The sequence below is a fragment of the Triturus cristatus genome, chromosome 12, assembly GCF_964204655.1.
Source record: "Triturus cristatus chromosome 12, aTriCri1.1, whole genome shotgun sequence".
Classification (NCBI taxonomy): Eukaryota; Metazoa; Chordata; class Amphibia; order Caudata; family Salamandridae; genus Triturus; species Triturus cristatus.
In genome coordinates this window covers 137,111,618-137,255,796 of record NC_140595.1, presented here as the reverse complement: position 1 = coordinate 137,255,796, position 144,179 = coordinate 137,111,618, and the positions used below count along the sequence as shown (strand labels likewise).

Here is a 144,179-nt window from a genome sequence, read left to right as displayed (position 1 = left end):
GAGACGGAGGAGGGGCTGGCCATGCAGAATTGCTTCACCTAGTTTAGCTGAAGGCTTACAAGAAATGCACTCGCCCTTCATTTGCTGGAACCCTATCTTTCCTCCCAGTGCAGATGATAATAGCAGATTATGCTAGCATATTGAACACTAACTTAATTGTTCAAAACAGGTATAAGAGTGTGAACCATATTTGATACTCAAATTAACTTTCCTTTTACAGGGGAGATTAGTTTGGTAAGCCAAAGAAAGGAGGGTGGGATTGATATAAATTTAATCAGACATGTTGTTCACATTGCTTGTAAATGATCCTGCTACTCTTCAGTTTGTTTTTATTAGTTACAATTCATATTTTCTGCACTAGGATAAGATTTTGGTTTTAAAATAAATCTTTAAAACGCATCCATTGTTAACTTGGTTTCTTGAGTGTGCTTTTCTAATGTGAAAAAGGGTTTGGGTTCCACTAATGAGCACCTGAGGTTTTGTCATCTTGAATTTATGGTCTTTCAAAATATGTTTAAAAATTGGAAGTCTAGCTCACCAGGAAATCTACAGAGTACATTCCTTGATTGATCTCTTCACTTGTTACCTTTTCTCTTGCTTGTTTTCTAAATAGTTCCTCACCCGCTATAGAAACTGTTTTAGCTGTTCCTTAGTAGGTGTTCTCTTTATATAGCCACAGTTGGAGGATTTTTTTTTTGGGAGTTTGAGAACAGTAACCTTGTTGAATAATATTAATTAGGGATTTGTCGGAGGTGATTGCTATCCATTCTTGGAGCAAACCTCCTATTCTGCCCCTCAGTGGTATTGTGGCTCTCCTTCTTTGAAATCACTTGCTTGATGTGACTTTTGTGGGCTAGTGCCTGCCTTCCCCCTCCCCTGAAAGTGTGCGGAGGGGAATTGCCACTGTGGTGGCATTGCCTGTTGTACTTCGGTTTGTTGGTACACTATTTGTGGCATAGAGGCTTGAAAACCTCCTCTTCCCGATGACCTTTACTTAATACTAGTCTGCTTTCACACGTTCCTGTGGCCTTACCATGTTTTATGAGCCATTAAAATATATATATGTATATATATCCAAAGTAGTGACTTTGAAAGCCGGCAACCAAATCACCAGGGGTGCTCATTATGGCGCTCACGCCTGAACACCAATATCTGCCACTCTTTTCCCCACCATCGAAGGACAAGAATGGCACTCCAGGGCAGTGAAGTATTGTTGCATTAATGGAGGCAATTACAATGGGGATACAGGTAGGCAGATAATAGCAGCTGTTTGAAAATGTACCCAAGTACATAGACAATTTCTTGCAGCCTTTGGTAATGAAAAAGACACACAATTGATGGACAGAATGCAGAACAAATCAAAACATTCACCCCCAGTCAAGAGATCTGGGTTAAATCCATCATTCTTTTGCTCACCATGCCACCCCAGTTTGGACCTGGCCATATGCAAATCAGTCTTGACCCTGTGCCTCATGGGAACAGACCAGCCCGCACTGACAAGCCAGGTCCTCCCTGGACCGGAAACAAGCCTCCTAGGACCGGTTTCGGGGTTTCACCCCTCTTCAGCCAGGATAGCTTGATTCCAGTGGCACAGTGAGCCCAGGACCCACGTCTGGGCATACCTGGCGCACTTAAGGCGAGAAAGCAAAACACACACAATTGAACCTTTGGTAATGAACTTTCCTTAAATAAAGGATATGTCTGGAGTCTTAAAGAGAATATTTGATGTTCAATGGAAAGAAGATATGCTAATGATGTGTTCAGATGTAGCTTCCTTGTATACAAGCATACACCATGATGATAGTATGAAGGCAGTTAGACATTTAAGACTCGGACCCGTAACACAATGATATTCTATTGAGTATGATCCACTAGTGCCAAACATGTAACATTTTTCTGTTTATTGAGGAGCTGTTCGAACAGCTAAGAGGCACAGTGATGGGCACCTGATTTACCCCCATCTATGCTAAATGGGAAGAGCAAGTGCTCAATGGGGCAGGCATGGAAGAGTGGTCTAGCCACATATATGAGGGGCAGTCATATCAATTACTTTTTTGTAGTGTGGAAAGGTGATGTGAATTCAGCAGAAAGATTTGGCTATGTGGTCAATGTTAACAATTTGAAAATGACGTTTACTAGCCAGATTAGGGTGACCACATTTAATTTTCTGGATGTACTGTAAGAAGTAAAAGATTATGAACTCCCCACCATAGGCTGTAGAAAAAGTTAGGCAGGTAACACTGTTACACACAAAAAATTCTCACCATTGAAAAATAATGCACCATGCGGAGAACTTATGCATGCAAAATGCATTTCCTGCACAGATGAGATGACAACCAGATTGAAAGCAAGGGGACATTCTGATGGTACGCTCTTAATAGTAAAAAGAATAACTACATGTAAAAGGGAGGATGCCCTTTTAAAAAACAGCAATATCAGAAAAAGAAAAGATTTAGCACCACATATTTCAGCCAACATGACCAATTTAGGGGTGTCTTATATAAACACTGGCATCTCATTTTAAAAGTTCCCATTATTAGCACACAAGTGAGCAAGAAACCATGGATCGCCTACTGAAAGGCAATATATATATATATATATATATATATATATATATATATATATATATATATATATATATATATATGAGAGATAAGCTAGTCAGAAATTAAGGGAAATTGAAAAAGGAACTTTGGCTCAAACCACAGATGGGCTTACTAGATGGAGTAAATGTAAACCTTGTGCCAATGGGGTCAATACTACAGAGATGGTTACTAACTTCAATGAGAAGTTTAAGATTATAAGTAGGGCTCCCGGTTTTATGGCATTTTTTTGCCATTTCTGTCTGCATTTATCCATATTTATTTTTTGGGCATTTTTTCTGTATTTATCCACATTTATTTTTGCCACAAGCAAAAGACGACGCTACAGCTAGTATTTTTCCACATTTATTTTTCCTTCACCTACACTCTTCTTTCTTTGTTTCTATCTTTCTCTTTGTTTATTTCTGTCTTACTTCCTTCCTAAATTATTTTCTGCCTCCTTCCAATGTATCCCTCTCGCTCTTCTTCCCTCCCTCCCTCTCTTCTTTACTGAATTCCTGCTTTCCTTCCTCTCTTCCTGCCTTCTTTTCCTGCTTCCATTCTTCCTGCTTTTGCAACAACAGCCTGAGAGAGGCATGGGATAACTATCACTCCTCACCTACCCGTGGCTGGAATTGTTTATTTATAATAAAGACAAATGTCATCCCGTGTAGCACAGTACTTATTGATTTTTAACGGGAAACTCCTTCCAAGGTTGCCAGACAAGCCTGCACATGCTTCTTGAAGCATGTGTTCACATCAGTCTTCTGGCTCAGCCAACGTTGAAAGATATTGGCTTTGCCAATGCTGGTTAATAAATATGCTACTTACCAGTATGCATCTGTTCTTGGCATGTAGGGCTGCTGACATTCATATCTGTGCATAGATCGCCGCCTAGTGTTGGGTCCGGATGATTGCACATTGTTGTCCTGGAAGAGTCTTCGAAGTATCCTGAGATGGGTGACTCCTCCCCTGGACCACAGTGCACATGGGCATCCTCTCCATCCCCAGATTGTTTTTCGCCATTGTGGCAGTGATGGAGTAGATACAGGAAGTGATGACCATGCTATACAGTAATTCTGAGAGCTGCAGCTGCGACAGGCGCCGGGGAGGAGGGTGGGCGATATGAATGTCAGCGGCCCTACATGCCAAGAACAGATGCATACTGGTAAGTAGCATATTCAGTTCAAGGCATGTGGGCTGCTGAATTCATATCTGTGCATAGAATACATAGCAGTACCTCCTATTAGCAGCGGCTACCCGTGCCAGCTGCAGCAGTCTGAAAAAGAGTTTTGAGAACAGCCTGTCCTACAGCTGCCTGCTGTTTTGAGTGTACATCTACACAGTAGTGTTTGGTAAATGTATGTATAGTGAACCATGTGGCTGCTCTACATATTTCCTGTAAAGGAATGTTTCCCAGGAAGGCCATGGACGCCCCTAACTTTCATGTTGAGTGGGCTCGTGGTGGAATCGTTAATGTGCGTTTAGCTTTTTGATAACAAATTTGGATACATTTAACGATCCATCTGGCTATACCTGCTTTGGAAATGGCGTTGCCTTTGTGTTGTGGAGAGAAGGCAACAAAGAGTTGTTTAGTCTTCCTAAAGTTTTGAGTTCTGTCAATATAGTACATGAGGGCCCTCTTTACATCTAGTGTGTGGAGCATCCTCTCAGTGACATTTTGTGGGTTTTGAAAGAAAACGGGCAGTTCAATGGTTTGGTTCATGTGGAACTGCGATATTACTTTAGGCATGAATTTGGGGTTGGTACGTAGTACGACCCGGTTTGCGTGAACTTGTATAAATGGCTCCTGAATGGTTAGTGCCTGGAGTTCACTAACTCTTCTTAAGGAAGTGATGGCAACCAGGAAAGCCACTTTCCAGGTGAGGAATTGAATCTCACAAGAATGGAGAGGTTCAAAGGGTGGACCCATTAGTCTGGTGAGGACCAAGTTGAGGTTCCACACTGGTGCTGGTGGGTGTCTTGGGGGAATCACTCGTTTAAGTCCCTCCAAGAAGGCTTTGATGGCAGGCACTCTGAATAAAGAGAGGTGCTGCCTGTTTTGGAGGTAGGCTGCTATTGCTGTTAAATGGACACGTATTGAGGTGTATGCCAGATTGCATCGGTATAGGTGTAATAGATAGCAGATTATGTTCTGAATAGATGCGTCTAGCGGGTTAATGTGATTGGTGTCGCAATAGATGACAAACCTCTTCCATTTGGCTGCATAGCAAGCTCTGGTAGTGGGTCTCCTAGCTTCCTTAATGATCTCCATACAGTCAGGTGGCAGGTTTAGGTAGCCAAACTCTAAGACTTCAGGAGCCAGATTGCCAGGTTCAGCTGTTGCGGATCTGGGTGTTGAATTTCTCCATGGTTCTGCGTCAAAAGCGCGGGTTTGATCCGCAGCCTTTGATGCGGCACCACGGAAAGTTCCAGAAAGGTGGTGTACCATGGCTGGCGTGCCCATGTTGGAGCAACCAGGATGAGTGTCAGTGAGTGCTGTCGCAGTTTGCGTGCCACCAGCGGTATCAATGGCGCTGGGGGAAAAGCGTACGCAAATCTGCCGGACCAGTTCATCCATATCGCATTGCCCTGCGACTGTGGATGTGGGAACCTGGCGGCAAAGCTTTGGCATTTTGCGTTTTCCCTTGTGGCGAATAGGTCTATCTCTGGATGACCCCACTGCTGGAAGTACGGTTGGAGTACTGATGGGTGTAACTCCCACTCGTGCATCTGGTGGCTGTGTCTGCTGAGCAGATCCGCCATCTGGTTGTCTTTGCCTGGGAGGTGTTCCGCCATGAGGAATATGTTCCTCTAAATGGCCCACTTCCACATGCTCTGAGCCAGATGAGACAACTGTGGAGAGTGTGTTCCTCCCTGCTTTTGTATGTAGTACGTGGCAGTCATGTTGTCCGTCCGGATCAACACGACTTTGTTGCACAGGTGTACTTTGAATGCTTTCATTGCCAGGAAGATTGCCATCAGTTCCAGAAGGTTGATGTGCATCTTCTTTTGTTGTGTAGTCCATAGTCCCTGCACTGTGTAATTGAGTACATGAGCTCCCCATCCCTGGAGAGACGTGTCCGCTGTCAGTATTATTTGTGGAACAGGCTCTTGGAACGGTCGGCCCTTGCAAAGGTTTTGTGGATTCCACCAATGCAGAGAGTTGTATGCCCGACTGCTCACCAACACTAGGTCTTTCAACTGTCCTTGAGCCTGATTCCACTGACGTGCTAGGCACTCCTGAAGCGGGCGCATATGTAGTCTCGCGTGTGGGACTATGAAGATGCAGGAGGCCATCATGCCTATTAAGTGCATGAACACTCGCGCCGGAAGGGAGTGTTGAGGTTTGAATTTTGAGATCAGCAGTTGCATGCTGTTGATTCTCACTAAAGTTAGCTGAGCTGTGGCAGCCAGAGTGTTGATTGTCGCGCCTAAGTACTGTTGTACGTGCGCAGGTTGGAGACTCGATTTTGGGTAATTTAGTGAGAATCCCAGATCGTGAAGAAGGTGAATGGTGTGGGACATGTGGGTGGCACATTGTTGTGCTGACTTGGCCTGAACTAGCCAGTCGTCCAAATAAGGGAAGACGTGAATATTTTGTCTTCGCAGATGCGCAGCCACTGTCGCCAGGCAATTGGTAAAGACCCTGGGTGCTGTTGTTACTCCGAAGGGGAGAACTTTGAACTGATAGTGATTCCCTTGAATGGTGAATCGGAGGTATTTTCTGTGTGAAGGGTGTATTGGTATGTGGAAGTATGCATCCTTCAGGTCTAGCGTAGCCAGGAAATCCCCCCGACTGAGTAGTGGGAGAACCTGTTGGAGGGTGAGCATATGGAAATGCTCCGACAGTATATATAGGTTTAGGGGTCGCAGGTCTAAGATAGGTCTGAGCGAGCCGTCCTTTTTTGGAATCAAGAAGTACAGAGAGTACACCCCTGTGCCCTGCTGGGCGATGGGCACTACTTCTATGGCTCCTTTTGCGAGTATAGCAAGCACTTCTTGCTGGAGTAAATCTAAGTGTTCGGCTGACATAGGACGGTGGTTTGGTGGTATGTTGGGTGGAGTGGAGGTTAGATCTAGACAGTACCCATGTTGAATGATGTCCCTGACCCACCTGTCCGTGGTGATGTTCTTCCATGCGGGCAGGAACAGCTGAGTCGTCCCCCGACAGGTGTTAAGTGGTCGGGGGGTAGGGAGAGGGCGTCACTGTTTGTTTTTTGGGGAGGACCTGGTGTTGCCATATCTACGTCCCCTGCCCTTGGTGCTGGATCCACGATATCCACCCCTGTTGTTTTAGTCGTAGGTGGTTTGTGTGCCACCTTTAGCATACTGTTGTTGTGACCCCTGACCCCTTGACGTTCCCCTATTTCCAGTGCGACGAAAGGAGCCACTACGAAATTGTTGGGTTTGAAGTGCCCCCATAGATTTGGCAGTATCGGTGTCCTTTTTTATTTTCTGTAGGGTAGTGTCAACGTCTGGGCCAAATAAAAATTCCGGGTTAACCGGTAGGTTGAGGATATTGTTTTGGATCTCGGGTTTGAAGCCTGAGATGCGTAACCAGGCATGGCGTCGCAGCATGACGCTTGTGTTTATTGCCCTGGCCGCTGTGTATGGACGCATTAGTGAGGAGTTGTCCTTCTCTAATGAGGAGTTCGGCTGACTCTTTATACTCCTCCGGTAGGTGTTGGAGCAGTGACTCCAGCGTGTCATAATGTGACCTGTCATAACGTGCCAGGAGTGCCTGTGTATTGGCAATGCGCAGGATATTGGCTGCTTGCGCTGCAACACTTTTGCCCGATGTTTGAAGGACCTTTGACTCTTTGTCTGGGGGAGGAGCATCACCAGTTGTCTGTGAGTGGGCTCTTTTACGAGCGTTGGCAACCACCATAGAGTCTAATGGCAACTGACCCCTAATGTATTTAGGGTCACCAGGTGCAGGCTTATATTTCTTTTCAATCCTGGGGTTTAACACCCGGGCTCTTGTGGTGTCCTTGAAAATGTCTTTGGCAGGCTTCAGAACCCCTTTAAGCATGGGCAGAGTCTTGACAGTCCTTTCTGAAGATGCGAAAGTGTCAAGCAGGAAGTCCTCCTCAATGGCGTCAGAATGTAGCTCCACCCCATGATGAGCAGCAGCCCATTCAATAAGGGCATTAAATGCGGCCGTGTCCTCTGTAGGAGACGTTTTAATGTTGTAGAGTTGCGCATCCTGAGTATGTGGCGTGACACTTTGGTCTGTGGGGTCATCCCATGCCTGATTAGGATCTTGCGTTTCATCGGGATCTGCGTCCCCGGGGTAGATGGTATCATCCCCACCATATTCCTGCATTGGGTCCGATTCCGAAGGGGTAGGAGAAAAGGACTGCGGATCCAGTTGGAGGGGATGGAAGTGTTCTTGCAGCACCGGTTCCTGCTCCGCCGGTAGCTTGCGTTTGAGGGGAATTTTGTATGGCACCTCTTCCCTGACTGGCGTGATTTTGCGCTTGTGGAGCATGAGCCTGCCAGTGTCGGCGTCGATAAATTGTGGCCCTGAAGAGTCTTGTTCTGTTAGGCCAGAGGTGGTGGACTGTGTGTGGAGGACACGTGTCCGAATTTGAAAGAGTTTCGGTGCCGATGTTGGCGGCAGCCCAAAAGGTAATGTTGGAGGGCTCCGAGTGCGCTCTACAGGGTGAGGTAGTGTCGGGACCCGAGGTAGCGTGGAGGGCTGGCCGGTCCCGGATACGTTGTAGAGATGCAGAGACCTGTTGCACAGCAAACTGGGATGATGGTTTGGTGGGCAGCTTGGTAGTAGGCGTGGAGGCCGACCCCGACTTTGTTGGAAGGGGGTCACTGGTTTGAAGGGATGCATCGATAGTCGACGTAGTCGAGGACTTCTTCGGCATCGGTGCTTTAGGCGTCGACGTAGCCGAGGCGGCCATTTTGACTGCGGAGGTTGCCGGCTTCGGCGTTGGCGCCGAAGGTGTCGGTGCCTTGTGGTGCCCGAGGGCGCGCTTCTTTTGTGCGTCGACCGCGTCTGCTGCGGTGAGCTCGGCGCCGAAGTCTTTCTGTACGCGTTAGGAGCCGACGACTTTCTTCGGCGTCGGCGCCGGGGCAGTGGACTGTTTCGACGCCTTTGATCCGACCACCACCAGTTTCGCTTTCGATTTTGAAGGGACTGGAGCGATGGATGTGGCAGGGTTTAACAACCCGGTCGTCTTGGGTAATGTTGGCTCTTGCATAGTGTCCGATGCCGGGCCGGAAGGCAGGGCCGAGGAACCATGGATTAGGTCTTGGGTAAGGCCCGAAGGCGATCCCTCGACCGGAGCCTGACGACTAATTTCGGCCTCCGTTTCAACGGATAGGCCTAGCTCCTCGGGAGAGCTGTCTTCTTCAGCCCCATAGGCTTCGTCGAAGTCCCCTACCTCGTCGACGGCTTCTTCACGTCGAAAGAGCTCTTCGTCATCTTCGTCCGATCGGGAACCATGCTCTGAAGCGGGGCTAGATAGTATTTCTTCCACGCTCTCGGCGTCCTCGGTGCTGAATATGTTGGTGGGTGCGGGCGCTGCCTGCTGCGCCTCGAGCCTCGCTGCCCGTCGGTTCCATAGAGTTTTCTTGGATCGGAACCGCGCGCAGGCCATGCATTTCGATTCGTCGTGATCCGGCGAGAGACATTTGTTACAGACCGGGTGGACGTCGATGTGAGGGTACTTGGCGTGGCACAATGGACACCTCTTGAACGGAGTTCTCGATTCCATCATCGATCAAGCGTCGAAGTTTGGACCAATTCGGTCCGAAATTTTGAAGAGGGTGTGGAGCACTAGAACTAGTAGGCGACACCGAACGGTAACGGTACCGACGAAAACTATAGGCCTTTTGGCCTAAAACTAAGTATTCCGAAGTTGAGCTAAGATAGTTGCATCCGAACCCAATGGCGGAAAAAAACAATCTGGGGATGGAGAGGATGCCCATGCGCACTGTGGTCCAGGGGAGGAGTCACCCATCTCAGGATACTTCGAAGACTCTTCCAGGACAACAATGTGCAATAATCCGGACCCAACACTAGGCGGCGATCTATGCACAGATATGAATTCAGCAGCCCACATGCCTCGAACTAGTCCCGTACTGTTAAGGTAACTCTGGATTGGAGCAGGGCAGCGCGGCAACGTTTTCTAGTATTTTGCCATTTTTACATATAAATACAAACAAAGGAAACATTGTTTTTCGTCTGTATTTATATGTAAAAATGTGTTTAAACGGAAAACAGGGAGCCCTAATTATAAGTGTGCTGAATTGTAAAACGGAATATGCAGTCTATGCCCTTTTCTGCCCCAAAACATATATAGGGAGCACTAAACTTCTTGCACACAAGCGGATTTTGCAACATCTAAGGGCAAACTAAAACAGGGATGTCAGTTCTCACAACACACAATTTCCATGATTTTCACGATGGTGAGAGGAGTAAACTCAAATATAGTGTTATAGACTTTGTACCAAGGACAGCTAAAGGTGGAGATAGAGAAAAGCAACTGAGAAGTTTAGAATTCAGATACATACTGAAAATGGACACAAGTGAACCCAACAGAATCAATATTGACGAGGAAATGTATAAACATTTGTCAAGATGCTAGTTTTACCTTTTTCAGAAATGTAACTATTTAGAGACTGCTTTACATTAGTGTATTTTATCTTTATAATTTCAGGAGTACGGCCAGGGTGAAGAATATAGACAGTACAAAATACAGAAGAGACCATTTAAATTTGAAGATAGCGGAGGACGTTGCAGGATAAGAGGTATTAGCCCACTTGGGCAAAGAACTGTATAGAGACAATATTTAATGTGATGTGGGTTGTTTATCAGTTGGCATATAATTTTTGCTTAATTGTTTTGGAATAAGATAATAGTGTTGGTTATTCCATTCTGACAATTGCCCATTTGTGAATAACATTAAGCAACCTTATAAACAATATTATTTTTCCTGTAAATGCCTTCTATCGAATACATATGTTGCACACACACGGAGCGACATGAATATTGTGAAAATGTATCAGTTTACCACTCGTAGATGGCACAGTGCTATTGAAGAAATTAATAGTTTATCTTTGTAAGCAATACTAGTTAAAAAGAAAAAAGTAGCGGCGATCGGCATCGTGAGAAAGCCGAAGGTCGCTGAACACGTTGACAAGCTATGTGTATCCACACTGAAATTGCCTGAAAAAATGCAAAAATATTTCAGTGCCCCGTAGTGTTGTACACACATATATATATATATATATATAAAATAAAAACCAGTTAGTGTGTCATGCACTGTCACTCAAAAAAGCTATTCTCCAAAGGAGTGTTTATAATAGTTAACTGGATTTTGTGTTTAAAGCCTGAGGCTCACAACCAGCCATGTCTCCTAAGGTTAGGGGTGGTAGACAGTTGTCTTGAGACATCAAGAGCAGACTTAAGGAAGCTACTGGAACTAAATTTGCCCTCTTCTATGATGGTATTCACTCTCATCCTGTACTGGTCGGGGAGGTAAATAATTACCTCTCTAATTTCCTCCCGCTGTTGATGGCCATATTGATTAAGGAACAAATGGAGTTACTACTCTCCATTGTATACCACCCACTCCGTCTACCTTATATCCCATCATCTCCACCCTTTTTCTGGCATTATCTGGTGGAAGGCCCTTTGATGTCAGGACATTGGCTCTCTTTCCGGCTGTGGCAACAGTTATTGAGTCCTCCCCTGCATTCACTTCAAGTTCAAGGGGTCGTTTGAGGAGAGCATGCATGTTTATCTCCACCACTAGAGTACATCTTTATAGGATGCTGGTTCTCTAAATGCCTCCCTACATTATTGGAGCATGCTTGAGAACATAGGAAGGTATTATTTATTTCCAATGATAAAGTTTGAAGAGGAAAAACAAAGCTTACAACGGTTGTTCTTTATCTAGCTAAAGTTATTTTTTTCTGTGTCTGTATCATGGTGTATGTAATGTGTCCACCTCTGATTTTTAAAGGTTCTAAGCATCTTTGTCTGGAACTTGATGCACGTGTCGCACCCTTTGGGACTGTGACCACTCAGCAAACAGGGGTTGCATTCACTGTGACTGTCTTTTGTGTAAACCTATCGTGGCACGGGTGGGCGTAGAATCTAAAGAGGGTGTTCTTCATTTTCCTAAGCAATTCCAGCCCTCTGGAGGCACATTGTTTGACCTTGCTGTTGACTAACCACATGGTGCACCTACTTTATTAGATTGAACGCTCAGTGTTTATCAGGTGCCCTTTGAGAGTTTTTTCCGTGTGTGTGTTCACCATCTTCAACCAGTTTGGATTGCTGATCCATCGACTAATACCTGGATTATCAGTGACAAGCCCAAGCCCACAGCCACTTCTTCGGTTTCCAGGTCCTACAATGGAAAAAAGTATCAGAACATGCAGATTACACATAGGGGCTTCCCAGAGGCACATCTGAAGTCACAAGGTAACACACATACCACGCAATTGAGGACCAAAAAAAAAAATAATAATAAATAATAACAAAAGAACTATCCAGGACCCAACCTGTAGACTTCACAATAATGCACAGAATGTGTATCTAAAGATGATTCAAGCCGAAAAAAGTCATTTATTTGAATTTCTAATAGTTAAAAGGTCAGTCATATAACACGTTTACATTTTTCATTCACAGATTTACTTAACCTCCCATCACAACACCTATCTATATTAACTTGTTTAAATTTTACTGTGTAGAACAGATTGCGTTTTTCACATCAACCAATAAACCTCCTCCCCTTATGTACAATTTCTTAGTCTTTTTATATTCTTTGCTTCAGGATTTTTGCATTTTCATAAGTGTTAATGTTCCCTTTTTTATTCAGCCCATCTTAAAATCAGACTCATTTTTATTTAACTTTTGCCAAGAAGTGTCCAAATTGTATTGCATTTTATAAATAAAAACTATAGATTGAAACCTGTATATTGATATAGGTCGAATTTTCTTATGACTTGTGAAGCTGCGGCTGAACATCAAACTGGTCATCTCCTCAAGTAAATCAAAACTTTACACTTCTGTTCATCTTCAATACCTCCAAAATGTGTTACTGGCTCATAAGTCGACTCTACAGAGGCATATTTATGACACATTAGCTGGATCTTTGTTTGGGATGATAAGAATTATGCTAATAAATTATCGGTCATTATAAACCACAGATCCAGCTTTGATAGCAATGTGCAACAAAATGCTTAACCTATGCTTGCAAAAAAATTATATACTTAATCACTTATCCTTATTACTCTTCCTGGGGTATAGGCCATCAACTAGGGCTCTCCAGCCATCTCTGTTCCCCGCTTTTTTCAATCTGACTCCAAGTGTAACTCATCTTCTTGCAGTCAGCCTCGAAGTGCCAGGTTTTTCTTTTCCTTCTTCCCTTTTCCTAGAGGGTTCCACGTCAGGGCTTGCCTGGTGGTGTTTGATGCAGGCTTGCAGAGGGTGTGATCTATCCAGCTCCAGCAGGTTTTCATGAATTTCATGAGCAGGGAGTTGGAAAGTCTACTGCCATAGGTCATTGTTGCTTATGGTGTTTGGCCAACAGTAATGGAGGATTTCACTCAGACAGTGGTTGATGAAGATCAGGACTTGGTTGGTGGTGGTCACTGTTGTCCTCCAAGTTTCTACTCCATGCAGAAGGACCAATTTTATGTTGGTGTTAAAAAGCCTGATCTTGGTTTGTAATATTAGGTCCTTGGAGCTTCAGATCTTAATCTGACTGAAGGCAGCCCTTGCTTTGCAAATGCTTGCCTTGACGGCAGCGTCTGTGCCGCTCTAATTGTCTAGGACACTGTTTGTTGCCCTTTGGTACCCCATTGTCTTCCCAGTTTTGTTTCTACCAGGTCTTTCTAGCTTGCAGTATCTGCCAAAGAGTTTCCTGGTTATGTCGTGGAGTGCTCTGAAGCTTTTGTGGCTTGCAGCTTCCTGGCCTTCTGCGATAAGACCACTGATGAATCTTCACTGTTAATTTATACATTACAGATTCCACACTTGCAACCCTAGAATTTCATCAACAGAAGGAGCTAGAGACTGAAAATTTTACAGTTACTTGGGAACTATCCTGGTCCACATAAGTAATTTAAGGAACACAACATCACGTATTGTACACTAAAGATGTACTCCAAGTCACCTCAGAGTTCCTACCCTAATACAAAGTCTGCCTCCAACCCCTCCTCCTATTTGGTCTAGGAAATCCTAGGTGATTTGCAATGCCATGTATGTTAGAGGGCACCTTTTCCAAATGTAGAATTTTCATCAAAAAGACAATGTATAGGATCAACAAACACTTGGAAGAAAATCGGTGCTGAATTTTCAACTGCAGCGTTAACTGGTGAATAAGAACGTGTTCTGCTTTCAAAATGAGGATCAAAGGTTAATTGAAATTTTCAAGGGCAGAAAAGAGCAGAAGGGCCAGGCGGAGATAAAAGTGCTACATGTTCAGATGAGGGGGAAAACTTAACACAATACGGAGTGTATATATACGAAAAGAAAGGTCAGTGGTTTGAATAAACTGACTATAAAGGATTAGCCAACAATCTGTAATAGTCCTTTTCTGTCCTCCATCACTCTTTTAACCAGCATCAATGTAACTATTGACTTTAATGGATATAGCTTCTAAAGACAAGCAGTCAACAGAGTACAATATAAACTTGTATTCTAATGGGAGAGCTAACCTAGGAAAGACTTTACAAATGTAAAGCCTCCACTTCCAAGGAATGAAAGAGGACTTTAGACTGACAAGGATTGCAATCTTGAACCAGGTATACGTAGTGTGTGTGTTAGGGATCAGTCAGTGAGGTCAAAGTGCTCCAGTAGGAATGTGATACAAAATGTGCCTGGAGTGTGAGCAGAATAAAGATGCTGATTCCTGATGGTTGGTCTAAAATGTACTGTGTACTTATTCCAAAACACAATGTATTCTGCAATCCTCTTAATAGAGTTATCTGATTGTAAATATAAAACTATCAGCAGCACTGTTGTGTGATTCTTACAACTGGGCTACTATTTATAGGCACAGGTAACATTTCAGAAGAAAGTGATTTGGTGCAACAACTTTGAGAAAGGAGTTATTTTATTAATCTAGCACTCGAGTAGGTGGGAAAAAAACCACATTGAAATAACGACAGACATTTCAGAGCAGTAACACGAGAGAGCCCCAAAATGTATACTTACGCCTACAACTGGGTGACACTGGTGGTCTGCAGGCAGCATACTGGAAAACTTGGTTCTTACCCAAGTGAGGTTCTTGGTATGTATATGCAAGATAATCTTACCTAGAACGGTGGCAGTTACACTATTTTATTACAGAGGCATGCTTTGACAAGAGGTGCAATGTGGAACATCCAATGATCAGACAGGACAAAGAAAAAGTGATAGTAGAAAGCTGTTATCCCTCAACCCCCCTTCTTTTCCCCAAAGAAATTCAAGACAAGTAGCCAATTATCTTAAGTAATAATACTTTAATAAAATTAAGTTCTTAATGTAATTTAGCACATTTAATACATTAACCCCTTCCCTTCTTTGTTTTCTACAAGTTGTGCAACATCATTATGCTTTTTTCTTTTTTTTGTAACTATATGCTTCAAAAACTCATACAACAAGCCTAGTCTACTTTCTGCGCATGGTATCTCCCGGGGACTGAACCGAGAAGATACTGAAGAGATTAAATACCTGGATGGAACATGATCCATTTATTTCCTTAAAAAACAAATCCCAACTACAGGTCTCCTATTACAAATAGGCATTTAACTTCAAAAGAGTGGCCCACACAGTTCAGAAAATCAAGGCTAGTGCTAGGGGTCAGTGTGTGGACGGCAGACTTTTTTTAAAAAACAAAACGGTAATAATATCAGTGCAACAATGGAAGGAAGTAATACAAACTTTTTTTGCATCAGTGGCAGACTTGGAAAGAAAGCCAGTCCACTCGGCTTTGCGATAGGCAATCATACAAAAAAGAAACATTAGGAGCTCCTAAGGACTGTATAATTCGGGATATTTAAAATCAGTGCCATATTTTTTTTTTACGCTGATAGATCAAACCGGGCTAAATACACATACTGGGTGAAATAGAGACTGTTCAAGAATTGTACACTCTGTACTAGAATTATTGTATGCTAAATTAGTGCAATTCCAAAAATATGGAATGCTGAGTAACAGTAATTAGAAATTATAATCCTTCGACAGGCATATTGAACAAGAATAATAGGATACATTTTCTTGTAAATTAGTAATCTGCCATGCTGTAATAACTCTCGCACAGACTGCACAGTTCATAGTGTTAGAACAAAGCAACAACTTTACATGGGTTCAATCACTATTCCTAAGTCAAGTTATTTCTGAGCTAGGATAGTTTTTGGTCTTCCACTTGTGTGCCCTTTCATCAATTTTGTCACTTGTCAATGTTCAAATTGTATCATTATATTAACAAGGCCTTTTAAAAATAAGCACATGAAATCCCCTGGTTACTACACAAAGGACACCCTGATTGGGTAAATAACCATGCAAAGTGTCAGATATGATGAATGCAAACCATATAGTTTTGTCACCTTAAAATGCCCAATTTAAGAAGCAAAAGCTTGTCACGTAAGGCGATTAAATAGTCTTGATAAAAGAATTTCCATTAATAATTTGTTTTGTTAGCTACGCGGACTTGGAAACAATTTTAAAACTGCAGGGGGTACACTCATTCATTTCTGAATGAACACACAAGGTACTGGTTAAGACAATGGTGGTAAACAACTTACCACCCATATATAAAAATAAACCAAAAATCAATTCACAGTGGATTAGGTGTAAAAAAGGAACCCGGTGTATTTTATATATATATATATATATATATATATATATATATATATATATATATATATATATATATATATATATATATATATAAAATTCTAAATTGATTATTTTCTTTTACACACACGGAATACCACAAAGTCTCTTAAGTAGACTGGTGTGTAAATACATCAAATCATTCGGTTTATTTTACTTTTCACCCAAGTACTGTCCATTTAACACACGTTTTAATTGATTGGCACTACCCTCCAAAGATGAGCTTTTATACTGTAAGAAAAGCGTGTTTCAGAGGGCAGCCACTTAAAGGACTTAAACATCAAAGATCATTCATATGTCTATATTCTGGAAGAGCATATAGAATAAGTATCTTAAGATGGAAACCAAGTAAAAATAAAAACAAATCCTCCCAAAGTTACTGAAAAGTCAATACGATTTAACAATATAAAGTTCATATAAAGTGCATCTAAGAATATTTTTCTTTATCTCCAGTCAGGGCATTACCGCAACATGACTGCACTGGTTTTGTTCAAGTAATAATGAGGTAAAAAAAAAAAATGAAAAATAAAACATTTCCAGCTCACTGTATTAGTAATAGCCACAGAACCCTATGGGGAGACATACCACTTAACGTTTCAACTGAAGTACCCATTTTTAATTAATAGGTATATATTTCTTTTAAAGGCTGTTACTGCTCTAGTTTATTACTATTGCTTATTCTGAAATTCATTTATTTTGCTTAAAACTTTTTATCTTTAAATAAAATTTCAATCTCTACTACAGCTCAAGCTGAATCTTAATTATGGTAAATTCATAGCCTGGCACCCTGATCCCTTCACATTAAAAAATTGAATAAAAAATAATCTTCGACTATCTAAGGAGTCTTGGCAAATTTATATCAAGTCATGGTCTAATGAATATTAAGTGCTTGTTAAAAGTATTTCCCTTACATACTACATCAGATTGTGGACCAATGTTGGACTTAAGATGGATTAAATGTTCTTCTTCGAATGTTAAAGCCACATGTAGAATGTATTACCTATTTGGGGCATTTTTTTCAACCCTAGGAAATCTAATAAAGTTATATTTATTTTTACAACAAAAATAGAATAGTATCACAATTTCTATTAGATCTCTCTCCACTGCAGCTTACCTGGGCTTCTGGCTGTAGCACTACAATAATAGATTCCCTGTTAAAGGTACATATGTCCTTCAGCATAACAGCTAAATTTCACCCCACAATTTTGCCCCATCTAACAAATGAATGATCACTTTAAAAGGGATCCAACAGGATTTTGTTTCCATGTCCAGTAAAATAATGGCTTTTATACCATGCTTACAAACTACAGCGGTGCTAATTTGTACAAATTGTGACTGTGGTTTTAGTAATTCGAATACATGCCAACTCAGGCAATAAACTATTTTTTACATTGGAATGCAAAATACAAACACACCACCCGAGATATAGAGGCCATTGAACTGCGTTCATTTAATACTAATTGTTTGCCCGATACAGAAGCTTAACAGTTTAAAGAGTTCTAGTAACTCAACAAAGTAGCATATTTTGGAATTATTTATGTCAAAATGTGTAAAATTGTACGTTTGTAATCAGATCAATACTTGTAGCCCGAAGGTTACTCTAGTATTTGGAAAAATTGAGTCACTTTAGACATGCTGACATTTCCAATAATGTCCCTTTATCTGACAATAACTTGGGTAACTGGAGATACATCAATTGAATATATCCGGACATACAGTCCACCACACCAAAGTGTAATCTTGTCAGACTATCATTCTGGGCATGAAAAGCAATTACTTTTTCTGTAAAAAGCAAATAGAGTAATATATTTCTACCTTAAAAAAGAAATTGCAACAAAAATAAAAAAATATCCCTTCTCAGTGAATGGTTCTAATACTAAATAAATCATCTTTGAGGACTAATTGGGAAAATTTAGAGGATCTGATTTTCCCAAAACTCTGCTTAGGAAAAACCTACGGAAAGTGAAATTGCCTTCATATTCATTGTGAAACAAGAATGCCAATATTATCCAAAGGGACCTTTATAACATACAACCATGGCGGTTGCTGGTTTATTTTAAATACAACGCAGAAAACATATTTGATGTGGCCTTTGAAGATTGGCTGAAACAAAAGACAATTCAAGGTTGTGAAATTTAGCTCCTGCAAAGAGTAGAGTTTGTAAAATCTTGTCCATATAATAAAACTCTTAAAAAGCAACATGTAACTGCCTGCCTATGATTTAGTTAAATGATTTATGCTTTAAGCCCAACATCATAATCCACCAATCCAAAACCTACTAAAGAAATTCTTTTAAATCAAAATACAGGATGCTACAAGATAATTAACAGTAAGAGGGGTATCCAGCTAATTTTTGGAAGTTGACAAAACAACAATTTTATTTTTGCAACCTTTTCAACTGCAAGTGGAGCATGTGCCACAGGATGCAATAACCCTGCCCCCCCCTTAGGTAAATGGAAAGTTACATGTGTACATGGTATTATGATGTGCCCAAATACTATGTTTAGAAGACTTTCCGTATTTGGATAATCAATTGATTTTAACGCAAACGTACACTAACATTCCCTCAGACTCCTTTCTCAGTGATTGGGATGTGCAGTTTGCCAAAAACTAATTAGGATGTTGAGTGTTATATAAAGACAGGAACCAGCAGACAGTTCTCATCAGCAATCATGCTCTAGCTTAATCCTGGATAGCAAGGGGTGATCTAACAGTGATTCTCATATTTGATAGACTATGGTCTTCATAATATGTTATAAATATAGGTCAGATTTATCTCATATAACTTTAAAATACAATCAGCTGCATTTAAACAACTGAGGTTGACATTCTATTTTTTTATGCTATTACAAATCGTATAGACTTTAAACTATACTCTAATAGAAGTTAAATAATGTGGTTAAAAAGCTTTTGTTCTTGTTCTCTCTATTTTTGGTTATTACATTTTAGGCATATAATTCCATTACAAGAATCTATTTTAAAAACAGCACCAGCCAAAACCAGATTATTACTGTTTTCAGTGCAAGCACAGATTTCAATAAATACTTTGAGTACATATCTATGGTTACCAAAAATATACTGCAAATAAAAATAATAAAAAAATTAAGCCCTCAGTGCCATTGTTTTTCAACAAAATTTTATTGTCTTCAGTTGATTCCTCCCAAACTTCCTAACTAACCCACCCCTTTGCTACATCTCTAATTTCACAACATAAAGCTGTTTCGAGATGCTGTGATTACCCTGTTCCCTAGTGCATTAGTATGTTAGTGTTCATGTTGACCCATGGGTTCTTTAGGGCAAGGTAAAAAAAATAAAAACAAATAGGGGGCTGAACGTCCCAGAAGGCCAGTGATGAACGATGTTGGGTAATGCTCAGATTGGCATACAGGTTCAAGCTCTGAATCTCTTTCATTCTTTCAGCCAAGTCAAGCGGTCTTACACCCTTCCACACTTAGGGTGTGTACAACACCAAGCATTTCAGAACCACTATTCAATTTAAAAATGCTTTATGCTTCTACTTGCAGTCTTCCCATTTCATGATCACATGAGATAGATCACCTGCATGTAGCATTCTTGAAATATTCACCTGGAGTTATCCTCTTGACGCATCTTATATCATTGATACAAGTCTAAATTTACAGTTCGTCCAGTCGGACCTAAAATGTCGATATTTTCTCAAATAAAAACAGGAAGCATAAACAACCCTGCCTAGCTGCAAGGGCAGTTTACAAACCCCGTTTCAACTTATAAACCTTTAAGGACCAGAACCATTAAAAAACAAATTATCTGCTTCTCCAAATTCTCAGAAAAAAGGTCACTAGAATCCTCACCAAGATGTGACACAGCAGGTATGCTCCCTTTTTTTAATAGGTACTCAATCTATTGGATGGTTAATTCCACACAAAAACAATGACCTAAAAGTTATTTCCATTACTCAAACCTATTTTGGAGGAGACTTTAGTCCCTGTGTCACAACTGGATTACCCATTTTCCAAAGCATTTATTTTTAGGTACACTGTAGAGCACCAGAATATAAAGCAGATGTTTAGAACCAAAACAAACCTGAATATTACATGAATCCAGGTTGAGATGAGAAGAAAAACGAAGTATTAAGGACTGCACACATGCAAATTTGTTGATTAGGTGTACACAGGTTCTAACTTGATATTTTAAAAACTTCCAAGAGACCGTTTAGAGTCTGATGACATAACTTGAAATGCATAAGACTCATCATGGGATGGAGCCAAGGCTAACAAAAAAAGAGGTATAAATGTAACATTAAAGATAATTTAAGCTATTGTATCACGGTATAAATAAATCATGCACGTGCAGCTTTGGTGTGCAGTATTCTTACATGTGCTCTTTCTGACAAAGCGTTATTAGCAGTAGTCAGAAACAATGATTTGGAAGGAATATTTAGAAGTGATGTCTAGCTTTTGTATCAACCCACAAGTCTGTTTTCCTTCCTTCATGAAACCTCTTTTTAGATGAAGAAATCTATTAAGAGGAAAAATGCACAACTTAGAGTCAACCTGTTAAATGTCCAAGGTGGACACTAAATTATACAAGCTGGAAAATTGGGCAGAACTGCCCTCTTCAAGAAGTGCCTCAAATCCTGTTCCTATCACATCTAGTTATTGAAATAAAGTGGGAAATCACATCTTTAAGGCATTCCAGACCCTTAAAATATAGAAATAACCGTAGTAATTCTTTCTATAACAGTTCACAAACATACGCAGATAAAATAATGATGCTGTTCATCTTAGAAACCACACAACAAAGACCATTTGTGGCTTACTATCTCTGAAGGAAACATCCTTTATTAAGGATAAAAAGGGAAGTAAAAAGCCATTCTGGGCAGAGATGGGGGATGGACCTATGAAATTATGGCATCACAAATACCCGAGAGGGTGTCAATTTGGTGCCACTGGAGTAGCAGGAACAGGTGTGGTAAACGCAGGGAACCCCGTGAGGCTCATTAGGTAGAAGTGTGTTGCAGATGTTACTGGCTGGGAGACGCAGCACACAAAATATCAGATGTCCTCCTACATTTGAGTTCATGCATTTTGCTTGGAAAATTGAATCGGTGGTGCTTATGGAAACAGAATATGTCACTCTCCTTGACAGAGAAGACATATGCTGAAACAGAAGCGAGGCTTACACAACATAAATTAGTTTCATAAGCCAGAAACTCAAGTCTTTGGGAAATTTACAGATCAACTATAAAACAAACCTCTCTTGGTATGACCAATAAACTTTCCTGCCTCAATGTCAGAACTAAAGTTTCCCTAGCAGGCTTGTTCATTGTACAGATTCATATTATATTAGTCAATTGGAAAATCCTCACTGATTATAATCTTGTCCTTAATCATTAAAATAAAACCTGCACTGATTTCACATAAAGAAACTATTGTGGTTTCCTGTTATTAGAGGCTGATACTTGATGGTTTCAAACATACAAAGTGATACTCTGTGAATCATTTGGGATATACAGCCTCAGTGCCAAAGGGTTTTGGTGGATCGAGCAAATTAATCACATATGTATATAAAAATGGTGCAAGGCTGAGCCACCTCCCATTGCCAAAATGATTGTGGATGACCAAGTACTAGGCTGTAAGATCTCTTTACGGATTCACTCTTCCCATCTATGTTCCTAAATTGGCATTCATTCTTCAAATTAGCACTTTCGAATTTCTTCCATAAAATAATGGCATTTTATTTTTCCTCTCTGTTGAAACAAAAGATTAAGTCAAATCTGGAGAGCAGAGGTTTGGTTCTTTCAACCTTCAAGATTTACAGATCTAAATTTAAGATTGGGAGAAACAAAACAGCATTTTTTTTCTTTTTTTTTTTTTAATTATGAGGACAATACCATCCCCTTATTAAGTGCCAAGGTAGCCAAATCTTTGGTTTAGAATTGCTGACTGAAAGGGGGACAAGATTTAGGTATACAAAACCTGACAATCGGTTGTGAAACACTGAAAGGTATTGGGTCTCACAGGAAAGAGCACAATAATTCAGAACTGTCCAGAACACAGTTACTTTCACCATCTCTGGTGAATTTGTTCCCTGGTATTATCAAGGAACAAAGCATAACTGCTGATCCTGGTTCATTATTTCTAGTGTGAACTTGATATGAACTCTATTTACAGCAATGCATATGGCAAGCTCACCCACTGAACCTTCATAGCCCATCACACATCCCTCCCATGATAAATAAGGTTACAGGTCACGGACCAAATAGAAGGAACATATTTCATAGAGGCCCTGGCTTTGGTACCGAACTTTCCTTCGATTTCTGTCCTATAGTTAATTAAAAATACAGACCTAGCTATTCACTATATGTACATTGTAACATTCGCCTCTAGCCTGCTGCAGTAACTTAACATTTTGGTGGGCAACATATATAAAAAAAAATTACAAAACACACAAATATCAAAACAATGGTCATATCAGCCTAGCATTCTCTATAACTAAGTGGCTCTCTAGCAAAAGCCAACTTTTCTAAAGATCATTTTTGCCACCACTGAGCAATTGGATTCTTGAATTTCCAATTAACGCCCCCAAGCCCTGCCTCCACTGGTAAAATGTTAGTCAGTATCTGGTTCTGAGTACTTCACACTGTACAAAGACTATTCCAATTTTACTGAAAAAAAATAATAAAAAAATACATAAGGTAAACACCTTTTTCTTCTATAAAAATAAGGAAGGAATTTGATCGATAAAGGTGCAGATTTATTGTTTTTTTTGTTCTTTTTATTCAAAAAAATAGTACCGGTTTAGTCCAGGTGGACGGACGTTTGAGGCCCTAGATTCTAGTAGCAGTGGTGACAACAGACCAAGGCTGACACTTTCTTCGTAAGAAAAAAAAAATATCAGCTGTATTGTCAATTCTTGGAAATTTCTATGACTATACGTGGATTATGTGCCATTTAATATAGATAAATGAAAAATCCCTGTAACTCATTCTTTCAGTTGAAAGGAATGGTTGCTTACTACTCTTTGACACTAAAATGAAAACTGGTGTGGAACTGTCTGGACTGTTTACTAATTACATGGTGTGGTTGACATATGGCTAGTTGTTGCCTTGCTTACTATTTACATTTTGTTTTTTTCAACAATGCTTTTGCTTTGGCAGACTAGAGTCTCTGAACATTTTTCCAACACAAGCATTATTTTACAATATTTTTTTCCTATTTTAATACACTTTAATAATAAAAATAATACATATAAAAAAATGCTCCAGGGTAGCTGCTTTATGGTTTTTCCTCCCTTTTTGTTTTAAAATTTGCATTCTGTAACAATTCAGTCTAGACAATCAATTGTTTGTATGAACAGCAGACTGACCAAATAAAGCCAACCACATTAAAAAATAAAAATTCAAGAGCTAATAATGGACTTTTCATTGCATATGTCTAAATGAAAAAAGGATTTTATGTGGATACAATGCTGCAGTAGATTTTTTCAGGCATTCAATAATGTACTATGACAATAGCCAACATTGTTTACGTTGATTATTTTTTAAGATGCTTCTCAATAGTAGCCCACAGCATGCCCCAATTACTTACTAGCGGAAACAGTGGCATTCCAACTCATTCACGAGGCTCATTCACAGAATTTTGTCATATGGAGGACTTTTCTGTAGCCATCGCTGACAAATTGAGTCACCGTTTTTCATCCTTCATTTTCAAATTAATTTTCTTTTAGTTTTTTAAAGGTTTGCTTGAATTTAAAAGTAATAAAGTGGTACTTTGTTTAGAAATGCACAATTCCTGTCAAAGGCTGCATAGATCATTACATTTTACAATAATATTCATGATACTTGTATGGGCTTTCCAGATAATTCCTTCGATGGAAGAGAGGTGGCCTGGATGAAATCTGAGATACCTTTCCTACCCTTTAGTTTTTGTGCTACCACTCTTCAGCCCTTCCATTCTGCCAACTCGCTGAATAGGTGGCTTGTGCAAGGATTTGGTCTGTCCCAGACTTTGCTGCAAATGGCTTTCTTCTCGCTCTGACCACTGCTCTGGAGCAACATGTATTTAATTTAATCTGCCTGAAGCCTGGGATTCATGATGAAGTCTATGACCTTCAAAAAAACACAGCAAACACTGCTGATGACAAATTAATTCTCATTCTGATCACTCGAGTTCCATCTTTAAATATTATTTTAGGACTTTGGCATATGTAAGGACACAACCTAGATCTACCAAGGTCACTATGGACAATAACATAAAAGTATGTTCATTCTAAATGCTTGTTCCTGGAGCAGACGATTATTCACCTAACTCATCACAGAGTGCTCATCCACCCCATATGGAGGCCTTCGAGGCAAGAATCAGGTTGCACCAGCAAATATTGGGCTGTAAGCCTTCTGAAAGGACTCCTTAAACTTCAAGGACCAGTATAACTAATTAAGCATTGGCAGCACAAACAAACTTTATTTTAATTTCAAAACAGAAATGCAGTGGAATTTTAAGTCTGAGGGAAGGCTATACCATAGCGAGCCACTAGTAAATTCTAATGTCCAAATAGTTGACAGCTCTACACCAAAGTAGAACGTATCTCACTGCTGACAACTGAATCTTTCATTAGATACTTCATATAGCCATTTTAAAACTCATCTGAACTGTAAAAATTGTGAGGAGAAGGAGCATATGTAAGGACAGCGGTCCTCAAAATGTATAACACATTTTGAAAAAAATAAAAGTATTTATATAAAATATTAAGTTCAACAACCCACAGACGACCTTATGGATAAATTGGCCAAGCACAAAACCTTCTGTATAAATATACAAAAGTAACAAAACACAAATCTTGACCGTCTTTAAAATGTTTTGGGTAAAAGTACGTTTTTTAGTGTGCTTTTCGCAACAAAAAAACAAAAGGGAGCAACATTTGGTAAAAGAAAAATACAAGAAACAATATTTCCTGGCAAATTGTCACATTCCACTAACTTTCAAAATGTGTGCTAAAATGTAATGTTTGGCCACAAGAGAAGGTGCTAGGATAACTGACAGGAGATTTTTTCCTTTTAGCACAAAAAGAGAATATCTGACTTTAAGAAAGCTGGTTTGGTTGGGGGGAGGGTCGCCATTGACCACTTATTTGTCAAACATTATTCTTTGGAAGGCACTGCCCTGTACCGAGACTTAGAACTGGTTCACCTGTTAATCAATTATGTTTCATATTTTTGATTCAAGGAGTAGACATCCATCTTCTTATATCATTAATGTTAGGTGTTATGAATCTGTACATGCGCAACAAAGTTTCATTATATCAAACTAAGAGGTGAACCATGGATTTTACAGACCAGCACAAAGAAATTACCTCTATTGTCTGGCACAAGTCCCAGGGAATCACACTGAGCTGTGGTCATATTAAAGGTAAGAACAATCCCACTTCAAAAGGAACTGAAATTGAAAATGGATCTGCTCTTATTACAAACTTTAAGAAATCGGTTTACTTTTTTTCATGGTTACACATTAATTTTGATCCTAACATGATCAGAATTTAAATTGCAAACCTCCCCTAATTAGTATTTCTTAAAATAATGAAAACTGGTATGCATGAACGTTACTTGGTGCACTTTATACACACTTTTAGGTGAGACTGTCTTATGCTTTATCAGTAGGACTACAATTATATGAGAATCAAGATCACTTACATTCCAAGATGCCACCACTCCTGAATGCACTAAGGCAGTGGCATGATGTGTCAAGTATTGCCTTGCTGCATCAAGAAACTCAGTGGTGCCTGGCAAAGTTGCACACTGTATATTTTAGGACTAGATGTGTGGTGGCACAGTGGTTATCAAAGACCACTTCCTTCAAAAATATAAGTTTTAACAATTTTTAAGTGCCCTTCATTGGGAGAATCACACTTTTCGCTTAAAACACATAGGTCGCTACATTTGAAATACTAACACAGCAACTTTGAAATGATGTACTGCAGACAGAGCTATCCTGGGCGGCACCTATTTCAATGAGCAAGAATTGATTGAACTACTAACTTTCACTTACACAAAGGAAACATATATTAAACACTTTTTAAGCATTAACTCTGGATACAAAGGTACTTTATCCTTCTACATATACTCTACCATCTACAGTTTAAGGATCACTTTATCATAAAATAAAATATCCTTTCTCTTAATAAATTACCTAATAAAAAGTATCTTATTAGCCCAACTGCTGCTACATTTACATGTAATAAATGCATTTGTTAAAATATATAATTAAATTATAAAGAGATGCTTTCTTTTTGCATGTTTTTTCTCGTTTTCAACATTTGTAAACACAAAACAAGTGGACTTCCGAGTAGGATATTCTTAACAGTCTCAGCCTGTGTGTCTTCTTTTGTACAAATACTACGATAAACAAAATGCACCCTCCAAGCTAAAAAATACTTTGTTCTGGGAAAAAGGAAGGTATTGTTAGTGTTTTGTGTTAAATATAAATCAAATTTGGTTTTAATGCATTATAATACATACTATAGTCTATAAGGATATCACAGTATTATTTTTAAGATTCATTTTGCCCCACTTCAAGAGATCAACACCCTTCTTGCACTACTCACTAAATGTCTTGCCCCTCGTCTGCCCCATGGAACCAGAGTGGCCATTGACTTTCCTCCATTACAAAAAGTTATAGAAATCCGGATATATGATCAGAAAAAGTGGGAGATCCTTATTGATACCCTCTGTCACAACAAAAACTCATCTGCAGAGGAGCTTTTTTCACCAATTGGTTTATAAAATGATAAACCTCAAACGGCCACTCAACCACTTCCTCCAAACCAGACACCTCTTTGGTCTGGTGAGGACATGCACTGTTAATACATCCAAAAGAGGACTTGGACAGATAATTCCCAATGAGATACAGACCACTTCCAAAATTCTTGCGATTATCTTATCAATCTAAAATTGCCACTGAACAGTGTGGGTGAAAAGGTATACAATCTCATTAAGTTCCTTAACGCAAGTATAAATGAACTACATGAGAAAAAAAGGCAGGCATGCATCGTTTGGAAACCCGTCAATTTTGGTAAACAGTAGTCTAATACTTCTAGTACAAGCAGATGCTCTACAATGACCCAGTAATTAGACCTTCAACTGGTTTGTTTTAGTCTGTATTCAATGAGCTGAGGAAATTAAACTCCCGACTCTGGAGATGTACAAAATGCCTGTGGGCAGGTCAAGCTTTAACGAAGGTAAGTTAGTATACGTTATGAAGCTCGATCAAACAGGCCCTGCACTGGTTTCTGACATAGGGTAAGGTGGGTTGGGGTAGACGTAAGACTTTGCCATACATTAAAATGCAAAGGACTACTCTGCCAGCAGACAGTTCTTTAACTATCCCTAGTTGATGGAATACACTCAATTCACATTTTGATAGTACAATTAGAATATATAATACAATCAGAGCATTTCCACAACATTTAGGACTGTCTAAAGTAGGATGACCCTTGCCGTAAGGTAGAGATTCTATTTCCAGTTTCTGTAGACCAAAAGAAGTACAAGTTTCAGGAAAGGTGAAAAGTGGATAGATTTTTTTCTTCTGGTTTTTTTTTTTTACTACTAGTCAGAATTTGCACCTGCTGTGACCCAAAAAACAGTTGACAAGTGGTACCAAGGTTTGATTCCTCAGCCATTACCTGGCAGCAGGGGACCAACATCACATCATGGAGAAATGTAGGAAGAGGGGCACGGAAAGTCATGTTGACACATGACATGGGAGGGAAAACGGAGAGGATCGAAAACAAAACTCCACAGCTGGAGTTAAGAAAGATTGTACCTAGCTACGTAATGAGTTTTTTGACAGGTTTATCTAGGTCAAAACATTTCACCTGATCGTATGAAAAAAGCCCATCTTTAAGACAACACTCCTTGCATACTGAAGGTCCCCTCGATGGCAAAAAGGCAGAGGAGAAAAATAAAGTTAATACATAGAAATACAAAAATGAAGAGCATTCTAAACATAGAGTGTTTGACCCTCACCATTTCATTTGCTATTTCATTTTTGTGAATTTTTCACATGCCCTTCCTACAGAAAAATCTTCATGACCCACAAACCAACCATTCCGCGTTTAATTCTCCAAATGCTAAAGGGGACAGGCCACTAGCTAGATAAATATATGCCATAAGATGAATACATTTGAAGAGTGAACAAAGTTCAATGAGGTCTTGTAGACCGAGGACTGAAAAACTAGAAGAGTCCCCACCTCGCTACCACAAGTTCACCAATGAGTGGTCAAAACTCAAAGTAATTTGACTAGTAGGTTCTTGAGTCTAACAGTTTAGTTGTGAACAAGTTAGTACAATGCCAACCTTTATCTTTCTCCCCAATTTTGTCTCCGGTGAAGAGATGCAGCCCAGATTCTGAACACAGATGCACCTGTGTATTACCAAGTTCCACCACATATTTCAAAGATGAAGAGTTAATGGGTGATGGGACAAGAGTTGAAAGCAGGTGAGGGTGCCCATTATTTCACATTTTGCTTGCATGACGTTGCGCGAGAGACAGCACCATTGATTTAAGAATTTTTTTGAGGTGGATAGTGTTGGTCTAGCAATTGATACTTTGATACCCACAGACACACCAAAACAAGGCAATATAAAATAGATGATCCCAGAGATATGTAACCCTTTGCCAGGGCCTTGTTAAAGGTGTAAAAGAAAGGGGGGGGGGGTCAATGTATCACTTTAAAGTGACCCACAGGACAGCAAAACATTTCCATTCAGTCTCGGACGTCTCAATTTGTACAAAAATGCTACATTGCAATTAGGGGAAGAAATGAACAAAATACTGCTAAATATCTTAAGCTAGAACTGCTACATCAACATTTTTAAAAGAAAAAATACCAGGGAACAAACAACTGAATATCAGTTTGGAGACCAGGTCGGCCGAAAGACTGAAATTGTTCAAGAAACCGTTTCTTGGAGTTTGGGTGGTTAAGCGAGAACAATGGCTATAAAAGAAAGTAGGGTTTGAATGAGAAGTTTGAAATGAGTATTAAGAATCATGTATGTAGCCAAGCACCAGTGCACTTCCCATCACTATTAAAATATAACCAATGCATGTAAGAAGAAATATATTAACACCTGCTGAAATTATACCCACAAAATTTTCGATTTTTTTTGCTATACCCTGAATGAATTTAGGGCTGAATATTTGAACCTTCTCTGTTACTTCAAATACTTTGCTGAAATGTAATTCTTAAGCATCTTTTCTTAATTAGCTAGCTGTCAACACACCTGCATCTCCTCCCTGTGACATACCCTTCTCCAAAGAAAATAAAAAATTCAAAAAGACTTAATTGAGTATTTTGATGCACACTGGCTGTGGGAAACCTCTTCACAGAATGGATTTTTAAATAGTTTGGAACTATGCGGAAGAAGTTTTAAAAATTAAAACAGAGAAGGGCATCTCCACTTTGAAATGCAATAATGTTAATAAAAACATCACAAGAAAGTCCCGCCTCCCACCCACCCACAGTGTGTGGCTAGAAGCACTGCAACAAAAGAAGGACTTTTCAACTACGCCTGTTCTCGAACCCACCAACCAGGCAAGAGTCAAACCTTTCAACCGGCAAAGAAAATTTCTTAACAAAACAATTATGTAACATTGGCCTATTCTTGGAATTTGGTGTTCAAAAATCTGCTGCTCTTTGCGGGGTGGTGAGTGCCACTCAATTTCATTCTTCACACTAAATCTTCCACTTCACCCGCCCTATTTGGCATTAGTTAATGGGGCATCGCTGAATAAAACGGTGAATTGTACTTCAGGAGTGTTGCATTCTCTCTCCCACCTCCAAAACCCTCAAATGAAAATCATCATTCGTTTTTAACTTTAAAAACAATACAAAATGTAGTTTTACAGGATAACGAGAGACCAAAGCCTAGGAATGTGAATTACTCAATGGCGTAGGTTTTTGGCCCATTTGATTCCTTTCGTTTTAAGTAAAAGAAGATTTGGTCCAGTTAAGAAGAAAAAAAAAATAGGTTTACAATATGATTTTTCTGAATTGTTTTGGGCCGTAGGCAGCCACAGCACACACAAAAAATGAAGAAAAAACACTGATAGATATCTTTTGTGAGATTCCAGTGTTTGAGTGAAGGTAGTCAGAGTGGAAGTGAAAGTTACCCAAATTTGATTTGTGCTGTAACTGCCATAAACCACTGAAGGAAAACAAATGCAGTCCAATTTTACTACTGATACTCAAAGCTGTTGACAAGACCCCTTCGGCAGAAGAAAAAGTGGCCTTGAATCCCTGCTGTTTCTGTAGAGGTGTAGTAAACAGAAGAACACACAATTCTTACTGGTTGCTTGGAAGCACAGTTCCCACCTTGCATGGTCTTCCTTTTTAAGTAATACAAATGCAATGTTATTTAGCTGCTGCTGTTGTTGTTGTTTTTGTTGTTGAGGTAATAGTTGTGTCCTCCTGCTGCAGGTATCCCAGAGGTCGATTACTGAACTGCATTTATTATTACTATCCATGTTCAATTTATTTTGTTTGTCCAGTTTAAATCAAAGGTTGCATCTGCCAGCTGAAAGTGGGATTGAAGCGATAACTGCCCCCCCCCATCCAGCGCCTGAACCTGGGGCGGGCTAGATACTCGATGTACGGGGGTGGCAGGATCCTGGTGTTTAAAGCTACAACAAAATATATTGACCCGCTTCCAGGAGAAGCGCACACTATAAGGCAGGTGGGGGAATTCCAGTGGTCTATTGGTCAATACAGGCTATTTTGTAAATCGAAGGGGAAAAAAAAAAAAAAGGAAAAGGAAAAAAAAACAAGAATACGCACCCACTGGCTACCAATGACATCAGTTTATTTTGCCACAATCCAATGGTCTTGGGTAAGGGAGAGTCCAAAAGCGGCCCTAAAAAGTACTCGCACTTCAGAATGGACGCAGGTGAAGTGGGCTCCCAAAGTGTCTCTTGCCCCCAACCTTGTAACCCCCCCTCATTTGCCTCCGCCTCCGACAGAGGATGCTTTGCATTTTGCTCTGATTCCTAGGAGACAGACGGTCTAGGACTGGACAAGGCCAAATAAGTCTTAACAAATGAAATTGCTTTTAAAATATTTGTTTTTTCCCATCTTTTATGTCTCTTAAGACTGATTTTTAAAAAAAAGTTCTGAAGCGTATAAGGTCACCTTCTGGCAGAGTCCTCAATCTCTTAGGAAAATATTCGGATGGCCTGGGTTGCTGAGGCGTGGCACACAGGGCACTCTGGCTCATTGCGTTCACAGATTCGGACAGCGCACTCCATGCAGAACAGATTGTGGCCGCATGGCACCAAGGCAGCAGTGACCTCGCTTTCAAAACACACCATGCACTCACGGTTGTCAGACACAGAGGTGCGAGTAGCAGTGAGCTTGGCAAAGCCGGCTAAAGTCTCAGGTTGGGCTCTCCGTTGCACGGCAGGGATGTTGGACTCCTGGATGGAGAGGGTCCGATGAGAGTTAGTGTGGACTGCCCCCGTGCTGCCTGACCGTTGCTGCTTGGAGAATGGAACAGAGATGGGGTTGGTGTTTTCCTGTCCTCCCCACAACGGTGTCCCAGATTCAGAAACACTATAGTACACATCCTGTTTGTTGGAGCTATAGTTGGGAAAGAGGTATCCATAATTAAAATCATTCTGGTCGTTAAGCCTTGGCGTCTCGTAGACAGGATCTACGGTGCAGTCTCCGATGCAGCCTAGGCTGTTCTGCCGGAAGGTCGAAAGTGGTTTGCAGCCAGAGGCTGGCGTGTGCACACGCCATGACTCTGGGTACCGGTTCTCCATGCCAGAGTCTGGGCTGCTAGAGAGAAAGTCATTCTCATTATTGTACTCCAGGATTTTGCCTGTACGGACGGCGATGTGTGTCTCAATCTCCTCCCGTGCTCGTTCGACATTCCCTGGAGCTCCTGTGATCTCAAAGACTGGATCCCGATCTCTGCTGGGGGTGATGATGTACGTATTGGTCTGCTGCTGGATTCTCTTGATCGTTGCCCCCTTGGGGCCTACAACCAACCCAACCACTCTATAGGGAACACGGACACGGATCGTGACTTGACCTGGCAAGGTTGGAGCACTTCCAAAGGTTGTGCCTGCTTTGTTTCGGGAGGCACGGATCATGGAGAAATGCTCAGCCGCAGATATGATTTCCCTTCTTGCCATCGCCACATCTTCTCGCCGACCCGTAACCATGAACACTGGCTCTTCACCCCTCACCGGCGTCTTGATATAAGTATTGGTCTTTGCCCTTAGAGCTTTGATTTTGCAGCCTGAAGGATAAAAGAAAAGAAATAAGCTTTAACATTAGTGATCAAACAGAATTTACATATTAGATATAGATTCATGGCAGAAGACAATGTATATATCCAATTAAGTTCTTACATAAAATATCAAGCTATGCAAATCAGTGGGGAATTAACTTATTCTTGCTTACTTAACCAAAACATGTCAGTTTTTTCAATGTGTTCTTTACTTCAATCCAATCCCCCTGAACCTTGCCCCACCTAATTCTGAAACCCAAGGGCTTCTGAAATTTTTACTTTGACAATTTTACACGAACAATTTTCATTTGGAGCAATGTCAGAAAAACACCATAAACTAGCCACTTAAAAGAAAGCATGATCAGGATTTGATAAAAACCAAACTATTTAACAATAAGTGATCCAAAAAGCTAAGTTGCACCATAGCCGCCTTTTTGCGATTTCTTAAGAACTAAATAAACGGCATCACCATTACCAAATTCAGTGGTACTCATTTACGGACTTTAGCAGGACGGAAGCCTGACATGGCCTTCCAAGGATTTCAACCTGTGACTATGGGTCCAAAGACATAATCCGTGAGTCTTCAACTGAAATTTATGGTGGGCAATTCTGCATGGTCCTCAGGGAAGTGGAATTAGAAGACTTTGCAGTCAAGTTTTCCAGAAAATTATGAATTGGTTGCATTTGCCACATAATCCATTATCTGCTGCATAATCTACAGATTTTAACAAAAAAAAATAAAAAACAGATTAAAAAAGTGACGCATGTCGTTGCACAGTAGGCTATTCGGAAGGCTTGACTGGTCGCCTTTTAGTTAGTTGCACCTTTTTTGGGGGGGTTGTTAAACTGATACTAATACAGTGAAACATTTGCCCAGACAGTGTTACCGTGAAATAAAATTTAAAAAAAATATGGTAATTCTATCATAATACGTGCCGCATTACGCTGCATAGTTTGCCTTTTCTGATTGAATAATTTAGTCAACTGCGCTGCATAATTTTGACCTGCTCTGCTGCATAAGGTCGTTGAGTACATCAAATAATAACCTTATTTCTCAACCCGATTTTAGTAAATTAGCGCCAAGGAACCTCAAGACACTCCATGGCAGGCAGCCAAAAATAGTTTCCCCAAGCAAAAGTACACTGTGAGGCATGAAGGGTGTATCATTTTAAATTGTTTTGCTTAGGAAAAAATAAAAATAAAAAAAGAAGGACTGGACCCAATGCATCCTGGGAAACTTCCACAAGAGCTACTCAAATGCAACTCCTACTGAGACAGGGCTTGTTTCAATTGCACCCAACAGATCTGTTGGAAGACGAGGACAAACCCGCTGGTGTGGTAAAAACACAGAATACGCGTCTTATAAATGCCTCCCCAATGTGCTCTTGGTTCTAAGCGTAAGTAGCGTGATCAGGGAGGGTGAAGCACAAAAAGAAGAAAAGATCGCATTTCTTAATAAAGGATTTGCCAACAGTAAAACAAGCTTGCCAACACACTATACAAAAAAAAAAAAATTCATGTTGGCTGAGGTTTTTAACCCAAGTAATATTTCGCTTTTAAGACCTTCATTACGAGTGTCCCATTTTTTTGGATCCCTGAACAAACACCTACTCTGCTAAGGATTGCAACTAGAAGCGTTCAGAATTTATGGCAACCAACAAGTAATAAATTCAGTCAATTCAGTCAATTCTATAGCCCTGTATTAATTACTGAATGGCAAACTTGCCAAAATTTGACAGTGGGGCAAAAGGCCTTGTAAATGCATGTGGACTTTCAGTGCTTACGTCATAAGAAATCCATCCGTTATTCCAGATTTTAAAGGAAAACCTGGATCTGGAGATAAATCACACATATGGAACATTCTAAACCCTGTTGCATCGCATTTTATTCTTTGGAATAATTGTTGGATAATTCTTTGGGACACTCCTGTCCTAATCGTAGCCTAAATAGTCCGACCCTAAACTAGTGTCTTAAAACGGATTGGCCAGTTCAGTGAAAACATTTTATCCATTGTATTTGCTCTGCGTCATGCCTTTAAGTCTTCCTCAAGCTCCTTCACCATGCTCTGAGGCTATAATTTTTTTTTTATTTTTTTTTTACAAAGGTTCATGGAGAAAATAATCAAAATGCTTGCTTTTGACCGAAATAAGAAATGGGGGATAGAACCTTAGTACACATTTATTAAAAATAAAAAAGGTTGTACATTCTAGGGAAGCTTGATAAAGTGTTTTTCTTAATCAGGAGACCCATGGTGGAAAAGAGAATTTAAAGAGGGCAGTGATGCTTTGTGGTCCCATTGTGGGCACGATTCTGAGCCACACTAAAGTCCCTATGGTGAACGAGGAATAATGTAAAGCATGTAAACACAGAACAACAAATGAAGTTGCAAAACCATTGTTACTGGCGAGTAACTTTTTCCTTAGCAGAACCACCACGAGAGAAAACTTAATTATTTATTTAATTTTCACTCCTGGTCGTCTCTCGAAATCCACCCCACCCGGTCCCACTGCCTCTCCGCTCATACCTGCACGGGCCGCGGCTGCCACCTTCAGATGCAAAGGGGGAGCTTGCTCACAAGCACCATGGAAGACAATACATTTGTATACCACTTGCACTTCTGATGTGGTTTGCTTTTTGTACTCAGATTTACGATTTCTGCTGGGACTCCAGGCTACCCAAATGGTCTGAACCACCAGGGGCTCTGCATGGAAAGAACCTGTCCATTCAACATCAGTGCAGCACAGCTACTGTGGGACTGACAAGGCATGGGCTCAGGCACTTGGCTGGCTGTGAGAGGTGCATTTCAAGTAAGAATTCACATAAGAGTTTAGCCAAGCGGTTGTGAAGCAGAAGGTATTCATCTGGCTTGGGGGGGAGGGGGCACATTACAGTAACCAGCCTTTTTAAACCGCAGCCTCATCTCTCCTAAAAACATGAAGCCAAGAGAAACTACCAGTGCAGAACTGGCGAGAGTGACCGACACAGCTGCAGAAAAATGTGTTTTGGCTGAAACAATGTTATTCAACTGGATTTCAATGTATTCTTTGGGATAAAGAGTTCTGAGAAATAAAAGGGCAATATATTTTTCCTGTCAGAAAATAAAGCGTGTGTAATTAAACTACCAGGGGGGGATTGTAAGGCTATGCTTATGCAAACCTGCTGTCATGCGGGGAAGGTGAGCCTGCCAGCAGCTTCAATGCAAAGGAATGGATGCATAAAATGTAGGAAGGGCTGGGACGGATGAGTTAGTAAGGGTCTGTTCCCTCTGGGTGGAAAGTTCATGAGTCGATGGTAAAGGGCCTTGAAGGCTCTTGACTGCAGACACTTGCAGGGGAAGGCACATTTTATGTTGTAGCGTATGTGAAATGCCTTTTTTTGCTTTGGAGTGAACTTTCACTTTTCGTGTATTTGTATTTAATATTAAAGAAGTCTTTTGTATTAGATACCTTTTGCCATATGCATTTTTCCTCAAAGTCTAGGATTTGGATGCAAGGAACATACATTAGATGGGACTTTGCTCACAGCACTATTTTTGCCACTGCTTCTTCCGCATAACGATGTTGATGCACTTGTCACATAATTATCATCTTTTGCATAATTTGCAGTTTTTAACCCAAAACAATTGTGTCTAGCTCAAATGGATCAAAAGCTATATGTGTTGCTGCACAGTAGCATCGTTTTTGTAGAGCAGACAGTTCAACTTTCAGCGGATGTATTTATGTTTTAAACCAATAGGTTTTAAAACTGGGGCTGAAGCACCCCTGGTTGGGGGGGGGGGGGGGGGTGGGTGTGACCTCGGCTGAAGGGTGACGCGCTTCCATGAAATTGAATAAGCACTCTCCTTGTACCAAAACGAGCATGGTCCAGAAAACAAGCACAACTTCCGGTAGAAAAAAAAACCTACAACAAGGTTTACCCGCACAATAATGTGGGTGGGTGTATTTGGGTCATTGTGTTGGTTAGCACGGTTTAAGACATATTTAGAGAGGCATTGTTGGTTGTAATGAGGAAAACGTCTACGGCAAGAGCGGAGCACTGTTCTTGAGCAAAGGAGCATTGCCGGGGCTTGAGGAAGAAGAGAAGGGAGAAGAAAGGGCAAAAAGGGAAAGCTGCAGGAGCCTTGAGGGATGGTGAACTTCAAGAGACTTAAGGAGCAGGGCCTCTGCAGGAGTTAGTGTAGATGAGGTGATAAATTCTGGAGGGGAGTGCATGGAGGGGTTGGGAGGAACATCAGTCAGGAGAAATAGTTCCTAATTTATTCATGAAGGGAGTTCTCTGCAGGATCATGAACTGAGGGAGCACTAAGGGAACTTGGGGCAGAGAAATTTGCAGAAGACCAGATGGAGTAAGTGCTGTAGGATCCTCAGTCTTGAATCTCAACGTCTGGCGGGATGGAGAAGTTTTGAAGGGTGATTCCCTTTGAATCAATGGTGGGAAAACATTTTTTCCAATCGAGGAAGGTTATCCGACCGTGTGATCCCATTGAGGTACATGAGAGATTTCGCTCATTTGAAAGGCAAAAATAAGCCCATGCTGGGTGGCACTCTCAAGAGAAGGGTGAGGTGAGTGGTAGGACAGGGAGAGAGAGAGTGTGCTGCAAGAGATTGGAGGGTTAGCCTTGTGGCAATAAGGAGGGGGGGGGGGGGTAAAAGCTGCCAGACTTAGTGGGTGGTGGGGGAGGAGGAGGGGCGGTAGGCAGGAGACTTTGCGGGCCTGGCAGAAACAATGCAGAAGTCAGCAGAGACATCTTAAGGATTTTGGAGGCCCTGGGCCAAACGTATTTTTGGGCCCCCTGTTGGGAACAGTTTTGAATTCCTGATTCAATTTCTGCTCGTTCAGTCAGCCTTTGGCCAGATCACTAACTGGCACATTCGTCCAAATTCTAAATGTCTTTACATCAAATATTCAGGGATAGTGCTGTGTGTTTTCAACATTGTAACACAACAGTAGCTCACTAATTCTGCTGCAAATAATCTCTGTGACACCCTCCCACTTCTCATATGTGAGGTCCTGTTTTGACCTAAAAGAAAGTTTTTTGTATGGATGTTGCATGAAACAAACATTTCTCTGCAAAATATCTGTAATAGTCTCTCAGATATCGCCCACAATAAAAATAAATTAAAGGAAACATGGTATTTAAAATAAATTGTTTAAGAATTAGTACACGTCATAAGGGCAAGACTCTCTGCAGAACAGAGCTGGCTCTGTCTGGGGGCCCCCTGAAGACTGGGGCCCTGGGCTATAGCCCACTTTGCCCATGGCTTAAAACTTCTCTGGAAGTCATCAGAGAGAAAGGGCTGCGGGAACCTGGAGTGAGCTGGAAAGCAGAGTCCAATCCTTTACCCCTTACACCCCAGAACAATTTCCACCATGCAGTTGAATAAGCCCCCCTCCCCTTTGCAGGCCACCTTTGCTCCGTAAAACATAATCACTTCACACACATCAACTTGGTGTATGTGTGGGCAGGGGAGGGAGGGATGATGCGAAAATAGTTTCTTCTGGGGTGCTAGGCGTTATAAAGTTTGAAGACCACTATATTAAACTGACATCAATCAGGTGAAACATTCCCCCCCATCTAGTGTAAAAACGTGTTAATAATGCATCAAAACATGTTGCATTAGCCCACATAATTTGACTTTACGCGATGCACAATAAACTTGCTACTTAATTTGGTGCTCCCTGCTACAACACCCCAGTAGCCTGATCAATACTCGGAAATGGGGAGAATATTGTACACACGTGGAGGAAAAATTCCTGGAGTTGCCCCCTTTCTTTCAACTGATTCCATTGTTGGGAACCACATCAACTGGCCAACCTTGGCGGCCAACCCCCCCTGGCAGGTTGATTATATGGCTGGCCACTGACCAGCCCCTTTCTGCAAACCCCACTGCACATGACCAAAGGCCGTGTTCAGTGAAGGGTTGGACATTAACCATTATAAAAAATATAGTAACCGGAAAACGCAGTTGAAAACTGAATTATTATTCTAGCTGAACTCCAATATGCCAAAAAAACATGGTGTTCATGTTCTGCTATTGCCTATAGCTTTACCAGCCAGTTGCGTTCCAGTCGGTCAACGTGGAATTAAGTCTTAAATTGAAATTGGTTACAGTTGTTCAAATGCGTCACGATTTGGAAACACAGATATGAGGTTTCACAGCCCACCCCACCGCTTTTGCGGCTCTTTTGTACATAGGTCAAATGGTTGGTTTAGAAGGTCGGGGATTGTTCTACAGCCCATCCAGGGTGGATGGGCTACAGATAAGCTGAGCAGTGGGTTAGAACATCTTCAGAACTCTTCAGCACGTGGAGATCAGAAAAGGAAAAAGTACAGAACGCCAACAGATTAAATACAAATAAATTAGGCAAGGGAGCAGATCGCATTGAACTTGTCAGAACAGCAGCGTGCATACGAACAAGAACTAGGCCTTCTAAATGCATTTTCAATACTGACTGGTAGCAGTCGGCATATTTCACACATTGCACTTGTGCGAATCACCAGACTGCAGTGGTGCAGGTGTGATTTTGCAAGGATTTGCAGCTACTGGACAGAGCAAAAAAAATGCTGGTTTCGGGGAGAATGCATAATTTTTACACTGGCCAGACTGTGCAAACGTCCGTGCAAAATTAACCAGCGCCTGCCCCGCCCACGTATTCGTGATATGTTGGTGCAAACAGGCGTGAAATCGTGGGAGCTCCGTCACGCCTCCTACCGGGGCTAGCAAAGAGGCTGTCAGCGGCAGGGACTTGCCAGCGCTCTGGCTCTCGCGAGCCTCCCTTCCCAGCGGAGCGCGCGCTCTCCAGGGACGGCGGGCAGAGCATCGTCACTTCCGGTTTCGGTCGATGACTCGGGCCTGCAAGTCCGAGAAAACCCAGCACTCTTCAAATCAATTAGTGTATTTATGCCACTCGCAGTTCGTTTATTCAGAAGATATGACAATTAAACTAAACTCAAACTCGGAAGCAGGCAGCAAAAATAGGAACAGTCCAGGCTGGGATGTGGCTTTTGAAACCTTTCCTCCAGAGCCCTCGAAAAGAGGCAACAGTGTCGCATTCACAGTAAACGGAAGAGAGGGATATTAGTCTGAAGAGTGTCTCTCTAGTATTAAACAATTTTTTCAAAGCGCCTCTTTGTTGCAAAGAATAAAGGAATTCCTAAAATTCCTGCACATGGCTCAAGGGCTGAGTAAATACATTAAAAAAAAAAAAAAACTAACACCTTCACACAATTCCCAAATAAATGGAAATAGGAAAACAAACAAGTTGGGAAGTAAAAAAAAAATTGAAAAAAAGAACAGTATTCTGTTTAATCTCTAATGTGACAGATCAGTATAAGAGAAGTGACAAGGGAGGAGAAAGCAAGACAGAAGAAATGCATAATCGGCTAATAGTGTTGTTTGGGCATGGCAGGGGAGACTAGGAAAAAAAGAGGACGCATTTGAATTTAAAAAAAATCAAAAAAGAAAAAAAAAGGAAAAAAATTACTGTGCTGCACAGCGAAAGCATGTAGGGCTTACAATGTTTATTTAGCACACGGCAAAATGACCTCGATTGAGTTAACAAATTGCCCCCCAAAAATAATGATCTACAAGCGTTTTCCCGACACAATAACATCGCACTGAGTGTTCATTCATTAGCTTTCCTCGACATGATGCATACGTGCACGTTTGTTTTTGTATTTTGAGAAAGGCCTATTCAAAGGAAGAGCAATGGATTTTTTTTCTCTCCTTGTTTTCATGTGAGGATTGCTCACATCCGACAGATTGCCGGCTTGCAGCGTGAGGTCATCGTCTGTTATTGCTTGTGAGCAACGGATTTGAAAAATCAAAAAAAATATGAAGGCATCAGCAGAAAGAAGAAACGTTCCATTCCTAGACGGAAACCCCCTTTTTCATATCCAACTACACAAGAGTGTCGGCTCCTTCGGGATATACTTTTGATGGACATCTCAAAGAAAGAACCCGTCTCACAAGCTCTGAAACTGAAAGGCAACATTTCGCAGGACCGGAAGTCGCACATGGTTCAGCAGTAAGGCATACGCGGTGAAGAACAAACCTATTGTCTTTATCAAGGTGTTTTTTAATCCACAAGTAACACGCAGACGTTATTAATCACGATGGTGCTTTCGGGAGCCAAGTGGACACCTGAAAGAATTCTCGTTGACATAACTCGAGATGTGTTGTGCCTCCGCGCCTTTGCAATAAGAGTTGTTAGTTGGAGGGAGTTGCTTTTAAAACCATGTATGCGGAGGTGAAAAACAGTGCTTTCCATGACATTTCATGGATCACTAAACGCACCTCACCTATTATCACTTAAAATAATATAAAAACATTAGATTGTCATATCTAGACAGGGTAGAATCACATTGTTTATCAATAACTATACAGGAGGTAGGTTCTATCCAGTTACCTCTCTACTCCCCCATATGGTATTGATTTTGAGGTGAAAAACAGCCAGTACAATAAAATATATGTTCACATCATATGCTGAGGTAAATCGGAATATGGGCTTTGAAGTAAGGTAAAGGTAAGCTGGAAGCCCAAGCAACTTTGACCCAAGACAGGTAGGGATGAGCGGTAATGACGTAGAAAATAGATAGGAGGGACCAATGGTTGAGGGAGCGTTAATTAAAAAAGCAAATGACGGGGTGCTAGGTTTTTAGAGCTAGCTAGAGACACACTCATGTACTAAAAAAAAAATAAGAATACTAATACATACAAGGAGGGGCTTTGGGTCCGTCAGCACTCTGCATCCATTGGTCTGTTCACCTGTCCTGGTCACAATTTGGTTCTACCACCCACGGCAAAAAGAAGTGACCATGGTCAGGTACTGCAGCCATTGGTTCGCTTGCACTAGGAGCAATGGCATTTGACCTTTTTACATTGCGTGTATCCACCTAAAAAGTAGTGCGTCTCATTGCCGGGACGAGTAAACCAATACTCCACTTGGCTGATGATTTTTTTCCCTTCCCATTTTGTCTGCTTTTTAATTTGCTAGTCACCTGTGGGTGCTTTAACTAGCATTTCACATTACAGTACTTCAAAGCCAACAAAATATTTACTTTATGCCAGTAAAGATCCTAGTATTCGATGATGTTCTTTACAAATAAAAAGGGTTCTATACCTGTTCGAAGATTTTCTAACTTCAGGGAACCACCCACACAATTCTATTAAAATGATGTGCCATTTTTGCGCTAACATTTTTACAACAAGCATATGGCTACCATGTTTGGTCGATTAATTTTTTTGCATTTTATTTCTGGGGCATGGCCGATATAGAATATTTGATCTGCAGTTAAGAATCACATACACCTTTTTTTTTTTTTTTTTTGCAAAGGTGAAAAGAAGGCATGCTTATTTTAGGTCTTATTCCATCATCTATCTGTGCAACTTTTCTGCAACTTAAAAGAGGAAGAAAACATTACTGCTCTCCCCACCACTGTACACTGTTAGGCAAAAGTCACTGGCTTAGATCCAGGCAGAGCAAACACACCCAATTTTCGTACTCAAAACGTGGAAATAATTATGGATGCCTTATTACTGTCTTCACCATAAAAGTAGGCTGGTTAGCTCATCACCAATACCTTTCTTTTGGCAGGCCCATGGTATGGCTTGAGGGTAACCATCCTTTGGGACATGACAAATTTGCTCTTCGTTGGTTCTTACCTATAACTGAAACAACAAACTAAAAGCAAGCACTGGCAAAGCCAAGAGGTCTGGCATGCCTTTCCAGTTATAAGCCAAAGCTTCCGGGAGTACTGAATTCGTTTTTCAGCAGTAGTCTGGCCAGAGGAGAACGACAGCTCTGTCACGCTGAATCTCATCCGCAGCTGGAAACAGTTTCTATCATAGGCTTACCTTTCCGACTCCACAATATGCAGGAGACTTAGTGGAATAATTTTATACACCTCCACGTCCTCACACAGAGACCAACGTCCTAGTACCATTGACTCCATCAACCTTTCTCACAGGTTCCCCTGTTCCTCCGTCTCCAAAGGCATGCAGGCAAAGATCCGACCAACTGAGCTTCGGAAGACACTACCAGCAGCCACATCTCCAGGCCCCACAATTGCCAATTTAACTCCTGGTTGTTCTACACACCCATATTGAGAGAAAAAAAAAAAGTTGTGTGCCCTTTGTAAAAGTTTCCCAACAAACCAAGCTCAGTCAACCACCACCTGGGCTCCAGCAACCTTTCACCGATCAGCCGGACTATCATTTTTGAAACTCAAAGGGGGGGGGGGGGGGGGGACACATTTTGTTATCTATACGAACTATGGCGGCCTGTCATATATAAATATAGTCGGAGCAAATAGCGGAATAACACAATTAGAGTCCTTGAGAATGTCCTGTTTAGGTCTTTTGAATCAACTGTGGGCCAAAAAATGGCAACACCTATTGGAAGCTTTCCTACCACTTAATTACAAACTCTGGATTTCTACTGTGGTTAAACTCAATTTGGGATAAATTACTCCTTCCCTGTAAATAATGTGGCTACTCCTCCATCCTTATTTAGATATAACTGTGTGTGGACTTCCTTTAAGATACAAGATCTAAAGGTCGAAGAAGTCAAACACCCTAATGAGCCTTCAATATTTGATCCATCTATTAATTTACTAATCTTGGTTTATAAGAGACGTCGTGTATTATTAAAATTAATAATTACTTTGAAATAAACTAATCTAAGAAACGAGTTGTATGTATCATTATCTCTGATATTATATACTGGGTAGTTCTGGTTTGGAATGTGTTTCCATAGGAAATGATTTTTTTAGTTTGCTTATTTATATATTTGGCGCAGTTTGAAAACTTCACAAAACTTACCCCAAAATTTGGGGGATCCGTCACGCTGGGCAGAGAAAAAGAGGAGTGGTCAAAAAACATGATTTTGCCCTTCATTTTTCCCTAGAACTTTGGACACAGCTACAGGCCAAACTGCTGAACGGATTTACTAAATTTGGCAAAAAACTAACTATTGGTCCAAAATGTGCCTTTTGTTATTTGGTGTAAATTCGTTCAGTAGTGTTTGAGCACTTAAGGGTCAGAAACGTTGAACATTGCACACTGCTGAGGATCCGTGAGATCAACAGATCTCATGGAGAGATCTGATTGGCTGCCACACCAACAATGTGGTGGCAGCCATTTTAGGATTGGGACTCAGTCTGGGGGTGCATTTTCTATTTAGAGAGAGAAGGGCACATGCCCCCCCCCCTTCCCAAGCCTCTTAGAGGCCCCAGGGATCCCATCCCCCAGGGCTGATATTTTAATGAATGGGAGGAGGCACGTCCCCCCCCACCCCAAGCTTTTCAGGGGCCCCGGGGACTACTTCGCCTGTGGCTGAGATTTAAATGAAGGGGAGGAGGATCTTGTGCCCCCCTTGTGCCTGAAAAGGCCTTGGGGACTCCATCCCCCTGGGCCAACACAGTTACTATATGCCAGGGGCCCACTGTAGTTTTCCTGACCGCACCAGCATGGGCAGGGACACATACGTCTACATCCTTCCGGCAGGAGCATTTTTAAATCTCCAGCAGGGTGGTATCAAACATGTCTTCCCTGCCTGCAGCAGCGCAAGCAGGGAAAACATATTTGCTCCCGACAGGAGCTACAAAAATGTTCCTGCTGGGTGGGAGCAGACTTCAGTTTCCCTGCCCATACTCCTGCGGGTAGGGAAACAGATATTGCTCCCACTGAGGGAGCAAGCATAAGCAGCTGCTTCCTCCGGGCTGGAGAAATACTTGCTCCCGCAACAAGCAGGGAGCCAGCTGGGGCCCTGAGGCTGCCACCCACAGTTGCTGTGTTGGTGCCCCTTGTGGGCACCAGGGCACCCACCAATAATTAAAACGGGCCACAAGGAGATAGTATCCCCGGGGCCAGAACAGGCCAAGGCTGGACACACACCTCCCTCCTTTTTAGGTCTCACCTGAGCCAGCGCATGCGCTGCTCTGTGAGACATTTAGTTAGTGGATTTTTAAAGTGCTACCAGAGGCTTTTCCTGGCCTCAAGCTTGCGTTCACGAGCGTGTGCACGCGCGTAGCTGCCATGTGGCTTTCATGGCTCATTAAGCCTTGCTCTCCTAAGCGCCTCGCTCTGCCCCTCCCCCACCACAGAGCGCATCCCTGCCATCACTTTCATGGCCGCGCACAGGCCCTTCTTTTCATCACGCTTCAATGTGGCATTTTGCAGAGGCAAGTGATATAACAAACAATATAGAGACGGAAAATTAATTAAACAACTTTTTGAAGTTTTATAAACTCACACGTTAGGCTTGTGCGTAGCGCTGCTCTGCACTGCACATGCGCAAAACACGTTCCTTGCACAGATCACCACACGACTTTTTTTGTAATTGTCCCGTCAGTTGTGGCGGCTCACACTACATGTTTATCTGCATAGCGATCACGCAGCACACTACCATAGAGCGACTGCTTCCTGTGTGTATATGCTGATGATGGCTCCCGCACCCTCTCATTGGAGGTTTGAACCCCAGCGTTCTAACTACTTCTGGGACACACGTGCCATTAGCGCCCTGGTAACCCCATCCCCCTCTCGTTCACTCTCTCTCTTTCCCTCCATAACAAATCTTCTTTTCTCATTCGCTCTCTCTCTGTCTTGCGCTCTCTCTCTCCATTTCTCCCCCTTCCATTCTACTGCCGATGTTCTCAACTTTCTATCTCCCACTCTGCCTCGGCCCGTTGCCCTCACCTCTCTAAGCCTTAGCCTCTTTCTTCTCTCCTTCTCCCTTTTTTACTTCCACCTGGTTGCTCCCTCTTCTTTCCTGTATTTACTCTCTGCCGGTCGTGCATTTTCTACCCATCTCAACCTTTCTTTTACCATTTCTTTATCTCATACTATCTTTATGCTTCCTGCTCCTCTTTCCCTCTGTCTTCTCTCCATCTTGCCTCTTCCACCTCCTTCCCTGTCCTCAATTCAAAATGTCTTTCTCTGCCCCCATGTCTGCCGTGCCTGACAAAGGAGCCTATCATCGTCAAAACCTTTGGGCCTCTTAAGTACACTATTTAATATAATTATAATAACCCTGCGGAGATACATCGCTGTATTGTAAACAAGCATTGGCATAGCCAATACCTCTCGCCTTTGGGACCTTATAAGTATTTAATTCTGCAGAACAATATCCTTGGTGCAACATCAACTGTTGCATGGCTAAACACTTATAATGTCTCAAAGGCAAGACCTATTGGCTATGCCAATGCTTGTTTTTAATGCCATGTGGCCCCAGGTCCTAATACAGCTTTGGGGGGGGAGGGGGGTTGAGCAGCGGGAGCATTTTTAAATCTCTGGTGGCTTTCAGCCCCGGAGAATGGGGTCCCCGGGCGTAGAAAGGCTAGGGGTGGGGGGGCATGCTTGGCCCCCTTTCTTTTTATGGCTTTTGTTTGGGGGGGGGGGTACAGCTCTTTCCCCTTTCTTTATGGCATTCAGCTCAAGGGGTCACACACCCCCTCTCCTATATTTAAGTAATGCCCCCATGGGATGGGTTCCACCAGGGTCGAGGTCCCCATGGTCCCTTGCAGCTTGGGGAGGTATGCAGCCTTTCCCCCTTTACAAAAATCTTTTGGTCCCAAAGGATGGTGACCACGGGCCCAAAGTGGTTCAGGAAGGGTGTCCACATGACCTCTCCCTTAAAGAAAAGAAAAAAAGGGGTTCGGGGGAAGCTGTTCCCAGAGCCCTAAGTGACTTGAGAGGATGGCTGCACTAATGGGATAGAGATGCAGGGCCTGGTCACAGGCCAACCCCACGGCATGGTCGGCTGAAGGCCGTGCACAGCCTGGGGATGGCTGTCTGCAGGGGTTGGAGGCAGGACCTAGGTGTAGACCATGCCCTGTGGCCAACCCCTCACTGAGAGAATTGTACTTTTTGTTAAATTAAAAAAAAAAAAAAAAAATCTAGAAATTCAATGGCAAGAAAAACAAAGGATAAAGTAACGTTATAGTTAGGTGACAACTTAACCTTTTAAATAAACAAAACTACTGAAATGGACCAGTTATAGTCTCACCTCTCGTGAGAGTTATAGTTACCATAGATAACTAGAACTGGGGAGTTTCAGTGGTTTTGTAAGTTTAAAAAGTTATGTTGTCACTGAAATTCTGAAACGGTCACCCAACTATAACGTTAATATAGCCTTTGGTTTCTATAGTGAAAAGAAAAAAAATATATATATTATATATGTATTATATACACATATATACACATATGCAGGTAGACCATACTGTGGATTTCCATAATGTAAGATCAGACAGCCCTTGTACGCTGCTCTCCTTTCCCTATGTGCTTTGTTCTTCTACAAAGAGCGGATCAATAGTGAAGAAATATCTCTACCGGAGCGTCTACCCGAAGTCCTAGGTTAGCATTCTGCCTGCAGTGAGTACAGCACAAACCGAGCTGTTTTCACGGTGTGCAAGTGTGTCCACGTGCCTGGCTGCGGCAAGCGCCAAAACCATTTGTACTTTATAGACAACAAAACAAAAAGGACAGACCACAACTATTACTGATCTAAGCGCTCGGACTGTGCAATAACCGCCCCCCCCACCCACACACCTCCTTGGACACTAGACTTGCAACATTCCTTCTAGAATTCAGAAAGTAGCTGAAGTCATAATTTCAAGAAGCTTCAGAAAATCCCCAGAGGCAACAAAGTCCTGCCGCTTCCTTGTGAGCACCAACAACTGCTCTCCACGATGCTGCCTGCTTCAGTCAGATCCACACTTCATAAACATAACAGAACAGAACTGTGACACAATGCAACACTCACCTCATACAAACATTAATAAATCACACAAAAAAAGGATAAAGCTGTAAGAACACATGGAATGACAACAAAAAACACAGGCGCTGAGAGGGAGGGTAGATACAATCAATATTATAGCAGATCCCAGGAACTGTTAAATTATGTACTCAGAATTATGTAACAAACACGCAGTGCAAAAGCATGCCGAAAAAAAAGAAAAAAAAACAGCGGCTAGTACTGAAACTAGGTACTGGAAGCGTGGCCGGGAGTCAAGTCTGAACCGCTTCCTTATTGGATGTCCGGCCCGGCACGCGATTTCTGTGATTGGGTAGAATAATCTTACGACTGCGCCACCCGTGTGGATTTTTATTGGTTAGTTCTTCTCCTGCAATGTCAAGTAAACTTACCATTAAAAAAAACACACACACATTGCAAAAGTACAATTGACCCCACCAATCATAACCCTCACATGGCGCTCGGTGCTTCAGGCAACGCCCAAATTTCCCAAGTGAGAGAGGAGAGACCCAGGTAAACAAATACTACGTAATTCGCTCGGGAGCAAGCCCTCTGTGGCAGGCTACCCGCCTCGGAAAGCCCAGGCCTCGGCAGAGGACCAGACAAGCCTCACGTATATCCCGGGGAGGAGGGCACTCGTCCAAACGCCCGAGGAAACAAAGGACACAACGTGGGGGCGTGGCCGAGGCTTACGGGTGCCGCGAGAAGCCAAGTTATTGAGCGTACAGTGACTCAGCCTCCGGGGAGGCCTAATTGCACGGTTTCCTGCAGACGCTACACTTCACCAGCAGGAATACTCGCGGGTAAAATCCCTGTGGGATTTAATGTTTAAATGTGACATATGTTGTCATAATTATGCGTCTCTCTGTGAAGGTAGCCTCACAAACTACATGCCCCATTGTTCAAAGTTGCGCTGCTGGGAGGTATTAGGGCTGCAGCTATAATGGGACGAAACTTGAAATTCAAGAGAAACATCAGCTTCACAAGTTCTCTCGAAATGGGTATATCCTTTTAGCAGGCCTCAAGTTGAGCACCTACTGACCACACCATTGTCACCGTCTTTGCCCTTGGAATACCTCCCACATACGGAGGAAAAGCACAGACTCCTTCCAGACCCAAGATTCCCGTTACAGACAACAATGCACAGTGTACAGGCATGTATAAAATACAGAGGCACGAACATGCTGCAGTTCACAGCGCTGATCGAGTGAACCAACTTCACCTGTGGCAAAGTGTCAGATGAATAAGAAAACAAAAGGGCGACTTAAAAATTCAAAAATGAATGTTTAATATCTCGTTACCCCACTGAAATCGCTTTTTTGTCAATTAAGGCCATTTAGAAATTGGTCGTGCAAAAGATCCTATTTCTTAAGTATTAGGCTGTGACTATACTTACGTAAACTACGCCTGCTGTGGAGGTTTCTTAAACACGCTTCTTAGTCCACGCCCCTTTTAGACACCTTCCACCCACCAATTATTTCCTTCCCAATTAAATCTCTCCATTTTCAAAAACTGACTTAAGAGCACACATTCCAGCCAAGTCATCAGTGGACAGACCTCTTCCTTTGGACTTCATATCACCCCAACCAGATCAGGTTCTATGCCCCAGGTATGCAACAACCAGCGATCTATGCTGCAGCAGTGGTGGTGGTGGTTTGAGGGTCAGTACTTGTTTTAGGTCAAATCTGACATTTCTCCTTTCTCTGCGTACACACCCAGGATCTGGAACATCCCAACCGACTTGAGAACTACTACATCTCTGTTGCAATCAAGAAATAAACTAAAAATAGAGTTCAAGGAGCTCCTTCCCTCAAACAGCTAAAAATCGCTCGACAATTTCCTCATTAGAAACAATCAGAACGGAAATGATGGACTTTTCTAGGCATGACATTGCTTCCAAGGTAGGTTTTTGCTATATAAAAATACCAACAGATTGTACAAGCATTATGGTTGTCGAAACAATGTAGCACATGGGTACTCGCAAACATTTGCCCAGGGGCCACAAAGTACATATTTTTAAGCTTTATAGAGCAAACTCGACCCAAAGTTATCAGAGCGCTTGACATGAGTACCAGTTGCATTACAGACATTAGGTTTTTTTAGGCATGGGGAGATTAAGTGATTTGCCCAGAACCACAGGATGTGAGCCTTACACCAGACTCAATCCTGGTTCCCCCGGTTCAAAGTCGGCCACCATAGCCGTTAAGCCACGCCCTCGCCCTGGTCTGTGGTGTGACGGAGGGCCACATTGATGTCAGCAGGGTGGCAGTAGGGGGTCTGGGTGGATCAGGGATTGTGTAAGGAACTCTAAAAAATGTTACATAAACGGGCAAGCATTTATTTGCAGATTAACTGAAGTTAAGTGGTGCAGGACACCACCGTAGGAACTTCCTTTAACCTGCAAATAAATGCTTGCCCCTTTAATTTTTCCCCCAGAATATTAGTGCTCAGTAAGTAAACAGCAGCTTGTGCTGATTTTCACAAGGGGGGGGGTGGTGGGGCATGTAAAGGTCAGGAGTGCCACATTCAGACCCCAGACCGAACTTTGACTTTCACTGATGTAGCACTATGTGCTGTTGTGCACAGACACCCAGCATGCAAATGTAATGCCCAAGGCATTTGCTAAGCCACACATTCGTTCATTACAAAACAACTACAAAAATACATAAAATACCTGCAAAACATCACAAGCCAGAATAGGTGACCTTTACAGATGTTGTGTAATGGTAATTCTGCCTCCATTAAATCACTCCCACAACATTACACCACAAATTACTCTTTGGTAGAACCTAGGCTGCAACGTTGACAGATTGCAACTTGTGGCTACACCTTCCATGTCCAGCGGGGAGGCCTTCACCCCGAAACAAGCAAGTACTTTATGATCATACCCTACTACTCGTACGTATGCACACACCACCACCCCTCTATATATATATATATATTGAACAAGCATTGCCAAAGCCAATAGATCTGAAGTTGCCAGCCGACATTTTGGCCTGGTCAATGCTTGCTTGGTTTTGTTAGTTTTTCAAAAACTTAAAAACAACATTTGCTCTGAAAAAGCACTGAAGGGAACTACTTTGAGTGTGGATGAGTACCGTTTAAATGGACAGAATACTTTCACTGCCGACAGAAATGGCAGAAGTGGGCTGACCTGTAGCCCCATCCTGTGGTGGGCAGAAGATGGAGGAAGAAGGCTGGGAGCCTCCAAAAGTGTACATATTAATGAATATAGTGGACACCTAAAACATGCAACGAACAAACCTATGATAAGCTCTTTAAAAATCAAACAAATATATTTTAGTATGCAGAAGCATTTCACTGTAATATGTTGGGACTGTTTTTGTACATGGCACACACTCAACGTACGTATTGGAAGGCATTCCCATGTGATAACGAAGAAAAAGGAGACTATAAAATAAACTATTTGCCCAGGATCACACAATTTGGTCAAGAGGGGAATTCAAGCAATATATATTCTTCTACTAGATGGTTACCCTTTTCTCTCCTTTTTAAACACCAAAGGTTTATGCTTTCTTTTTAATTCTTGGTGTAGGGTGGTAGAGGATGGGTGGCAAGCAGAAGCCACATTAAAGCCTGGCTTGTTTTGGGCTCGAGGGTTCAAGAGGACCTCAATCTGAGCCAGAGTGATACCTTAAGCCACTCACACATTTTTTTTATTGAATTTTATTTAATGAATTTTATATATATATATATATATACACATATATATATATATATACATACACAATTTTAGTACGATCAAAAGGTCTTTACTAACGTCAGACATACATTCATGTGTCTACGTGCACAAGATCGGATGTCTCCTTTAATCAAAATAGAATACCCACATTAAAAAAAACACACAAGTATAATACATGACCAAGGAACTCCTGCCTTTTCAGCCCAAATGTATGGGTTTTATTCCACATTTCACAGTGAAAACATTACAAACACGTAATCCCCACAAAAGTAAGCTGGGAATGGAGACATTCCTGGTTTTTGTTCAAATGCTTCACATGGTTTTTCATTCTGCACCCCTCCCACCTTCCCCCAATCCTCCAAGGTAAAAACACAGCATCATGGAAAGACTGAGCTCCGAGGACGTGGCCTGGGCCTTGAAGCACAACACTCAAATTCCCACACCGGACTGATCGTGGCCTCACAGCCTCCGCACAAGGGTTAACGCAGGCAGCACACGGATTAAGGGTTTAGATTCACCCGGAAGTACCACAAAATCTCACATTACAAAATGAAGGCCCTCTCTTGAGGAAAGAGGGCTTCATTCATCCAAGTGGGGCTTCACGTGCGCCATGGCCTGCTCGACAGCACACTGCTAGACCGGCCTTCAGGGTCCCACCATACGTCTCACCCTTGTGGGACATCAGTGCCCCTTGTAAAGACTTCTGCACAGGGTCCAAAAAGCTGTGACCCCCCCCCCCCCCCCCCCTCCCGCCCCGGCAGCAGAACCGGTCAAGAAGGTAACGTTAGGCCTTAAAGTTGGTAAAACATCTGTCGAGTTGAAGCAGCATGACTGGCCATCATGCCATCCCTTAGACCAGCCGTTCTTCACCGCTTGACTTCTGTGGATCCCCACTGAATCATTATTGGAATCAGGGCACCCACAGCGGAGACGTAACTGGGAGGCGGGGACTCGGCCGCCGCAACCTCAAGGATTTGAACCTCAACATAACACACAAACAGCCACAAACAAGAATGAAAAACAAATGATGCACTATTTTCTTTAAGTCACAAATATAAAAAAACTTTAATGGGAATGTTGGAGCTTCATTAAATTAAATTCAGGCCACCCATCGTCCATACTATATCTGATGCATTCGCGCTGCTCCAACAATACAATCTGAGGAAACCAACTTAATTTTTAGCTTCCTACTTCAAATTTGATCACGCTTGAGGAAAGTTAACATTATCAATGTTATATTTTGCTTCTTAATTTATGCATACTTCCTCAGTCTGTTGATATTATTTAATCTTCTGAGCAATCGCAGATCCTTTGAGTAGGTGTTGCCGGCCACAGATTAGAAACCAATGCTGTAGGGTAAAGTGCAGAGGTACCAACCGTAAGGAGTCAAAAATGCAAATATTTTCACACATAGGTGCAAGGGAGGCTATTATGAAAAAGGCTTTTGTAATTGAATTTACAAATATTGGAGTCTGGCCACCTGGTCATGCAGAAGAATGTACAAGCATGAGTGGACAATCTCAATTTGTTTTTTAAATTAAAAAAACATATAAAGATAGCCGACCATGTGGGTGTATCGGTGACTACACTTGAATGGATTTACTGCTACTGGACTGCAAATGGCAGTGAGTGGCCATTAGCAGTGTCTCGGAAGCTCTTGGGAGCTCGCAAACTTGGAGGGTTTTTGTTTATTTTTAAGAAGGTCAACCCCTCAAGTCCCAGACACTGAAGGATACCATATTAATGCAAGTGCTTGCACTGTTTGCATAGCTGCATCTCCATTTAAATAAGGTACCGCCACCAAAATAACCCCAATTAGTTACAGGTTTTGTGTTAGTAGGCCAAAATAACCCCAATTAGTTACAGGTTTTGTGTTAGTAGGCTGGTGCTTTCGAACTAACACCGTAACAGCTTAGACATTTCTGAAATATGCCAGGTTTGTGGGGTCCTGGAGTCTCCGTAACGTGTGGAGAATCTTTTTTCATCCTTAAGGAGCGCAGAGGCATGCCTTCAATGGGGATGCGAGGACGAGGCTCCACTTTCTGCCCTGGACACTTGGGTGGAAAATAGACCTTTGTGAAGAGATGGATTTATTTACGCAGTTCCTCTTTGGTGAGGAATTACAGCTCATCACATCAATCTTATTTGTAACTTGGATCCAAACCACATGTCCAAATTTTGAAGTAAACAAGGCTATGTATGTACCACAGAATTTTTGGTATGACCATCATGACGCATTTAACAAGTGAGCAATACCACTAGAATGTGGGGGTGGTGGACAGTTGATAAGTTGCATCACCAGCAGAAAAATGCAGCCATTCAGCATAACGAATGCAGCGTGTTGGACCCTTTACAAAATACAGCCAGCTTGAAGACCCTTCAAGTTGTTGTGTAGAGCCAGAAAGCAGAGGCCGAGGCGGAAATAGTGTCAATACTGGTCATTTGCATGACGTGCCTCCACCACTTGCGTGGCTTCTTAGCACTTTAGCCTGGTCACATTAGTTGAACCTGGAGCAAACATACTTTGATTGAATTCATGTAGGTCTCACGTGGCTTAGCTACAAGGTAGGCCTTCCATGCGCGGCTTCCAGTGTGTGTTTGGGGCGTGATCTCCATTACCAGTTGATGAGGTTCCCAGGTTTCGTTCAAAAGAGTGCTACAGTTGTTGGGTGTCAAGAAGGTTGGAAAGGGTCCATTTTTGAACAGGTATGCAGAACATGCAGTGTTAAAGGTGCAGACCCAATGTTTCTCGTGAGAGCCCATTGCTGAATGACAAAGCAGTCTCGACTTGATCCCACCCCTAGCCACTTTCTTCCAGTACCCTACACCACCCGTCTCTTTTCACCCTTTACGGCCTTTCTTGCTAATGGTCAATGACTAATGATAATAAACATGAAAAAAATACGTCTGGTTCCCCAAAAGTGAATCCTGTCTCAAACAATCACTAGCACAAATTAAGCACCATGAACCTCCTTTCAGTCAGGAGACTAAGTATGTGATAGCAGTGGCAGCCGGTAATTCAAGCAGGATGAGGGGGTGGGGTGGAGGGGGACAAGCACACATGCACACTCACACCCATACATTCACAACTCCCATTTAGAGCATGTGCTCACAAATATGCATACATTCAAACACACACACACACCACACATAAAAAATAAAATAAAAAATAAAAAAGTACTGACCCGCAGCAGTGACCTCAGTTGGCGGGAGGGAAGCCTCGGTGATTTCTGAAGATTGGGACTGCCTCCACCTCTCATTGGCTGACCTGGTAATGGGTCAGTCAAAAATAAGTGGTGGCAATGCCTTATTGGTCAGAGTGGGATGCGGTCAGTGATACTTGCCGACTCCACTCTACTCTGTGATAAGCGTCACTGTTGAACCCTTGCTCCGAGGCTATCAGTTAATGTCCCCTCGTCAAGAGCTGGAGGACCACTAAGTGCTTTGCCGCAGTGAGGGGGTCTCACCCACTGGGCTGTGACATCTTCAGCCCGGTAAACTTCAGCTCAGGCAGCCAGGTGCCTGTGAATTTAAAACTAGTACAGTGCCTTGTTGCCTAACCTGAACAAGAAGAAGGTCTGTCAGGCTGGCCTTTGCTCTGCCCGACACACACTTTTCATGCTTGGGGAAAAAGGTGTGCAGCGCCCCTACGCTCTTAAGTACAGGTGCCGCTGGCTGATGGTCAAATTGTGGATCATTGTAGTGAAATGTGAGCAATCATGACAAAACTGACAGCAATCCGGAGAAATTTATAATCCATATCAAACTCCCTGTTTTGGAGGTTGGTTATTTTAACCAGTAAAAGCCGCAGACGGGGCCATATTCATGAGTACATAAATGAATACACCAGTGGTACTCTTGTATGCCTTTGGGAATTGGTCCCAAAACATTTCAAATGGGTATAACCAGGGAATATTCATACACAATTAGTAGAAATAGTAAAAAGTGCAAAGATTGCACAGTCACTTCTAACAGGGAGTATGACATTCACTACTACATAATATACTACCAAATTATTTTGGGACTTGCCCCCTAAGTTGTGCATCAGAAATTGATCAGAGAGAAGTTCCTAACTGAAGGTTCATTACATCTACCTAGGCCCCATCCGACTCAACATATGGCTAGTTTAGAGCTAGCATCGTGAAAACTGCCCAGGATGGCATCTACCTGACAACATAAGAACACGTTGCTCACTCCAAGATGGCGTGTATGCACTAGAAAAATGAGGGTCTATATCTTACTACTCGTCGCTTCGTACAAGTTTGAAATATAGCTTTGAGTTTGCTTGAACAAGACAGAGGCACCCAACTAGTTCTCATGGATGAGAACAAAACTCTTCCCATATAGGCAGGGCCACTGGAATTATGCGATGGGGTGGCAGTGGTGGTTTTCGCGTAGTTATAGATTTGCTGCATTTGTCATATAATCTATCATCTGCCGCATAATCTGCAGATTTTTACAAAAATAAATGCGTTTCTAGCTCAACTGGTTCAAAAGTTACAAAAAAAATGCAGCTACAAGTGTTGCTGCAAACTGGAAGTACGTTTGTAAAGCTGGACTTGCCACCTTTCTGTTGCTTATTGCTATGTTTGGGTGTTAGGCTGGTACTAATGAGGTGCAACCAATTCTCAGACAGTGATACCAAGTTTGTGACTAAATAATGAAGAAATATTATTACAAAATGTGGCACAATATGCCGCATACTTTGCCTTTTGTTGCTGCATAATTTACTAAAACCTGACATCATTTGGCCCTCTCCGGATGCACAATTCCAGTGGCCCTGCATATAGGCTACATCATACACCCACATTCTGATCAACCAAGCACAACAAGAAATTTTGCCTAGTACTATAAGCACTTGGGGTCTTCGAGCCTACCAGACAGCACAGGCTATTTGCTATATATAAACAAAAAAAACATTGTCTGCTTACGGTGGGGCTTAAAGCCTGCTCTTTGTTTACCATTGGTTGGCTTTGCCACTTTTATTTACTTGTAATTTATTCTTTAGTTTGTATGGACTTTGCTTCCTTTTTGTGTTAGTCAGACCTTGCTCCAGAGAAAGGACATTGTGTCCTTCCACTGCTTACTTTTCAGGCACTACTTTTCTCTTTTAGGTTAAGCACTCCATGAGAATGCATGCGTTTTCCAGATGTCTCCTTTGTGTACTTCTTTTCGTGGTGCTTATTTTTTTTTATTTTTATTTTTTAAACGTATGTGCTTCTCCTCTCCCACTCAGTGTTGCTTGTGCCGTCATCAGTTTTTTCCCCTTTGCAATCATGTTTGTGAGCTTCTGATCTCGCTTACTTCTCTTCATGTTGATCTCGCTTTACCTATGTCATGTGCTTTTCACCCTTGCAGTCTGTGTTACTTCCCCTGGCACCCTCCGTGTTGCTTTACCCACAGGCACCCTCCATGTGACTCCCAGACACGTGCCCTCCATCTTCCTTCTGCCTACCCAGGCCCTACAAATTGCTTCCCCACCCACTTTGGTAAAAAACGATTTCATGCTTTTTTTTTTTTACTTTTACATTTACCGGTCCATGCTCCGGTTTCAAGTTGTAGGTGCATGCATGTACGGTGCACATGCCTACAAAATGACTCTTATGCAGCAACATAGAACTATTTTTTTTTTGCGGGAGGCTTTAGCTACGCCCATCAGCATTGTTAAAACCCATTGGCAAAGCAGATGGGTCCCAAATGCAAAACCTAATGACTTAGTCAATATATTTTTCATAATCACTGCAAATCCTCACAATTCATTGTTCACTTTTTTTAAGCTCTTAAGACTATAGCGGAAACGCCCTGACTTGTAGAAAGTTTAGTCATTTTAAAGTGCAATAGTTATAGCTGCGAAGGAACGCCTCCCACAATGATGCTTCATGGGGCTCCGGTTGTAGATCAGATTTTTTTTTTTTTTTAACAAGCATTGGCAAAGCAACCAGGCCTGGCCTTGGCAAGCTTGCAATAATTTTTTTTTTTTTTTTTTTTTTTTTTTTTTTTAAGATCCAATTATTTACTTTAGTAAATGTATGCACTATGCAGAAAACAGCAAACATATAAAAAAATATCAAAGTTAAGGCGTGGCAGAGCAGCCCAAGTACATCCGCCCTGAAACGGAGGTGCACTCCTGCTCATGTACCTATGCGCATGTGGTAAGGCAAAGTGCCAATACTCACAAGGTGCGGACCCCAATGGATAGGTGGGCTGGCCCATGGCCTCATGCAGTATGTTTAAGTTGGCAGAAGCAAGACGTGAACGACAAGTTGAGAGCAATGTATAGACGGCTGACCAGACTCCTGTGCTGACATGTATGCATGCATATTTTTTGGTTTAATTATACAATTTTGGAAAAATTTGAGGCTGACAAGAAAGCCAATTCAGTGTCTGTCCAGTCTAAAAAGGGAGGTGGCTTAACTTAAATCAATTTGCTCCACAGTTTTCCAGCGTGCGAGTCCTTGGTGCGATTGGCAAATGTGGCCAGTATTTGAATTGACATTTTCAATGTAAACTTTAATAACGGTCTCAAACATGCTTCTTTTCTGGCTATGCATGGCTGAGAATCCTGTCTTTCTATATACCCTTACACTGAGCCAAGTATTTGTGGAAAAATACCTCAGGTCAGGTAACTCCAGCGAGGCCCAGACTGTACGGCCCCTTCCCAGTGCTAAATTTGAGGCGGTGGTTTATGGCGCTCGGCACCAGCACTTAATTGTCAGCACAAGCCCTTGTAACAGACAGCCACATGGTGGCGCTGTCCGGCTAATTTAGAGACGACCACAATGCTAATTATTAATGCAATATACTTTATAAATGACTATTACCTGCCGTCTAAGCATTCTTATAGCTCTGGGGGCTTGAAATAGTCTGAATTGTCACACTTGTGGGAGTGTGATGGTTAGTAGTTGTGCTGTTACTAGAACTGGCAGCATGGCAGGGGCAATATAAGGTGCAAACTGCAGTGGCCTCCTGACAGGAGCCCAGGCGCTTTTTTTTTTTTTTTTTAACAAATTAAGCACTTCCCCTTCCTTAAACGCAAGCCCAATAGCACGATGGAGTACTAACCTCACATGAGGGTTAGTCTTTGGTCATTAACACGTAGGCTCACATTTTTTTTTTTAGGCAGTTGTGCCAAATCTACATCTGTTGTACACTGCATGGGATAATAAGGGAACATTCCATTGGTGAACGTCCACGTAGCAGTTCCTGTCCATGCTTTGTCTGTTTTCTTCAATTTGGATTCTGCCCTGGAGTCCTTCCTCGATTTCTTATTTTCTCCCATAGCCAGGAAATGTTCGGAATGGATCATCTCTGGCCATGACTTGGTCTCTTCATCATGAACCTGATTCCATGGTGTCCAGGGTACGACCACTCCACCTCTAGCCTGCATCCTGAAAGAGATGGACCTGATCGTATCTCTAGCCTCTGGACGCTAATGTTACGGGTTAAGGGGAGAGGATGTAGCCTAAGGGCAAGAGCAGTCGATCTCAAATCTGGGAAACCGGGTTAGAGTCTCTCCAATGGCGCTCAACATCCTTTGATTCACGGCAAATCACTTAATCTCCCCGTGCCTAACAAAAAAATTAACGTTTCCTGTAGTAACGCAACTAGTGCTCATGTAAAGCGCTCTGATATCCGATACCTTGGGTCAAGTTTGCACTAAATAAACTCCGAAAAAAAAAAAAAGGAACCAGCTTTATTCGTGGAGGATCCAGGGCACGATCAGTGCATGTGCTGGCACCAATCAATGTCAGTCCCTCTTCTGCTCCCAAGTTCTCAGATGGACTCACCAAGCCAGTCAGTCAGAGCATAAATAAGGGGCTTTACTGTGCTCCTGAACAGTACTCGCAGTAAAGGAGGAGCATGACTGGATGTTTTTTGCCTAGATTGAATCACGTGACCTGCAGATTATTTTTGCTGTGGTTGTTTTGTACAGGAGAGAAATGATTCTGGATTAAAAGTTACATGTACATAGTGCCAATTGGTCAAAGAGGGGAAACTTTAGGTTTGTTTTGACTGAAGATTACATACATTCCTCCCACACACTAACAATTTACCCAATCAATCAGTCATTTGTAAAGCGCACTACATACCCGCGAGGGCCTCAAGGTGCTGGGGGGGGGGGGGGGGGGGGGGAGGGGGGGGAACGGGAGGGGGCTGCCACTGATCAAACTGCCAGGTCTTGAGTGTTCTCCTGAAGGTCACCAGGTCTTGGGTCTGTCGTAGGCTCAGTGGGAGGGTGTTCCAGGTTTTGGCGGCGAGGTGGGAGAAGGATCTCCCGCCGGTGGTAGTTCTTCGGATGCGCAGGATGGTGGCTAGTGAGAGGTCGGTGGAGCGTAGCTGGCGGTTGGGGATGTAGAAGGAGAGACGTCTGTTAAGGTAGGCAGGGCCGGTCTTGTGGAGTGCCTGGTGTGCGTGAATGAGGAGCTTGGAGGATATCCTCTTGTTGACGGGGAGCCAGTGCGGGTTCTCAGGTGGGGGGGGGGGGGGGGTGATGTGGCTGTGGCGCGGTACGTCGAGGATCAGTCGTGCCGAGGCGTTTTGGATGCGTTGTAGTCGTTTGATGAGCTTGGTCGGGGCTCCTGCGTAGAGGGTGTTTCAGTAGTCAAGTCTGCTGCTGACGAGGGCCTGGGTGACTGTCTTTCTTGTATCTGTTGGGATCCATTTGTAGATCTTGCGGAGGGTGTTGAAGCAGGAGGAGGAGACGGCGTTGACTTGCTTGGTCATTGAGAGCGTTGAGTCTAGGATGATTCCCAGGTTGCGTACATGGTCTGTGGGTGTCGGGGCTGTCCCCAGTGCCGTCGGCCACCAGGAGTCGTCCCAGGCTGAAGGGTTGGAGCCGAGAAGGAGGACCTCCGCCTTGTCCGAGTTCAGCTTCAGGCGGCTGGTCATCCTGTCGGCGACGGCCTTCATTCCTTCGTGGAGGTTGGCTTTGGCAGTGATGGGGTCCTTGGTGAGGGAGAGGATCAGTTGAGTGTCGTCGGCGTAGGAGATTATGTTGAGGTCGTGCTGTCGGGCGACATGTGCAAGCGGGGTCATGTAGATGTTGAACAGTGTCGGGCTGAGGGAGGATCCCTGGGGTACGTCGCAGATGATCTCGGAGGCTTCGGATCGGAATGGGGGAGGCGGGCGTTCTGGGTACTGCCCGAGAGGAAGGATGTGGTCAATTCTAGAGCCTTGTCTCGGATCCCTGCGGCGTGGAGGCGTGCGCGTAGTGTGTGGTGGCAGACGGTGTCGAAGGCGGCGGAGAGGTCTAGGAGGATGAATGCTGCGGTCTCACCATTGTCCAGCATGGTCCTGACGTCGTCGGTGGCGGCGATGAGGGCGGTCTCGGTGCTGTGGTTGCTGTGGAACCCTGACTGGGAAGGGTTCAGGATTCTGTTTTCTTTGAGGTATCGGGTTAGCTGTAGGTTGAAGATATTCTCGATGACCTTGGCCGGGAACGGAAGCCGAGAGATGGGCCGGAAGTTCTTGAGGTCTCTTGGGTCTGCCTTGGGTTTTCTGAGTAGGGCGTTGATCTCGGCGTGTTTCCGGCTCTCTGGGAAGGTCGCAGTCTCGAGGGAGAGGTTGATGACGTTGCGCAGGTGGGGTGCGATGGAGCTGCTTGCTTTGTTGAAGATCTGGTGCGGGAATGGGTCTGACGGAGAGCCGAAGTAGATTGTGCTCATGGTCTTGATGGTGTCATCGATGCTCACACTGGCCCAGGCTAGCAGGGGGTTGTGGTTGATGATGTGAGGAGAGTCTGTTGTGTTGCTGTCTGTTGGGGCTGTCGTGGATGTCTGCTATCTTGCGGTGGAAGAAAGTGGCGAGGGAGTCGCACAGGGCTTGCGACGGCGGGATATCGTTGGGGTTGGAGAGTTCCTTCACGATGTTGAAGAGCTCCTTGCTGTTGTGTGTGTTGTTGTCGAGGCGGTCTTTGAAGGAGGTCCTCTTGGCAGCCTTGATGAGGTGGTGGTGGTGGTTGCGGATGGCGTCCTTGTGTGCTGTGTGGCTGTCCGGGGTCTGTTCACTGTGCAGTTTCTTCTCTAGCTTCCGGCAAGCTTGCTTGGAGGCTAGGAGTTCTGGGGTGAACCAGCTGGCCCTCTTGTTGGTGTCTCTGTAGGGGGGGGGTTTCTTCAGCGGGGCAAGGGTTTTGGCGCAGTCCTCGATCCAGCATCTGAGGCTGTGGGCAGCGTCGGTGTTGGAGGGTACGGTGGGTGGGCTGAGAGCGAGGTTTGCATGTAGTTGATCTTCGGTGATTTTGCTCCAGCAGCGGCGGGAGATCTGTTGGTTCGGTGGTGTGTGGTGGGTTTCTGGAAGGTGAAGTGGATGCAGCGGTGTTCGGTCCAGAGGAGTTCGGTGGTGTGGTTGAAGGAGATGTGCGGGCTTGAGGAGAAGATGGGGTTGAGCGTGTGGCCGGCGGAGTGGTTGGGCGTAGTAACGAGTTGCCTCAGGCCGAGGTTATCGATCAGGGTTGTGGTGTTGCTGTCGTTGTTCTCAAGGTGAAAGTTCAGGTCTCCGAGGAGGATGTAGTCGGTGGAGGTCAGGGTGTGCGTGCTGATGAAGTCTGCGATGGAGTTGCTGAACTGGTGTCGGGGGGGGGGGGGGGGGGTTCGGTAGACGAGGGAGGAGTTAGGGTCTGTGTGAATCTGGAAATGCATGTGTTCAGTGGTGCTAAGAATGTCGGTGCTAGTCATGACCCTGATGCTGTTCTTGTGGACGATGGCGATTCCTTCTCCGACTACGTTGGTGCGGTCTCTGCGGGTGATCTTGTAGCCGTCTGGGATGGCTATGACGATGTCAGGTGCGGAGGAGTCATTCATCCATGTCTCCGTCAGGAAGGCGACGTCCGGGGATGTTGTGTCGAGCAGGTCCCAGAGCTAGACGGCATGTTTGCGTGAGGAGCGAGTGTTCAGGAGTATGCATCGGAGGTGGTCGAGGTCTTTTTTGGCGGGTGGTTCGTCGGCTCGGAGGCTGGTGTAGCTGCAGTTCTGGCAGGTGAAGGGACTGTGTGTGCATTTTGGGGCGGCCTTTAAGCAGGTGTGGGTCCGTCCGGAGTTAAGAGCATGCAGAGTGCTGGCATCGTAGTGACAGGTGCGGGGACCAGGGGTTCTGGCCCTGGGCACGGTCCAGGCACGACGGGCAGTGGCCGGCAGATATGCGGAGGTGGGAGGGAGGAGCAGCTGGGAGGTGGGGGCAGCGAATGGGCACTCAGAGGGGCGGGGCCGCAGGGGACGTAGTGGCGGGAGCGGGACGACGAAGGGCACAGAAAGCAAAAAGGCACAAAATTCGAGTTACAGAAGGATAAGAAGGTTACAGAAATACGGGGGCAGTGAATGGAACAGAAGGCAAAACGGGCACAACGGGCACAGGGTTACCGGCGCAACGAGGGAACAGAAATCAAAACGGGCAGAGACAAGGGAGCAGTGAGGGGAACAGAGGGAAAACCGGGCAGAGACACGGGGACAGCGAGGGGAACAGAGGGAAAAAAACAGGCACAGAGCAAGTAAAGGCAGCGGGGGAGGACAGAGAACAGCAGTTACAGGCACAATGATGGAAAGCAGTACAGGCAATACAGTGAGAGCAAACCTACCTCTGGCCTACCACTGGCCACCAGGGATGAGGCGCAGGTGGTAGCCTGCGGGTGGTGGAGGGCCTCGAACTTCCTCAGCAGCGGCAGCTGGGGCAGAGACTTAGGCGGTGCTGTGCCGGGGGGGGGGGGAGCGACCTACCAGGTAGGGTCAAGGGTCGCACCAACTATCTATGGCCCTTTTATGTAAGTTAGATAACCACAAAAAAAGGTGGGGGGGGGGGGGGGGGGGGAATTTTTTTTAAAAAAAATTCCAAAACCTACGTTCGTTGCCCCACAGAAAAACATGACCTGCCACAGATGACCACGCTGTGGCATTAGCCCGTCCGTGCTGGCTGGCATCCCAGAGACCCTCTATAGCAAGGAATGCCCCACATGCATTGCCCCCACTCATGAAAGGTTTCCATCTGCATGTGGGTATCACTTGAACACTGCACTGGCTCCCAGAGCCCTCATATGTACATTGAAACTCTGCTGCGTCATCGCAAGGCCAACTTCCAACAATACCCGGTGACCAAGATGAAGGACCCCAGGTGAGCAGCACAACCTGCGGCAGCATATGGGGAAAGGAAGAAAAACCCAACATAGAAACGATAAGATGCTGAGCTTTTTCTGGCCGCTCACTCTGGCTATGAAACGACATGACACTTTGTACCCGGCAAGGCCCATTCCTTGTTCACTTCCAGAAAAAGCTAGAGACTCATTGTTTCAAACTTCCACATTATAAACATGTCCGCCGGTTAAGTCCTCAAGATGTGACTTGCTTTCTTTAGCACTACAGCCCTCCCTGCCACTTTCATTATGTCCCCTACACCCCACCTCCTGGCTCTACAAAAAACGCCCCGCCCTCCCCACTCACCCAAATCTCTAGGCTAGATTCTACCGCCTGCCTCCCCCCTCACTGTCCTATGGTCCGATTGTATTGTATTCTAATACGTATATAGCGTCTACTAACCCCAGGGTGGTGCTGAAGCACATGCCCTCGTGCGCAGCACGCTATACAGTGTAGGGCATTGATAATCAAAGCATGGCCCGGGGGCCGCATAGGACCCTCTTGGCCTTAACATGCGGGCCCCTGGTCAACAGCAACACTGGAAAACATTTATTTAAAGGTTAATTGATGTTAAAGAAGGGAAGTAACTAGAGAGTCATGCACAGTTTAACTTTAGGAATACTTCCATTTTTAAATAAGTCTTGCAGCAATAGTGTAAAAAGATTATAAAGTCTCTTCAAAATAAAAAAGTGTCTTTAATCAACATGCAGAACCATAGTACATCAGATTATATCAATACATTGAAAAGTATTACTTTAAAAGTGATAGTTTTCAAACAAGAATTTAGAGACATTCATTCTTCCCCCACCCTAACTGACAATGTAAATAATGAACTAAAGAGGTAAGTCAGTTGTTATGCGCACTCTTTGGGTGGCCTGGGTTTCTATTATACATGAACCACATTATATAGAGTTTATTAAATCAAACACAGGAGTTGTTCTCCCGCTCACATCCTAAAGTCAAAGATTTCGAGGTCCTTATATGTGATCATGAAGAAAAAGGAAGGAAAGTGAAATAAAACATTTGCATAGGATCACACAATTTGGTAAAGTGGGGAAGCCGGGATTAATACCAGGTTTTCTAGTTTCATATCGTGCGCTCCAGCTACTAGATGTACGCGAGTCATAATAGACCATACTTTATGGCCCCTGGGAAAATGTTTGCGAATACCCATGGTGCAGGGTGTGTACACACTTCTTCTCTGCACTCTGTTGGTTTCTAGGAACCATCTCCCTCGGAGCCGGGAGGAGTAACAAGCAACAACAGTCCGATTGCAGCACTGACGTCACTCGGAGGTAGAAGCCGGGTTGGTAAACATTAAAAGGATTCAAATTCCGAGGACATGTTTCATTCAGAATTCGATTCCAGACTTTGCAATGCCGCGCGGCGTTCTAATCTGCGCAATCAGGGTATCAGTAAACATTATGATGAGGTATTGTGCGGCAAACGATGCGGGCCCCGTCGGTGCCAATAATCCCGTCCCCAGCACAATCCGCGTCCACGCCGCTTTGTTAGCCTGTAATTATTCCCAGAGAGTTCCTGCCCCCGCGGGCCCTGAACAGGCTGCTCCCGCCTGTAATCACGCCGCAGCACACGAGAAATGCCTGCAATCACGGGTTTTACGGACAGTTTCTGCCTGTAACGATGGCTTCGCGTGGAGTATCCGCTGGTAATCGACGTGTCTGCGCCCTCTTTGGGCCGGTCTCGCGGCTGGGTTTGCCGAGACCTTCCAGGCCACTTTGTTTTCTTTCCTGCTGCTCAGTCTGTGGACAGAAAGCATGACTAAGCATGGCAGTCCGAGGGCAGGAAGCATGACTAAGCACGCCCCGCTAGTCTCTCTAATGGGAAGAGGCGAGGGGATGGCAAAAAAAGGCTTGGGGGTGGGTAGAGTGTCTGGGGGCTGGAGGACATGGTTCACCCCTCTGGACATAGGCAGAAGCCAGAGGTGGGTGGAGATCGCCCCTTTGACCTCCCTATCCCTTCCAACTCGGAGGGTGTCACCGTGTGACACACGATATTGGCTCCCATCACACGGTCTCCCGGTGAGGAGCTGATATCACAAGATGGCAGGGAAAACTAGCTGAAAACCACTGTAAATAGTGGTTTTCCAGCTAGTGTTCCTTGGATTTGAACTGAAAACACCCCATAACATCGATCCGCACCAGCCTCAAAAAGCTTTCATGTTTTGGTGGCGGGGGCTTGAGGGTGGGGTTCATTAGTGCCTTGTAGGTACTTCTCGGCACGAGGACCTGCACACTCCTCACACAGCGAGATAGTTCTTCAAGTTGGCAGGTAGGTCTCCCACTGCAATAGTTCTATATCAGACACAAATTGTCCAGTCCCTGGACAAGGGTGGCAGAGTGGCTCAGTGAGTTGAATGCTCGCCAATCAAATACAGATCAACTGATCAGTGTACAGGGTTTGAATCCTTCCAGGGCCAACCCAACGTTCCATACTTACTTCAGTAAATTGAGTACCATGAAATTGGGTAATAGAAATACCAGTTTATTATGCAGGGTACTAGCGGTTCCTCAAAGTTTACTTCGGCCAATTTTAGGTCCACATTTCATTTAAGGAGTTTGAACCAGATTATTTCACACATTGGCTTCTTCTGCCATGGAACCTTCAGCAACTGGCTTGAGACCTTGTCCATCATATTTTGGCCAAGCCCACAGCAGTATTTCAGTCTCCTGTTTTTCTATTGGTTATTTGGCTGTATCCTTCTTCCTCCATTGTAATGTACAATGGACTATTTTGCAGAGCCCCACAGTGGTCCAATCGCGGTAGTACTGGGTAGTGAGCTCATCCAAATGCACCTGAAAACCAGATGCTACAGGGAAAAAAAGCAATTCAATCTCTGTAGCATCCATTTTACAGAAGCTTTCATCAGTGCTCGCCCCTAAATATACAATCAAACATTGGTAAAGACAACAGATGTCAAACCCATTAGCTTTGCCAATTCTCGATAATAAAAGCAGTAGCTTAAATAGGGAGAACACAACGCGCAGAAGGTGATTTCTGGCCCAATGAAGGAGTTTGGACCAATTTTTCATCGTCTCATAGAACGAGTTTTCACCATCTCATAGAAAGAGTTTTCACAATCTCCGTAGTCTTTATTGTGCCAATCGAAAATACATTTAATTTAGTCATGTTCACATTATGTCCAGCTGGCTTCATTTGTAAGGCAGGGCTGACTTTGGCCACAAGCTGCGAAACAAAATGAGTTCTCCAATCAGCAAGCATTCCAGGAGGATATCACCACGCCTGCAACACTGGCCGCGCTGGTACTGTGCAGGGGCATGGCCACTGGGAATAATCTTGCAAAGTCTGCGGACCATCTCCATGGGCACAAAGATCCTGAATGAAGTCTTCCTGGGAAACAAGGACCACCAACCACTAGTATCTGCAAGAACATGTTTCCAATTCACTTTCAGGAGCTGAGGCTATATCATGTCGTTTGACCCGTAAAACTGAAACAGATCCTAAAGATTCGCAAGTCCATGGGTTCCGCCACCCTCACCTCATTTCGCACTCTAGTAACCTCTGATGCGAGGGCAAATGCATCAAATGAACAAGACGTGTTGGAACGAAAGGATTCATGGGCGGACGATGACTACAGGCAGAAAACTCAGTACACCCGAGGACCCCGGACTCCTTACAACATGCAAGGAAAAGTCATTTGCGGCGGCAGCAAGCTCTCCGCAGCATATCAGTGGGAGTAAAGATGCTACTGTGATGGGGAAGGAGTACTACTTTACCACATGGTTTATTACGCAACAGCATCCTCAAAAGTACAACGGACATGAGCCATAGTATTTTAAAAATCAGTCATGAAAAAGGTTAAAAAAACAAAATGAAAATCAGGTGTCAGAATTGAGCTCTTAGAAGACACCCATCCAAAACATGAATTCTGGCCACATGGGGTTGGTAGTGAGTAGTACATATTAATTACACAACAATCACAAGTTAGGCTTTGTTCTGCTGCTTTCTGAGTCCCTTCTTCTGGCTAGGTTTATTCCAAATTCTCTAATGAATCCCTACTGCTTTCCAAATCCTAACCTCTTTTCTGCATGGTTAAACACTTTGGTTAATTTGGAGTCTCTTAAATGTTGAAGATGCCCCATATAATCAACAATAAATAATATGTTAGTGCTACAGGAAGAGCTTACTCGCGATTCATTCTATTACAAAATGCATTTCATTGTATATTACAGAATCCATATCCTTTTGGAGTAAAGCCCAACTTTAAGAATATGTAAGGGAAGGGAAATCTAGATTTTTCTGTAAACATACAAATCTGTATAGCTTTAAAGGCAGAAAATTACAGTTTGAGATAGGGTGCAGCAATTAAATCAAGACTGAGGAATGATTTATAGATAATTTATATTAACGAAAGCTATTGGAGAACAATCACTTTTGGGACTTTTTTTTCTTTATTATTATTCTAAGTCATCAATAGATTGTTAAATCCAAGGTGTTCTTCGAAATTCCCCATTTTGGAGCATGAAAAGAGACTAGTGTAGGTTGAGACATGTTTTGGCTATGCACAAAGTTCTAAAATCTTTCAGGATAGTCCACAGGCTCTCCAAGCATGAAAATCATGCTACCCAATTTTGGGAGCCAATTATAGAAGTTTAAACACGTATTAAAATATTCAAAAATGTATTATTTAAAGTAGAATTTGTTCTCTGAATACCAAGGAGGTTCACATAAACAACTTTCCATCACAGGACAGGAAGCCCTGAAAGACCATTTTGCACATAACAGGAAGTCTACAGATGTTTTCTATATCTTGACGTGTGTCTGTCTATAATAGATTAAGCACGATCCAACTAGTGCAATGTTAGGCGACTGCACGCAATTATAAACCTTCCTCGTAAAAACCTCAAACTCACTGAATTGGACTAAGAAAATCAATTTTTCAGGATACTGCTCCCAGTTCGATACAGTGGTCAAGAATTTGGCACTCTGCATTACTTATTAAATCCCACAAATGAAGCAACAGCAATCAGCTCATGTGATAAAGTATTGAGTGAACAAATGGTAGTTTTGATGGAGGACACCTCCACAGTCACATTCATTGAAGATGAAAGTGCCTGCTTGACTAGACTACAATAAAAAATGTTTTTAAAAAAACACGTCAGAATCAAATTCTTAATTAAAGTAACAAATGTTTCTTAGATGACATCACTAGGAGATCCTATGAGCAGAAAAGTGCTAATCGCAAATCTGGAAGATTGGTGTGTGGAGTATCCTGGCCAACTACTGTGTTCTACACCCGGTGTGGCTATGATCCTCAAAGTCATGGAAGAATTGTCCCAAGTTCCAAAAAAATGGAGGATTCTAGCTTGGTTGTGCAACAGATTTGATTTAAAACCTGAATATGAAAAAAAGAGTAACCAAGAGACTGGAACACAACGTATTCCCTCTTACTTCTCATGTTTGCCCTAGCGTCAAAAGCAGACCGGTACAAATGACGTACAATACCCAGTAACTTACCCACCTCACTCAAATTGAAAGTGACTTTCAAAAAACATTATTTCTGGCACCTCGGCTGTCGAACACATATCCTTCTCTGTGATTGCGAATAACTGCATCAATTGATCTCAACCAAAAGTCTCATCCAAACAAGTGATGAAAATAGAACAGGGGCCTTTTACACACAGAACACCACAAATTTGAACTGTATTTTGGCCGTTATTTTATTTCTTTTTTGGCACTTCCCGGGTGCAAATAGCCACTTCCTCAGTCTGTTTGATGAAGCGGTTTGGTTAGCACTCTATATAAAAATAACCAATGTGTAGATTACAGCATTATTTTATCGATCATGCGTTAAGTTCACATTTAGGACTTCATTGTAATCAATTACACGCTCGAACAACCATTATCGAAGATTAATGTTGGCTTCCTAAATATGGTTAATTCACACTGGTGGTTCATTTGGAAAATGGTACTCAAGGGCAGCTAAGAGGAGTTATGCTTAAGATCCAAGACACATGCAATTTGGGTCCAAGAACTGAAACTAGGACTCAATTCTTTATCCACACTCTTCTGCTCAAAGCACATAAATTCCTGGATTCGGCCACTAGAATTTTGATTTTAAAGTCCTCTCATTTTCTTTATTTCAACTATGAATATATATTTGCACTGAAACGCCAATGTTGCTAAATGTAAATATGGCAATAAGTGTAAAGAAAATAATGTACAAACTAGTTTCACTCTTGGCTGAGTGGAGCCAAAAGGTTTTTCCAAGGATTAAGACAAAGTCGGTAATGTAGATTTTCTTTGGCAGTTCAAATCCAAGGTGATCAGGTGCACGGTCTACATCTCATCTAAACCTTGTACGGGGTCATCAGACTGAATTCCTCTTCCATCAGCTCTTCAATGTTTCCTGTTCCTCAGCCTACGCGGGTTGAGTACCTGAGTAATATCAAATAGGAGGCCATTCCCTCAACAATATGGGTCTTACTCACCCCATGGCTCCGATTCTATTAATCTCACAAGAATGGTAGGCTGAGTTGGAACGGTGAGGAATTGAACCAGTGACCCCTCCCTGCGTCATTGTGTTGGCTTATCAAGAAAGTATCTTAAGTTGCCCTCCTAAGTAATTCCTAGAGACAAAGGACCACCACGGCAGTGGACATAATTGTAACCTTATGGTAAAACACAATCTCACTAAAGCACGACACATGATTACCGGGAAGGATCTCATTATTAATGCATTGAAGCCGAACTACTAAAGGAATGATGTCATCACTGAGCACGATTATATACCTATTTCTGGGTTGGAAGAGGAGCTGGGGAAAGGGGGGGGGCAGGCTGATAAAGACAACAAGCACTGGCAAAACCAATAAGAAAGTTTAAAAATACAAAAAGATAACAAAATGAAACGGTGGATTAGACCAAAAGTCCTGGCACCTACTTAAAATGCTATTTAATTGATGGTGCACATGGCAGCAGCAAAATGGCATCACTCAGTGCAAGAGAGGCAATGTCTGAACAAGGCTGACCCGCTGTCACGGTGATGCTTGTGTGGAAAGAGAATTTGGGAGACAATTTAACAGACCAAATGATGAAAAGGGCTCATTGAAAGCACCTCTATGCTTGTAAATCACGGTGTGCATCATATATATACTATATATATATATATATATATATATATATACACACACACACACATTACATACACACATACATATACATACACACACATACACATTTCTCTCTGCAATTCTTTTACTGCAAGAGGCTAGCAAAGCTTTCTAGACCATACCTAAAAATCAGAGCATAAGCCGATATATGAAAAGAGTGCCAAGGGCTTGCAGAGGGCATTCCGTCAAGCTGGTGGAAGGAGCAGGGCTTAAGGGGAAGCCGGGTACATAAAAACAGTGTTTGCCCAGTCGAAGATCAATATCAAAAGCTATAGAGCACCGTTCTCTATGCAAAGCCACGATAATAAATATTAATGGCTAGCTAAACTGAAAAAGCTCTCCCTTTTCAACAGCTCAAGGTTAGTGGACACAAATGCAGTTGCCTGGTAGTGAACATGAATGCCCGGTTATTATACAGACTTAATAGTGCCCAAGCCCTACAATTTTTGCAGAAAAAAAGATCCGAGACCCGTCGAGATTTGGCAGGATTACTCAGTTTGGTGTGAAAGGTTTGGAAGGCCAGTGTCCTGGCTCTACATGCGCCATTTGGCTCTAAAATGAATCGCATCTCTTTGTAATCGGATATTATCAGCCTCATCTTGGACAGATGCGGAATTCTCTGCTGTTAGATTTGTCACATCCAATAGAAGTTGCATTTTCCATAGGAAGGTTTTGATTAGAATGAATGAATATTGTCAAAGGACCATGTAGGATTGTGGTGAGGGTGAGCAATATCAAGAGCACCTGTGGGCAGTGCCTAGTGGGTACTGACGACGATGAAGAAGCACAAAGCATTGAGGTCAGTGTAGTCCTGCACTCCCCCCCCCCCCCCACCCTCTCCCATCTCCAGAAGGTTGTGTCCAGAGGGCACTAGATGATGCATATGGTGTAGGGAGATGACAAAGGGCACGCGCTGTCCCAAGCATTTGTTGACCACCACTGGTACTGGGGAATTACACTAGACACCTGTTGCTCGTCTTTTTATACCCACTTTGTATATGCAAGGACACCGATAAATTATCACTGTAATGGAGGTCTATCGCCCATGGGGAACCTCAGCACTGGGCTGCTGTTTACTTGATGAGCACTAACATGAGAAAGATGGTAAACGAAAGGGCAAGCACTTATTTCTATGTCAAATGAAGTAACTGATGTGTAGAACTGAGAAGGTGTCCTGCATCACTTATCTTTTGGGACACCTTCATGTTTAAGACATTGTGCACAAGCAGGTTTAAAAAAAAAAAAAAAATCTCACTTCCCAAGAGGACACAATTTGTCACAAGAGGAGGCCTGGATTAATAACAAACCATGCCTCCTGGTTCCACGATTTCAATCTTACTCATTAGAATGCAACTGGGCTGAGTGGTTCTGAAGGGGACACTCATGGACTACTTTCACCAAATAAATGCTACAGGGTCTGAAACATGTCCAGTCTTTTACTACAGCGTTCACAAGCAGCATATTTCTACTAAGTGGCCACACCCGGATTAAACACCAAGTCTTGCAGTGACATGGCTAAAACTTTTCCATTGCATCACATATAACAATTGGAGGTTTGGGGTTTGCGTCTGCCCAGCTCAGTGTATTGCACACATTGTTGGGGGTCTTTGTCGAGGATTCTTATGGCAGTCGCCATCCTAACTGAGATGGTTTCGAAACTCTCCTAATGCTTGCATATCAGAGACTAAAGGCATAAGAAGATGGAGAGGCCCACAACTGCATTTCATTTCTATCAATATTCAAGTTACTTTCTTTGTTTTACTTGACTTGCCAAAGATAACTATAGCAAGCGAGAAGGCTTACTTCAGGGTTCCATAAAGGGACAACTACTCCGATTTATAGTATATCTAGTTCCAAAGACTAGCAGATTCATGTAGAGGGCAGTATGGAAGGAGACCCTCTAAATATCTCTACGACACACAGTTCAGACCATGTGCATGCCTTGCCTACCCTACGCCCACCCGAACCACACCCAGCTCGCATAATGAGGCCCTTGGTCACACCACAGACTAAAACTTTTGGCCCCTGGGAAATTGTTTGGGAGTATCCATGATTAAAGTATCTTTAGCAGAACTTGCACCACTGTTTAAAATCTGGGCTCTGATTACAAAAAACGAATAACCAAAAAACTACTGAAACCACACTTTACCAAATGTAGCCACCAGGACCGCTCCACCCCTGGTAACTCCACCATTATAAGACGTCAATCTTAAAGTGCAGTGTGCATGATCAGTTGTACCGTCATTCTAATTAGAACTTCGAAGCAGCTTTCCACAGCACCACGAAAGCAACACAAGCATTGGCAAAGATAACCGGTCTGGCCTTAACAAGCCTGCAGCGGGTTTCTTTATTCTGCAAGCATACCCAGCATGCATTGAAAGACTAAATGCGATAGAAGCTTCAGACTAACAACAGTGTGCATGACTGCACACATTTTTTTTTTTTTTTTTTAAAGATGTGCACTGAACAAGTCCTAGCACTAAAATGGACTACTATGTAGGTGGGTATCACACCACTCGTGGCATCCACTGGCTTCCCTCACGGTAAATGGCAGAATTTTGGAAGGGCACAAGTGGTGTTAACACCCACCTACAAAGTAATCTATTTCAGTGCAAGCCCGGTGGAGCAACAACCTCTCTCTCATTTAAATGTTTTTATGCAATGCACTTTTTTTTTTAAGCAATTCTTTTTTGGGGCAATGGGATTGTTTACTCCACTTTGGGCTGAGCAATCCCATTGTCATACTGCTGTGGTGGGTAGGAGCAAAAAGAGAATGGCGCTTGGACAAACCAATAGGTGAAGAGGGCCGACTGAACGCCTATGTATGCATGTATTTCTGTTATGCATTTACTTTGAAAAGAAGAGCTGGCGAAACAGCCAAAGCGGTCTTTAGACCCGGACGTCAAATTAACTGGTTGTGCGGCATAGATGTGTTTTTTTTCTGTGGCAGATTATACAAGTTTAAAATAACACATTAAAAAAAAAACAAAAAAAAAAACTGAGTTTAGACGTTCTACATAATTTAGAACCATGAATGTAGATGTTTTTCCTTTACAAAGAATTCGAAATTATGGTTAGTGGAGTCAGACATACACACGGTCAAGCAGCCATTTCTTCTCAATAAGACATGGTGGTCAGGAGAATTTCTATGTTTGAGCCACAATTACATTACCTCTTGCCCATTGGAATCATTACGAATCTAGCCAAAACCTTCAACATCGTCAAGATTTTAAACCTAATCTGCACCACCATTTTACACTCCATTGGGAGCTGAAGATGGTTAAACTCAGGGCCTCTGGAATTATGTGGCTGGGGAGAGCTGTATTATGCGGCAGGGTTGAGTAAATTATGCAGCATTAAAACGCAAATTATGCGGCATAATGCTGAACATTTTGTGATAGTATTATTTTAGCATTTTGACATTTTTACACTTAAGTCTGTCTGTGCATTGGTAGCACCTCGTTAGTAGCGGTTTAACACCCAACTATAGCAATAAGCAACAGAAAAGTGACCAGTCAACCTTTGCAAAGATCCTTCCACAGCTCGGCAAAACGTGCTCTTTGAACCGTTTGCGCAAGAAACTTTTCTTTTTATCTGCAGATTATGCAGCAGATGATGAATTATGCAGGAAGTCAAATATTATGCGAAACACACTTAGGGCGCACAATCACAAACCAGTGGGCAAGGTTATACTTCACGAAAAAATGAAGATAACTGAGTAACTAACAATACAACTTGCAAGGTGTTTTAGTGTATGTAAAGTCCAAACCAGTCTGGTTTGACCACACAATGATTATTTCTTGGCTGCAAGTCTATAGCCAGGCCAACTATAAATATGTGATTCTGAGGCAAGTGCGTTCTCCGCATCATTATGGAGTTATCACACAATCCATCATCTTCTGCATAACCTGAAGATTTTACTCTCCCCCCCCCCCCCAGTCACCCAGACAATTGTTCCTAGCTCAAACCGATCAAAAGTTACTAAATACTTTATTTACCGTTACCGCACAGCGACAGGATGCGCGTCTCACAGGAGGGTCATTTTTTAATGGCCGATTGCTGTATTTTGGTTTTAAACTGACATTAATGAAGTGAAACCTTTGCCCAAACATTGTTAACATGTGTAAAAACAGCAACATTGTGCAGTAATACTGCTTCGAAATGTGCTACACTGCGCCACACGATATGCATTTTCTTGGTGCATAATTTAGTAAACCCTGCTGCATAAATAGATCTTCCCCTGCTGCATAATTACAGTAGGAGTGCCAATAACAAAGATCCTGAACTACCCGGACAAACTACTCATCAGTTAAATGTGCAACTGTTTTTCACAAATCTGTATGCATGACAATAAACTGAAGAATCTGGGCGGGTTAGCTTTCTAAAAAGCCACCCTGCCGAAGTCTCTGTCAAGGAGCAAGTTGGGGCAGAGAATAACCAATGACAGACTTGAATTATTTTTGCATTACTGGCGGTCTTGTGAAAAGGTCTGTGAATATTTACTTTGTCATTCTGTGTGTCACTGGAGGGTCGGGCGAATTAGTACGGAGCATTAGGTGGATCTCGAACTAAGGCAGACACTTGAATCGTGGCCTCTACCCTGAATGAAAATGGCCTGAAATTCACTTTATCCTATTTTTGCCTCAGTTTCCATTTTCTGGCAAGATTTGGGGGGAGGAACGAGAGTTCTCTGAAATGAAGAGAAAGCACATATTACAATTTAAAGTCCGTTTAAAAAAAAAAAAAAAACTAAAATGGGCGCTTGTGCTCAGCCTGGAAGCTGGGGTATGTTTTGCCGTCCTTAGCAAGTCGCCCCGCTCACAAAGGCGTTAACGGTGGCTGGGGTTCAGCCGCACAGGTGTTTGGGCAGAGCGCTTTTCCCAGCTCCCCCGGGAGGGGGCGCTGTTTAAGCGACCAGTGCTGGACAATGGGAGGGTGCATCCAGTGAATGCTGCATCCAGGCGGGGCTCGCTGGAGGACAGCTGCCGTCTGAGGCCTAACGCAGGCTGTCCCTGGAGGGCAGGGGGGCTCATCTGGCCGGGGCAGCCTCGCTCAGCGGGCAGGTATAGAAAGCCCCCTGGCAGCTGCCGGGGACGCGGCCCGAGCTTGTGACCAGCTGCTGAAAGGAATAATGCCAAACCGCGAGGGGGGGGGGGGGGGGGGGGGGCAAAGAGAGGGCCACAACTTATTTGAATGTGCCAGCCTGGCCGGGGGTGGGGGGTGCTGTTGTGTGCCTGTGGTGGCTGCTTTTGAACAGACCGATGGCTCGGTGGGGTGAACAACTGCTGCTTAGACGTGTGTGAGTGAGTGCCACAGCTCACACATTCAGACCCGCGTGGGGCGCACGACGCCGTTCACGCTTCCGAGGTCGAGTCAATGGGTATAGATGTAAACACCTCGAATATGCACGTGACAAGAGGCGAATGAGCACAGAGCCACTGAAGGGAATCCGATAGGGCCACGTGCTATTCGCTCATCAAGAAGCGTTGTGACGTCAGAAGGCGCGTTATACGTGAAACGACCATAGAGCGGCGCACAGCACACTGGGAAGGCCTCAGAACCACAGCCTGCTTTTTAAGGCAGCCCGCCTCTTACCGAACGCTTTAAACGATAAAACAATGACGTTACCCAGTACCGTGAATACTGGAGCAAAACATCCCTGGGATGCACCACCGTTCAAAAACATGCCAGAGAGCATTTAATTACCTATTGGAGCCCTCGGGCAGGTTGAAATAGGTGCTGCGTGTTTGTGTATGGTTTACAGGCACCTGAAGTCGCGGGGTTTGGAGACAATTTCTCTCCAGAGCTGGAGACCTGGGGTTTATCCTAGGCCGACACCTGATCCTCATTGTAGGGCAGCATCAACCCATGAGACCCAAGTTGATCTAGGATGAGGAATGGACTCTTACGAACAAACTCATCCTCAAAGACAAGGTTCGTTTGTTTCAGGAACTGCAGAAAGAAAAATGAAAAGAAAAAAAGTGGTGTTGACTGGCCTCAAACCGACGCAGTACTTCATGTCTGACATAGGAGTTAGTTCAGCGGCGTAGCGTGGGGGTGGCCGCAGTTGCACCAGGCGCAAAATTAATTGGAGCGCAAACTGCACGTCGCAATACTTGCCTTGTCCCAGGTGCTGGCAACCCACGCTACACCGCTGAGTTGAATCCACGGAAAACAACATTTACAGGTACATCGAGACTCTTACTTCAAGAGAAGAAAGAACTTGATAAATATATGAAAAGTGATAACAATAAGAATGATTTTCCTTCACAGGGCACGTAAGCACCAATAACTGAGAAGTGGCCAGCTACTGATGGCGGTAACTGGAATTAGTGTAGTAAATCAATTCAACACTATCATTGTGCCATTGCACGTAACCGATTTACAATAAAGGCGGCCATAAAAAATTAGATCAAGCTGCATCCCTAAAGAATTGAAGGCCTCATTCCAATTCCTCTCCCCACCACCACAACCACCACCACCACCACCACCACTGCTTGCAACTAGTCTGACGAAGAAATGCAGCAGATTCTCCTTACATTACAGGAACAAGGAGTGTGTCGAGTGGGGTGACCACCCTCGAGGTCATGGATTTGAATCTGGGAAAGTTTGATTTCTCCAATAACCCTTCTAAGAATAGTTTGTACTCCTTAGTTGGCCACTTGAGCGAACAGCCATTTAAAAGACTGCAATGATGCAAGGCCGATAGCTCACACAAAATGAAATCAAATTACTGGTTTCTTTCTGAAAAGTGTTGGTTCTTTGTTTAGATGGTGGCGGGATGAAGACCTATTCAAAGTAAAAAAAAAAAAACAACAAAAAACAACCAAATTTACCAGCATTTAGAATACACCTTTTCCCACCCCCGATGTAGAATAAGAGACCAGTAAATGCTTCGTACAGCCTGGGCATTACAAGATGGCCGCTATGGAATGGGCCGGCCCCAATATTGGTTATTCATTAGTGCGTAAAGAAGCATCTGGCTGACCCAACCAAGATAGCAGTGCTCGGTGATGCTACGCAGCAATGGGGCTAGAGTTGTAACAGGGGGAAGACCATCTCTGCTGTCGAGCCGATGTCCTTCTCCTCGAAGCAGAGGGTAAGGCTGGATCCACCTCTTCAAGTGATGCTCACAAAGGGGAGGCTCTTGATAGAGCAGGTCCAGACTCAACTACAGGCCCTAAATCTGAAGGACACCCTCAGGTTCCGAGCCTCGTGCCCCATCTGCAGAAGCGAACCAATGAAACAGTAACATTTCTGGCCTGTTTCCAGAATAATGTCCCCGCATGGGTTCACTTGAGCAATTCTATTTTTCTTGCCTCTCACCGAAGCTTTCTACAGCACACTCCACCCCGCTCACCGCCTGATCGAATAAAAGCCTCAGTTAGTAAGAAATGAGACCCAGTGCCGGTGTGGATGTCTGAACGCCGGGTGTCTTACCATCTGCAACGTCTGTAACTTTATTGGTCTGTATGTTCAACAATGTGAAACAGCATGTCAGTCAAAAGGTTGCACTGATACCCATTGTCTTTTTTGTTTTTGTTAAAAAGGTGCCACGAGCTTGTAACTCGTCCATGCGCTTACTCATAGAATGTGGGGTTGGTTGTAATGACAACCAGTACATCAGCAGACGTGTTGGCTGGGATCTGTCTGGGAGCGAGCGGCCTACCGGAATAGGAAATAGTGATCTCCTAGTCCTGTGCTTACTACTAGAACCAAATAGGGGAAATTATGTTATTGTGGCATGGAACTTCAAGTTCTTTAACCATTATCCAGCAATATATATATATTTTACCATTATGCACATTAACGGCACTCAAATGCTCAATTTACTAATTACTGAGGAAAAAGGATTTACTTGCACTGCATGGCACCTTCCCCCCCCCCTGCAGAGGTGGATAGGAACCAATCATGGACTGTCGACACATCTATCCTATAAACTGCAAATCTCAGCAGTGGTAAAGACTGTACGTTGGATATTAAGGATGTTGAGGACATTTCTTAAACTACTTACCCGGGAAGGCCAGAAAACAATAGTCCAGGCTTTGATTATGTTACGGTTAGGCTACGCCAACAGGAGTCCCAGAACACCTTATTCAGCAATCACAAAAAGTAACATAGCTCAATTGCACTGGTTAACATTGAGAACAAGCATCTGCAATGCAATAGGTCTTGCATTTACGAGAGTTTGAGCTATTGGCATTGTAAATGACAATGCCTTTTATTTATGTTTTTGTTTTTAAAACAGATAAATAAAGGACATTGTCATTTTCAAAGCCAATAGCATTTGTGCTATAAAAATAAAAAAAGCTTTAGGAGAGAGTGTGTCCAGCCTGCAACAGCAGGCAGGACAAAGCTATTAGAGAAAATAGTGCACGGAAGCTGTAATTAAAGCCATACAGAGTAACAACACATTTAATAAGGGGTGTGACCATGGGAGGTTACACAATTAGACAAGTAGTACTAAGGAGGGACTACTAAGTCTATTGACCAATGAACAGCCACAGTTTTCAATGGACAATGACAAGCCAATGAAAAATATGGACGGAGAGTGGGCGGAGCTTCATGTCCCTACCTGAATACAGGATTCCTCGTAGAGCAGCACATGTGCTGCCCAGGCTCGACCTAAAAAGGTTCCTTTTTAAAGCCTTGATGTTGGCACAATACCTGCACAAAAGAATGGCTGAATACTGCCCTAAAAGATCTTTGCGCTCTCAGTCGGCCCAACTGCTGACCATTCCATTCACCAAACGGAAGAAGCGGGGAAGTCTAGCATGGTAGTTTCTGGCAGCTTAATACTGGAACGAGACCAGAGACCCCCCCCCCCATGCATCCCAGATAAAACATTTTTTTATAGCAATTGAAAATCCATCAGTTTGAAGGGTATGGTAGTTATCCTCCTTGTGCCAGGACACACTTGCAGTAGCCAAGTGCTCTAGAAACCCCTTCATTCATTCATTCATTCCAGTCAGTTATTTTATCCTTGCATATTTGCTTATCCTCTCCACGAGCAACTTCCATTGTGCTGGCGCTGCTGCAGAGTGATTCTTAAACAGACTTGCCGAAACGTGTTGGGGCCCATCTATGAAACATCTGAACACCCTCCGCGTCTCCAGCATCTGCTCTTTGCAGCTTCAGAATGAGTGATATCAGGACATTTAATGGCATGTCTGAGGGCTGAAGGGATTGTTGCAGTCTTAGGGCTTTAGGTTTAAACTCGGGGACAAGACTTTTCCTAGGGTCATCTACATTTTGTCCAACCACATGAGAAATGTTTTCTTCCTTGGGTTCATCTTGGTGAACCCATTTTACAGACTATTGCGAGGCCTAAACACACGACTATGCCATCAACGCAAATACTGCATTCGCTTTGCGATCATCCTAGCTTTTGTGGCTTGATTTGAGCCCACAATGCCCCTTTGGTCGGCATTGAAACTGCTCCATCACGGATAGTTAGTTTTTAGAGCTAGGAGTGTGCCCTCCCCACACACACACACACACCGATCTGCAAAGTTCCCATCACTCGTGCAAAACCTTTTATTTGCGTTCGGAGATTTTTTATTTTTTTTTTTAATTGAAACTTTTTGCTCGAAATGTACTTTTAGCTAGACTTTATTATTTTTTTTTTTAAGTAAGAAAATAAGGGACATAAATCACCACCAAAGTCACTTTTTTCCTCGCATACTTAAACAGTGGGAAAATATTTGCAACTTCAAATACCTGACAAAGTTATGTTAGGTCAGAAGATCTCAACCTAAAACAGGAAGTGTAGTAGAAACACAACACAAAGTCCCTTAAGATTATTAAATGAAAGTTATGTTACATATAGTTCATTAAATTGCACTTTTAACCACTGTACCCCAGTACAAACCTTATTAGATGTCCCTACGTTGGTTCAAACTGTTGACAAATACGTTTTTAGACCCTACTGGACTGCTGCTGAGAGAGGCCAGTTGCATTTTGCAGCTAGTTATTGGAGCCCTATGATGTATTCGTGACGCACTTCATTTTTGTTAACTTGTAAAAATGTTAATTTGTTTCCCCACTGGATAGCTACAGTCCAATATCCAAAACAAACTGGATGCCCTGCACTGGAAGAAACAATTTCACTTCTTAACTAACAATTTCTGCCAGACCAGGCTCTGCACCTGCAAGTTCTTGGCATCCTTGCTGAGACTGCGGCCGTGGCTGGACCGCCATTAGCAACAGTTGTTGCAATTGTCTGATTATTAATCAGCACTTTCTAACTAACGGGCACAGTTGTGGCCACCGCACAATGAAGGTGGAGGGGGGGGGGGGGGGCAGGACAGGATGGGGAATGGAGGGTAAAAATAATATATATTAAAATAAAAAATAAAAAAATAAAAACCTTACCTTTCTCTGCCCCAACGCAAAAGGCCATCTCAGTGCTTCACTGCCAGCAGTGTCTGGGACAGCACAGGCTTCCCAGCCAATCCAGATGCTGCTGTCATGCTATGAGAGCAACGTCAGGATTGGCCTGAGCGAGCTGATCTGCTGATCAGACACTGCCTGGGAGCACTGGCGTAACGAAAATTGAGGTGGCCTCCCTGCACGGTATGAAGAGGGGTCCCCTCCAGGCTCAATCAGAAGCGCTCTGGCCAGAGTGCAGTGCCGAGGGGGCCCCCTGGAGCTTGCCCCCCCCCCCCCCCGCACCGCGCGGGGGCCTGTGTTACGCCCCTGCCTGGGAGCCTACGGCCTTTCTCCAACCCGGCTGTGAACACAGCTGAGTTGGAGAAATAGAAGCATGAATGTCTGTTTGGCCAGCCTAAGACAGCAGGCCGAACTTACATGCGCACTACAAAGAGGCCACCACTCCTGCCTGTCATGCCCTGGCCCCAAACGCATGCACCGTCAGCCAGAGCTCGTCACAGAAAAATAAAACGAAATTCTTTTAATATTTTATTATTCTGTGACTGACTCTGACCAGTGTGGCGACGCACCCCCACCATTACAGAGGAGCTGCCCTTGAATGGGCAGAGATGGTCAATGGACACGTGTAACAAAGTGTGTATGTAAAGTGCCTGTGCACCTCATGGGGCATCGTGGTGCTGGATAAGCAGCAGCAGCCAGCACGGATCAGAGGGAGGGGGGCAGGGGCGGCAGTGGAGGGTGCAGGGAAAGCAGGCAGCACAAAAAAAAAAAAAAAAAGAAAAAAGGGGGGGGGGGGGGATGTACTTCCCTTTTTGTTGCTTCCTCGCAGCGCCTCTCCTTCGTAGGCCTCCCTCATTGACCTGAACAGGAAGCACACCCTGGATTGCAGTCAGCCAATCATAACGCAGCCTTAGCAGTGTTGTGAATGGTCTGAGTGCCATGTTTCAGCACTCAGACACTGACTGGGAGCCTTGGCATGTTCTCCATGCAGGCTGTAATGTAGCCTAAATGGAGAACATGCAAAGTGCACAAGACTGTTTTGGGTGGCTCGAGGGGGCCACCAGCAGTCATTGCATACATAGGAGGGTGCTACTACTCCTCCCCTGCCCCCTCACGCAAAGCTGCAGCAGTAAGAGAAAATAAAGTGATAACACAAGTTATCATTTTATTTTCTCTTTATTCCACTGCTAAAAAGCAGTGGGGCGGCGCTCCTCCGCCTTAGCGGAGGAGCCGCCACTGTGAGCAAGACGTTTATCGTCACCCAACTCAATGGCACTCCGTGTATTAACCTCTGAAGGATGAAAGGCTGAGTGGAATAACCCAAATCGAGAATCGACCTTGTGACCATGCGGTGAAATACAGATCCCTAAAATAGATGCATTAGTCCACCAAGCCACCATTACACAGGCAAAGAAACATCTCCCTTATTGCAACAAATTCTGATCACTAGCTGTCCGGCTCTAAAACGTTCAAAAGCAGCATCTGAAGAGGACAATCCTCTCTCACCCGTTGCAGGACCGCCTGCTTACCCGTAGCGTTTTGTGTGGCGCCGACTGCAGTGAGTACCACTTCACAAATGTGTCATGAAAAGCTGTTTACTCAGTGACCGGTCACTAAACATTTATAGTTCAGGCAGTCAACGGCCAATAAACAAGCAATTGACTATGCATAAATACTTCAAGCACCCAGGATCCAGAGGTCTTAAAATTCTGTATACTGGGTAAGTTTGCTTAGATTTTAAAGTGGAAAAGAATTTCAAGTGCATGGAAGTGCCATTAAAAAACAAAGAAGCTCGACAGCAAATAGGAGCTGCCAGGACCTCCAAAAATATACTTGAAACAAACATTTTTAAAGACCAGGTTTGGGGGGGGGGGGGGGGGGGGGGGGCAGGGGCAGTGAACGTGTAGTGGGTGGTGATGAGAAAGGAACAAAATAGATTAAAAGCAAAAAAAAAGATAGGGTTAGAGAAGCAATGGACGGGCGGGGAGCAACAAGAGAGCTGGCATTTGAGGAGGGATTGGGGGGGGGGGGGGGCAGCACACTAGGGAGAGATCAGGAAAATACATGCACTCTGATGAAGCGCTACATAACAACAAAAAGTAGTATCCTGAACGCAAAAAGTGGAAGGATACCAGTCATCCAAATGAAAAGATGGTAAAGAAGCTATGCTCCATGAGAGGGGGAAAAAAAAAAAAAGGAAAGTCACCCAATAAGAAGAAAGCAATTGAGAGGGACAAGAAAACCAACCAATTGTAAGCAATGTGTTGGCTGCAAGCCCACTGCAAGGTTCGGTATGGTCCACACGAGGTCTTTCGAAACAGATGGCTAAAAGGAAGGACCTAAAATGTAAGAATATAGGCATCTATGTATATAGATGGTATTTAGAAGGTTATCTTTGCCAAATGCAGCATGGTGCTGTACTCGCTCGAAGACAAAGAGCTTAAACCGAAGGGTTTCCAGGTGAAGAGGGCTGGCGAGTATAGAGGTTGGTTGAGGAGTAAGAACAACCTCGGTTGCACAGATGTAGTGTTCTTTGAAGAGGCGGGCCATCAGCTCTTTCGCGAAGTGAGGGTTGGTTGTGGTACTGATGGAGACAGGAAGGACATTCCATCCAATAAAAGGTGACTATCGCCAATTTCTTTTTAGGGCTCGCCTGACCCAGCGCATGTGCTGGTCTGGCGAGACTTCTTGAGAGGGCTCCAAAAAGTGCTACCAGGCCAGCCTAGAGTTACAGTGCATGGGCGCGGGCGCCGCACTTTACCGCGATCGCTTTCACTTTCACGGCCGCTTTGATGTTTGATCGTGATCACTTTCACTTTCGCGGCTGCACGGCCGCTAGGCATAGCCAATAGGTCTCGCTTTTGGGACCTTCTAAGTATTTAGTTATGCAACTGTTGCATGGCTAAACACTTATAAGGTCCCAAAGGTGAGACCTATTGGCTATGCCAATGCTTGTTTGAGGTTGGTCCTAGTAAGTGAAAGGCGGAAGGAAACTGTCTCTGTAACCAAAGCGAGCCCCAGTGAATCTAGCGTCACATGGCCTGCGATACCCGTCTGAATGTCACTAACACTGAAGTTAAGACTGGTGCTGAAGCAGACATTTAGAGGTTAAAAACGGAAAGCGGACAACCATCTAGGAGGGGAAACCCCCCCCCCCCCCCCCCAAAAAAAAACAACTCTCCGCCCAATCCTGTATATCTAACAGTATACAACAGGTCTTTTATAATGTTGTTTGATGATGTCAGCTGGTGTTTTTTTAGGTTTATTGTGCCAGGAGTGATGGTCTCTAACATTATTGTGAGATTGCCATGACACCAATGCCCTTTTTGTTCTTCACCTGTATTTTATCAGAAACGATCAGCACGCAGCACCCCCGCCATAAGTGCCCAAGAATTCAGTGACCCCTCTGCGCCGAGCATTCCACACATTCTGCCTCTTGAATCAAGGTCTGGAATTAATTTGTGAAGATGCAGCCTTTTCTGAACATGAATCACGCTTGCACAGGGAGAAGGTTTCGACATTTTAAGGCCAGGAGTCCAGGTGCTTACTGAATCACTTCCTGGTGGCAAGGAACAGGAAGTTCAGCCGTAAACAAAAAACTCAAGGTGTGAGCCCTAGGAGCTTCGGAAAGCATGCTGGGCTCACTGAACTTTGGGTCGCAGTGGGAAAAAGCAAAAAAAAAAAAAAAAGCCCAGTGATGCAAAAATAAATAAAAAATAATGATAAACGTTAAAAAAAGATATTTAAATTCACCAATCATTAGAAGATCATTCTGAAAAAAAATTACACCACATGAATAAAAATTGCATTAGAAAGAAGGTTCACGGGGAAGTATTAGTTGTGGAATCAGTCCTTCGTGTGTGTGAAGTTAGTGGTGATAGGAGCTAGCACTTTAAATGTGGGGTAGGACCCCAAAATATTCACAAAATAATAGTGATTCTCCGACTACACCTGGTGCTTAATTTGGGCAGGTTTGTGCCAGTGCTGAGCACCACCACTCTGACCTCAAGTTAATCCACGCCACCCTCACGGGAAGCACCAGCAGCATGTCCAGTTGGGAGAAAGATAGAAGAAAAAAGAGATGGGAAAAAAAAGAGATGGGAAGAAAGGAAGAGACAGAAGGAGATAATGAGACGTAGGGACAGAGGAAAGTAAAATGTGGAAAAAATGAGAAAACGAAAAAAAGTTAGGAAAAAGTTCACCATCAATTCAACAGGTATGAGATTGTGCCATTATTTTCATGTGCAAGGTAGGAGCTAGAGCTTGTTGGGGGAAGTTCAAGTGTAGAGGTTGGGACAGTCCACTTGGAACTTAAGCAATAAATGGACTATAACAAGGTGGGACCCGGGAAACATTGTTTGCAACCAGGGCAGAAGAACTAATGCCTCTTCAACGAAAGCAGAGCACCTCACGCCTCTTCAACGAAGGCAGAGCACCTCACCCCTTTTCAACGAAGGCAGAGCACCTCACCCCTCTTCAACGAAGGCAGAGCACCTCACGCCTCTTCAACGAAGGCAGAGCACCTCACCCCTCTTCAACGAAGGCAGAGCACCTCACCCCTCTTCAACGAAGGCAGAGCACCGAATGCCTTTACAACTAAACAGTCATTACCACAACTGTTTTTACACCAATTTTTTCCTACCACGGATGGTTTTACAACGTTAAAAGATGTATGTAAATGTAAGTATTTTGCAGGTAAGTATTAGCTGCGAGTATACATGTGTAATTTTAGGGTGGGTACAAGTTTTTTGGTGGTAAGGGTAATTTTACGGTGGGTATGGGTTTTAGGGTGGCAAGGGTAATTTGAGGGTTAAGGGATTGCGGGTAAATAGGAGGATATATCATATTTAAACACTGAAAATATACATAATTATGTATATACATAAATATACATACACACATACACACAATATATATTATATATACACAAAAAATAGAAATGGGGTAAACTTGCCTGTTAATTTTATACAACGCATATGCCTTTACCATGCATGCTTTTACAATGGAAAAGTAAGTATATTATAAGTATGTATAAAGCTTTTACATTATCTACTGGCGGTTGCCAGTAGATAGTTATAGTTAGGACCGTGTTTCCATAGGAAATCTGAAAATTCTATTTTGAATAACTTTGGCGCCGGTTGACGAATCCACGCGAAATTTTCAAAACTAATGGGGCGCTCCGCTCAGCTCATACCCTGAAAGTCTCGGGGTGATTCGTCAAGCGGGGGCCGAGAAAAAAGGGGGGTCCCAAAACGCGTTTTCCCCATGCATTTTCCCATAGGACCTTTAGTCGAAGGTACTGCCCGAACGGCTGAACAGAATTACTTGAAATTTGGCAGAGAGGTAGTCCTCAGGTCAGGCATGTGCCTTTCGCATGTATGGATTCAATCTGTTCAGTATTTCCTGAGAAAATTGCAGTTAAAAGTACATCAATATCTATAGGCGCACACCGTGCGCGCACCCCAACGTGCGCGAGCGTAATTCTGATTGGTGGTTACATGTCAGTCAATGTTCGAATCGGTCGAAATCAGGAAGTGTCGGCCGCCATTTTGTTTGTTCTGGGTGCGAGAGTGAAAAAGAGGTGGCGAACGTGGAAAGGGGGCAGGGTAGAGAGTTCCTGACCCCCTAGCCTTTGTCAGGGGGTCCCTAAAGGACCCCGAAGGGTGAAAAAGCATTTTATTTTTTTTAACAAAAAATCGTGGGGTGCGCGCACGGTATAAAACCTTAAAAAAAAACAACAACAAAAAAAAACACATAACTTAGCATTTAAAAAAACGTACAAATTCACTTAAAAAACCATAGGTTTCACACATGTTCTAGTTAGGTGGACATTTCACTCGTAAAAAACCAATGAAATTCCACCGTTATAGTTAGTTCAGATAACTATAACTCGCGCGACCGCCACTCTATCACAAGGATGATGTCATCAGTGATGCCACTGACCATGTCATGAGTGATGTCATGAGCAGTGGATTGCGGGCGAGCGAGTTATAGTTATCTGAACTAACTATAACGGTGGAATTTCATTGTTTTTTTACGAGTGAAATGTCCACCTAACTATAACATGTGTGGAAAAAAAAAAATTATATATATATATATATATATATAATTTTTTTTTTTTAATACTTTCCTGTAAAATACTCACATTTTCGTTGTGAAGGCATGCTTATATAAAAAAAAGTCGGCGTAAAGACTTTTGTTACAATGACGCTGTTGTGGTTACATAGTCGTTGTAAAAGCATTCAGGGTAAATGCCCTCGTCGTTATGTCATACATCCTGTCTGAAAAAATACGTTGCAGAGGCATCCGTGTTTCAATACAAGGCGCTGTAGACAGATGTCAAACCGGGTCACAGGAAAGATCTGTTCTACTTCCGCCTGACAGGGTTACAAACAGAGGGCATTTGGTTGGTGATATGGTCTCAGCATCCACTTATAACCTCTCGATGCAATGTTACCATCTTGTTTTTTTATTCGTCTTCCGGTTAGCCTTGTGAATTACTAAATAAAGAGCAATGCCCACTTTGGTGCCCTCTGTCACCATCAGAAGGATGAAAACCCGAGAAGACCCTACAGGATTTTTAACTGTAGCTGGCCCGTTGCCCAGAGAGGTCTACACCCGAAGCATTAAGCTGCGGAGCTCTTACAGGCCTCCTGACTAGATGCAGCAACTACCAGAAGTGCTGTTTATTAAAAGAACCCAGCATGAAACTAAATACAGGCATGGGTGATGCTGGCACTGGACAATGGGCAGTGCACACACTAGCGGGGGTGGAGGGGGTCCTGTGGTACGCAAGCAGTTGGTTGTGAACACAGTAGCAGTGGGGCGGTCCAGTTGCGCACAGTGGACACGGTAGCAGAGGGGCGGTCCTGTCATGCACAGGGAACACAGTAACAGTGGGGCGGTTCCGAGGAGCGCAGGCAGTAGGCTGTGAACACAGTAGCATGGGGCGGTCCTGTGGTGAGCAGGCAATGAACACAGTAGCAGTGGGGTGGTCCTGTGGTGCACAGTGAACACAGTAGCAGTGGGGCGGTCCTGTGGTGTGCAGGCAGTGAGCAGTGAACACACTACAGTGGGGTGGTCCTGTGGTGCGCAGGCAGTGAGCAGTGAACACACTGCAGTGAGGCTGCCCTGTGGTGCGCAGGCAGTGAGCAGTAAACACACCACAGTGGGGTGGTTCTGTGGTGCGCAGGCAGTGGGCCGTGAACACAGTAGCAGTGGGGTGGTCCTGTGGTGCGCAGACATGGAACACACTACAGTGGGATGGTCCTGTGGTGCGCAGTGAACACACTACAGTGGGGTGGTCCTGTGGTGCGCAGGCAGTGAGCACACTACAGTGGGGTGGTCCTGTGGTGCGCAGGCAGTGAGCAGTGAACACACTACAGTGGGCGGTCCTGTGGCGCGCAGGCAGTGAGCAGTGAACACAGTAGCAGTGGGGCGGTCCTGTGGTCAGCAGGCAGTGAGGCGGTCCTGTGGTGAGCAGGCAGCGAACACAGTAGCAGTGGGGCGGTCCTGTGGTGAGCAGGCAGTGAACACACTACAGTGGGGCGGTCCTGTGGTGCACAGGCAGTGAACGCAATACAAGGGGGCGGTCCTGAGGTGCGCAGGCAGTGAGCGGTAAACACACTATAGTGGGGCAGTTCTGAGGTGCGCAGGCAGTAGGCTATAAACACAGTAGCAGTGGGGCTGTCCTGTGGTGCACAATGAACACAGTAGCAGTGGGGCGGTCCTATGGTGCGCAGGCAGTGAACACACTAAAAGTGGGGCAGTTCGGTGGTGCGCAGGCAGTGGGCCATGAACACAGTAGCAGTGGGGCTGTCCTGTGGTGCGCAGGCAGTGAACACACTACAGTGGGGCGGTCCTGTGGTGAGCAGGCAGTGAACACACTACAGTGGGGCGGTCCTGTGGTGAGCAGGCAGTGAACACACTACAGTGGGGCGGTCCTGTGGTGAGCAGGCAGTGAACACACTACAGTGGGGCGGTCCTGTGGTGAGCAGGCAGTGAACACACTACAGTGGGGCGGTCCTGTGGTGAGCAGGCAGTGAACACACTACAGTGGGGCGGTCCTGTGGTGAGCAGGCAGTGAACACACTACAGTGGGGCGGTCCTGTGGTGAGCAGGCAGTGAACACACTACAGTGGGGCGGTCCTGTGGTGAGCAGGCAGTGAACACACTACAGTGGGGCGGTCCTGTGGTGAGCAGGCAGTGAACACACTACAGTGGGGCGGTCCTGTGGTGAGCAGGCAGTGAACACACTAGAGTGGGGCGGTCCTGTGGTGAGCAGGCAGTGAACACACTACAGTGGGGCGGTCCTGTGGTGAGCAGGCAGTGAACACACTACAGTGGGGCGGTCCTGTGGTGAGCAGGCAGTGAACACACTACAGTGGGGCAGTCCTGTGGTGAGCAGGCAGTGAACACACTACAGTGGGGCAGTCTTGTGGTGCACAGTGAACACAGTAGCAGTGGGGCGGTCCTGTGGTGCGCAGGCAGTGGGCTGTGAAAACAGCAGCAGTGGGGCGGTCCTGTGGTGCACAGTGAACACAGAAGCAGTGGGGCGGTCCTATGGTGCGCAGGCAGTGAACTTGCTACAGTGGGGCGGTCATGTGGTGCGCAGGCAGTGAACACACTACAGTGGGGCGGTCATGTGGTGCGCAGTGAACACAGTAGCAGTGGGGCGGTCCTGTGGTGTGCAGGCAGTGAACACACTACAGTGGGGCGGTCCTGTGGTGAGTAGACAGTGAACACACTACAGTGGGGCGGTCCTGTGGTGCACAGGCAGTGGGCGGTAAACACTAGCAGTGGGGCGGTCCTGTGGTGTGCAGGCAGTGGGCGGTAAACACTAGCATTGGGGCGGTCCTGTGGTGCGCAGGTAGTGAGCGGTGAACACTACAGTGGGGCGGTCCTGTGGTGAGCAGGCAGTGAACACACTACAGTGGGGTGGTCATGTGGTGAGCAGGCAGTGAACACACTACAGTGGGGCGGTCATGTGGTGAGCAGGCAGTGAACACACTAGCAGTGGGGTGGTTCTGTGGTGCGCAGGCAGTGGGCCATCAACACAGTAGCAGTGGGGTGGTCCTGTGGTGCACAGTGAACACAGTAGCAGTGGGCCGGTCCTGTGGTGCGCAGGTAGTGAGCGGTGAACACTACAGTGGGGCGGTCCTGTGGTGAGCAGGCAGTGAACACACTACAGTGGGGTGGTCATGTGGTGAGCAGGCAGTGAACACACTACAGTGGGGCGGTCATGTGGTGAGCAGGCAGTGAACACACTAGCAGTGGGGTGGTTCTGTGGTGCGCAGGCAGTGGGCCATCAACACAGTAGCAGTGGGGTGGTCCTGTGGTGCACAGTGAACACAGTAGCAGTGGGCCGGTCCTGTGGTGCGCAGGTAGTGAGCGGTGAACACTACAGTGGGGTGATCCTGTGGTGCGTAGGCAGTGAGCACCGAACACTACAGTGGGGCGGTCCTGTGGTGAGCAGGCAGTGAACACACTACAGTGGGGCGGTCCTGTGGTGAGCAGGCAGTGAACATACTACAGTGGGGCGGTCCTGTGGTGAGCAGGCAGTGAACACACTACAGTGGGGCGGTCCTGTGGTGAGCAGGCAGTGAACACACTACAGTGGGGCGGGCCTGTGGTGAGCAGGCAGTGAACACACTACAGTGGGGCGGTCCGGTGGTGTGCAGGCAGTGAACACACTACAGTGGGGCGGTCCGGTGGTGTGCAGGCAGTGGGCGGTAAACACTAGCAGTGGGGCGGTCCTGTGGTGAGCAGGCAGTGAACACACTACAGTGGGGCGGTCCTGTGGTGAGCAGGCAGTGAACACACTACAGTGGGGCGGTCCTGTGGTGCGCAGGCAGTGAACACACTACAGTGGGGCGGTCCTGTGGTGCGCATGCAGTGAACACACTACAGTGGGGCGGTCCTGTGGTGCGCAGGCAGTGGGCGGTCCGGTGGTGTGCAGGCAGTGGGCGGTAAACACTAGCAGTGGGGCGGTCCTGTGGTGTGCAGGCAGCGGGCAGTAAATACTAGCATTGGGGCGGTCCTGTGGTGCGCAGTGAACACACTACAGTGGGGTGATCCTGTGGTGTGCAGGCAGTGAGCACTGAACACTACAGCGAGGTGATCCTGTGGTGTGCAGGCAGTGAACACACTAGCAGTAGGGTGATCCTGTGGTGCTCAGGCTGTGGGAGGAGAAGTCCCAAAACACGTTTTAGGCCTTAATAATTATTTATTGCAAATGAAGTACGGATTATGCTTGGAATTTGTAGCAATCAAAACAATGTGTGCAAGTTCATCATTTGTTGGTGTACACCTACATACAACTAGTCTTCCTTGTTTAATGTCGTCACTTCCAGACTTTTTAGAACAAGGTGGCAAGTACCGCAACCTTAACTTGCTGGTTAAAGTTTAAAACCTTATTACCATGCAAATCAGTTCTCTTCAAAGCAAATTCAACAGAGATCAGTTGGATTTTATGTAATAAACTAGAACATTTTATTAATAAAAATAACCTGTAATTGTATAGCACGTGCTAACCCCCTAGAGGCATCTTCGAATCGAATAACAGGTGTTCATTGTTACATACGCAACTCATTGGTACTCTTTAAACCGACCTCCGAAGGATGAAAGGCTGAGAGAACCCTGTAGGATTGGAACAGCAGAGAGACAAAAACCATATACTTGGGGTGGCTGCATAAATCCACCGAGTCACTAGACCTCGTATATTATGCATACATTTTTAAATGTCTCCATCCTTCTTTTCAGTAACTATTTCACATCGCCATAGAACGTTGTACATTTTTGGAAGCTACTTTATTGAATATTTTTAGATGTATACAAGTCTCACTAAAACTATAAACTGAAAGAATGTCATGCCATTTGTCACTTCAGAGCTGAAAATGCAGGTTTTGAAATAACAGACCTTGGGTGGCTTAAACTGGCGCCAAAAATGTGTCTGTGATTCATGGAAACCCTCTACGGTGTATTCTTGAGATCATGTGTGGGAAATGCTGCGTTTGCCAAATGCCTGGAAAAGATGACGATTCACTTCCAACAACTACAAAACACAGGAAATCAAATACTACTTCCTGCACGGATGAGGTCACCGTTTTCAGCACATGGGTCTAAGCAGCTGATGCAGACGGGGATATAGTCAGGAGTAACAGTGTGCTGGCGTCTGGGAAATTCAGTGTGGGCTCTATCATTATTTTTTTGCATACAAAGGAGTGTGTTGTTTCCAGTGGTAAGGACAGAATTGTGTTTTGTGAATTAACAGTCCAGAGTGGTGACTCGCCCTTAGAAACAGAGCCCCGTGTGACAGGAAGGATTTCTGTTGGTCAATTTTTTTTTTCCTTTCAAAATGCTTTATTGATTTTATACAATAACAAAACAGGCATTCTGTTACAGGGTTAAGCATAAGCATCTCAGGTAAAATGTTATATATGTCAGTCCTAAGAGTGTGTCTGGCTTGCTTTTCTAACCAACGAGATCGATAATAAGAGGACAAGAAAGAAAACAGGCAAAAGAAGGGAAAAGGAGGAAGGAGAGGTCAGGGAAGAGAGATTGACTGTTATCAACATTTACTTCTGACATCCTATATAGAAGTTGGCACACTGGCAGACATATTTGGTAGGCCTCACCCATCGTCAATTTTGTGGCCAAGTTGTGGCAAATAACCCAGCAAAGCAATTTAATGCCATCTGTCCGATTACTTCAAAATATTTTAACATTGTTTTAAATTAGCCTAAAAATACAGTTCTATTTGGCAGCAAACCCACATATTTACATCTTTGATATGCAAATTGTGCGTTGCTGAAACCTTGCACATTTGCCATTTTCATTTGATGGAAGTGACTTAAAAGGGATTCCCATGTAATAAATGTTAACCTTTTTAGGAGGCTGCGTTGTCTCTTTTTGTGCGCTGTCCTGGTACAGCGGTACTTCAGATATGGCAGTGCCCATCCTCATATGTCTGATCAGGGCGCGAGTCTCCTGGTTTTCAGGTGTATTGAACACATTCAATGTAAACCTTCATCAACCCCTGCCTTTCTATTCCTAACAGGAAGTTCTGAAACTTGACCCGGAAGAGGTTCCACAATAACATTGTGCGTCCCGCACTGCGGTAGTAGTTTTGGAGTGAAAACATCTCCTTCCAGGACTTATTACCGCAGCTCAGAGACACTGAAAACGATAAACTGAAATCCAGGATTGAGGGACTAAAGTGCACCCACTTACAGATATTCAATCCCCTTTAATACAAGCAAAGGACCCAAACGACATCCTCGCTTTGCAGATGAACAATATATTCAAGTGGGAAATTGCTTTAAGGACCTCTGTTTTGCCAAGGAAAGAATGTCATATTGGGCTTCCAACCCTATTTTGTTACAGATAAGGGACAGTGGACCTTTTATCAGGCCCTGCCATTATTACCAAGGCCACTGGAATTATGCAATTGTGCAGCCGCAGCGATTTTTGCATAGTTGTAGATTTGCCGCATAATCCATCACCTGCCGCATAATAGGCAGATTATAATCCAAACATGGTTTCTAGCTCAAGTGCTTCTACAGTTAGTAAAAATGCAGTGACACTTGATGCCACGCAGTGGAAGGCCCTTTGCAAAGGCTGACTGGCCACCTTTCTGTAGCTTATTGCTGTATTTGGGTGTTAAACTGGAACTAGTGGGGTACAACTAATGCCCAGACATTGTTACCCATCTTAAAATGACAAAATGATAAAGTTATACTATCACAAAATGTGCCACATAATGTTGCATACTTTGCCTTTTCTAGGCGCATAATTTACTCAAACCTGGGATTTAACTTGACCCTACCCTGCCTCATAATCCCAGTGGCCCCGATTAGGGTCGGTTGGATGCACATGGAGGTAATATGCTGGATGCATTAGTAAAACTTTTAATCGATAGACCCCATCATATTTTCCCTCAAAATTAAACCTAGGGTTGAGAAAGAAATAGACTACTACATCATATGCCAAAGTAGTGAAAGGAGAAGATGCTGTGATTTAAAAATTGTCACGTTTTATGCAAATTCTTACTCGACGTGACAATTCTCCCTCAGTTTATCTGAAAACCATTTAGCACTAAAATGTATCTGACGTGTTTTCTTGCGATTGCTGGTTTAAGTATATATTTTAAGGGTTGGTGTGGTGGTCTGTGTGACTTTTTTTTTTTTTTTTTTTTTTTTTAAACCAACCATGAGTGTACTGAAACAACCCATTTAAAAACCCAAGCGATTCCTAATTTTTGGTATGGCTACAAGAAGCTTGAGCCCTGTGAAATTACTGGGAGTTGTTTTATTTAACACTTTTTTTTGTCTGGCCTTTGAGACATCTCTAGCCATCACAACAGAATGTTTTTCCAAAAAAGAAAATACATAAACATGCAGAAAGGGGCTTCTGACCAGCGGACTTCATGTATTGATCTGTGAAACTGTCATTCGCAGTTTGCTTGCGCACACCGAGCATTACGCCATGAGTCAGCCCTCTTTACCTATTTGAGAGACCACACATAGCCACATTGTTCACACCCACATAGTTTTTCTCTTCAGTGACCAATCTGGTTCAAAGTGTGTTTTAAATGTATTTTTATAATCAGCTTTAAATAGAAGCTATTTTGCCTACACTTCCGGTGCCCAGTAAGATAGTGATTTATTTAGCACCTCCTTTTGGCGTCTCACCAACCGGAAAGTTTTTTGCTGTTAGTTTGTGAAAGACCTTGAGCACCACACCAAAACCTTGCAATGGGCTTGGAGCCCACCCATTGGTTGCCTTTCTTGTCACTCATTTGCTTGTTCCTGATTTGACAGTTTATTTTCCTCTTGTTTGCTTAGTTCTTAGAACATAGCCTCTTTACCATCCTTTTGATTAGCTGACTTGTATCCTTCCACTGCTCGCTTTCAGAAAACTTTTTTGCTTCAGCAATATATGTGTGCACATTTTCTAGTTCTCTACCTGGTTTGCTACTTTCCAAACACTGCTCACTCCACACCCCCATTCCGCGTTTCTCCCTCACCACTCTCCCACAGCTTACTCATTGCTTTCCCCACAACTCCAGGGATTTTTTTTTTCTTTTCAAGAGGCATCCCCCATGCCCAACCTCAAGTGCCTGCTTTGCTTCCTTGCCTACCGCATACTCCCAATTGCCCTCCCTCACCCGCTTTCAATTGCTCTACGGACCCCTCGAGTTTCTATTTTTTGGTTCACTTGTATTTACTTATTTAATTAATTATAGGAAGGCCCGGCCCCTACCATTTGCTGCTGAGCCCCTCGGCAGCTCTTTCGCCACTAAAATGATATATTTTTATTATCATTCTAAATAGCGTCCACCATTTGAATTGGTAAATTTAAAAATAAAAATAGTGGCCGCTTTATTCCCTAGGGGGCACAAATGTTCTGTGATGTTTGTGCACGGATACGTCATCTCATGAACGTGCATAGGAATGACACGGATGCCAGACGCAGTCCCATTACTGTGCCTTCTCTTTTTTTGCCAATGCTACAGAGCATCGGGAACGCCAACAGATTACTAAAAAGTTTTTCTGTGACATTGTCCGTAGGTACTTGTAATTTCAGTGCACTTGTTTTTATGGTATCTCCACATATATTTATAATGATAAATAAACAAGGTATATCTGAAAGACGGTTAATTTAATAAACATTACTAGTAACAAGGTCACACTGGCGTTTTGTTATTGTAAATGTTTATTGCAAGCATATAGTTGCAATGTTTCTGTGGCTGCATGTTTTTTTTCCTATTTATTTTCTGAACTATGCTAGCAAAAAAAAAAATTTACAAAATAAAAGCAAAACATTGCACCCGCTTCTTAAACCTGGATTTGCAAATGCTGGTTATGGATTGTAAAGCCGGCAGCAACAAAAGTGAGAGAGAAAATCTGCACAAAATAACTGCAGTTGGATTCTCTAGAAATAAGCTAAAATGAGAACGGACATTGCACACACTTCGTAGTCTAACAGGCTATCTCCAAAAGTCCACAGGTGATGGAAGAGGCGACAGCACACACTTGTATATTCAGGTAGAACATGTGCATGGTGGGATAACAAATGGAGGCCTTCTACAGTGGCATCCTTTTGACAGCCCTCCCACCCAAATATCCCTGCAGTTTTTTTCCCCTCTGTGGGATAAGAAGTTTCTGTTAGATGCCGACTAGCTGCCGACATATTGGATGTAACCGGGAGTTGGTGGAGAGGTTTCCGGGAGGCCCTATGAGCGAGAATGATAGCTTCAAAGGACTGTATCCAGTGGAACACTTCGCGAGGTCAACATGGTGCAGTCGGCTTCAAATGCACTGAATTTCTTGGGGTGACGACTCACCACTGGAGGCAAAACATTCTCTCAAGTAGGTCAAAAATTCCGACTTCTCATTACCGTGGAATTTAGGACTGCACATCAATGGACGCTGTTCGAGAGGAAGCAAAGGTCCATACGTGCTGTGGGAACGCTTACATTAAACCCACGGCTGCCTTTCCGATTCAATTCTGACTCAGCATTTGTCTGAGTAAGGCTGCATCTTTACATCTATCTGGACTAGTGCTTCGAGGTGCGGGCCTTTGGATGCCATATTGTCTGCAAGAAGCACATCTGCTTTTAGACTTTAATGATCACACCGTAGGACTGTGTCATTACAATACAAGCACCGAATACCGGCCTACCTGCTTCAGGCTTGGCCATTTAGACTTCTTTTGCACAACTGACCGATGGGTCGCACAAGCCAATGCGGCTAGATCATCGTACTACCCTAGAATGGCTGCTGTATTCCGTTATTAAACCCAGAAATCTTGGAGTGAACTGAAAGCAACGGTGAGGATTTAGATTCAAGTTCCCTTGGAGTTGGTTCAACTGCTTGTGTACATCAAGAGAGGCAACCACTGATGTGGTGACTGTAATCCCACCGGCGCGGCGTCCGCCATGAGCAAGCTTAGTCCCCCACCCTGGTTTTCTGATATCCGGAACTAATCATGAACTAAATTCTTATCAATATATTCTAGAAGGTGCGGCAGCCATCTTGAAGATTGACAGCCACACGCACAGCCTACTTCTGAGTGGAAAACGAATCCCACTCTTGTTTAGAAAAACCAATGCTGTTCCAGCAGCATTATATATCACCGTTCCATCATCTGGACCAACAGGTCTACCTGCAGTCGGTGCTTGGAAAGTGTAGGTACTCACAGGAACCCAGTATCTGCATTTCTTTAACCTCTTGAGTGCCCATGACGAGATTGTCTCGTCATGGGCCGCGGTTGCACTTTGCCCATGACGAGACTATCTCGTCATGAACCCCACCCGCTAATGAAAGGGCCGGCACAGGGCGGGGAAAGGGCGGGGCACTCAAGGGGTTAATGTGAAAGAGAGAATATCAGCAGTTCGCATCTGTAAACATGCACTCTGTAGCAAGCATTTGAGTGGAGGAGCGTCACCCCGCTGGATAGAATGCCACAGAATTGAAAATTATAATGGTCATAAAAGTGGTTTATTACCATTTTATTTTTCAATATAACGCAGTCCTGACACGAGCATCAGAACGGGGGCGGGCCGCTGCTGAGTGACAGCAACCAGGAGGATTGTGGGCTGCCTCAACACTTTTCCAACTGTGCATGTCTTTTCGGGGTGGCCGTCTTGCTATAGCCATCATTAACCACCACAAGGGCAGCCCTGTATCCTTGAACCAGGGGCAATCAATATTTTATACAAACAATGGTTCAAGATGTGCACAAAATTCTAAGCTCAAACAGAAAACAAAACAATTACAAGAACATACAGGGATGAAAACTAAAAAAGACTATAATAAAGGCCCATCTGAGAGTTATCTGGAAACACGTACAAACTGTATTCAATAAAAATAGTTATAAAATCAAGCTCAGAAATGCATACTGGTACACATAAAACAGGATATCAATTACAAAGACCAGACAAGCGGAAGATTGAAGGAAAATATATAGACCGGGGTTTCAGAACAACAATGAAATTGCCACAAACAAAATAATGCGTCCTTCAATAACTGCGGCCACAGTTGCATCGACGGCATTTCGACCTTAGTTACAAATAGTCTTGCTATAGCTAGCCAGACATGCGCACTTTGAAAGATCCAACATAGCTGTCTTAAGAGAGCTGGGTTAGAGTAAGTGCAGGGCCCCAGTGTTCTTGGGAGCAATGAGAGAGGCTATACCCTCCAATCAAGGTGCTGCTCTCACAGCATGAGAGAAGCCCCAGGAATGGTCTGCGCTGCAGGAGGAAGACATGCAGGGAGGAAGGGGTCTGAGTCGGACGTGTGGTAGGTAAGTGTTTTTATTTATACCCACCACCCATTTGCCCGCCGTATTGCTCCCCATAGATGCCAGCCGCTACTGCTCTGTAGAAGCAATGCCTCAAGGTAGACAAGAGTCAGTGTCGCCTCAAGGAGGACCGCTGACATCCTAGTGAAGGTCCACGCGGTTCAGGAACAGTCATGTGCACGTTAAAGCACCGCGCGCCTCTTAGGCGTCTAGTCCGCACTATATGAAACCAGCAGAGCGATTCAAACAATGCTGAGCAGTCACATTACACAAACAATAACAAAAATACGGGATTGAGGGTTACCATTCCAGATCCTAAAACCGACTTATGACTGCAGAATGTCCGCTGCTGCAAAGTAAGACTGGGGCGGAAATATGGGTCTTACCGGACTATGGGGAAGGCAGTGTCTACAAACATCCCCTGCCGCTAATGACAGCCAATTTGCTCCCTTTATTTTTAGTGGCAAAAATTGCCAGAGTATTCTTGCGAAGCGGGGCTGGCGAGATCAGACGAAGGGAAGCAGCTGCAGGGATAAAAGGCTGGTTGGGTAGAGGGACCATGGGCCTATCAAGCTCCCACAGGAGGCCGGGGGACAGGCGCACCATGTTTCGATACTCTCACAAACACGATTGGGTGATGTAGCCAAAAAAAAAAATGCTTGTGTACAACGCTCCTCGCCGCCAATTATTGGAATAGTTCATTAATTCAAATTTAAAGCAAAACGTAAAGTCTGCGGCTTTAGCCCACACGTTTAGAAAACAGTGTGGTACAACCAATGGACGTCCCCATCCAACCTACCTGGAGACAACCGCACAGATCTGCTCACCAGTGTTCAATTGGTCACTGCAACATTTTAGAAGTCTGTATTAAGTGCCGAGTCCAGCCCTTGTGCATACATTTTTTGGGACTAACATGAAAAAATACACAAAGTGTCTTTACAAATATAGTGAACGATTTGTAGACGAGGCCTACACATTCTATAGTGCTCAGTTCCAGCACACAGGCTGCAGGAGGCTTGCATTTTTGCCCTGGACCAGCAAGGACACAGGTGCAGAGATAACGGTCACTGAACCCAAACGACATCCTTATTTGAGCACAAGGAGCGTCACAGCATTGTTAAGACTCATTTGACAAGTTCGCAAGAAGAAAAACGATCCTAGATTTCAAGTATGCCTTCAAAGACTGGAAATCCATCAAACGCATTTTTGGACGAGTCGACAGCAACATCAGCAGCCACGAGCAGGCAAGAGTCCCTGCGCATTGGTGCGCGGGCATCGCAACACCGCTTTCCCGGTTTTTGATTGGACGACCACCTCTCGCGAGAGGCAGCGCCACGAGGTTCGCAACTGTAAACACGCACTCACGAGCATTTTATATTTTTTATATTTCAACAAAGAACTTCGGCAGCCTTTTGCGCAAGAAAGGCTTCTTTCTGCTTTGAAGCAGCTGTCCCATCACAGTTGTGATTTTTTTTGGCTGCAAACCAAGATGCTGGCTGGGCCAGGTCCCTCCTACTTCACCAGATGACACATCGCACATGACTGCAGGGCCATTTCCGTCGGGAAAGCCGTCTTTGTGTAGAATACTGAGTCAGTGCCGATTGGTCATGAGCAACCTGCTAGCGGGAGATTTCTGGCGGGCGAATGCAACCTTTGACCCCACTCACACAGACAAAACAATTACTGTAGTGCAATACTAACCCTTATTCTGGGCGCTTAGTGGCAGTTCAGTGCGCGGTGTGTCTGTAAGGATGTCACCGACTGGAACTGTGTTAACTAAATGATAGTCTATATGCAGGGCCACTGGAATTATGTGAGAGGATGCCCAAATTATGCGGCAGGGTTGACTAAATTAAACTGCATGAAAAGGCAAATTATGCGGATTCAGGCACATTTTATGCGTGTATTACTTAATTATTTTGTCATTTTTACACGTATTAACACTGTCTGGACAAAGATTTCACCTCATTAGTAACAGTTTACACACCAATCAGCACCTTCAAGTGGACTGCTCGACCATTGCAAAGGCCCTTCCACTGAAAGGCAGCTTGGCCTGCATAGTAACTTTTCATCCGTTTGAACTAGAAACACAATTTTGGGGGTAAAATCTCTACATTAAGCCGCAGATAACAAATTATGTTGCCAATGCAGCTAACCCAGAGTTATCTGGAAAACGCAGTGGCTGCAGAATCGCATAATTCCAGAGGCCCCGACTACTGGCCTTACAATCACCCTAGAAGGATTTTAAAATACTATTGGTGTCGTTTAGACTAGATCGATACAGTCGGGCCCAAATTACACCTTTTTGTTTCCGACACTAATTTTCGCCGCTGTGTTGGAGGGGGGCGGCTTGATTTGGGGCATATAATAGGAACAAAGCACACAGTTGGATTTGTGTCAATTTGTAAACGGTTACCTCAGATAAAAGTGGATGGCAAGCGCATAAAATCTGCAAACAAGTGAAATTTACCCTCCACTCTGGACTAGCCGCTAGTGCCAACATGGATGCAAATACCATTTGCACGTGCTGTACCACTACAGCAAGGGATGAAATGACGATGTATGAAAACTTAAAAATACAGAGCTTATATTGCAAATGCTGAATAGGACTCGGACCAAGAAATTAAGAAATAAACAAGCATTGGCAAAGGAAAAATGGTTGGATAGGTCTGGGTTTGCAAGAAGCATAAACATACTAATGTCAGTAAGAGCATATGGCTAGAACTGTCAAGAAGTGGCATATGATGTTCAACGCAATTGCTCAGGGGAGGATGAAGGCTACAATTAAATGCCAATAGTATGAAGTGAGAGACAAATGCTCCAATGGGCTCAGCCAAGAAGTGAATGACAACGTCTCAAGCCAACAGCTGAAACAGGCTGTTCGAAGAAAGGCAATTATTGAGGGGGGTGGGGGACCAAAAAGGCTCTGTTCACGTATATTGTAAGCAATAGGTCTTTTTGAAAGCTAGACTATCAAAACACAGGCACAAAAAAGCGTATAATGCAGACTTTAAACAAACAGATTATACATACATAATATGAAATATAAAATAGCCCCTCTATCACAAAACAACAAGCTTCAGAAGGAATACATAGGAAAAGAGTCTACACCTCCTTGATAGCCCCCATCCCACTGACAACAGACTCTAAAGCAGTCAGTGATGTCTTTGTCTAATACACAGCAACTGCCAATGACCTGCGTACTGAACTTCGAAGAAACATATGCCCACGAGATCAAACACCATCAACTAGAGCATCTCTTGTTGCCTCCCTGAACATACGGAGAAGCTGCCATAACAGGACCTTTAACCTCCATGTGCCATCAGCCACTGAAGCCCCCAAAATGAACTAACTACAACAGGCCCCACCCACCTAAACCCTGCCCCAAACATCAGCTGGGCAGACCACAGAGCACAAGAAGATGCCAAAAGGAGGCCATTGACCTATATAGCAGAGACAGCTCTCCCATGGACAAAGCAGACTCCACAACAGGAGGCAGATCAAGTTCAAGACAGTTTGTTTCGCAAATGTAGCCGTCAGAGCCCATCTACTGTTTTATGAGAACATCCAAAGGCACATTCCTAGCAGCTAGCTCTACTCACCAGAGAATCATACTTCTTGGGAAAGAGAAACAGAAGATTTCCCAGAACAAGCACCAAACCTCTGGCCCCATCTCCCGCCCAGCCATTGTTGGCGCAGCCCATGGTCCTTCAAGAAGGCCTCTCCCCATTCCACAGCACCCAAAGCTTGGGGCCACCAAGCCGGCTCGAGATCGGACACTCGTACTGCCACATCACTGTTCTGTAAGCGTGGGCTCATACGTACAGACACTGCAAGGCAATATGGTGCACAAACGTTGAGTCAACAACAGAAGTTACTCAGCTCACAATAAGCGCACAATGTAAGCTTAATTAACAGAAATCTGGAGGTGTCTGAACTGTGTGGCGCTTTTAAAGATGCAAGCCTGCCTTGATGGTCACACTCACTCGTTAGTATCAAGACATGGATACACGTTGCCAAAGCAGTTCTTCGAATAGAAGTGGACGTCTACGATGGTGAACCATGTGCCCTTGCACTCCGATTGCATCCCAGGGAGGAATATATAGATATGTGAAGAGTTCTGATGGCGATACCATTGCTCTGCTGCACAGTATACAACAATTTTAATTCCCTTTCAGTCCTTAGACAATAGTAATGCAGACGTCTAAAGCCGTGACCTACTGTCCACAGCGCACACACCCTTCTACAACTCTTATTTCTCATGTGCTTGTGTGCCTGTTGTAATTGTTGCTACACAGGCTCTTATATGTAAATATTTCTTATGTGGTATAAGCGTTCTTAGCACCACCTACTTCCACCCATCTGCAGCCTGCCTCACACCTGGTCCCCTTGATCTAGTCGCATCTTAATGTTGGGATCCAGACGTGTCAGTCAAATGTCTTCCAGGTTTGACCAAGAGCACGGTCTTGTCAATCAAATCCAGGGGCCTATCCAGAAGTATCAAGTAGGGCCAATCGCCCTGATCCCATGGAGCCAGTCTCTTTAACCAAGAGCCAAACTCGCGTATCTATTCCAAGCCAGGTTCACCCATACAGCTTGGGCCAGATAAAGCAGGCAGACCAGTCTCGCCGGTTTACCCACCAGGAGCCCCAGGTACCTCAAAGGGGGAGGTAGAAAGGGTTGAAAATTGTCAAAGCCACTGGCAATTGCTAAAGGTAGCATTCACAAATCCATCATTTTTCACCCAGTGTGCCACTCTGAACGAGACTCGCCGTATGCAAATCCGCACGGATTCTGCATCGCATGGGAAATGTCTCTTCCTAACTGCCACGTCAGGCCCCTTCCAGAAGGGGGCACAAGCACGCCCAAATCTGAATCTGCCTTGATAGCCATTATTAGTTGGCACAGTGAAAAAGTAGCCCGCGACGGATCATATCCTTGGCCTCTCAACACACCAGTGGCCTCATTTTTCTCATCAACCAGAGGGAGCAAGACGGCCACAGCCTCAATGGTTTATCCCATATGACAACCCAATGAACCCCAAACTTGGAAGTTACTGCACCCTTCCTTAGGTTTGCAGATCACTCCCAAGAGAAGGACCACATGGCAACTGAAGCAAGTGTCGACGAGAAGCTGAGTGTCACCCCCTAAACTACGAAACCAAATTCACACATCATTCAGCGGGGGCCTCCAACCTTTCCTGTCATAAGAGCTACTTTTGTCCAGTGAACATCACCACGAGCTACTGTTATTACTACTGTAATAACAAGCATATTAGACCAGAGTCCATTAGCGACCAGCCCATGCAAGATAACCAGCAGCGTTCACCTCAGTGCTTCGAGTTGCCACCAGTAATGCAACAACAAAAGTTTTAGCAATTTGTAATGCCTCAACATGTGTAATACATAAGTTATAACTATAATTCCCTAGGTACCAAGGTAATAATTTGAGTTATAAGTCCCCCCAGTGCTGAATGATTTTACTCAAATATCTCCTCTAAATAGATTTTACAAAGGCAGCCACATTTTTTCCAAACATCAGCTTATGAGTTCTAAAAATGCAACATTTTCATCTTGAATACACGTCTTAATTTAGTAGCCCAGGCAGTATGCAGGAGAGCTACTTGAAGGTAACTGGAGAGCTACCAGTCGCACGAGTCGCTTGTTGGACAAGCCTAGTTTAGAGGGGTAACGCATAGCATTAGAGTCCATCTAGGCACCAGGAGCCGCGCTCACCCTAGACACAGACACACACACACACGAGAACAATTGCCTTTATGCCAGGGAGCTGTCCTCAAGCACCACCCATAGAAGCCACTCTCTCCACCCTGGCACTCAAAGCCACTCCCACGCAAACCACACGTAACCAGGTCTCACAGGAGTTTCGCTCTAGGGTGGTGTGTCTGCACAGCACCGTGAGAATTTTGACAATTAATAGATTCCAAAACTGGGAATAAACACCATGTAATTTAACTGATGGCGAAATTCTGACCAAAGCATTAGCCGTCTTTACTCACAAAGTGTGTATTTTTACGTTGTCATTTGTGCTAGTCTGGCAGATATAGTCCTGAACAGTTACAATCACACAATGGAAAGGTACGCATTTTATGGCCACTGGAAGAAAGGAAAGCGGAAATGACGAGGAAAGCGGAAATGACGACACGGCAACCCAGGCTGTAACTTGAAGGATGAACATTTATCTGAAGAATGTGCAGAAATCCCAACAGTTTTTAACCTGCTCGAAGGCCTTTCTTTTCGGTGCCCCAATACTGCCCTTCCACTGAGAAAGGGGTGCAGTTGGACGATTCATTTGTTGACGAAACGTGAGCGCACCGAGCTCGTGGCCCAAACACCTTACCAGCAAACAAGTCTCGGAAGGAAGCGGACTGCACACAAAGGGGCGTGGCACGGAGACAAAAACCACGCACAAACGACTCCTAAAATCCAAAAAACGTAGGATGTGGTTTGCGGAGGGTTCAACGGCCCACGAGACCAAAACAGATGCTGCCATGGTCTGCACTTGATCCCCCCCCCCCCCCACACATATATATAACCCCCACCGTGACACATTAATCATGGAATATAACACGACACATTAAAAATAAATAAAAAAGCGAGCTGGTAGTTACGTGGGATGGTTTCAGAGAGGTTAGAAACACACTAGCTTGCTTCTGCACAGACCTTTTGAGAATGTGTACAGCGCTGCATTCCTCCGTGTCGTCATTCACGCGCTTCGAAGCCAGGCCTGCCTCGGCAGGTTCGACGCCTGCACATTTTCCCTACCCCCGGGCGGTGGATCCTAGCTGGAGCAGGCCAGACAGCTGTGAACAAGTCACCAGTGAGTAAGAAGGGCTTCTGCGTGTCAACTGTCAGGGCTGGGGGAGGCTGACAAGCCCCATCAATGTACTTTCAAAGGGCGCCAGTGGACTTACCCCAAACTCAAGAGAAATATGATCAACGTGTGTAATCAAGAAGAGGTTAATGGTGATAAAGGAAACATCACACCGGGAAAAATAGTCCACGTTTGACCTGCTGCTCCCAATCGCACTACCATCTCCTCTGCCTCGGTGTTATTTTTTTTTGCATTGTGTTTCCTGGAATGCGTGCAAAGAGGAGACGTAAGACTGATGTTTACATTTTCTTTTGTGAAAGAAGTATCGCATTACATTTTGTGTAGCCTTTCTACCCACCCGGTGAAAGCGACTCACAACCCCGGTCTGTATTCCCGCCAAGACGCATGCAGTGGAAATCCGGGGCCGTCATGCCTGACAAAGACTGCGACACTCCCACCCCCGGCCCAGGTGAGCCGTTTGCTCGCCCGTCTGAGGGGACCGCGCCTTTGGGGGCTCCCCCCGATTACTAACATTTTTAGGCGCTTAACCAAAACACCGGTATGAGAGCGCGGGGGCTGCAGGTAGGGGCCGCCGGCTTGCCTGCCCCGGCGTTGCCTTTTGTACTGTACACAGTGCGTGCGCCGCGCGCCAGCACGTGTTCGGCGAGTGAGCGGCAGACAAAGAAACACAAGGCACGGCGGACAGGCTTTTGTTCCCAAAAACCGCTCCGTGGCTCTGGAATTACCAAATACACCCCAAAGCAGAGCGAGGGCGCGCGGGGCGGGCCACGCCCTTGTCCTCAGGGGCCACATGTTTATTTTTAATGGCACAGTTTTATGTTTTACGAGCACAACTGTGATGTCTACCATCCCACAGAGGGAAATCGGTTGCCCTCGGGTTTCCAGAGGGTGCTTGCTCTGGAGAGAAGGGGCAGGAAGAACCGGGGTTCTCCAGATATTGAGGTGTCAGATTTTTAGCGAAATCACGTAAAGGGTTATAGTCCGCAAGGGCAGAGGTCATGTGAATTCGGCACAATAAGATGCAATAAATACACTTCCAGCTGAGAAAAGGCCACCAGGCATACTATCATTCTGTGCACTGCCTTATGAATCATTGTGTGACGCAGAGTATCACAACACACGGTACAGCTCTACAAACCACGTGACTCGATCTGCACAACACTAACAATAAGTGCACACGTGTTCGGTTGACCTGCCAAAATGGTTGTAAGTAGTGACCTTCGAGCAAGCATAGTGTCTTATTAGGAACTTGGAAAACTCGACCCCAGCACTATAGCGCTAGACGCACGTGCCATCGCTACCTCACCCCAGTTAAGTGCACAAAGGTCACACTTGTCCAACAATAACATTTGCTCTGCAGCCAATCCCACTGCTTCCCGGGCCAACGTGGCCGTAAAGAGTTACGTCAGCCGTGACTGGCGCGAGCCCATTCACCAGCCGGCATGTGGGGCGCACCGACGCCGTGCCACAACAAAGGCTGCCAGACAGGCGGGCGTGTTCAGGCCGGCCTGCGCCGTCATCAGCACCAAAACCCCTCCCAGCAGGGCTGGGTACCAGGCTGAGGGCCGCAGCTTCACCCCCTTTGTTCAACCACGCTTCCAGGCACGCCGAAAGTGTAAAACCGATTACGAGGCAATTGCGTATGGGTAACGGAGAACAAAAGGCAGCGCCTCGAGGCGCTGTACCAGGAGCTTAGTGGGAGATCTCACAGTGGTTTAATCTTTGACAGCCCGGATGTTTACAAGATACGACCCAATGACTAGTCAAATGTGAAAACAATAACCACGGTTTATCATCCTCCCTGCCAAGTTATGCCATGCCGCGTGACCCTGGGCGCATCAAAAGGCGCACCTATGCCAAAGTTCTTTATCAGCCAGAAAATGGCAACATTTATAAACTGCTATTGAAGGCAGTGTGGAGGTGGGTATCTCGACTCACTCGTGCACAGGCTCAGCTCAGGCAACACTCGTGCGCTCTTCCAGTGCACGTCACAGACACCCAGATGTGACCCAGCACATTTTACACTTTTCCCAGCACGCGACTGAACCTCCAGCGGTCACACCTCTATTAACAAGCCACAATAGAGCGCACAGACTTCTCCCTCACGGCACTCGCTAAGACAGTGTGCAAAAGTGCTATATTAAGACAAGTTTCTTAATAAACAAGAGGCAGTGGGACACCCCCCTACACACAGAAAGGACTAACAACCCTGCACATTATTCAGTCTAATTCAACCCACCTCCAGGCTGCAAAGGCCATGGAATGTGCTGGCTCAAGTGCTCCGCAAAGCGCCACAGAGGCTGCTTCTGTGCGCTACAGATGTTCTGGCAAGGCTTGGAAGTCCAACGGGCGAGCAATTGGTGATAAATGGCACGGCTCTCTCCCACCAGCAGCTTCAGAGCGATCCTGTTTTTCCTTCTTTTTGTTAAGCGACCCCCCCTTTAGTCTGCTGTGTCAGGCACAGGATCTCACTGCTAATGCAATCTGCGACCTCTGACCCCCCAGTGACGGGGTCATCATTTAGTCTTTAAACTGCAGCCTCTGCCATCTGACACAGCTAGGAGTCAAGTTTCCCTTTCCCAGCAGACACCGAGATTACATTTTCCCTCCAGCTGCAGGAGTTCACATCAGGATAGAAAGCTCAGTATTTAAAAATCATTGTCAGACAACCTATCTTGTTGAATGTTATTTACACGGGTGTGAATTAGTTATGTTGTCCTGCAAAGGGGGGGGGTCCCTTGTTTTCTACCAATATTATGTTAGTTGTTTAAAAAATAATAATACATATGTACATACACACACACACGAATGTAACATCCCTGTCAATATGTCCCTCCAAAAGTGACATTTTCCTGCCCGAATAGGTGGCGTCCCTGCAACTGGTGGGCGTGGCACTTTCACCATGTCCAGTCACTACTCCACTCCTATCTGTTCTACTTCTCACAGAAAAGGGCGCTATGGGCATCATATACGCGCACACAATAAACAGAACAAAAGCGCGGCGGTGGAGCCCGGGGCGGCCACTGGTCAGCAGTGGAAACCCCAGACTTGTCAGAAGGAACAGGGAGACAGGATTCCTGCCCCTCCCCGTCTGCAGGGGGGGGGGGGGGACCTCCAGTTCTGGCAGTCACATGGTTACCCTGAGCAGTTCAACTTTCATTAATCTGTTATTTGAACCCTTTCACGTCCTGCCCCGAGAACCCCCTCCCCCGCCTTCTTCACCGATGCAGGCAAGAAGAAAGAGGAAAAAACACACCAACAAAAGAAAGAAAGGCTTTCTGGCCATGTACAAAGGTAGCGCCCCCCAAAATTAACAAAATTCGGCTTTTCTATCCATTATCGAGAAACACAGGCACAGAATTCCACAATCCACAACCCCTGTCAATACACAGGCAGACAAAAGAAAATCTGGTCCGCGTGCAGCGTTCACTGCTTCCATGCAGCACAGCCCACCGCCGCTCCGCCTTTGTCCCGCTAGCAACTTTTATGTGGTCACTTTTAAAAGCATCCTCTCTTGTTTTAGGCAATCTCCTTGGCATTGGGGGTTTTACAGCCCCCTTCGCGACCCTCTCATTAAGGTCTCTGCCCTATTCCAGAAAAGCAAAATCGACAAACTGTTCTCATCTTCGCAGACACACAAAAAACACACAAAGAATTCTCGACAAAACCTACATGCAGAGGTAAACAAAGAAAACCAGTGCACGCTAAATTAGGGAAGCCGAACAAAGACAAAACCAACGGCCTGTCCTGCGTAAAGGAGAAGTGATGCTTGTGTTGTGAATTTCATCACTGCCAGGCTTGCCAAACCCTGATGGCATGTCACACAAAAGGTGTTTAGTGGCAGCATGTGTGTGTGGTGCCTTTTTTCAGGATTTGGGTCAATCACCAGTGGGTGTGAGTTGGGAACTACCTCTGTCTGCTCCTTACTCCAATTCTACAAGCCAGAAAAGTGATGCTTTCACAACTGATGGAAGCAGGCACACACATGCTCACAGGCATTCGTCTGCAGTGCAAGTAACTTACAGGGCAGGGAGAGGGCTCATTGTGTACACAGACCCTTCTAAAAGTGGTTGCAAGAAGTGTGGGGGGTGTCCTCGTGCAGGTGACTTTCCCTTCCCCCACAATGGACGCAGTGACAGTGTGGCGGGCAGACAATGGGCACCGCTTACCTTGTCTGCCCACAATCTCGGCCACGTGCTCGGAGCTGGGCACCGGGACGCACTCGGTGGTGTTGGAGCTCTTCAGCCGCAGCTCTGCCTCCTTGTACAGGGCGCACAACTTGTTCTCGCCCTTGGGGGGCTGCTGGTGGTTGTGGCTCAGGCCGGTGTTGTTGTTGTTGTTGCTGTCCTCCTGCTGTTGCTGCTGCTGCTCCTGCACCACCACCACGCCGGCGGCCGGGGGCTCCCCCAGACCCAGCAGGCAGAGCTGGTCCAGCGCGAGCTGCAGCGCGCGCTCGTCCTCCAGCAGCGCCCCCCTCTGCTCCTTGCCACCGCCCCCGAAGGTTGAGCTCCCCAGCTCGGCTGCAAAGCCCCCGTTCCTCTCCATGATCCCTGGCACTACCAGGCTAGGCATGGCTGGAAAGCACAAAGACTTGGGAACAAAGAAGAGAGAGGGGGGAAAAAGGAACAGGCAGAGGGAAAAAAAAGAGGAGAGACCCTCCTCCCACCTCCCTCTGCTGGCCAGCCCCTCCGCTGCCTTCCTTGCAACTGTAACCTGACCCAACCCTTGCAGGCAGCACTCTAACACTGACGGGGAGACTCTGCCGTCCGCCCGCTAACCTGCTGCCCAGACCACGCCTGGCTGCTGGGGGCCAGGCCAGCTCCACAGCATGCTACGGGCAAACTCTTTTGTTTCAAATTCCCTGCATGGAAGAGACAAGGGCTGAGCTTTTTTTTTTTCATCGCTTCCTCCCGGGGGCTGCCGGGAGTTGTAGTTCTTCGAAGCTTCATGGCGGGGAGGTACTCTGAAGAGGGGAGGAGGAGCATCCAAACCCTGCCCCGGCAAATCCAAGGGGACTTTCTGGGTTTTGAATGGACTCCTCCCTGCCCTGTTGGAATGGGGAGGAGGTAGAAATAGAAGGGGGACTTACAATGGGAAGCCGCATCGGACTTTAGTGATGCGGAGCAGCAAACTTGAAAAGATGCTGCACAGTTTCAACAAAAGATAGTAAAGGCGCGCTCCGGAGATATAAAGATTTCTCAAGTGTGCATACATAAGCTAGTCCCTATGTTTCTATGTATACTGCTACCCTCTGTTTAGGTTTAATTTTGCAGTAGATGGGTTTTCACTTTATTTGACCATCCTTTTAATTTGGGTGGATGGCATCTGGCCAACTTCTGCTTTACTCCTCTCAGTGTTAGATAAGTACATCACACTAATGAATACCAATTAGGGCGAAATCGTCTGTGATTGTTCAGCATATTTGAATAAACCTTTTTAATCCCACTCTGACCATCATGGACACTGTGATGCCCCATCACCTAAAGATGAGATACACACGATGACGCCAGGCTGATGTGGCCACATGACAGAGGCTTCGGCCCAACTTGACCAAGAAGTTATGGTAGAATGCAATCAACCTTATCAATGGACAGTCGGTTAGTCCAATTCAAGTGCCTATCAAAAGGGCATAATAAAGTGCTATTGCACAAGCAAATAATCCGGCTTGCAATTTCGACAAGTCTAGGGTGAGCGCCCCTCCGTAAATCTCATGGACTGCCTGATATTTGCATATCCAGGCCTGTGTCCGTGTTCATCCCTTTTACAGATGCCTTTTGTCCATAATTCGCCGAATTGCTGTGTACAGTGGCAGGCCTAAAAACAGTAGTGGCATAGCAAGGGGGCGGGCCGCCCCAGGTGGCATGAGTTTTGGGGCGAGACCCTCCCCCCCCCCCCCCCCGGTCTTACTTGAGTTTGTGGGTGCGGCAAACGCACGTGAGCAAGCTTACCCCCCTGCTTTTTAGCATGGCCACTGGGCAGAACGGCAGAGACCGCCACAGGCGGTCATGTGCCTAGGTACGCCACTATCAAACAGTCAGACTTTTCAACAGTAATGCATTTCTGCTTGTAGGAAATGACTATCTTTTTCACAGTCTACCCCATATTTTTGCTCTGGTTGTTTTTGCTGGCTGTTGGACTATGCACACCTTACCCATGATAACTGGTAATAAAGTGCTTGTGCGACACCTTTAAACATGGATGAATTAGCATAGCCCTATTTGGCATATTTAATTTACCTACGAGTCCCTATTATATGGTAAAAGGTGTACCCAGGTCCTGTAATTTCAGTTTCACCAGTGGACCTATAGTGCCATTCACTACAGTGGCAGTGCAAACATGGCTTCAGGCCTACCATTGTAAAGCAGTATAAAAACTGTAATTGGACCTGTAAAAAAAACTCCCTTTAACAGGTAAAAACATCCATTTTAAATATTAATAAAACACTCACCGCTATGTAGGCCTTATAGCCCATGAGGCAGGGAGCATGGTATTAAAGAAGGGCATATTGAACATTCTTGTTAAAATGTCCTTACAATAACTAGCACCCCAAAGCTACTTTCACTGAAGGAAGGCTGGCTGGCCCATAGGTGAACACAGGGAAGAAATATTAATTCTGCTATCTCAGGCTAGGAACCACCTAGAAGTATGATTCAACAACTCTTTTTAGTATTGATCAAAACCCAATTTAATGGTGAAGTTGGATTTTTTTTAATAACCATTAAGCAAAAGTAACTTTTAGAAAGGTACCCTTTCCTTGCCTAAAATCTCTGGAGGCTAATTGGCTTCATCTTCCAGCTCTGAGTGCTCAAGCCCTCAAGAGGTGTGAAAACCACTCCCAGAGCAGAGGCCAATGCCTGGGTGTGGAGAGGTGTTCTTATTCCTCTAGCAGGATGACAATTTTGGCTGTGCCCAAGAACTTAATTTACTTGATATGGACATGAAGATGTCAGATGGCACTTGGACAGGCCACTTCTTTTGTTCCCCCAGTCAAGCCGGCACCAGGCCAAGTGGCATAGAAGTGGCCCATCAAACTGACTTGGAGTGACCACAGAGATGGCTGCTCTTACCCCAGCCACATCCTTGCATGGGAACACAGGCTCTGCACAAGGGGAGAAGGGTATCACCATCTAGGATTTAGGCAGAGAGGGCCACTGTGGGGTTGTTGGCACTAGGGTAATCAGGAATGGCTGTACAAGTGGGTAGGGATACCAAATGGAATGTTTTCCTATTTGGTTGGGGAGGGCTCAGTATTCCCCCCCACCCACAAGCTAGTGCCAGGAATAAAGGTGGCATCCTCTGGCTTCCTTTTCAGAACAATTTCTGGACCCAAGGAAGTACAGAAGAAGGCTGGACCTGGTGTCTTTTACATGAGAGGAGGCCCGAAGGACTGGACCGCTTTCCTCTGGAACAAAGGACAGATAAGTGAACTCCAAGGGTAATAAGGCTGACCTCCTGTTGAAGCTACAGAGATACAAGCTACAAGAGTCCTTTTCTGCAACTGCCCAGCTGACCAGTTCCAACTGGACCTGCCCATGATTCTGCTGTTCGCCACTGCTGGAGTGAGTCCTGACCTGCAAGTCTTGTGCCTGAGGTCCTGGAACATTTGGCTGTGTCTAGTTGGACTTCTACCACCCCTGAAAACCTGGGTGTAAGAAATTGGGTTATTGATTGATCCAGGCTTAACTTAGAGGCGCTGTGTAAAGAATTTATGCAGGGCACAAACGGTAATACAGTGAAAACACAACACAAGAAAAAGTTCAAAGGCAATTTAGAAAAATAGAGTACATTTTAATAAATAAGACGGGACATTCGACCAGGCTTCTCCAGCTGAAAAAGTTGCCTTTTCGAGGTCATGTTCGAAGAGTCCAGAACTTCAGGATTTCTCATTTTATTGTAGAGGAGTGCAGCCTGATGCCAGCCAAGGGTCTAGGACATAAGAAGGCACCTCTTAGGGATCAGGGACCCACTTTAGCAGAGGCCAGCAGGGCTCAGGCAGGCCCAGTTGCAGCAAGTCAGCTGGGCAGTAGCAGGGAGGCACCTGAAGCTTGTTTTGCACCTGTAGCTCAGAACAGGAGTCAGTCAACTGACCCACGGAGTTATTCAGGTAGCCGGCTAGGAAGGCAGCATGTCTAATCTTCCTTTGCAAAGAGCAGGGTAGGCCTCAAACAGCATGGCAGTCCTCTGGAGACCATAAGAGGCCTCAGTCCGCAGGGCAGTCCTCCGGGGAACAAGGCAGTCCTTCTTCTGTAATGTCAGCCGATCCAGGAATGTACCGAGGAGTGGCTCAGAAGGTCCAATATTTTGACCTGGTGACATCCTTTCAAGTGGAAAGTTTTCCAGGATACCCCAAATTCTTGTTCTAGAAAGTTCTTCCCTTCACAAAAGATTAGTGTTAGGTTTCTTTGTGTGTGTTGCAGGCAAGCCCTTTCAAATTAAAGTGGGTCAGGGAACAACGCTGCCCCAAGCATCCTAGCTGGATGGCCCATCCTGCTAACATCTAGTCTCCTATTGTTCACTGCCTGGGTCTAGCACACATTCTTAATGGGTGAGCCCTTAATGGGCCCAAGCAGCTCCAAACTCCTAAAAGGCAGTAGAAGCTTTTGGGCAGGAAAATGCCTACTTTCTAAAACTGGCATTTTCATAATTGTTACTGTAGGAAGCCAGCTCTTTATATGATATATAAATAGTATGATAAACCGTGTGAAGAGTCCAGGGATTCCCTTACTACTGGACAGGGCTTGCTATTAAGTGCTCTGTTACGAGGTAGTGTGGTCGAGCAGCCTTAGGCTTAATACAGAAGAATGCAAGACATTTGTAAAATACCACACAATGATTAAAAATCATTTAGGTTAGTAGGTGTACAAATATAAATTCTTTCCACTTTAAAAAGCGGACACACAGTGCAATTTCTAAGTTCTGCAATGTTATCCTATGGAAGGATGAACAAGTTCTGCAAACACAACTTACAGGACCAATCTCCAGGAGTTAATGTGAGTGGTGGGCAAGGCAGCACCAGCAGTACACCACCAGCGGCAAGACGGTGGCCGGTGGCAGGGTGGAAATCAGCGTTGGGATCGCAAAGCATTTCAATGGAGACTGGTCTCTGTAAAAAAAAAAACATGGCTGCTGGCTCTGGCTAGGAAGCCAGTCAGACTGAACCAGCAAATGGACTCAGGCCTTGCGATGCTGGGGGACGGGGGGGCACTTTTGGTCCTCTTCTCTAAGGTCAAGGGGCGACAGATGCAGTGGTGTCCTTAGTGGTCGAGTTTTTCCATACCGGAGCAGACATGGTAGAGGGAGCCTGCATGCAGAGGCTGCAGACTATGTTGGGGAGTCCAGAAGGGGTGAAACCACAATGGACTCTAGCTCTGGAGGGCTGGGGGACCTTGTTGACACCGGTGGCCCACTTCAACTCGGGCTGCAGGCAATGGGGGCAGTGGTTGCGTCAGGTGCCAGATTTTGGCGGTTATGGAGGTCTCAGAGTCTTTCTTTTGGAGTTTGCAGGTCCGCTGTTCACAGGTGTTCTTGAGTCTTTTTCGAAGGCTGACAGTCCTCTCAGGTTTCTGGAGTCAAGAGCTGCAGAATGAGTCGACTTTGGTGCAGTTTTCAACAAGGGTGCCAGACAGGCTGGTGGGGCTGAGGCCAAGTCAGGTGCTCTCTTTAGTCTGCTTCTGCGGCTCCTCGGTGTCATCTCTCTTCTTAGGTTGTAAGGATATGCTTCTCTGGTACCAGGGACTCTCATAAATACTGAATTTAGGGGAACATAGGGTAGTAGCCAATGGGCTACTGACCATTGGGGTTACTAATATATTTGCGTGCCTGCATCAGAATGAATGCACAAACCAGAGGAATGCCACAGATGCCGTTTACTTAATTTTCTTTACTTAGGATCCAAGATGAAGGACCCCAACTAGGATCAGTAAATAAAAAACTATTTTTATGCCTAAAACTGCAAATAAAAAAAAATGCATTGCTGCAATTTGAGGATAACAGAGCAGCGAATGAAGAAGTGGGTGTGGCAGAAGCCTCACACGAGGGAGAAAGCAACAGAGAGAGAGGAGGGGGAGAAGCACACATGGAGTGAGGAACATAGCGCATGTCAGCAGGGGAGAAAAGGGCAGAGAAGTATATAAGACAAGAGGCACCCAAAATTGACAACATCACAAGGGTAAGGTGGGAGAAGTACACAAGGGCAATAACAACACAGAGCATGAGGTGGAGGGTGGGTGAGAAATACACAAGAAAAAGTCAGGGGCCCTGGGGTGGGCATTTGGGAGGAGCACATGAGGTGAGAAGAAGATTTGGAAAAGACATGCACTCCCATGAAGTGCGTAACCAAAAAGAAAAAATCCCTAAAAAGTGATCAATGGAAGGATCTAAGCCAGCAAATGAGAGATTGTTAGAATGCATGCAGCATGGTATGTGGCTTATAAGTGAGACACAGTTTGTGCTCTTTACATTATTTAATTGATGATTTATGGTTTGTGTTTTGTTTGTTTAGAAAGTGTAAACTGGCCTAGACTGTCACAAAGGCATCATTATTATCATTAATCAAATGTCCATATTAATTTGCTCCATATTCTTTTCATGATAACATATTAAGCAATTTGTAGCTTCTTTTCTTCAAACAGTAAAGATATGTGCACACCGAGACTTTTTCACGGACGCAAAAAATACAGACTATAGGAAAATGCCTTTTTTTCACAATATATTTTATTGTTGACAGACACAAGAGCCCTAGATAACCCAGGGTTACAAATAGCATTGTACACTTGGTAATGATATTGACGTCAACATTTACAATAATCAATTGTGGCAATTTGAAATATACAAATATCTGAATTAAAACAAACATTATAACAGTAATCATCAGTGCCGCAGTGTCAAAATGTAGATTGCTATACAGAAACTCTAACCACACTATTTGATACAAGTGTAGTTACATACAAGCTTGTCGCTCATTATCCATTCCTCACGGCAAGTCTTCTTTATTTAATGTAGGGGGGTCAGGTTCCATGTAAAGACCCTGATAGTCAGCCCAACGTTTCCATATCTTTGGGTGTTTCTGGGGGCATCCCCTAGTCTTGAAGATAGGTATTTCTAGCCCCATGAAGAAGTCGAGGCCCTGTTTTCAAGCCCTCACAGATGTTGGGGAGGTAGCCTTGGCAAAGTCCTAGGATAGCAAATGGCACTTATATTTATTGCCCCCAATCTCCTCTGTGATATGAGCGTAGTGAGTGTGGAATGTCCCAACCCAACAGCTCCGATAGACAGGTTATCACCCCATGCCAAAACCTAAATAGCGCGGTCCACTGCCACACCGTGTGCAGGAGAGGGCCTTCTGCGATTTCGCATCGCAGGCAGAGGGGGGATTCAAACAATCCTGCTTGCCAGAGCCTTTACCGGGTGAAGTATACCCGGTGGAGGTATTTGAATTGTATTAGGCGAAGGCGCGCAGCTATGGTTGCATCGCGCAGGGACTCAAGTGCCTCAACCCAGTCATCGTCCTCCATTAGTCCGAGATCATCCTGCCAAGCGCCTCTAGTTGTATTAAGTGTAGTGTAGCTATTGGTCACTAATGTGCGTTATATTGCTGTAATTTTATGCACACCCATTTCTCCCATAAAGACGATGGCCTCGATGGGGTTGAAATTTGGAATGACATCCTGGCGTGTTACGTAGGGGAGAAGGGCATGGCGAAGTTGAAGGTATCTGTAGAATTGCGACCAGGGCATATCAAATTCAGTTTGTAGTTCCTGGAAGGATTTCAGGATTTGACCATGGAGAACTGCCCCAATCGTTGAGATACCAATGGCATCCAAGCCCACAAATCCCTGTTGTCCAGACAGTTGTGGTAATAGGCTATTGTTCCAGAGGTGAGTCTCAGTCAGCCTGCCCCACCAACCCATCCTGTTGCCAGGTCATGAAGACCGTCCTGGTTGCAGGTGGCAGTGTTTTAAGTGTCGGACCTGAGTGTAGGATTGTATGTAGTGATTTAGAGTCCTTTAACCAATGTTCAACCGCATCGGCAGGGTCCCATCTGTCACCGTACCACCAGTCATTCAGAACAAGAAGGTGGGAAGCGGCATGGTAGGCTTGAACAACTGGAGTAGCCGTACCCCCACAGTACATGAATTGGAAGCAAGTTCTAAGTGCGAAGCTCGCGGATCTCCCACTCCAGAGGAAGTGGCCAAGGATGCCATTTAGTTGTCTGAACCAGGATGGTAAGCTTGGACATGGATAATTCTGGAGTTGGTAAAGGAGACGAGGCAAGGAGACCATTTTAAAGATGGCCGATCGACCAAAGGGGGACAGTCGGAGATGTGACCAGGAGAGCACCTGCTCTTTGACCTGTGTCAACAAGGCACGGCCAGGCATAAATCCGGCTTGGTCCAGATGAATTAACTATGCAATGTGTGGGATGATGCGATTAGAAATAGCCTTGTCAAGGAGTTTCGCCTCGATGTTAAGCAGAGAGATCGGACTATATGAGGTCTTTAGTTCCGGGGGTCGACCAGGTTTTAAAAAGATGACAATTTCGGCATGGTGTCAATCAGTTGGTGGGAAGCATCGCCTGCTCCACAGCTATGTTGAGCGCCGCTAAATACGGAGCAATCAGCTGAGATTGGTACTTTTGATAACACTCGCATGGGAATCCGTTCGGGCCCGATGCCTTGCCCGAACACATGTCGGTCAGGGCACCTTGGATCTCCTAGGTTGTGAACGAGACGTCCAAGTCCTCCCGCACCAAGTCCGACAGGGACTTGGAGGCAAATTGGCCAGAAAGCGATGTATAGTGTCTTCTGGGATAGTCTCCCGAGGGGCGTATAGGTTTGTAAAATATTCCGCGAAACTATCTGCAATTCGTGCAGGATCGATGATTGCCTCACCTGCGGGGCCACGGATTTCGGGAAGAGAGATGGGCCGAAGTGTCTGCTGACAAAGACAGTGTAAAAGGGTGCTAGACTTGTCCCCCCACTGATATATCTAGTTGCCGGTAGCAAGCCAATATGTTTTGGCCTCATCCAACAGCTCACTAGCGTACAACTGTTGTATCATGCACAGCTGATGGCGAATCGCATCGCTATTCTCACCTCGACTCCTGTGTTCCCGGTCTATAAGTTGGGCCTCGGTGCATATCAATTTTTCACAGTGTTGTTTACGTAGTGTAGTACAAAATGCAATATCTGCACACCCCTGAGTGTCGGCTTCATTGCCTCCTATAAGATTTCGGGGGAATCAACCGAGCCATTTTTATGAGAAAAGTATTCCAGAATGGCTTTATGCATGTTATGACGGTACTGATCATCCTGCAGAAGCCATGGTGAGAGCCGCCACCGAGGTAGAGAGCCCTTGGGGTCTAAGCACAGCAATAATGCTACTGGGTAATGATCAGATAGGTCCCGGGGAAATATCTCTGCTGTCTCAATTCTATAGTGATGCGGGGCGGAGACAAAGATATAGTCAAGGTGAGAGAAGGAGTCATGCATGCCCGAGAAGTATGTATACCCCTGCTCAGTCAATGTCCGGAGCTTCGATTCTCACAAGTCTACCCGTTGTCCAGCACTATGCCATCTATCTCTCATTGGACACATTATATTGTTCCAATCACCCCCCACTATTGTCAGGCCCTGCGGAATCTTCGCCCAGAGGGATGTCAATCACTCCACTAAGTTCCACCGCAAGGGTGGGGGAGCATATACGCTACCAAGGGTGTATCTGCCCTGGATGTCCGACCAAATCTTATCGTGAACATATGGAACCCTATGATAGATAAGGATCGCCACCCCCCGGTAGCCCCCGGTAAATCCAGAGTGGAAGGTCTGGACATACCCAAATCACGCGAGGCACGGCGTCTTGTTACCCAAGAAATGTGTTTCCTGTAAAAATATAATATCGGCCTTGTAATGCTTGGCCTGGCGGAGGATGGCTCCTCTTTAAATGTTGTCTAGAAGGCCACGAACATTCCAGCTAATAACATTCAGTTCCCGTTTTTGGACCTCTGTCATGGCGGCCATCCTACGTATAGGTAGCGCGTGAGGATGTGAGCTAACAAATAAGAAACAGAATGTGACTGGAAATTGTATATGTGGTGTATGACTGTGGCACTAAAAAACAACAAAAACATCACGTTAACCCCCCCTCCCTCCCACCCAATACCTCAATCATTTTGAAGCATCTATCATGGCACAGTGAGCATGCCGCCCCCAACGGGGGGTATGATCAACTCCCTGCCAATGGATCCCCAACAAACATCGCTTGTACATTAAAGTGTCGTAAAGATCACTGAGATGTACATGCATAGGTAGCCCAGAATATATGAGACATCAAGTGTAGTAAATGAACATGCATGACACTGCCAATATGTTTAGGATGCTGTAGAAGTCTGTTGACCCTCCATTGCACACCTAGGAGAGTTACGAGTCTTGGATCGTCCCTTGAAGCTTGACTGTCGCCGCTGTTTGTCATTGGTCCTGGGAATGTCCCGGCCCGGACCCCCTGATGAGCTGTCGGAATTTGACCTAGGAGGAGTATGAGCCTTCGGTATTGCCTCAAATGTCCAGTTAAGCACCTCCTCTGGAGACTCGAAGAAGTGTGTCCGTGACTGATATGACACACGCAGGCGGGCCGGGAAAAGTAAGGATTGAATCTTTAGGTCCCGCAGGCGAGCCTTGGCCTCAGCAAAGGACTGTCAGCGCTGTTGGACCAGTTTAGTGTAGTCCGGGAAGATAATAATGGGTTTAGAGGCATAGGTAAGGATACCCTTCAGCCTGGCCTACTGTACAATGACATCTCTATCTTTGTAGTTAAGGAATCGGGCGTTAATTTGCCAGGGCAAACCACCGGCGGCAATCTCTGCAGCAGAGCACGATGTAAGCGTTCAATTATAAAGCATGCGGACAGAGAGTCAGCCGGGAGCCAATCCGTAAGCCATTTGGTGAGGAAGTACGCCACATTTTTATTCTCACAGCCCTTTGGAAACCCCAGGAAGCGGAGGTTGTTCCTACAGGCATGGCCTTCTGCGTCTTCCACTCTCGCCGCCAAACCCCGCGTAAGTGTCTCCAGATTGGATACCTTCTTTTGAAAAGTGCTCCCCACATCTTCTGTTGTCGAGATCCGTGATTCTGATTCACTAATACTCTGTACTGCATTGCGAAGGTCCTGCCGACGCAGAATGATGTCTGAGCCGACCACGCTGATTTTAGCTTCCAGCATGTCCTTGAACTGGGTAATAGCCACCAGCAGCGCTGCATTGTCAGGTATAGATGTCGCCATAGTCTCGGAGGGTCGACGATAGAACCGCCGCACCAGTATATTTGTCCAGCTTGGACTGCTTAGACATGGCCCCCGGTGGTTTATCTTTGGCTATTTCTAATTCGAGGAAGTCAGTACAACGGATATATCAGGCAAATCCAGTGCCTGACGGTGACTGCAGCACCTCTGGCCCCCGCTGGGTCTCACAGACGAGCACGCAGGGACAGCAGTCGAGGGAGGGCACTACACCCACAAGCCGCACCAGGATCTGACCCAGCCGCCTCCGTGGGCAGGCACCCCCCTAACGGGTGTCCCCACACGCCCCAGCACCCCAGTCGCCGAATGGGCCGTCCAGCTCTTATTTAAGTGAGTGCCAATGATTTCCGGTGCCAGACACCAAGTCGGCCCACTGTGCACCAGGCACCCTCCAACAGGTCTTAATATCAGCGCCATGCCATCAACCACAGGCCCAATTTGCCAGTCACTCTTAGTGCAGAAATCGGCTGGGGGGGGGTGTGAGCTAGTCTGGATCTCACACTGGCAGTTTCTACCACCCGGCCCAAGCCTCCTCCCCCAGTCGGGTGTCCAGTTGTTCAGTCCAATGCCACAACCCCACAGTGACCTGCGGGGTGACTCATATGACGCCCAGGGCCACCCCGATGAGTATCCTGGGGTCACTGCACGCCTGAGCACACCCACTGAGCCGAAGAGGAAAACACCGAGTGCCTGGCACACTCACCCCAAGACCACGTAGGCTCTATTTTGGTGACAGCACATCTGGTTCCACGAGTGCAGCTCCTCCAGTTAGGGCCGGTCACCACCGTTCAGGCCGCCCAGTCGCCTCCCACCAGCAGCTCCAAGACAAGTATCAGGGGGCACCACGGTCCGACATGACCGCCGGCTCACAGGCGTCTCACGCACACCAGGTGGGAGCACACGACCCCAGCCCATCCGCAAGGTCGCTGGGTGTTCGTGCCCCCCCAGGCAGCAGATCTGACAGCAGCACGGCCCCAGCCGGAAGACCACAGACGGGACTGCACACGACCAGCTAGGCCCAGAATCTACCAGTCCGCTTCTAGACCGCGGCCCGAGATGGCTGCCAAGATATGGCTAAGGAGCTGAAGGGGCCACCGGGAAGTCGTGTCCTCCAGGCCAGATACGTCGCTGCTTCAGGGGAGGCCCCTCACGCCTGCTCCGGCAGGGATCGGCTCCACATATCAGCAGAACGCCCGCAGCTCGCTTGGCAGCGCCCCACTCGCCCCGACACACCAGCCACGCCCAGGCCAGCACACCGGGCCTCAGCTCATCCATGACTGCGGCAGCCAAGCAATGCCGATCGGTGCCCAGGAGGGCGTCCCAGTTGCTCCAAGGTGTCTCGAGGAGCTGCAGTGGATGTATATTAGGGGCGGGTGAGTCTATCTGGCAGGATTAATGTAGGATTTTGCAGGGCTACAGGAGCTTCCCTAAGGCACGTAAACCATGTTGGACCGCCAAGCCACGCCCCCCAGAAAATTTTATTTTGAAGGATCACCCCCATTTCTTCTAGACTGATGACCGGGCCACAGTGCATGCGCTCTGACCCATAAAACATGTCAGAATTGGATATGCTCCTAAGTAGCATATTTAATGTACTTATAGGTCTCTAGTATATTGTATATCGTGTACCCAAGGGTAATGGAAGCAGTGGTGGCTGGCACGGCTCACGGGTGGCGGGGGCGTGGGGCACAATGTAAAAAAAAATACACTTACCTTGCGGCCGGGTCCCGAGTCGCCGCTCCTGCTCTTCTCTGTCTCAGACTCCAGGAAGCACAGCCAGGTTCCGCTGACCAATCACAACACTGCGTTGTGATTGGTCTGAGCGCCATTGTTCCGCTATCAGCCAGGGACTGAGGGCCTGGGCATGTTCTCCATGCAGGCTGTAATGCAGCCTGCGCGGAGAACAGGGAAAGTGCGCATGACTGTTTTGAGCGGCCTGACAGGGCAGCCCAAACAGTCATTGCGCACATAGGGGTTCTACCACTCCTCTCGTGCTCTGCAGCCCCGCCCACATCATCACCCAAAACTGCTGCAGCAGGAGGACAAAATAAAATGATAATAACATTATGTTATTATAGTTTTATTTTTTCCTTTTTTTGCTTCTTTAAGGCAGTGGGGCGACGCTCCTCGGCCTTAAAGATTTTAGGGTTTAGGGGTGGGCAGTGGTCAAGGGAGGCAAGGGAAATTATTGGGTTTAGCGGTTAGGCAGTGGGCTAAATGAGGATAAGGCTAATTTTAGGGTTCACAGGTGAGTAGTAGTAAAGGGAGGTAAGGGTAATTTTAGGGTTTAGGGTGGGCAGTGGGAGTAAAGGAATAAGAAGGTAATTTTTGGGTTCAGGAATGGGTAAAGGAAAAGGGATTTAAGAGTAACCCCAGGGTTTAGTGGTGGGTAGTGTTCAAGGGGGGCTAGGAGTGAATTAAAAACAATAGGGATTGAGGGGGTTTCTCCCCCAAAAAGGAACAAAAATAATTAAATCAAATATTAATTGAAATATATGCGTGTTTTACTCGTTAAAGGCATCCATATACTAAAGGCTGCATGGAAAAGGCATGTGTGGTAAAGGCATGCATTGTAATGTCATACATTCCAGTGCAAAGCATGACTGTAGGCCCACCACTGGAGTCTGTCTGTGTAGTTTTAAAGCTGCAAATTCAACCTGTCAAACTAACCAGTTTTGATAGACCTAATCCCTCCTTTTAAATATTAATGAGTAACCTTAAAGCCCATATGGAAGGATGCATGTGTGGTATTCAGAGAAAGCATTCTAGGTGTCTTAGGAATAGTACAGTCTTGACGGTCTTAGAATGTTTATGTTAGACCCAGCAGTAAGCCAGACCAGAGTTAGACCTCTGCTACAGGAATGAGATTGTGGATGGAGTCCTTCTTATGTATGAAATAAACCTTTGGGAATCTCCTTTTTGCATGTACAATTGCCATTATTAGAGGATACCACAGATTGGTATTTTAAAGTAGGACATGTAAACGTTTAATTGTAAATGTGTCTTTATAGTGAAAAGGCCTTAAAAGCCATTTTCACTGTTGCAGGTTTATCTGCTCTATAGGAAAGCATTGGGAGGCAATATTAACATTACATAATGTTATTTTGTCTTGTTTTTTTGTGTGTTACACATGGTTTCTAAGACAGTTGCTAAGCATCTTACTATACTTCTCAATAGGGTATTGACTGTAGGTCAATTTCCAGCCGGGTGGAAACGGGCTTCAATATGCCCACTACTGAGAAACCTTCTTTGGCCCCAGGAGATACCAAAAACTACTGTCCCATATCCAGACTACCTTACCTGCTAAAACATTGGAGAAGGCGCTTAACCCCTTGTGTGCCACGCCCTTTCCCCGCCCTGTGCCGGCCGTTGCATTAGCGGGCGGGGTTCATGACGAGCTGGACTCGTCATGGGCACAGCGCAACCGTGGCCCATGACGAGTCCAGCTCGTCATGGGCACACAAGGGGTTAATGAAGACCCTATGGCATTTCTCGATGCCCATGACATTGTAGATGCTTCTCAGCAAGGATTCAGGCCACTACATTGTACCAGATCCACATTGGTAGTTGCCACTAAAGCGATCCGTAGGCAGGTGCACTCAGGAGGTATGGCTGTGCTTATTCTTCTCATTCTCTCTGCTGCATTTGATACAGTAAACCGCTCTCTGCTTATCAACCGGCTTGGGAGTACCAGGATCAAAGGCACAGCGCTTACCATCCTCAGTTCTTAGCTCTCTGAAAGAGACCAAAGTGTGGCTTTTGGAGATTGTGTTTCAAATCATTTCACCTTACCCTGTGGGGGGCCTCAGGGATTGTCATTGCCCACCACGCTATCCAATATTTACATTATTCCTCTGGCTAAACTTATCAGGTCTCACAGCTTTGTTGCTGTGGCCTATGCAGATGACTGCGGTGTCTATCTCATCGGATGTTGATGAAGTAGCCATTAAATTTAGAAACTGCTTGGCTAACATTGTTGTATGGATGCAAGAAAATTACCTAAAGCCAAACTCTGGAAAAACAGAGGATATCTTATGCGGGCCCTAATACTTTTTTCTGGGACAAGTCTTCGTGGCCTTCCAACATTGGCCCTCTGCTTTGTCCGGTTCAGAAAGTAAAAAATCTGGGGGTGTGGCTTGACAGACAGCTTTGCTTCTCTGATCAAAATAACCAGGTTACATCCTCCTGCTTCCATGTTCTTACAGAGCTAAGGAAAGTGTTTCCATGCATCCCTCTTGAAATGCAAAAGATGGTCACCATAGCATTAGTACTATCTAGGATAGACTATTGAAACACACTTTATCTGGGGATCCAGAAACAACTACAACTGAAGCTGCAATCACTTCAAAATGCAACTGCTCGTCTTCTGCTTAAAATATCAAAATATAATTCCATCTCCAAAGGTACTCACAATTTACATTGGCTACTGATCCTCCCACAAGTTACATTTAAGGCCCTTTGCATGGCCCATAAGGCATTGTATGGCAAAGGCCCGGCTTACTTCCAGAAAATAATTTCTTGGCATGTGCCTTCTCGTAAATTAAGATCCAGCACTGCCAAATTAGCGACAGTTCCCAAAATAAACAGAGCTAGATGGGGGGTGGGGAGAAGTTTCTCCTTCTTTGCAAGTAGATTCTGGAACACCATAGCCCTTGTTCTCAGATCTCAATCAAACAGAACATTTTTCAGAATAATGCTAAAAACATGGCTCTTTTCTATTCATACCAACTAGTCAGCTACTCATCTCTCAGAGAACACGAGTGCTAAGACGCCTCTGCATTTGCGCCCTTTAAAAAAGTTTAACGTACTCTTTCTAGGACATAGCTTAAAAGTTATTTCTCAGACTTTTGAAAACATTTATTACAAGTTCAATTCATTGGTAATGTCAGATTTGTAATAAATATTTAGCCAAAGGTACTTTTGAAAAGTCACCTTTTACCTGCCTAAAACCTCAAGAAGTCTATTTGTATGAGCGTCAAACCATCACACTAGAGCTGAATAAGCCACTTGATGAAGTTTGAACCCAAACTAATAATCCACTTTCTCACCATGACCCTTCACCAAAGTGGTCTACTATGCAATATTTTACTGGTGTATGCCTTTTAACCTAACCACTTGCAACCCAAACACCATCTCTGACTGCTTTTCCGGACACTCTTCTTTGATAGCACAGGTTAACTCATCTAATGCAGTCTGTTTGGCAGAGGAGCCCTACTCAGAACTCCCACATTGTTGTTGTAGCCTTGTTATGGGTTTTTCTTTCTGGGATATCTGAGGGCATACACAGAAAGTCATTCATCTGCCAAATGCTTCCACTAACAACCAGCAAAACCAATAAGATTTGCTGACGCGTACTTCCTTTTTTCTGAAATGCATTACAGTTGTGAATGCACGGGGACAACGTTTACAGATGGAAATTGGACTTTGTCCACTTTTTCTGGTCCTTAATATCATTCTATTTATTTTCCAATGTTGGAGAAATGTGTAATGGCAGTTTTCCCTAGAGAATGAACATTAAAGCAGGACTATAGAAGTTCTTTAGGAGCTCAGGGACATGAAGACTGAAACAGCCGATGGATAACCTACAGAAGCATGATCATAAATACTGAAGAGAGAGCGAAACTGTAATCTCCACAAGATTTTAGGCATGTAGTAAATGCTGTAACAGCAGATCACATAGTCCACATAACAACACAAATAAAGATTAGAGACCGACGTATCATTTGAACCAAGTAATAACATAAAAATGAAAGTACAAATCAAGATAAAAAAGAAAGGCTAATTGAACCAGCAACAAAACAACAGCTTCAGTGACCAGAAGGTGTAGCGGTGCACTATAAATGTATTACGTAACTAAAACAATATCAGAGACCGGGGTAGCCGAAGATCTTTAGGGCTGCTGAAATAGACAAAATTGGAAGTTCCACAACACCCTGGACATGGAACAAACACTGGATTGTAAGGTGTGACAAGCAATTTAAAAGAACCATCCGGACCCTTACACATTTTGTGGCCTCCATCAGTCCTATTTATCTTCCTCTCAAGTCAGGTGCTGTGCAGCAAATTTATCCACTGTGTTTATTGTCACGGAAAAGTATATTTCCCCTGAATTTCCAGAGAAACTTTGGCTACCAGAGATTTGAAATCTGGATTGTAAATTTACTCGTATCCAGAATGGTCAAAAGCATATCTCAGTTGTGGAATTAAATTTTTTTTTTTTTTAGATGGCCCATCCCTCAAGTATCCACAACCCTCAAATACCTATTCCACCGCCAGATTCCCTTCCACTCTGATACGTGTTTCATTATAGTGCCGTGCCATAACTTCTTCTCCCCTGTGATTTTCTTTTTCAGCCTGCCAATCCATCTTAGCTCTTCCAACCAGCAATGCAGGACTGCCTTTGTGGGTTCAAGGACAGACTCAAGGTGCTTTACACAGTAAATGATTTTCAATAGCAGTGATCCTCGGAGAACCTCAGTTTACATCTGATATCTGATCGATAGATTGACTAGCTCGCCTAAGAGCCATTCATGTATAATTAGGAGTTGTGTGGCCCAATAATATAGCGATACAGAGGCCATGCCAGGACAGGACCACCATCATACCTGGATTGGATCCTCTTAACATCAAGATCCTTGGTAATTTTCTTTGCCACATTTACTTTGGGATAAGCTTTGAATGGTTTTGAAGAAGTAATCCAGTTCCTCCTATTACTAATTCTGAAACACATATAAAAGGTTTGATAAGACAATCATTTTAAACAGTGGGACTAATGGTGTTGATGGCAAGGCCATGCCATACACAGAGATGTAACTGATGTTTCAGCTAAAACTAGATATTCAAAAATCCAGGAGGAATTTCCATAAGATTAAATAAAAGAACAACGACTGATTGATCCACTGCCACAAAATGGTAAGTGAAGTAGAAAAATTCCGTACTAAGCAAAAAGGGAATTTAGAAAATAGATAAAATAAAAATAGAAAGGTCTAAGAAACTTAAAAAGAAAAAAGAGCAATTATATTCATGCAATGGACGTAGAAGAAACGCTCCAAATGCATATGCACTAAGAAACCTATAATGGTGTGTCAGGAAGGATGCATTAAAAGAAATGGAAAAAACTTCCAAACATATCTAAGGCATGAACTTCAATTGCAATTTCCAAGACAACAAGAAATATTTGGTATTTATTCAGGTTCTATTGTAAAACACTAATACCAGTAAATAATCATTCCAGTATGAAGGAGAAAACAAATTACTACCAGGCTTGGATCCTTACACAGAGATAACCAGGTATCGTGGAACTTCACTCTATCTGGTTTAAGGTAGAGGTGTTAGGGAGGAGCCTTGAAAATGTAGGAATCTTCAAACAGAACATTCCTTCTTGAGCTGGCCGATGGCGGGCAGGGCTTGAATGGCCACCAAAGGCACCCAATTGGCTTATTGGTCAGATATAATGGAAAGAGATAGAAAGGTACAGGCAAATAGTAGAAATTGTGTGTCATGCACAAGGTCTGAAAATGTATTCACCGATTCATCTGTAGCTAATTTTACAATCAAATTCCTGAATGATGTAATCAGTCCATTTTAAGAAGATAATGACATGGGCAGCATGTGCTTTTGTTGTAACAGCTTAATGGCGTGGAGCCAGATATAGATTACATTCCAAAAACGGACATGAAACATGAACACTGAATCAGCACTATACTCGACAGCAGCAATACCGGCACGACTCCCCATGCCTGAGCACTGAATAGTAAAAGGGTGCTTTTCTGGAAGCTTCAACATGTGAGGTAAGAAAAAGTCTGTGTCTGATTTTGTTTGATGGGTAGCGAGAAAGGTGGTTTGAAGAAAGGAATGTGGCATTCTCGTTCCATGATGAGTAGACTCGTTTTACCATATTTGAGTATGCTCTATTGGCTTTCCATACCACCGCTCATAATTTTCAAAATGATCTGCATTGTCCAGCAAACCTTGTACGGCGGCATCCCAGGATTAATCTTTGGAAGACTAAGTAGACACACCCTTACCAGGACATTTTGTTCATATGAGTGCCTACTTCTACAAGTATCCATATTTTATAAAGCACGAATTGGTGGGAGAAGACTCTCAGCGTGTGCTCCCATGTTGTGAAATAACCATAACAATTACAGCTTTGTCAAACCATCTTTCATTTAGGAAAAGGGTTGAAAACCTTACCTTTCTAATAATCCCCATTTATACACTCCCCAAATACAGGTCTGTTACGTAGGGCCTAGAGGCCCATGGGTGACAGTGTGCTTTATGAATTCACTATACCGTAACAGAACATACCGAAGTGATGCATCCACTGCAGCCTGAATGTGTACGAGGCAGTCTGTAACTAACCGTCAACTGTATCAATCTCTTATTTGACTGGAGCTGAGTGCCATCAGCACTCTGTGGTAGGAGACGTAGAAACTGCACTATATGTGTATCATCTTGCTTCGCAGCTACTGAAGACCTTGAAACATGTCACACAAAAAGAGGGAGGGACGGGGGAGCGGTTGTCTAGAGTAAGAAAAGGTCCAGCACCTATGCTCCCAAGAATAAGTATTAATCCAGTAGGGGGCAGCTGTTCCTAAGAGAGGCGAAGGGGAAAAAAACTCTACAACCTAATGTGGTTGAAAAGTGGTGTCCTCAAGAAGATGTATCAATGGGAATCGAAATCAGGATAGGGGAATTCCTCCTTTTAAATTTGGTGCCCTCACACACCCTTGTGGGTGTCGTGCTTCATCATCGGGCCTTGCTCCTCGTGGGGGTGGCGCTGCAGTCACCCACGGGCCCCGTGAGAGGGCTCTTTATCCGAGATCTTTTTAGGAAGTGCTGCAGTTGTGCATGCGGGTGTGGGGGCTTAGTGAAGGTAAGTGAGTGTGATGTTAAAATTGTCTGTCCAGAACCCAAATAAATGTATTCAAGGGTCCTTAAAGCAAATTAAAAATTGAATAAAGGACTGGAGCTAATCCTATGCAACAAATATCTAGGGGGGATATGTATGCTCCCACTGCTCTCAGCCCATGAAAATCATGTGTTAATAAAGTGATGTCAACATGTTTCGCGCGTTTTATGGGTTCCTAGTGGATCATCTGCGTGCTTCATCAGGACCATGAAATGTGAGAGTCAAAATGAATATAAAAAGTGTTGGTAAACCCGTGGTAGTCAGGAGAAGACACCCTGTACTACCACCATACCTCTATTAAGGCCAACTAGCGTCTAAGCACTCAGAAATACGTATTGTTCGTATTCTGGAGATCCCAACCCCTCCGTCAGTAAAGGTGTGTCTCACCGGCGAATGCTGCGGGAACCGGAGACCAAGGTGTGTCCCCTGTTAGAGTGCACCCGTGTGACCTGCCCGCCCGGTCAAGATCGCCGGTGAACTTGAACCACGGCCATATTTGGGCACTCTGGTTATAGACATTAAGGAAATCAATTTCACCCAATGAGTTTAGACGGAGACAAAGGAGGTAAACCATTTCAGAGCACTACATTTAATGCCCACAGGACTTATTAGGGTTGTGTAGCCGGTCAAAGGGGATGAAGGCATATAGAGGGATCCACCAAGATCATGGTACATTCAAGAGCTTGGTCACTAATCATACACCTGACCTTCAACGTCCAGGAGAGTTATTTCTATGCCTCTGAGAAGCCAAGTCTGTAGCCTTACAAGAAATTGTTTTATTTCATGCAGGTTACTGGGCACAAAAGTGTGTAAGGTTTTTGGTACGTATGTGAGGCCCATGATTTATGTAAACCATGGGCACTCGCAAACATGGTCTTTGTTTTCACCGAGGGCCAAACCCATGCCAGCAGCGTTGCCATCGGGATGGGGGGGGGGGGTTGGGATGCGAGTAAGGTGGACATAGGGGAAGCAAAGCATATACAACTAGTGGCTGAATTGCACAATGTGAAACCAGAAAACTTGAGATCAATTCTGGCTTCCCCACTGTACCAAATTGTGTGATCCTAGACAGTCCGGGTCCTAGGCAATTGTGTTTTTTTTTAACTTTGTCTTCATTATCACATATAAGAGGAATTTGAAATACATGATTGCAGGATGTGCAATGTTCAAAACTATGGATTTAATTAACTATAATGTTGTCCATGTGTATTAGCAACCAAGGCAACCCAGAGGGCGCACTTGACAACTGAGTTGCCTCTTAGTTTACTATTGGCATCGTTGTCAGGGTGGGGAAAAGAATGAATGTTTCTAAATTCATGTCTGAAAACTGTCACTTAAAAAAACCTCTCAATACAGTGATATCATTTGATGTACTAAAGTGAAACACTTCTGCATGTTAATGAAATAACACTGCCAACTTGTCAGTTTGAATAAGCTATCAAGAAGGATTTTCTGTGATTAATGAACTAATTGTATGTATAGTGACTCGTTCAATGTTCTGTACATTTATTTAATACTGTTTTTAACTGTATATATGTGTACTCTTTTATGATGGTTTTTAACCACCGAATAAAGAACTATTGAATTGAATTGAATTGAAATAACACTGTTTTGAATTTTGAAGAGGCTATCATATTTGTACATGTTTGTTGCAAGATGTCTTAAAAGTGACGGTGTTGTTGAAGTTAAGTGGTGCAGAACACCTTAGTTACTTCCTTTCTTTAACTTCAGTTAACCTGTAAATAAATGCCTGCCTGTTTATGTCATTTCTTTCTGAATGTTAGTGTTGACTCAAGTTAACAGCAGCACAGCGCTGCTCTTGGCCAGGGGGCCACAAGTAAAGGTCAGGGCGGCCACAAGAGGCCCACAGGCCGAACCTTGAGCATCATTGATCTAAACCCCCAGTAGGGAATTGGGCTGTTAAAATGGACACTACTCTGTGTTTGTGCTTACCGAGAATTACCCTCCTTTGGATGAATTAATTTGGTAAGGAGGGGTACAAATGTAGAACACCCATGTAAGGCTAATCTAATGTGTTTGATGTGATAGGTGGGTGCATGTGTTTTTTTTAAAGAATATTCAGCTATTGATAAACTGCTCTGTGATCGATACAAACTCAGAAAATGAGAACTGTGATGTTTGGACATTGGGAGTCTCCGGGCGGTGAGGGTGTACTGGCAAAATACTTAGAGATTTGAAGAGCTTCAATCTTTAAGAACAACAAATACATAAAATCCACCTTATGGTGTTGCCAGTAAACCAGGGAAAAGCCTCCCTGCAGGAAAAAAGCACCTCGTGGACGAAACAGCAAATGTCCCTCATTCAGCTTTTTTTTCTAGTTGGTGATTTGGCTTTGGGCATACACTGTCTTGACTGACTGAAGAGCAAACGTCTTGTCTCTTTTCTGCCTGTAACATACGGTGGGAGGTCGCTAGATCATTAGGCTTCCTTTGTTGAACATTCAAGTTACCTCTCCCTTTGTGCTAATTGATGAATGCAGTAAAATATAGATTGACCAACTACAACTGAAGTATTGTGACACCATGTTCTGGTGATAGTTAAAAATGAGGGATGCCAATAGCATGTCTGGAAATAGAGGTAGGCAATATGGAATGATGGCACACTAAGAGAATAAGGAATTAGAAAAGGTATTTGTGGGAATTGGAAAATAATTAACACATAATTCCTAGTCTCACACTCTACAATTGCTACTCATATGGAGCCAAAATACAAGCATATGTCACAAATGATACAAAAGGTAAGGGTGGGCGTAATTTGCGAAAGTGCCTTTGGCAAAATTTCGCGAAACGGCAAAAAATCTCCGCGATCGCGTGAAATTTTGCGTGATCGTGGAGATTTTGTGCTGATTAATGCGTTTCTGAATTTGACCTTCAACTCGGGCACCTGCTTTATTTATATCTGTAACAGATATAAATAAAGCAGGTGCTCGAGTTGAAGTTCAAATTCAGTATAAGTGCTTCCTGTTGAGGTTTAATTTTTGTGACAGGAGCATCGTGCCAGAATGAATCCTGCCCTGCATTATCCAAGAAGATGCCACCGTTTTGTGCAATACCTCTACTCAACTGGAGTACTTTCTACTGGCTAATCAGTAAGTGCTACCTCGTTGGGTAAATGTATAGTGCTTTTCCTACACTACAGCTGCGTAAAGGGCCAGAAGAGTTGTCTCCAGCGACCATGTGTGTCTGTAACTTTGCCACCGTGCCGATGGGCGCTGGGGTCCCTCGAGTGAGCTGTCCATCATAGTGGTGAAAGGGCGGGAAGACGTTGCACACCGCCAGTGTGTGGGGCGGGACTTCTATGCAGTTCACATGCCTCTCGTTTATAAAGGGTCAGAGACCGACCAGAGCAGCAGATGAGGAGACAGAACCTCAGGAACTACACAGGAATTGCGCTTGAGAAACCCATGGATGCACAGACCTCCTTACAGCAAATTGCTGACGGTAGATATGGGGAGAAAGCACACCTGCCTAGCCAAGGGTGGGCGACAATTTCTGTTCCCTCACGGATCGTGGAAGTTTCGACATTTTCGCGTTCCACACGGAACGCAATTTTTTTTCGAAATTTTGCAATTTCCGCGAGCAGAACGGAAATTGTCGCCCATCCTTAACAAAAGGCTAAAATGACATGAGCAAAAATGGACCAGATACTATTATCTATGTTTCATATGAACTTTGAAATACAAGAAATAAGCAATATCATGTTCAACGTTAGTCTAAAGCAGATGAGAAACAGAGCATGAAGTTACATAACCTATGAACAGAATACTATAGAGGAAAAATTTCATAGGTGCACAAAAATGCAAAAAAATTCTAAAGCAAAAGTTCCATAAAATCTAGAGAGTGAATAAATAGTAAAATGCTGTGTTGTATTGAACCTCCAAATAGAAATAAGAATACATTGGAAAGTTCATAAGGAGCCTACAAACAAAACACCCCTATAATTCTCAAATTATTTACAAAGAAAGCAAACATTGGACAGAAAAGCTACTTGGAACTCAAACAATAATAGAATTGAAAGTGGCAAAGAAGCAAATTTTTAAAAAGCTTTTGAAATGTAGACTGCTTGCTACAAGAGCTTGGAAATATCAAGTTGTATTCCCAAGGAAGCTGGGAATAGAAGTAGAAGAATGCAGGGAACCTTACTTGAAAGTTATAATAAACCGTCTACATGTACATCTTTAGTTGAAACATGACCTATGCCCTGTTAGAGAACCTTTAGCTTGTGCCCATCAGCTGGGATCCATTCTCCAGACTAAAGGCTATCCGAAGTGATAATCCTCTGGCAAAAACGAAGGCATTAAAGGCTCCTACATTTTGGAGATTAGTTATAGTGTGGCAATGCTACCCTCTTTTTTGGAAACGGGCACCTATTGAATTAGTCATAAAAAACCTTTGCTTTTTAATTACTAAATACTATGTCTCTAAAACCTCAAATGGCCCTAACTGCTCAGTCCTGTTTTTGGAAGTGGAGAGGCTAAGAAGCCTAATTTTCCTTGTTGCCTGTAAAACAACTGTGGAAGTGTCAGGTGTAGGGGGGTTTCATTAACCATATATATTTAATGTCATCTTCCTTAAGTAGACACTGCATAATTTTGGCAACAAGGATTACAACCTCAAGCATGGCAATCCATTTCTACATGTATTCTGCTACATTTATTTGGTGCAAGGGGCAATGGTGATCTTCTTTCAGATATCTAAAGATTGGGATGTATTTCCTCTCCATTGTGCACAATTTGATTTCCTCTAAAACTTAAGGAAACCCTCTTATAAACATCTGCTGCCAATGTTATCTAATAAACAGAGCCTGTGAACAGTTCATTCAGTTGTGTGCACTACAGAAATGTTTTCAAAGAATCATTAAATCAATCTCATGAAAAATGTAAGAGTTGTGAGTACGTGGTATATAAAGGAGAACAAAAACTATAGCATACGGTGTGACATCACATACATGCTCGGATATCGAACTGATGGTAAAATTATAGGTTTAAATAAAAAACATAGTGACACACCAAGTTCTACAGGAGTCTAAAAATAGGTGACATTATAACTGAAAGGATGATAGTAGTTTAGAAGAGGGACTCAAGTGCCCAGTTAGAAAACTATTAATAGAAGGCAAACATGAACATCATTTATTCCACAGATGCGTGGAATCAGAAGACAAGGCACAAAACATCCTTCAGGCCCTACAACCCCTAAGAGATTAATATGACACCACCATTCACAGCAGCCTAGAAATAAAACCATACCAGAAAAGCAGATACTACAACATTCAGAACCACAACACATATAGCAACACAATATTCCTCAATTTGTTTTTGATCTAGAATCAGAATCCACTGGAACACCAAGCACACTAGATCAAGATAACACTGTTGAAAGTTGAATTCCACATCTGTCTGGAAATGAAAGGGATAAACTAAGTAAACATATTGCTAGTAATCCCTCAATAAGTGAACAACACATTTAGCCTATGGATGTAGAGTAAAATCACAGTCATGTTAAAAAGAACGGTGGAGGTATACATTTTATTCGAAATCACATAAATGGCTTCTCTTTAATTGCAGAAAATAAAACACAATTGGCCAAGCCGTATGTTCGTACAGGATAAAAATGATATAATTCTGATAGAGGATGACAGTCTCAACAACATTATCCCCTCCCGTTCAGGCCATCTATAACCTCACTGCCCCATTGACCATAGCAGTGAGGCCAAATGTTATGTGGAGGTTCTGAAAAGGAAGCCCTCCGCACTCTTGTTAGCAGGGAACCATCTACCTTTAATGCAATCAGCCTTTGGTGCTGGCACTTCAAACAACCAAAAAATAAAATCCCTCCACCAGCCTCATAGGGCTAGCACCAGGAGTGCCTAGCCACTATCTAAGAAAGCATGGTCATGGGTGGTGGTGCAACAAGGAGAAGAGGAGCAGGAAAGAAGGACTCACTGGCCATTTGTCCACAAAACACTCCTGCTTGCTCCCCCTTTGTGGCCACCCAAGTCAAACCTAATTGCACCTTAGCCCAGTTTACTAAGTTTCTCCTCATGACCCTCTCTCTTGCTTGCCCCAGCCACAGTTGTTATTATGCACCCAGAGCAATCCAGCTCACCCACTCTCAAGCCGCCTGAGGGACTCCCGTCCAGCCATCGTCCAGGAGCAACAGTGCGGAACGACTGCCCAGATTAGCAGAAGTCAGGATGGCAAGGTAAATATAAACACTCATATATGGGTGTGGGGATGCTGTGCATGTTTGAGTTTGAAGAGTGGGTCGTTCCCACAGCTCACACTGGTAAAAATGTGGTTGTGCTCAATGCCCACTCTGGTAAAATGATGTCCTTCATAAAATAGTGGTAAATCATTGTAACTTGTGGGCGCCCATGAGACAATGCAAATTCCTAATCCCTTGTAAAAAGCTGACTTTTGCACAATGGTGGTAACTTTTGATATCTTGCGGACACTGACGCTGCCCACACCTGGTAAAATGCTGGCTAGCTGTGCATGTTTGAGTTTGAGGAGTGGGTCATGCCCACAGCCCACACTGGTAAAAATGTGGTTGTGCCCAATGCCCACTCTGGTAAAATGATGTCCTTCATAAAATAGTGGCAAATTATGGCAATTTGTGGGCGCCCATGAGACAATGCAAATTCCTAATCCCTTGTAAAAATCTGACTTTTGCACAATGGTGGCAACTTTTGACATCTTGTTGACACCGACGCTGCCCACGCCTGGTAAAATGCTGGCCATGGCATGATGATAAGTAGTGACACCTCTAGGGGCATCCAGATTATGAATGTGAATATCTTTGGCATTATGCTAGTCCCGACAGAATGGTGGGCTTTCTTGCTATAGTTTACACATGCATAATACAGAGGTGCGTAGACATGGTATAATAGTAGTACTAACTGTATAGTGACAATCTTGGCATATTGTTGATTACCCACTGCAAAATTGTGAAAACACCCTAGCATAACATTCATTCTGGCAGAATGGTTGCAAATCCTGGCATAAAGTGTGCATCATTGGCACAGTGGTCTGGCCTTTTATAACGTACACATCCACCGCATAATGCTGGCAATTTTCGACCTATTATTGGCATCCATGGCATCCCAACGAGTTCTAATGCTGGCCCTTGCATTCTGGTAGTGATTCACAACATATAGCGGGCTTGGTTTTGAATTGTGGTAATTTCTGGCGCATTGTGGGAAGCCATCTTCTACTGGCCCAACAACCACATGAAAATAATGTTGAATACATTAACTTTTGATAGGTGCAGTGTGCAATAAACATATGTAATGCATACACTAGCGTTCATGGAAACACTCTCTCCAAAGCTCAAGATAGATATTGCCCTGTCAAAGCCTGGAATTTGAACAGAGATTTGGACAAGGTAAAACTTATTGCATACATAAATACTTATCCGAATAGATGGTGTACAATTGAGACCTAAAATGATTTAGGCATAATACTTGATTCAATAAATGATTGCAATAAAGCCAATAAACAATTGATACACATTGTAAGATGTTCAGGAGGACTCCTTGGAGGCCAGGTCCCTAAATCTTTATGATTTTTTAATAATGTCAAGGACTGGCATATATGTAATGGATTTGAAGAGCCAACAACCTTTTTGCCACTTTTCTTACCCACATAAAAACTATTAACAAACGTGTTGGCTTGGCTCGCAGGGGTTGAACCAAGTAGAATGCGTCTGTGTCATCTGCAAGATGTTGAAAATGTTAATTTGAGGGGGTTGGTACCCAGTGGAAACAGCTGGCGAGAGCTGACCAGCTGTATGGTCCTTTTGGTGGTGTATTCTTTTACCATTAAAGCTGATCCTGGGAACTGAGACTGTTTGACCCTACTGATTGTGATTGGACACACCCTGTGATGACGAGCGGTTTGCGGAGTGGCTGGGACTACCCACCATCAACTCCTGATACTGCAAAGGCAAGGCAGTGATGGATGGTCAGACACCTTCTTACTGAAGTATCTATAAACCTTTATTGGGTTAGCCGTGTTGAATCTTGAAGAACCCCATGACAGACAGCCTATGTGCAGCTGAGCAACCATTTTAGTGCTGACAACTTGTTGCTGCGTGAGTCAGTACCGGAAACATCTTTAACGTTTTTTTCCTAGCTGTGGAGCATTGAGACTTTTCTATTGAGTGTGAAACAATCCCTTTGGCACTGCCATCAATGAAGGACTTCCTCTGTGGGTGGAGTGATGCATCACATAGTGTGACCTGGCTTTAAGGTCTTGTAGTGTGGCCATACTGATTTACACTGTCGCCCCAGGTTTGTGGTATACTTGATGTAAACAAACCAAGCATGATCACCAGTCCATAAGGAAGGAGCATTATGTGGAGAAATGAAAGAGAGCACATTGCACCCTACAACAAAAAAGTAATAAAGATGGATTGATCTTCTCAGAGATCCTTGGGAAGCGCTCATAATTGTAGCTTTGAGGTGAGCAAGAATAGTGGTAGCCCTTAGGAAAGAGTAGATTAAAGGAACTACAGGCCTTAAGTATTATTCCATCCGGAATTCATGGGTGTGCAATTTGCACAATGACTGGAAAGCAATTGAGAATGCCACTGATTGTCCTATAGGTCGCATCACACATCACCCGTTCGCAAAGATCTCAAAACAACCTGCCTAATGAATATTAATTTTCTGTTAAGGAACACATTTCATGGGTGGTTTAGGCTGTGGGGGGAGCAGGCCCTCTGGATCACTGCCAGTGCCACCCGAAGCCACTGACACTAATCTTAAAGAACCATCTATCCCAAAGGGACTCTGCCCTTCATATTTACAATTCTTAATGGTTCCCAAAAGACATTTCTAACTTGCAAAAAGGGGCTTCAGCAATTTAAAAAGGTGCATTGCTGTTGCAAATCCTGTGGTTCTGTGCATCGCATGCTTTACCTTAACTTTAGTAAATGAAGCACCATGCTCAGAGATATTCATTGATTTCTTGGGAAATTATACAAGTAACTTGGAGTTGCCTAGAAGTACAGGTCATTTCTTGTTGACAAATCCAAAAGTGACTTGAAAGTGTCCTGCAGTACATATTGTGGGTACTTTTTGGCTAACCTGTTATTTTAACGAGCTCTTTTTATCAATTTTTTTAGTTGGTTATGCTAATCTCTTGTTTTTGTTTGTTGTATTTTGAGCATCTTTTAGTGGGTGCATAGTCCAGGTATGTTAAATATTTTTAGCTACCATGTTGGAACAACTCATTCATTTTTATCAGATGCAGGTGACCCATTATTGCCCCAGAAAAGATGGAAGAAACTTTTTGACTCCTATTTAATTACCATTGGAGACAAGAAGTTTTCAGAAGCTAAAAAAAAGGGTTACACTGCATATTCTCAACACTGAGTGCAGGGCCAGTTATGAGAGCATGCAAGAGCGTGTGACTTTCGTGACTTAACTCAATTGTTAAATTATGGGCCAACTTGTATGTTGTACCAATAATCTAAGAAAAACTTCAACGAACTCAGACCTGAAGGAGGCCATAGACATCATTGAATGAGAAACACCTTGAGTTGGGTGAAGGAGATGAGTAACAAAAACATGGGAGTTCAGGATGTGAAAACTGAAATCATGGTTGTGCCCTGTCCACGTATTCCTATGCAATAGACTGCCAATAAACTGCGAAACCAAGCAATTCATCAATATATTAAAATTGAATATGCATGCCGTTTTATAGTAATTTGGAGCAGTGCGTAACTTTGAATATGTTTCCTACGTTTCGTGCTTCCTATAGTACTGGAAGCCAGAATGCTCCGGTTTGTACATTTGCAGATTTCATAGAAGCGCAACCTCATTTTGGAACCTAGCAAGTGGAAGCAGGATTTCAGGAGACTAATGAGCCCAGTAGTCTGTGTACAAATAATATCCTTTCCTCAAGAACATGCAATGCTTCCTTAGGGAGAAGACCCTACCACCTGCTCATTAGTTCAGGTTTTTAAGGATAGCATCACGTTTCTGCCACGTGATTAAGCTCCATTGACTTGTATTGAGAATAAACACATATATACTTGTCTAAAATTCCTATGCATTTTAGCACTATGCTCCGACTACCTGTTTTTCCAGGTAAAAACCTGGTCAATTGCAATAATTTCTTTGATTCTTTTGAAGTGCTGCTTGATATTTTGCATTAAATACTAGTTGAACATTAGGCTTCCCGATTAGCTTTTTTTATTTTTTTAAACAGACTGTGGTTCGGCAAGGAAGTGCTTAAAGGGAAAGAAAACAGATTAGCTTTGGAGCGAGCACCACATGGTGGCCCCATGCGCCAGGGGTAGGAGACGACTTTCTCAGGGGAATTGTGGTAGAGAACGGCTTAGCACTGGACTTAGCAAATTGGCTAAAAGTATAAGAGTGAATCAAACTTAATTTTACCCAACAGTGCTACAGTTTGTTTGTTGCCTACTTGCATAGTTTATATTGTTTGTGGCTAATGTATGGTTAAAAAAAGGGTGCACACAGAGTCGTGTGAGTAGGAGACAATGGGAGAATAAAAGGAAAATGTTTGGACTGGCTAGGATTTGGAGGTGTCCAGAAATTATGAATATCAGTAGTGTGCTCCCATGATATAGAGCGAGCAGGCTATAAAAGTAGTGCAGCACCATGGGATTATTGGATGGAGTGCCTGGACCTAGAGAACAGACCCTTGAAGGATGACTGAGGGCGAGAGGGTGAGGGAGAGGGAGAGAGACCCCCTCTGATCTAGCCACCCAACCCTTTCACATGCTCCTCCAGTTATGGACTGAAGGTTTGTCGAACACTAGAGATCTTTGGTGCGAGTGCATGATGCCTTACCCACCCCCTCCATGGAATCTCATAGCTCCTATCCTGCTTTAGGCTTCCTTCCCTACCATCCTCCATAGAATCAGATTCGGGTATAAAGCATGCAGACCTATCTTCCTAGGTGTGAGTAATGATAAGAAATGACAATGGAGGCCATGCAGATTAAATATAGTGAGTCTCCACCTAAAGAGACTTCTGACCATACCATGTACCAAAATTACAGTATACGCACATGCAAGTATTTAGGAGCATGGGTGAAACTCACTAATGGGGACAGGAAGAAGCCTTTTCCGGAACACGGTAGCTCCAATAAAAACACTATGGATGCCAAAAAATGACAGTTCTATATACTATGTCATGAGGCGGCACACATACACAAATATGAATCCCAAGTGGGGAGTATGAATTATACTCAGAAACAACTGGAATACTCAATTTATATCTTGGCAAAGAGGGAACTTTGTTACAACGGCAACAAGGTTTCCTCCCGGCTAAGACTATGGTCGACCTGCCCGGCCAATTTAAATTCAGATGGACCATAGTTCGATGATGGTGGAGACTATATAAGCTACGCCTTGGTCAAACTCCTCTGATAGCCCAGTGGAGTAAGGGCCATTGGAGGTATGGCTGTATGTCCGTGGGTATAATTTAGATGGGAGGACATACATCTGTTTTTTAATGCTTGTCACCGCCAGGAAAAACCTGGCAGTGAGGGGCACTGAAAGGCACTCAATGATTCCCTCGCCATGTGAGGAAACTCCCATGGAGAGGGGGTGCATTTTTTTATTTTAGAAAAGAAAACTGTACTTTGGGATAATCTTTTTGAAAATAAATAAAATTTAACTTTGCCTATGGACGCTGTCATGTTTAATGGAGTAGTCTGTCCAAGTTACAATGCAGAGGTTCCTTCAAATACTTGAAATGTCCGCTATGCAAGTGGAATTTCATAATTTGGCTGATGGCATCTCTGTCATGTGAAGGACGGGCCGGCTACCAAGTTATAAATCAGGCCAAGACTTAGGGCATGTGCTCCAACTGCTCTGTCTCTTCCCTATGTATTCCCCCAGATCACTGAACCACAAGAGAAATAGAAGAGAAGGAATGCAAGTACACTAGGGGCGAGGATTTGTTGCACTTGTTACCCATGCCAAGAGAGGGGGCTGGAGTGCTATTGGTAAATACACCCAGAAATGTAGCAATGCCTGCGGGACCAATCAGCTGGAGCACAAGGAGGTAACGGGAAAGCGTACACTGCAATGCACCTGGTTGGCAGCACATTGACCAGCTCCGAGGCTGATTCCGCTGCTGTAGATCAGGCTACAGCATGCACATGTACGCTATGGCGGTCCGGGATCAGAGAGCGAAGTGCTACGATCACTATAGTAAGCTTGACGGCTGCCTAGAAGGCATAGTTCTTCTCCACATCCAAGTGACACTGATGAGGAGTTTATCCTCTTCCAACCTTTTCCCTTTGATGGACTACCCCGTGGCCAGTAGTAGTGTGGTGGTCCATGTCCCTTGAACCTCTGCAAATTCTAAATGCATTAAGAAACAATTCCTCAATATTTGGGTAAACCCTGTTCAGCTCTGAGAGGAACTAAAGACAGTGTTTGAGGTGTATAAACTCAACTGGGTGAATGTGGATCAGTTACTGCGACTGATGGTGCTGAGTGAGGTGAGGGAAAGGAAAGGCTGGTGCAAAAAGTGCCATGACTGAGACTTGCACTTGGGAAGGATAGGTATTGGACTGCTGCGAAGGATGCTTTGTTCAATGCAAATGCAGAGAAATGATTCATGAAATCCAATTAGACTGAGATCTCGAATTGTAAGCAAAATGATGGAGAAGCACCAGCTGAATATTTGGATAGACTTAAGGATGTATTTGAAAGGTGTTCGCGAATAGCCAGTCCATCAGAGATGGTGCACAATGCTGCTCATACTTGGTTTACTACCAAATGTTAAGGGTCAGTTAACCATCATGTGCATTAGATGGCAAACTAAGAATCTAACAGACTTGATGGCAGTCACAAATCATTCTTTGCCTCACGGAAGAAAAAGAAAGAGAGTGTTAAATTGAACTTAGGGCTTATTTTATTGTTGGCAATAAGGATACTCTGTTGCCGTTCGACTGAGTATCCTTACAGCCAAGTATGTATTTAGTTGCGGACGGACCTTGGTTTAAATCACCGCAGACACTACTTCGTCTCTGCCGTGATTAAACCCCTCAGCCGGCTCTGTGGAGTAAGGGACTTCACACGCAGATCTGTAATTCCGACCACCTAATTTGGATCAGCAGAAATAGAGGTCAGTTTTCCCTGAATATTGTTGGTAAGGAATAGTGAAAACTGCTAAATGCTCCCCTCGCCATGGGTGTGGACTCCTATGGTGAGGGGAGAATTTTCTTTTTTCTTTTCAAAAAGAAAATGCCACTTCTGGATTTTGTTTTTGAGAATAAAAAAAGAATACTGTTTGGTGCAGGGCTCCTTCCCTGCAACAAACTGTAAAAAGCATTGACAGGAATCGTCATGGTGGCGGTTCCTGCCAATGCTTTAGAAATTATCACCAGCTTGGCAGTCATTTCTAAATTTGGAGGGTGGAGTACTGTCATTCTGACAGACGTGAAGTCCTCCGCCAGGCCAACAGAGATCACTGTGTCTGCTAAAATCAAGCCATTGATGTCTTTGAAATGACAAAATATGCAGCAGGCAATTAAATGGATGAGAAGGGCCAGAGTGCGTAGGAAGGCATGGTGGCAGAAGAATCAGAAGAGGGAATGGGAGAGCCCTGGGAGTAGGAGATTCTTATTTTGCTTGGGCTCAGCTGACAGGCTGGAAACAAGATTATCCCAATACTGCATCTGATTCCCCATGGCTCCCAGATGAATCTAGGTATCATCAAATTGCTCAGAAGCCGTACCCCAAATTCTAGACTAGCTCAAGACGTTCTGACTGTGTTATATATGCCCTATTACTAGTAGATCAGAAAGGCCTTTATGTGAATTGTATCATTGACGATAAACATACTACTTGCTTTATGGACATGGGTGCAAGCTGCTCGGTTCTATAAAATCTTTGAATTTCCTTCTTTGCCTCTCTTGCACATGTCCATAGACATAGACAATATTTCCAATCAGAGTACACCACTATACTACAGACTCTGTGTCCACTTTGGTTAGTGATAAGTATTCCTTTCGACTCAGTCCAACTTCTCCAACAAATTTGGTAAACAGTGATATATTGTGTAGATTGAATTGTATTGTGTTTTGTACCCCAGAAGGGGTGTTCTTAAACATACCTCAACAGCAAAGAGAGTAAAGAACTTGCATTACTATGTGAGAGTTTGACTTATCCAGAGCTGGGAGACAAGGGTACATTGTCCCCTGATTTACAGAATTACTTTCATACATTGTGTTCCACTGGGGCCTTGTTGGAACCCATAAAGGTGAAGCGCTACCCTAAGAAGAAGATACTTCAATATCCGTTGAAACCAGAGGCAAAGGAGGGGACCCACCTAGTAACAGCAGGCTTGGTTTAGTAAAATATTTTAGTACCTGTTGTTAGTAGATGTAGCTCTACAATTCTCACAATACGCAAGGCAAACTAAATCAATGTGCACAGGTTTGTCTAAGACCCGAGGACTATTAACAATGTGGTTATCCCTCCCTGTTGTCCCCGTCCTTGCTACTTTCTTCCTGCATCCTTTCCAGTGCTCCATGGTCCATCATGGTTGATCTTTGCTCTGCTTTACTTTCCAAACCCATGCATGAGGAGAATCAGTAGCTTTTCTCATTTACACTGTGAGGATCCCAGGTTTCGTCGACCTAACTCCGTCAAAGATTTACAGTCTCCCTCCATCTTTTCTCAAGTTCTATGGAAGTATTTGGACACGTTTGTTTTCCCCCAGAAGTCTACTCTAATTCAATATGTAGACAACATATTGTTGGCATCTGTTACTCTAAATCAGTGCAAGGAGGAGTCAGTCTTTTCCCCATTAACTGTTCCTGTTCAGTAGTTGCTGTCCTCACTAAGAATAGAGCACCTCTTCACAGGTCAATTGTCTCAATATGAAACACCGTTGTGGTTTGCTTCTCATATTACTTTGACCTACTGTCCTGCTTTGAACCCAGCTCCCTTAATACCATTCAGTGAGTATGAAGATCTACATGACTGTA

General features: G+C 44.4%; 1 protein-coding gene across 1 annotated transcript; it reads right to left on the bottom strand.

Moving 5' to 3' along the window:
- Window positions 1-31,250: 31,250 nt before the first annotated feature.
- On the bottom strand, window positions 31,251-109,836 carry MEX3A (mex-3 RNA binding family member A). The gene is made up of 2 exons (XM_085638859.1): window positions 109,143-109,836; window positions 31,251-32,707 (listed from the first exon to the last, which is right to left on the bottom strand). Exons 1-2 carry the CDS (start codon window positions 109,543-109,545, stop codon window positions 31,617-31,619), a joined length of 1,494 nt encoding a protein of 497 aa, XP_085494985.1. The 5' UTR covers window positions 109,546-109,836; the 3' UTR covers window positions 31,251-31,616.
- Between the last annotated feature and the right edge of the window lie 34,343 nt (window positions 109,837-144,179).

Excerpts from the sequence above, each read along its gene's own strand:
- MEX3A (XM_085638859.1), bottom strand. The coding sequence starts at position 109,545 with ATGCCTAGCCTGGTAGTGCCAGGGATCATGGAGAGGAACGGGGGCTTT. Across the intron at positions 32,708-109,142 it reads CGAGATTGTGGGCAGACAAG|GCTGCAAAATCAAAGCTCTA; the intron begins GTAAGCGGTGCC and ends TTTATCCTTCAG.